General features: G+C 38.0%; 5 protein-coding genes across 27 annotated transcripts in view; 2 read left to right on the top strand and 3 right to left on the bottom strand.

The window, feature by feature from the left end:
• The window catches only part of LOC121864209 (cholesterol uptake protein 1-like), a 93427-nt gene extending 78829 nt beyond the window's left edge, over positions 1–14598 (top strand). For all 4 annotated transcript variants that reach the window (XM_042363245.1, XM_042363246.1, XM_042363244.1 and 1 more), the window contains 2 exons: positions 9281–9394; positions 14079–14598. In XM_042363245.1, coding sequence (XP_042219179.1) covers positions 9281–9394; positions 14079–14141 — 177 coding nt within the window. In that variant the 3' untranslated portion in view covers positions 14142–14598. The remainder of the gene's footprint in view (positions 1–9280; positions 9395–14078) is intronic.
• A 16478-nt stretch (positions 14599–31076) lies between these two features.
• LOC121864208 (transcription activator BRG1-like) lies at positions 31077–37577 on the bottom strand. Of its 2 annotated transcripts, XM_042363243.1 has the most exons (6): positions 37443–37576; positions 34256–34438; positions 33488–33614; positions 32230–32398; positions 31940–32079; positions 31077–31095 (listed from the first exon to the last, which is right to left on the bottom strand). In XM_042363243.1, the coding sequence occupies exons 3-6, from the start codon at positions 33584–33586 to the stop codon at positions 31093–31095; spliced, it is 411 nt and encodes a 136-aa protein (XP_042219177.1). In that variant the 5' UTR covers positions 33587–33614; positions 34256–34438; positions 37443–37576; the 3' UTR covers positions 31077–31092. The 2 variants fall into 2 exon arrangements, with proteins under 2 accessions (XP_042219177.1, XP_042219176.1); XM_042363242.1 differs by lacking the exon at positions 31077–31095 and having other exon boundaries at positions 31654–32079; positions 37443–37577.
• Positions 37578–39059: 1482 nt separating this feature from the next.
• Positions 39060–74223, bottom strand: LOC121864207 (pleckstrin homology domain-containing family F member 2-like). 12 transcript variants are annotated; one of them, XR_006088565.1, is made up of 15 exons: positions 74127–74223; positions 62072–62274; positions 61426–61489; positions 61037–61162; positions 60295–60401; positions 59407–59569; positions 58712–59002; positions 55346–55384; positions 55168–55206; positions 55001–55042; positions 54832–54870; positions 54669–54707; positions 53936–54030; positions 50045–50382; positions 43238–43356 (listed from the first exon to the last, which is right to left on the bottom strand). XR_006088565.1 is itself a non-coding variant. In XM_042363230.1 (14 exons), the coding sequence occupies exons 1-14, from the start codon at positions 74140–74142 to the stop codon at positions 43204–43206; spliced, it is 1416 nt and encodes a 471-aa protein (XP_042219164.1). In that variant the 5' UTR covers positions 74143–74222; the 3' UTR covers positions 39060–43203. The 12 variants fall into 12 exon arrangements, 10 of the variants coding, with proteins under 10 accessions (XP_042219164.1, XP_042219169.1, XP_042219167.1 ...); XM_042363230.1 differs by lacking the exon at positions 50045–50382 and having other exon boundaries at positions 39060–43356; positions 74127–74222; XM_042363235.1 differs by lacking the exons at positions 50045–50382; positions 74127–74223 and adding an exon at positions 74021–74042 and having other exon boundaries at positions 39060–43356.
• An 8946-nt stretch (positions 74224–83169) lies between these two features.
• Positions 83170–94054, top strand: LOC121864206 (geranylgeranyl pyrophosphate synthase-like). 2 transcript variants are annotated; one of them, XM_042363229.1, is made up of 9 exons: positions 83170–83487; positions 86927–86991; positions 88167–88268; positions 88720–88874; positions 90485–90629; positions 91703–91823; positions 92039–92178; positions 92775–92877; positions 93768–94054. In XM_042363229.1, exons 3-9 carry the CDS (start codon positions 88191–88193, stop codon positions 93971–93973), a joined length of 948 nt encoding a protein of 315 aa, XP_042219163.1. In that variant the 5' UTR covers positions 83170–83487; positions 86927–86991; positions 88167–88190; the 3' UTR covers positions 93974–94054. The 2 variants fall into 2 exon arrangements, with proteins under 2 accessions (XP_042219163.1, XP_042219162.1); XM_042363228.1 differs by lacking the exon at positions 83170–83487 and adding an exon at positions 85029–85186.
• A 17479-nt stretch (positions 94055–111533) lies between these two features.
• The window catches only part of LOC121864201 (proton channel OtopLc-like), an 83237-nt gene continuing 50591 nt past the window's right edge, over positions 111534–144179 (bottom strand). For 6 of the 7 annotated variants that reach the window (XM_042363222.1, XM_042363218.1, XM_042363219.1 and 3 more), the window contains 6 exons: positions 116028–116293; positions 115668–115879; positions 114582–115548; positions 114254–114429; positions 113059–114111; positions 111534–112419 (listed from right to left, as the gene is read on the bottom strand). In XM_042363222.1, coding sequence (XP_042219156.1) covers positions 112300–112419; positions 113059–114111; positions 114254–114429; positions 114582–115548; positions 115668–115879; positions 116028–116293 — 2794 coding nt within the window. In that variant the 3' untranslated portion in view covers positions 111534–112299. Of the gene's footprint in view, positions 112420–113058; positions 114112–114253; positions 114430–114581; positions 115549–115667; positions 115880–116027; positions 116294–121290; positions 121563–144179 lie in introns of those variants that run through there. The other variant, XM_042363221.1, reaches the window with a different exon arrangement.

Genomic DNA, 144179 nt, shown 5'->3' with positions numbered 1-144179 from the left:
CTGTGGCCATCAGCAGTCCATGATTTTGAGGAATTTCAGGAAGAAGCAGAGTTGGACCAGGAGATTGTGTCCATTGGTCAGTCATTGGGCCTTGAAGTGGAGGAGGATGATGTAGAAGAGCTTGTGATGTCTCATGAGCAGGAACTTACTCCTGAAGCTTTGCAGCAACTGGATGAGATGTTAGAGGCTGACAGTGGTGAGGAGGAAAAGGAAAGTGATGACCATATGTCAACTTCAGATTTGAAAGATGATGTTGACCACTGGGAGAAGTTACGGAAACTGGCTTCAAAGCACCCAGGTGTTGAAAAATTAGAACTGGCTTTGTGTAATGTTGAGGACACAGTGGTCTCCTTCTTCAAACATCAGTTAATGATGAGGAGGAGAGATGCCCCACAGAAAAAAATTGACAGTTTCTTCACGAAAAGGCAGCGGGAACAAGATACTAGCTCTCAGCCTTCCACTTCAAGAAGGAGAGAGGATGTTCCTGCTGGAAAATCTGTCAGTCCAGAGGTTCCTGACATTTTCATGGAAGGTGACTTGCCTTCCAAAAAGCAGTAAAATGCTTCTCCTCCACCTCCACTTCTCTTCTCCCTTCTCCTCCTCCACCTCCCACTTCAAATTCACATCAGCATCATCATCCAGGAGCCTTCTACATACACACCGCAAAGTAAGTGTACTTTACTACCTTTTTTGTTGACTTTAGGCAATTTTCGGTGAGCTGGAACCAATTACCCAAAAACTCATTGAAACAATGGTTTCGGTTAACAAATTTTTCGGTTAATGAGCAACCTTCTGGAACGAATTGTGCTCGTTAAGTGAGGGACCTCTGTATCTTATTTTGTTATATTATATTACTGTATTTTTTATGAAATATTCACCATAATAGGTTGTTCATATGATCATATGAGAATATCATAATTATTAAATAAAAAGTAACTGGTGAATGAGGCAACAGCCAGGAGCATACAATCAGTTACAAGGGGGGGAAAGGACAACTGACACTTGTGGAGGGGCATGGGAAAAGTGACTATATCACCATCCCTCCCCCCACTACACCCTGCCTTGACCACTCTTTACTCCACCTTCCACCTCTCTATACACTCCGTAATTGTTTAAGTAAACAAGAACAAGAATAAGGGATAAGGTATGAAAATCTTGTAAATAAAAATAAAAATGGAGAGAAAGAAATAGAGTAATTAAAGAATAAATATAAACTAGATAAGAAAAAACTTTATGTCTGTGGGAAAAATTTAAATTTCTTCTCATTCTCTCGGGTAATATCAGGTCACCCTTTATATATAAACTTATCTCACTTGCACTGAAGGTGGGATGAGAAATTTGTGGTCTCATATTACTGACCTGATGCATTATTAGGTCACCCATTGTCGGGGTGGGGAATTAGTGGGTCTCATCACCTGAAGATGTCTTGAATAAACACGACATAGGTGTAAAGTAACAAAGTACAGCATGCCCTTACAATTCGCGAATTTTTAATTCACGGATGATACCCTGGATATACCCAAAAATGTCTGCAGGTACTTTTAAAGGTGGTAACATTTTCATGGCTGGGACGGGGAGTCCGCGTGTTTTTTGGCGTCCTGCAAGGTTTCTCTTTTGTCCAAGGTGGCTGAGCCATGTGCGGTCACTTTGCCATAGTGACAGTCTTGGCTAAACACTTATCGGTTTGTGCGTGTGCTACTCTGCTCTCTTAACAGCTGTGCTCCGTGTGCTTGTGATGGCTCCCAAACCCCCTCAACCACCTTCATCCAGCCGCAGAAAGGTGCCCAAACAAGTGAAGAGCAAAAAGGTCATTTATTTCCCCCATACATACGGGTAAGGGAGGTGACTGACTGCTGGTTAGTGAGTCGTTTGCAGTTGTAACTCTCCTCACTCCTTGCCATATTTCATTGGATTTACTGTTATTATCAGTGTTTACTGATAGAATAGTGCTTAATAGTAGCGAGGTTAGCTCAACATTGTAACCACCAGGCTACTGGGCCAAGCTGTGAGGTGTTAGGTTTTTCAACTCGTATTTTCGGGTAGATATACGTAACTTTTTTCATTTTTTTTACTCAGTTACAAGCACACACCATCCTAAATACATATTGTGAAAAAAAGTACAGTATTACACCACAATTACCTGCAGCCTCTTTGTCTGCTGATCCAGCCTCTCCCTGAAGTTTCACATTATGTTAAGCAAAGCAGCATTTACAATTTTCAAACCACCCTTTGCTTATTTGAAAATCAGTCACAGTATCACTCCGTCCCCTCAGTTTTCACAAAGTGAACATACAAACTACGTGCTTTTTCACTTAATGCTGCGCTATCAACATCAGGTCCTTTCTCATTCACTTGTTCACAGATCCAAACATTTAATAGTTTTCCATTTTTTCTAAGTACCAATCCCTCCTTGGTGCTTGAGCTACCTTAGCACTAAGAGATGTAAATGCTTTCATACTTGCATATATTTTGTCCTCACAGCTATGAATTGTGGGTATGATGGATTCATTTACAAAGTTCTCATGGGCAAGCGTTGCTACACCCGCTCCATCACGTAGCCGATTTAACATCTTTATTTTCTTTACTAATGTCATCACTTTTCTGCTTATCATGAGTGTGCTACCACCACCTCTGCATTTGGGGGCCATACTGCAAAAACACAAAAAATTCCAAAACCCCTTTAGTACAGTGTTGGCGGTATGAGTGCGTAAGCGAGACAGAGAGATGAGCAGCAGCTGCTGCTGGTGGGTAGCTCCAACTGGCGCATGGTGGAGCAGAGGGCAGAGGCGGCGAGTTGTTATCCACTTATACAGTATTCAGATTTCACATGTTGGGCAAATTATTTGTTTATATATATTTAAATGCATATACAGGTACATCAAAAGCGTGTTGGGCGAGAGTTCATTTTATAGGCTTAAAAGACCAAAATCAATTGAGGCCCCTAGATGAAAACCAGTCTATCCGCCAGTTTAGCCAGCATTGAGTTACAGGCACTAATGCATTCCCCTGCCCTACCTCCACATCCCTCAACAGTTGGTAGGTGAAGGCAAGGAGTATTTTTCAGTGTAATCTCATGTTTTTATATTTCTTAGTTATTGAGATACAAGAAAACCAATCTTTAAAGTTGAATACAGCTCCTCCCCTACTTACGACAGGGTTAGGGACCCAAATCCAGGTCGTAAGTCAAAATGGTCATAAGTCGAAAATTCTTAAATAATACATAGAAAATCGAAAATGGCTGTCTCTTTTTCTTCTCAGCCCCACAAAACTCTCACTTTTAAGCTTGCCAGCTATTTTAAAGTGAATTACAAACAAAAATTTTGTTAGTACACAGCACAATCACTGATGTTGGGAGGACTTGAAAATACGTAATTTGACGTCACCATGCACAGCAAACACATGGGAGAGTAGTCCAGCCCCACTTATCAAGGCTGTGGATTATGTTGCCAGTCTGTTCTTAAAACTTGCAGCAGGATAGGAGCCATTTGATTGGACCCTCCCTGGTGATTCCCCCCCCCCCATGGGAGCTGTTATGCTGCCGTGGGAGTGCTTGCGAATTCCGATGCTCTGGTGAGCCATACCAGAGGGGGGCTTGACCCCCTTCCTACCATCCTCAGAGGGAGGGGAAGGTTTTCCCAAACTGGGAAACTGGGTCCAGAAAAAAATGGCCCCTATCCTGCTGCTGGTTTTGAGAGCAGACTGACAGCATCGTCCCCAGCCCAGACCACCGGAGCTGGAATACTCTCCCATGTGTTTGCTGTGTGTGACATCCCATAATGCAAGTAGCCTTTTCGAAAGCCTGAAGGAGCAGGCAGGAGATGAGTGCGACCAAACCTTCACAGTAAGTCATGGGTGGTTCCAAAGATTTAAGAACCGCTGCAGTTTACATTGTGTAAAGATGAGTGGAGAGGCAGCTAGTGCTGATGTTGGTGTTGCCAAAGCTTTTAAGGAGGAGCTAGATCGTTTCATCGTGGAGGGAAATTATTTGCCTGAGCAAATATTCAATGTGGATGAAACTGGATTATTATGGAAGCGCATGCCTTAACGGACATACATCCACAAAGAGGCGAAAACATTGCCGTGATTCAAGATATTCAAGGACCGAATCACACTTCTGTTGGGGGGAAATGTAGCTGGTTTCTCCGTGGTGTAGATTAACAGTCTTTTTCTCGTCTAATTATTTTCTTTTTGCTCTTAATTTTTGCCCCCTCCCCATTGTGGGCGATGACCATTACCAGGGTGAGTTATTCCTCTTAAAAAAAATAAATCACCCCCTGCCTTGAACCCCATTGTCTCCCAGAGCTTCCCACACCTCCCTCCCTCACTGCTACTATTCGGTGGAGCATAGCATAATTAACCTCCTGGTCTTTTTAGAATATTTATTTAATAATGTAAATGCAGTTTATGTGACATTGTTTTCATTTTTGGAAGTTTAAGTTGTTCAAGACTAAATGTCTGGCGAGTCCAGTACAATGTAGCAATTTTAACACGTGTTAAATAGCATCGGGAGTGAGGATTTCTAATGCGTAGATTGGCAAATTATCCAACAGGCTGGTCAGGCTGAAGCCTCCGGCCTGTGATTTTTATAGGCCCATGTCTAAAACGTATTCAACAATTATTTGAATTGAGAATTCCATTTTATAGATTCAGGTGCCGACTGAGTTACATCTTCATATCGTTTCATGAGCTGGCACACCTGTAAAGTTGCACCTGATCAACCACCGACAACTGCAATCACTATTGGCTGCAAATTCCATCTGGTGCTGCAGTGCACCAAGTAAATTGACTTTTTTGAATGACCGAGTCAGCCATTTGGTGTCGGCCATGCAGTTTGCATTGCCCTGCAGGCTGTAACTGAATTTGTAGTTTAAGTGAGTTTGTGTTCCAAGAGAGTGTCATTTGAAATTGAGCGTGGATGTTCTGGTGACACTGCCTAAGAATGTCGTATTGTAGTGGATACTCTCCCCTACAACTGCTGATTGGTCACTTGCCATCTGCTTACCAGCCAACCAGCAGTGAGTTCCACAAAGCAGCCCTCACATTCTAACTGAGGTGGCAGGGAATTTATTGTCAGCTGAGGGGTAGGTGATGACTTCTGAAACTTGCGTGGTGACTTCTGTGGGCAAGGAACAGACCAGGGCGACGTACTTTTGCTTGTCTTTCGTTGTTGAGCCGGTGCGAGCTGCCTCCACATGAATTATCCAGTCCTCGATGTTGTGGTTGAAGACTGGAAGAGAGATCCGTTTCTCATCCATCTTTGTGTGAGTCACTCCATGGGTCACCAACTGTAGCTTAGTGTTTGTGGCTAGTTGTCTAATTTCTCTCTGTGTTTGTCTATTTTCTCTTTGTTAGGCTCACATACATACGTACATGTAGGAGATCTCGTACTAAGGATGGAGGTGAGAAAGGAAACTCACAATGGCGCTTTCTTTATATATGTATATTATATGTACAGAACAGTCTGGTGCTGGGAAGTTGCTGCTTGGTAAAGGAGTTGCTGTGGAGGAGCTTCTTCAGAGGAGGTCTTCCCTGCTTAAGAGCTTGGTGTTGTCTGGCCCTCACGGCGAGGCAAGGGGGTACAGTCGGCCCTTAACATAAGTGAGTTTAACTTACACGGATTTGCAAATACGCGGATTGCCGCTGGAGAAATATACATTCAAAGGAATATACATTATTCAAATTGCGTGCAACACAACACAACACAACACACACACACACACACACACGCACGCACGCACGCACGCACGCACGCACACACTGCGTTCCCTCACTCCTTCGGTCAGTCAGTCTCGCTGTAACCACGCTTGTGTTGACATCAGCATTGTAGTTGCAAAAATATTACATTTCCATGAATGTATTATATCAAGCACAGTATGAATAGAATATCACTAATATAACAGTATTTTAACCGAAAACTATTTAAAAAACGAGTAACATATCTTGAACATCGGAAGGTTAGGTAAAGTCATTTGTTTTCGTGTAGTTTATCCTAATTTACATTGAAATACATTATGTTTCAGCAAGACTACTATTTATTTCTGAGAATATGGAAATGCAATATTTTTGCTGAAATGACGTACGTATTACAGTGGAAAGTGACGAAAGCAATGACTTTCGCCCTTTTTCGTTGTTCAAAAGATTTTACCGTAATCGCTTTTCGAATGGTTTTCTGTTAAAAAACTGTTGTATTACAATAATATTCTATTCTAATTCACTTGTGATGCAACAGTTTTTTAACTGAAAACGATTCGAAAAACACGTGTACCATCTAGCTGATACGGCAGAGCCCTGGTCGCAATCAGACCAGAAATTGTAGTGAAATCTTTTACGAAATGTGGGATTTCGAATGCTCTTGATGGAACAGAAGACGACTTGTGGAATTATGAGGCTAATGAGAGCATGATTGAGGATAAAGATATTGATGATCCTATGGCTGATGATGGTGTTGATCCATATGACGATACTGTTCAAGGAGAGGACTGGGAGTAGCTGTTTGGTGCTGATAACAAGGGAAATGAGTTTGATGGATTTTAATGAAAATATTCAGAAATATGGTATCATAGTATTTATTCAAGTGAATTAGGATAGAATATTATTGTACTACAACAGTTTTTAACTGAAAACCATTCGAAAAGCGATTATGGTAAAATCTTTTGAACAACGAAAGAAAGTGAGTCATTGTTTTCGTCATGATTTTATCCAACTTTCCACTGTAATACATACGTCATTTCAGCAAAAATATTACATTTCCATATTTATTTCTGAGAATATATTCATTCAGTCACAGTAAAGGTAAAATATACTTGTGATGTAATATTTTAATGAAAATACCCGGTATTTAGAAATACGGTATCGTAGTTTTCTTTTGTTTCAAATTTAATTAACAAAGATTGATGTTTCAAATGTAATGGACAAAAATTTATGTATCTATAAATAAACTTTAAAAAATTAATACTTTATGTTTTACATCGTCCTGTGCTACCATACCATGCATTTGGCTACTTTGGGCTTGCTATGATGACTCAAGAGATCTGCCCTGGCAATTGTACCGACACTCACAGCTGGTGGTGCGTCGTTTCCATTGTTTACTGGTAGTTACTGGTAAATATTTTTCAACCTAACAAAACTATTACCCGTTTAGAGGTTGATCCCTAATTTTTTGCCAAAAAATTTGGTCTTAAAAACTCGAACTACTCACAGGTATATACGGTAAATAAGGACATGGGGGGGGTGCCAGGGGTGTTTTTATGGGGGCAGCAAAATACACAGATTCTTAACATTCACGGGTATCGAGGTTACCGAACCCCCGCGTGTGTTAAAGGCCGACTGTATTTATATCATTCTGCCGGATCAAGAATCGAAATGGAAAGATGAGAAATGCTGCTGATTGGCAAAGATGAAGGCGGCAACTGACCAATCACCGCGCAGTTTGAACGCGAGGGCTGATTTGTGGAACTCGCCTCTGGTTGGCTGGTAAACAGACGGCAAGTGATCAATCAGCAGTTGTAGGGGAGAGTATCCACTACAGTATCATAATAAGTCAGGTTGGCAAAAGCTGAAAGAAAGAGAAGAATGCCAAGATCAGTTAAGGAAAGTTGTGTCTGTAACTCCAAGAATAGACTCATTCTTTTCACATGCATCTGGATCCAGTGAATAAATCTGCACGGGAACAGGAGGAAAATCCACAAATATTAAAAAAAAAAATCAGCAACAAGTGATGATGGAAGTGGTTTTCATGAAACCACTAAAGCACCTACAGAAGTGATATCTGTGACACCTGGCAGATGTAGTGATGAACTGGCAGATATTGGTGTATGGGGAATAGTGACTGAAACAACTCGCGAGTCCCTTGGTGACCATCAAAGATCAAGTGCCGTAAAATATGGATGCAGGTTTTGCATATTCGGGATAGATGGATGGGAAGCAAAAACGGTTCTTCTCTAAAAACTTGTTTAAACACTCGCATCATACACAGATCACACAATGAACTTGGATATGCTATTTGCCAACGACTGGATGAGCATACGGTTTTGTTTGCAATTTGTTCTCATCTGATGCGAACAGCTTCTCAACTATAGGCTTTTGTGACTGGAAGAATGCTAGTTAAGGTGTAGATCAGCATGAAAGCAGCAGCAGCCACTGAAAAGCTGCCATGGCTTTCAGCATGTGTACTCAGGCGAAAGGTCAAATTGACCGTCAACTTGTTGAACAACAGAAAACTGAACGTGCGTATTTGACATCCCTAGTGGAATGAATCACTGCAACAATCATGTTTTTAGCTGAGTGTGGCCTGGCTTTTCTTGGTCATAAAGAAGTGATTGGATCAGCGAGTAATGGAAACTACTTGGGAGCGTTGGAATTGTTTACAAAATTTTATCTATTCATGGCTACCCACATGGAGCGGCAAGGGAGTAACGGCAGATGTTTTGTCTCCTATTTATCTTCGACAATATGTGACAAACTGGTAGAACTGCTTGGAATGATGGCTCTCAGGCCCGTGGTTGGGTTAATCCACCCCGAGTGTAGATGCGTACCAGTATGATATACTGCACAAAATGAAACCCCCACTATTTTATTCAACAAAATATTTAGTTTTTTAGTTCAGCTTGGTGCAATTCTTGTGACTTGCATGTGGGTCACTGTGGCATGTTCTTCAGGCTGTTCTATGTATACTGTGAGTCCAAACCTTGTACAAAAAAATAAAAAAGTCACAATTACTTGTCCTTGTACAGTATAAGTGAAACAGTGCACAATAAAATTCATCTATACTGTATTGACGGCTGACTGTATTTAAATTTGGTGTAGAGTTCTGTCATGAAAAAAGAGATCTTGCTTGATTTAGGCCACAAATTATTAATTTCTGGGGATTTATACCCCATTTTTTACATATTGCAGTCAGTGGGCTATACATTATGTGTTTTACAGAAGCTTTACAGGTAGAGAACGAAGACTACAGTAAGACATTGGTAATTATCAGGTCAAAGCTCTGGGTTATACAAGTTGTCAGTAATAAAGGTGGATCACACTAAGAATGTTTCTCTTAACTGACAATATAAGTATCCATCTAATTTTACTTAATCTAAATCACAAAACTAATATCCAGAAATATTTTAGTTCAGAGACATAATTACTGCATTAATCACTATCCAAAATTTCCTTGCTGGTAAAGTGATATCATTGTCACCAATTTTCCCCTCTTGGAACACATCCTATTTTGTTTAATTGTTTTCAGATATTTATTATTTTATATAATGTTTGACGAGTTATTTTTCCTTGACAGGCTTCTCCATCCACGTCACGAGCTTTGAACACTCCATGTGACTTCTTCATGGTTTATGATAAACATGATGTATGGCATGTGACATCTGCATTGGCTCTCTTTTTCTTCTTTTTGGTAAGTACACTTGCTAGGAATTTTAAGGGAGTAATAATTTTTACAATGAATTGTATTTTAACACCCTGGCTTTTACTTTTTCCTCTTTGCCACTGATTGGCTCATTAGCCAATTGAGCGGTCAATCACCTCTCTGTTATGCACCATTGGCAAGTACTGGGCATGCACTGGCTCTTGAATATATCTGAACCTACTCCAGTGCTGGTCAAGTCTAGCCTTGAAACAGCTCACTCCCGGTGCCATTACAGCACTCTCTGGGAAGTTGTTCCAAGAGTTCACAACTCGCACTTCGAAAAAGTTTGTCCTCACAGTTTTCTGGACTTGCGGCTTCTTCAACCTTGAGCTGTGACCCCTTGTGGGGCAGGTGTCACCTACCATACTTCTGTGTCACGTACCATGCCTCTGTGTCACCTACCATACCTCTGTGTCACCTACCATGCCTCTGTGTCACCTACCATACCTCTGTGTCATGTACCATGCCTCTGTGTCACCTACCATACCTCTGTGTCACCTACCATGCCTCTGTGTCACCTACCATACCTCTGTCACCTACCATACTTCTGTGTCACCTACCATGCCTCTGTGTCACCTACCATGCCTCTGTGTCACGTACCATGCCTCTGTTTCACCTACCATACCTGTGTCACCTACCATGCCTCTGTGTCACCTACCATACCTGTGTCACCTACCATGCCTCTGTGTCACCTACCATGCCTCTGTATCATCTACTCTGATGCCTCATTCTTTGCCTGCAGTGCTGGTAAGTGTTACTTTTTTACATTTAGTAATTATATGGGTCGATAACTTTTTATTGTTGTAATTTTGTAGGAGGGGGAAAGTGCCTCGATAAGTCGAATTTGGGAGAACTCAGCAAGACTAGAGACCCCATATGTGCCAAGGTATCGAGGGTTTACTGCAATTATTTACCAAATACAACTGAAAAATCCGAAGAGTCACCGCGTGTCGTCTGTTTGTTTACAACCGATCCGCTCGGTACAAGCTTACTGTCACATCCACAAAAAACGTAAATTACACCAAGATGCTTTAACAAAATTACTTTCATTAGTACTAGATATCATAATACGTATAGTACAGTACTTTCTGTTTAATATGGCGGGGGGGGGGACTTCTTCAGCAAGGAAGTTAGGTAGATTTATTTGGTTGCTTAGATCAGGTTCTAGTAAATGTCACCTCTTTTGAAATACTTACTATAGTGATAAGAACATCTGGAAAAAAAATTAACAAAATCGAACAACTCCTTCTAGTGGTAGCGGTGTTCTCATACATTGCTCTTTTACATTAATAAGCACATTATTACAGTAACAAATCTTTATTAATTAATGAATAACAAATAAATAATGTACTCCACAATATTATATATAAATGACGATCATAAATGACGGTGAGAAGCATTTGGTGAGAGGGAGGGACACGACCCTTGCCTGAGGAGGGGAAAGGCAAACTGACTGTGTGGTCAGTTTTCCTCCTCCTTCCCACCTGCAAAAGTTAGTCACCACCTCCTGAGATGAATTTGATATAAAGATCTGGAGTAAATTCTCTATGAAACATTTCTATAAGAAGTCCTTAGACAAAATATTCCAACACGATATTATGATGGGGGACTCCATTCTTTTATAAAATAAAATTAAGAAATGTTAATACTGTTGTCATTAAAATCAGTTCTAATTAAATTAGACATGCCATTTTTTTACCAAAATAATCCTGAATGGTTTATCGAAAAGTTTGCTTCAATAAATATTTAAAAAAAAAAATCTATATGATATGGGCGTGAATGAGGCCGTTGAATTTTCCACTCTTCACATGAAAATTTACCCAAGTTTAGACATATCACGCATGGAGCTGTACACATACAATTTATTGTTAATGCAGTACTGTAAACATAATACAGTGAACCCTCGAAGATTCGGACCCGGTAAATCCGGATTTCGGAAGTCGCACAAAAAATTTGGGGGTTCTGTGCTTAGAAGCCTCCCTAAGAAGCATTCCCAAAACAGGGTGAAGGTAGTTTTAGGCTTAAAGTGTTTATCTTATAAAATGCTACAAACTAAACTTAGCAGATTATAACTTGCATTATTGGAATCCTTACAGGACAGTGAATAATTTGAGTATAAACATCACATGGTTTGCACAAGAGATAAAAAAATTTGTCCTTTAGTGTAGTACATTTGAGTACAAGTTTTTCAACTCTTATATTTTTGGGTAGATATAGTAACTTTCTTCATTTATTTTTACTCATTTACATGCACACACCATCCTAAATACATATTGTAAAAAAAGTAAAAGAAATAATTATCCTAAGGGCAAATCTGTATTCAAATGTACTAAGTAACGATCTTCAAGAGTGAAGTGCTTCCCCATCTGGAGTACTGTCACCCCGTCTGGTCCCCGAGATATACTAGGGACTGAAAGTTGGTTGAAAATGTTCAAAGGAGGGCCACCAGACTGGTGCCTGCCCTTCGTCACCTCAGCTAGTACCCTCAGAAATTGGAGCGCCTGAACTTGCCTAGCTTATGCTACAGATGGGCAAGGGGTGACCTAATTGAGGTGTATAAGCATCTCAAGGGGCACTACTCAGTTGAGTGTCCTTACTTAGAGCTGGCGGACGCTCGCCCCACAAGGGGTCACAGCTCAAGATTGAAGAAGCTGCAAGTCCAAAAAACTGTGAGGGCAAACTTTTTTGGAGTGAGAGTTGTGAACTCTTGGAACAATCTACCAGAAAGTGGGAGCTCTTTTAAGACCAGACTTGACCAACACTGGAGCCGATTCAGGTACATTCAGGAGCCATGCATGCCCGGTACTTGCCAACAATGCATAACAGAGACGTGACTGATCGCCCAAGCAGCTAACTAGCCGATTAGTGGTGAAGAGGATAAAAGTAAAAGTACATTCGCCGGAAGATTCGGACAATCGGCTTTTTCGGATAGTTGGTCCAGATCTCGAGGTGTTCACTGTAATGTACTATATACTACTACAATACTGTATTGTACATACAATACTCACCAGCAGATGCTATCATCTTGAACCCTGAGTAGGCAGACACTGTCCACTCAGTTGAATGTAATATGTAACTGTAATCACTTCTTAACACTTGCGATGGAGGGGGGGAGGGGAATTAGTGGGTCTGTTACTGACCTGACCTGATGCATTGTCAGGGTGTGGGTTTAGTGGGTCTCATAACCTGAAGATGTCTTGAATAAAGACGAAACCTAAGGTGCTCCAGTATTTCCCACTTACTGAATGTACAGTATTGTAAATGTAACTGTAATCTCTTTTACGTTCTTAACACTGCTTTAACACTGTATTCTTGACTGATTTTGTTTTGGTACAGTAATGTACAGCAATAGCACAACACATTTTATGCAAAAAACAGCAGAATATGAATTCAATGATCCAAGCAGCTAGGCCACCCATGCGCCTGACACATGGGGATGCTTTGGAGCATAATTGATGCATTGTCTTGAAACCTTGTTGTAATTTTCTCAGAAAATTAGCCTGATTTTCAATCTCGGAAACTCGTACACAGCCAATTTTTCCAATTCCGGGTATTGGAGAGTTCTAGCTTATGGGGATTCTGGTTAACAGAGTTATTACTAGCTTCATTACAAGTAAAAATAAATGTGGCGGTTGGGTTGGCGAGTCGGCCACGCAATTATAGCTCACCACCGCTACGCACACTACACATACATTTTTCTCATTTTATAGTTTTATATTATATTTTCTTTATTTCTAAGCCACATCGTTTACATAGAGCGGAGTAAGTGTTAAAGAAGTCTGTTTTTCTGAGATGCAAATTGCATTGAAGGATTTATTGGGGATCCAAAGAATGAGTTTTAGTTAACCGGAAACTCAATCCCCGTTGGTGGTGGATAACTGGGTGTCTACTGTATATGTAATTATCTTGTTTTCCTTATGAAAGTCCATTAATAGTTCTCTCTCATTTCTATTACCAAACCCATGTAGTCCTACTTCCGTTGCTTCTTTCCCTTTCCCACCTTTTGCATTAAAATAATCCATTGTAGTCAGTTCTTCATTAAACTTCACGGTGTCTTTTGTTTACAAAGAACTTAAATAATAAATAAAAAAAAGCACTGTAGACAGGCATAGAAAGAATGTCTTAAGTCTCCACTTATAATAATTTACACTCAAAATTATTTTTGCCATTGAAAGGGATGGTCCAAATATTTCATTCAACTTCCAGTAATTTGTCCTGTTCAAAGGAAGCATTTTCATGATGTGGTAAATAAAACACTTTGTTGCTACATCCAAGCTTTACTTGACTCATTTCACTACATAGCTGAAATAACACAAAAGCAAATGTTGTAACAATTCAAAGAGATATCAACAATGAACATAATGTAACATGGTGGTTTTATCCTAATACAGGAGTAATGAAATAACTAAAATGATAATTACAAACAAGAACAAAATAATATTACAATATTTTCCATAATGATATTTTAAAAATATCACATGACAAAGAGGAAGGAAATTTTCTTGATTACAAATTTTGCTAAAGAATTCATTCCAGGTGCCTTTTCAATGGAAAGAATGTCTTAAGAATACCAATGTAAATTGCAATAGGCTTTTCTTCTGGCATTTTTAATTCTGTAATTCCCAATTTTATGCTACTGTAATAATCTACAACCATTTTTCTCCATTTACAGGGTGTCCTCACATTGGACGATGATTTGTGCCACACACCATCAGACAAAATTTATGTCTTCTAGTTTTGTTCATGTTTGTATCATATGTACAGTATTCATATCTACTATTATTTTTGTGCTGCACATTTGAAATGTGTTGTATTTGACAATCAAAGATGAAAGCAGTTGTATTCTACAGTGATTTGTATGTAGAACTAAACTTGCATGCAAAGATGCATTCATATATTCTCACATTTTGTTAATGAAGTGTAGTGGATATGATGTGGATATGTAGTGAAGACTGTGTGGGTGTTTAGTGGAGATGATGTGGGTGTGTACTAAGGGGGATGTAGTGGACTTTTAGGGGAGATGATGTGGATATGTAAGTCACATCCATCATTGCTTTCATTGTAATTGTACACTCGGAAACCATATTCTCTAGCCCACCTGGGTCGGTGCTGGAGGTTAGTACAGTGTCCTTTCTGGACGGAGGCCCACAAACTATCACGAGGCAACACACGCACGAACAACACAGTCATAGTACGGCTGTATAGATGATATTATGTATAAATATTGTATATGGCATTTTATACTCTGCATTATCTTCATTATATATGAACACGAAGAAAAAATTACCATAGGTTGTAGTTACGAAAGTATGAAAGGAAATAAACACTTCCAAACCACCCAGTGAATCCACATGTCGTTTACAGTGCTTGTGACCAGACCACGATGATTCCACCTCACCTCATCTATATCTTTTATTTCCCATCATTCGCGAAACTATATGAAAAATCGTGTTTAATTTAACTACATATTTCAAAAACCTTCTCCCACCACATCTCAAAGCCCTCCACCTCGATCTTCTGCCTTGTCTTCAGAGACAATTGCTTTAATGTAGTTCATGAGGGAGGAAAGGCGTGAGGACGAATCTAGAAGACGTGTTGAGAACGAAAAAAGGAGACTGAAAGATAGTGCATGGTTTGAAACTTTGATATCTCGCCTCACTGCTAACCAAGCCCCTGGCTCTTCCACTGCTTCGGTACCATCTGATTCAGGTACCTCATCAATGCCTTCTTCACGCCCTCCAGCCCCACCCAAAGCGGCTGCTCAACCCCCACCCATCTTGAAGCCTGATGTGACTTTCCAGACTTTTCATGAATGGCGGCGACGGTGGATTGATTATGCTACAAGGGTGGATCTCCAGAGCTTGTCACAGCCTAAACAACTCATTCAGCTACGTATGTGCCTGTCTTTGGAAACGCAACGTGTCTTGGAACATACGTTGCAGGTGCCCCTGACTTCTTCGTTGTCTGTAGAGGAGGTACTGGATGTTCTACAACGGCACATCAAAGGTCAGCGGAATGAAGCTCTACACAGGAGGGAATTGTTTAGTTGTAGACAGATGGAGGGCGAGACTTTTGACGCTTTCTATGTACGACTCAGGAGAGCCTCGGAAGAGGTAGACATATGCCCCGGTAACCACCAGCAGTGCGAGGAGACCCAGTTGAAGCAGGTGATCCTGATGGGTGTGAAGGAATCGAGGAGCTTGTCTAACGCCTCACCTCCCTCGACTCTTCCTCTTCTCTTAAAGATGTGTTGACAAAATGTCGCTCTTATGAGGCTGCCAGGTGTGCCATCCGAACTCCCCCTTCAGTTGTACGGGCTATGTCCCAGTACAAGAAGGACAAGAAGTCCACTCCAACGTCTTCGCCCACCACACCCACGCCCGGCTCTTTTTGTAACAACTGTGGTAAGCAGCACGGAACACAGGCGTGTCCAGCTGCTGAGTCTACCTGCAACAGTTGTGACCATAAGGGCCACTGGTCACAGTACGGGTCCAGCCAAATGCGTCCAGTGCAATGTGTGTGGTCGTCTGGGCCACTACGACAAGTGTTGCCCTACCAACAAACCCAAGGTGGAAGCAGCAGCGCCCTTCCACCAGTGAAGGCCGCCCACAGTCATCAAATCATAGGCATGGCGACCCTGGACAACGCTCAAGCCGTATTAGGAAGGTGTACTCTCCCTTGCGTCGCAGGATCAAAGTTCCCCAGCACATCAGCGTCATCGTGACCTACGGCAGTGTGTTGTCCCGTCTCGAGATGCTGCGCCCGACACCGGCGCTGATGCTACAATCATCGGTCCCCAGCATTTGCAATGTTTGGGGCTCTCTCCAAGTGATCTAAGACCGCCCCCCAAGGATCTCTGCTTCACGGCAGATAGTTCACAGATGGCCCCAGCCCTAGGATCACTCCAAGCACATGTCACCTTTGGCAACAGGTCGTGTCAAGCCTGGATTGATGTGCATAATGGTGTCCCGACTCTCAAGTGTTGGCCATCATCTTCCAGGACTTCCCAAAACCTATTCTCGAGGTAAAACACGCCAACAGGGTGCACGAAGGGAGCAGCAACCACCCTGTCGTCGCCCTACCCCTACCTCTTGCCAGTGACACCTCTCCGGTAGTTGTCCCTGCTGCCTCACGTCCCCACATCTTGACTCGCCTTCACGACAGTCACCGTGGAGCTGAGGCCACCAAACGACATGCAAGACAGACTGTGTTCTGGCCTGGCATCGACTCCGACATCTCCAATGTTGTCCGTGCGTTTGAGCCCTGCCAAGTACTACAACCCAGCCAGCAGCAGGAACCCTTCATGAGTGACGACAACCCCACCCTTTGAGTCTGTGTCGGCCGACTTTTTCTCTGTCAGGAAAGTCCTCCCTCATTATCGTCAACCTCTGGTTGGCCGGTTGTCATCAAGTGCGGTAATGATACGACATCTGCCGCCACCATCAAGTTCCACCACAACTTCCGTGACTTGGGCGTTCCTGTGCACCTGTGAACCGACGGAGGGCCCTAGTTCACAAGCCAGGACTTTGCTGTGTTCCTTGACTGATGGGGAGTCCAGCATGTGTTGTCATCACCCCATAACCCGCAGTCAAACGGCCACGCTGAGATTGCTCTCAAATCCCTGAAGCGCTTATCCTCAAAGTGGCCCCTTCTGGGAATATTGGCTGCGAGGCCTTCGACAGGGGTCTCCTTGAACTCCGCAACACACCCAATTACACCGGACGCTCCCCTGCCCAGGTCTTGAATTGACGCCCCCTCTGTTCTTGTGTCCCTGCTCACCCTCAGTCCTTCTCCAAGGAGATGCAGGCAAAGACAGAGGATTGTGATCACTGAGCCGCCGAATGTGCTCATGATGTCGCCTCCCACTATAATGACCACGCCCGTTCTCTCCCTAAGTTGAGTGTCGGCACCCAAGTCCGTGTTCAAGACCTGACCTCCTTACGTTGGGACAAAGTGGGCGTAGTCATGGGTCTGGGTAGGTCACGGGACTACCAGGTGAGGTTACCCAGTGGCCATGTGTGGTGGAGGAACTGCAGTTTTTTTTCTGCCCTGTAACAATGCCTTCTGCTGACCCCGTCACCAGTGTTGAGCTCCATATCCTACCCAGTGATCAAGGCCCTCGACACTCAGAACGGATCCAAAAGAAAAGGTCCTCTCAAGACTTTGCTATGAGCTATAGGGTAGGTGCATGTATAGTGTGTATGTTGTATGTATATTATGTATTCCATTTATATATACTACTTATTGAGCTTAGCCAGCATCGTGTGGCAATGCCTGTACCAGGTACCACATGCTTAGATAATGTGCCTGGCAACATGTGGAAGCTGCAAATGTATAACTTGCCACATGTTGCCTGAGCGGTCAGTTGACCCATAGAGAGAGTAAGGGAAGTACCGGTTCTTGTGTACCTCTGTGCAGATCCTGCAAATAGAACCTACAAAAAACTCTACAGGTGTTTGTGTTCACTCCTGCGGTTAGAACTGAGTACTCAAAACATGTACAACCTACTTTCCTGGAAAGTAGATTACCTACTTTTCGGGTAGTAGATTATAGACTTCGGGGAAGTAGATTATCGACTTTTGGGGAAATATTAGGCCTACCTAATTTTATGAAGTAGATTATCATAGAAAACGGGAAATTTATATCACAGAAAATGGGAAATATCTACTTTCTGGGAAAGTTGGTAATCTGCTTTCCCAAAAAGTAGATTATCTACTTTCCGGCAAAGTAGATTGTCGACTTTTTGGGGAAGTAGATTATCGACTTTTGGTGAAATATTACGTAATTTTCCTAAGTACATTATCACAGAAAACGGGAAATTTGTATCACAGAAAATGGGAAAATATCTACTTTCTGGGAAAGTTGGTTATCTACTATACCAAAAAGTAGATTATCTACTTTTCAGGAAAGTAGATTGTCGACTTTTCGGGGAAGTAAATTATCGACTTTTGGGGAAATATTACCTAATTTTCCGAAGTAGATTATCATAGAAAACGGGAAATTTGTATCACAGAAAATGGGAAAATATCTACTTTCCGGGAAAGTTGGTTATCTACTTTCCCGAAAAGTAGATTATCTACTTTTCAGGAAAGTAGATTTTCGACTTTTCAGGAAAGTATATTATCGACTTTTGGGGAAATATTACCTAATTTTCCGAAGTAGATTATCATAGAAAACGGGAAATTTGTATCACAGAAAATGGGAAATATCTACTTTCCGGGAAAGTTGGTTATCTACTTTCCCGAAAAGTAGATTATTTATCTACTTTTCGGGAAAGTAGATTATTGACTTTTTGGGGAAGTAGATTATCGACTTTTGGGGAAATATTACCTAGTTTTCCGAAGTAGATTATCATAGAAAACGGGAAATTTGTATCACAGAAAATGGGAAAATATCTACTTTCCGGGAAAGTTGGTTATCTACTTTCCCGAAAAGTAGATTATCTACTTTTCAGGAAAGTAGATTTTCGACTTTTCAGGAAAGTATATTATCGACTTTTGGGGAAATATTACCTAATTTTCCGAAGTAGATTATCATAGAAAACGGGAAATTTGTATCACAGAAAATGGGAAATATCTACTTTCCGGGAAAGTTGGTTATCTACTTTCCCGAAAAGTAGATTATTTATCTACTGGGAAAGTAGATTATTGACTTTTTGGAAGTAGATTATCGACTTTTTGGGAAATATTACCTAATTTTCCGAAGTAGATTATCATAGAAAACGGAAATTTGTATCATAGAAAATGGGAAATATCTACTTTCCGGGAAAGTTGGTTATCTACTTTCCCGAAAAGTAGATTTTTCTACTTTTCGGGAAAGTAGATTATTGACTTTTTGGGGAAGTAGATTTTCGAATTTTGGGGGAAATATTACCTAATTTTCCGAAGTAGATTATCATAGAAAACGGGAAATTTGTATCATAGAAAATGGGAAATATCTACTTTCCGGGAAAGTTGGTTATCTACTTTCCCGAAAAGTAGATTATTTATCTACTTTTCGGGAAAGTAGATTATTGACTTTTTGGGGAAGTAGATTATCGACTTTTGGGGAAATATTACCTAATTTTCCGAAGTAGATTATCATAGAAAACGGGAAATTTGTATCACAGAAAATGGGAAATATCTACTTTCCGGGAAAGTTGGTTATCTACTTTCCGGAAAAGTAGATTATCTACTTTTCAGGAAAGTAGATTTTCGACTTTTCAGGAAAGTATATTATCGACTTTTGGGGAAATATTACCTAATTTTCCGAAGTAGATTATCATAGAAAACGGGAAATTTGTATCACAGAAAATGGGAAAATATCTACTTTCCGGGAAAGTTGGTTATCTACTTTCCCGAAAAGTAGATTTTCTACTTTTCAGGAAAGTAGATTATCTTCTTTTCAGGAAAGTACATTATCGACTTTTGGGGAAATATTACCTAATTTTCCGAAGTAGATTATCATAGAAAACGGGAAATTTGTATCACAGAAAATGGGAAATATCTACTTTCCGGGAAAGTTGGTTATCTACTTTCCCGAAAAGTAGATTATTTATCTACTTTTCGGGAAAGTAGATTATTGACTTTTTGGGGAAGTAGATTATCGACTTTTGGGGAAATATTACCTAGTTTTCCGAAGTAGATTTTCATAGAAAACGGGAAATTTGTATCACAGAAAATGGGAAATATCTACTTTCCGGGAAAGTTGGTTATCTACTTTCCCGAAAAGTAGATTATTTATCTACTTTTCGGGAAAGTAGATTATTGACTTTTTGGGGAAGTAGATTATCGACTTTTGGGGAAATATTACCTAGTTTTCCGAAGTAGATTATCATAGAAAACGGGAAATTTGTATCACAGAAAATGGGAAAATATCTACTTTCCGGGAAAGTTGGTTATCTACTTTCCCGAAAAGTAGATTATCTACTTTTCAGGAAAGTAGGTTTTCGACTTTTCAGGAAAGTAGATTATCGACTTTTGGGGAAATATTACCTAATTTTCCGAAGTAGATTATCATAGAAAACGGGAAATTTATATCACAGAAAATGGGAAAATATCTACTTTCTGGGAAAGTTGGTTATCTACTTATCACAGAAAACGGGAAAATTGTATCACAGAAAATGGGAAAATATCTACTTTCCGGGAAAGTTGGTTATCTACTTTCCCGAAAAGTAGATTATCTACTTTTCAGGAAAGTAGATTATCTTCTTTTCAGGAAAGTATATTATCGACTTTTGGGGAAATATTACCTAATTTTCCGAAGTAGATTATCATAGAAAACGGGAAAATTGTATCACAGAAAATGGGAAATATCTACTTTCCGGGAAAGTTGGTTATCTACTTTCCCGAAAAGTAGATTATTTATCTACTTTTCGGGAAAGTAGATTATTGACTTTTTGGGGAAGTAGATTATCGACTTTTTGGGAAATATTACCTAATTTTCCGAAGTAGATTATCATAGAAAACGGGAAATTTGTATCACAGAAAATGGGAAATATCTACTTTCCGGGAAAGTTGGTTATCTACTTTCCCGAAAAGTAGATCATTTATCTACTTTTCGGGAAAGTAGATTATTGACTTTTTGGGGAAGTAGATTATCGACTTTTGGGGAAATATTACCTAGTTTTCCGAAGTAGATTATCATAGAAAACAGGAAATTTGTATCACAGAAAATGGGAAAATATCTACTTTCCGGGAAAGTTGGTTATCTACTTTCCCGAAAAGTAGATTATTTATCTACTTTTCGGGAAAGTAGATTATTGACTTTTTGGGGAAGTAGATTATCGACTTTTTGGGAAATATTACCTAATTTTCCGAAGTAGATTATCATAGAAAACGGGAAATTTGTATCACAGAAAATGGGAAATATCTACTTTCCGGGAAAGTTGGTTATCTACTTTCCCGAAAAGTAGATCATTTATCTACTTTTCGGGAAAGTAGATTATTGACTTTTTGGGGAAGTAGATTATCGACTTTTGGGGAAATATTACCTAGTTTTCCGAAGTAGATTATCATAGAAAACAGGAAATTTGTATCACAGAAAATGGGAAAATATCTACTTTCCGGGAAAGTTGGTTATCTACTTTCCCGAAAAGTAGATTATCTACTTTTCAGGAAAGTAGATTTTCGACTTTTCAGGAAAGTATATTATCGACTTTTGCGGAAATATTACCTAATTTTCCGAAGTAGATTATCATAGAAAACGGAAAATTTGTATCACAGAAAATGGGAAATATCTACTTTCCCGAAAAGTAGATTATTTATCTACTTTTCGGGAAAGTAGATTATTGACTTTTTGGGGAAGTAGATTATCGACTTTTGGGGAAATATTACCTAATTTTCCGAAGTAGATTATCATAGAAAACGGGAAATTTGCATCACAGAAAATGGGAAAATATCTACTTTCCGGGAAAGTTGGTTATCTACTTTCCCGAAAAGTAGATTATTTATCTACTTTTCGGGAAAGTAGATTATTGACTTTTTGGGGAAGTAGATTATAGACTTTTGGGGAAATATTACCTAGTTTTCCGAAGTAGATTATCATAGAAAACGGGAAATTTGTATCACAGAAAATGGGAAATATCTACTTTCCGGGAAAGTTGGTTATCTATTTTCCCGAAAAGTAGATTATCTACTTTTCAGGAAAGTAGATTGTCGACTTTTTGGGGAAAGTAGATTATCTACTTTTCAGTAAAGTAGATTCTCGACTTTTGGTGAAATATCTAATTTTCCGAAGTAGATTACGTAATCTACTTCCCCGAAAACTCGATAATCTACTTTCTTGCAAAGTAGATAAACTACTTTTCGGGAAAGTAGATAACCAACTTTCCCGGAAAGTAGATATTTTCCCATTTTCTGTGATACAAATTTCCCGTTTTCTGTGATAAGTAGATAACCAACTTTCCCAGAAAGTAGATATTTTCCCATTTTCTGTGATATAAATTTCCCGTTTTCTATGATAATCTACTTCGGAAAATTAGGTAATATTTCCCCAAAAGTCGATAACCTACTTCCCCAAAAAGTCAATAATCTACTTTCCCGAAAAGTAGATAAATAATCTACTTTTCGAGAAAGTAGATAACCAACTTTCCCGGAAAGTAGATATTTCCCATTTTCTGTGATACAAATTTCCCGTTTTCTATGATAATCTACTTCGGAAAATTAGGTAATATTTCCCCAAAAGTCTATAATATACTTTCCTGAAAAGAAGATAATCTACTTTCCTGAAAAGTAGATAATCTACTTTTCGGGAAAGTAGATAACCAACTTTCCCGGAAAGTAGATATTTTCCCATTTTCTGTGATACAAATTTCCCGTTTTCTATGATAATCTACTTCGGAAAACTAGGTAATATTTCCCCAAAAGTCGATAATCTACTTCCCCAAAAAGTCAATAATCTACTTTCCCGAAAAGTAGATAAATAATCTACTTTTCGGGAAAGTAGATAACCAACTTTCCCGGAAAGTAGATATTTCCCATTTTCTGTGATACAAATTTCCCGTTTTCTATAATAATCTACTTCGGAAAACTAGGTAATATTTCCCCAAAATTCGATAATCTACTTCCCCAAAAAGTCAATAATCTACTTTCCCGAAAAGTAGATAAATAATCTACTTTTCGGGAAAGTAGATAACCAACTTTCCCGGAAAGTAGATATTTCCCATTTTCTATGATACAAATTTCCCGTTTTCTATGATAATCTACTTCGGAAAATTAGGTAATATTTCCCAAAAAGTCGATAATCTACTTCCCCAAAAAGTCAATAATCTACTTTCCCGAAAAGTAGATAAATAATCTACTTTTCGTGAAAGTAGATAACCAACTTTCCCGGAAAGTAGATATTTTCCATTTTCTATGATACAAATTTCCCGTTTTCTATGATAATTTACTTCGGAAAATTAGGTAATATTTCCCAAAAAGTCGATAATCTACTTCCCCAAAAAGTCAATAATCTACTTTCCCGAAAAGTAGATAAATAATCTACTTTTCGGGAAAGTAGATAACCAACTTTCCCAGAAAGTAGATATTTTCCCATTTTCTGTGATATAAATTTCCCGTTTTCTATGATAATCTACTTCGGAAAATTAGGTAATATTTCCCCAAAAGTCTATAATATACTTTCCTGAAAAGAAGATAATCTACTTTCCTGAAAAGTAGATAATCTACTTTTCGGGAAAGTAGATAACCAACCTTCCCGGAAAGTAGATATTTCCCATTTTCTGTGATACAAATTTCCCGTTTTCTATGATAATCTACTTCGGAAAATTAGGTAATATTTCCCCAAAAGTCTATAATATACTTTCCTGAAAAGAAGATAATCTACTTTCCTGAAAAGTAGATAATCTACTTTTCGGGAAAGTAGATAACCAACTTTCCCGGAAAGTAGATATTTTCCCATTTTCTGTGATACAAATTTCCCGTTTTCTGTGATAAGTAGATAACCAACTTTCCCAGAAAGTAGATATTTTCCCATTTTCTGTGATATAAATTTCCCGTTTTCTATGATAATCTACTTCGGAAAATTAGGTAATATTTCCCCAAAAGTCGATAATCTACTTCCTCAAAAGTCAATAATTCATTTTCCCATAATCTACCAAGTAGATAACCAACTTTCCCGGAAAGTAGATATTTCCCATTTTCTGTGATACAAATTTCCCGTTTTCTATGATAATCTACTTCGGAAAATTAGGTAATATTTCCCCAAAAGTCGATAATATACTTTCCTGAAAAGTCGAAAATCTACTTTCCTGAAAAGTAGATTTCCCGTTTTCTATGATAAGTAGATAACCAACTTTCCCGGAAAGTAGATATTTTCCCATTTTCTGTGATACAAATTTCCTGTTTTCTATGATAATCTACTTCGGAAAACTAGGTAATATTTCCCCAAAAGTCGATAATCTACTTCCCCAAAAAGTCAATAATCTACTTTCCCGAAAAGTAGATAAATGATCTACTTTTCGGGAAAGTAGATAATCAACTTTCCCGGAAAGTAGATATTTCCCATTTTCTGTGATACAAATTTCCCGTTTTCTATGATAATCTACTTCGGAAAATTAGGTAATATTTCCCAAAAAGTCGATAATCTACTTCCCCAAAAAGTCAATAATCTACTTTCCCGAAAAGTAGATAATCTACTTTTAGGGAAAGTAGATAACCAACTTTCCCGGAAAGTAGATATTTCCCATTTTCTGTGATACAAATTTCCCGTTTTCTATGATAATCTACTTCGGAAAATTAGGTAATATTTCCCAAAAATTCGATAATCTACTTCCCCAAAAAGTCAATAATCTACTTTCCCGAAAAGTAGATAAATAATCTACTTTTCGGGAAAGTAGATAACCAACTTTCCCGGAAAGTAGATATTTCCCATTTTCTGTGATACGAATTTCCCGTTTTCTATGATAATCTACTTCAGAAAATTAGGTAATATTTCCCCAAAAGTCGATAATCTACTTCCCTGAAAAGTCGACAATCTACTTTCCTGAAAAGTAGATAATCTACTTTTTGGGAAAGTAGATAACCAACTTTCCCGGAAAGTAGATATTTTCCCATTTTCTGTGATACAAATTTCCCGTTTTCTGTGATAAGTAGATAACCAACTTTCCCAGAAAGTAGATACTTCCCATTTTCTGTGATACGAATTTCCCGTTTTCTAGGGAATATTTCCCCAAAAGTCGATAATCTACTTCCCCAAAAAGTTGACAATCTACTTTCCTGAAAAGTACATAATCTACTTTTTGGCAAAGTAGATAACCAACTTTCCCAGAAAGTAGATATTTCCCATTTTCTGTAATACAAGCTTCCCGTTTTCTATGATAATCTATTTTGCAAAATTAGGTAATATTTCCCCAAAAGCGATAATCTACTGTGGGGTATGAGATATTTGTGTTCACACTCAGGAAGGAATGGAGAAAGGAAACTCATGATGTGCTCTCTGTATACATGTTGTATTGGATGTACAATGCAGCTTGGTGCTGGGAAGGCAGCATAGTTACAAGCGTGATGTAGAGAGAGCTGATTGGTGAGGATGCTCAGAGGAGGACCCGCTTGTGGGTCGCCATGCTCGCCGGCGGGAGCAAGGACCGCCAGGCAGGCAGAGGAGGAGGAGGAGGTGTTGCTGGCTGGTTTGTGTAGGTAGAAAGAGAGAGATCACCAAGAGGTCAGGTCTTAAATAGCGGGGGTTGGCGTGGCTTAGCAGTTGACCCCCGCTCCGTGATGTATGGCGGCGCTGGTTGACCTAGGCCACGAGGCATACACTGGGGAATTGGTGGGGTCGGCTACGCAGCGACAAACAGCGTTTGTAGGGGAGAAATCCACTACACTACTTCCCCGAAAAGTCGATAATCTACTTTCCCGAAAAGCAAATAATCTACTTTTTGGGAAAGTAGATAACCAACTTTCCCAGAAAGTAGGTATTTCCCATTTTCTATGATACAAACTTTCCGTTTTCTGTGATAAGTAGACAACCAACTTTCACAGAAAGTAGATATTTCTCATTTTCTGTAATACAAATTTCCCATTTTCTATGATAATCTACTTCAGAAAATTAGGTAATATTTCCCCAAAAGTCGATAATCAACTTCCCCGAAAAGTTGACAATCTACTTTCCTGAAAAGTAGATAATCTACTTTTCGGGAAAGTAGATAACCAACTTTCCCGGAAAGTAGATATTTTCCCATTTTCTATGATACAAATTTCCCGGTTTCTGTAATAAGTAGATCACCAACTTTCCCAGATAGATATTTTCCCATTTTCTGTTACAAATTTCCCGTTTTCTATGATAATCTACTTTCCCGGAAAACTGATATTTCCCATTATATATATATATATATATATATATATATATATATATATATATATATATATATATATATATATATATATATATATATATATATATATATATATATATATATATATATTCACATCTTCAGGGTGAGTACAGACTAAAGAGAAATTACAAACCAAGGTGTATATATACAGAGGAGGGTGAAGCGAGGTCCACAATGGTCAGGTATTAGGTAATGAGCCTACTAATCTTTAAATAGCACACAATGGTTGGTGGTCAGGTCAGAGAGTAGGTGACCCAACCTTCTCACCTGGTTACAAATCTTCTTAATTACAAAATTTTCCAGTTTGTATGCCATTACTCAAATTCATGTTGACTGCTTCGGTATGTTTATATATATATATATATATATATATATATATATATATATATATATATATATATATATATATATATATATATATATATATTTAAATATATAAATATATAAATATATATATATATATATATATATATATATATATATATATATATGTATATATATATATATATATATATATATTATATAAATATATATAAATATATAAATATATAAATATATATATATAATATATATATATATATATATATATATATATATATATATATATATATATATATATATATATATATATATATATATATATATTATATATATATATATATCACTTGATTTCTTATGGTTCTCACATGAACACTTTCCTGTACATTGTAACCTCATGTCTTATAAATACATATTTTAATCTAACTTACATACTAGAATACGGTTCAGGTTTGACCATTCTGGGAAATCAATTGGGCTATATCATTCAACTCACACCTGTAGGCCGGGCACAAAGGATGCCACCTAAAACAAAAGCTGAATGTTCATAGCGTGGGTTTATCCACTTCACTTAAAACTGTAATTAGGATCCTCCTCTCCACGTTGCACTATTTGAACACAGACATAAGATTCTCTGATCACTCTACATGTCGTGGGTATCGTCACCCGGATATGAGGTGTATTAAGTTCACACCGATGCATACAAGATATTTCCTTTCAAGTATAGTTTCTGGGTCACTTCCAACACCTCACATCGTTCTGATATTTATCCTTTTCCAGATCATGGTTCTCATGTATTTTCATATAATATCTGCAGAAGTTTTGTTAGCTAAACGTTAACAGACGTAAATAGTATGACCTTCAAACCACGATCTACACTTCGGTCTAAAGTGCACTAGTCGGATCAACTGGACTTTCCCAATCCTCTTATAGATACCTTAGAGTTCTCCTTAATGCTGTGAATACATACAAGTAATATTATATAACCGTACCTGGGTACAATTTAACAAATGATTCAGTAACATTGAGTGGCGGTTATCCTTTAACAATGTTTCCCGTTTTCTGAAAATTCTACAAGCGCGGTGGATTTGAATGTTATGTAGCGTAATATGAATTAGGGGTTTTTTTTAGGAATGACTATGATGTCGCAGTACAGATGCCTAAGAGAAACCCTTGCTCGCTGAAATATGTGCGACTCCACCATTGAGATCAGTGTCAACAATTCAGCTCCCAACTACACGCCCTCCACCAACAACCATGTCACCATCAACCATACCAAGACCATGGTTATGTACATCAACTCTTCTCTGACGTTGTCCCACCCCTTCTATTACTTTAGGCCCCAACACACTCCAGGTTGTGAGACTCACTAAGCTCCTTAGCGCCACTATAGATAACAAACTAAATTGGAAAACACATGTCAGTGAAGCTGTCAAATCCTCAATTTCCGTTTCCACCTCCTCCACCGTCCCAAGTTCCTCAGAGCTCCTGTGCCGAGCTCCTCAGTGTTTACTCAACATTCATTATACAGTTTGCAGGATTCCCTCCGTGTGTGTGTACCGATGTAGATGGACTGATGTCAGAGTTGGGAGAAAAACATGACCCAAAGGAATGGCGGCTTTTAGTAAGATTCCTCCAAGTTTAGTTTGAAAGCAGTATTGTTGTCATAATGGGAACCAGAAGCCCTCAGTTCCAGTTAAGCATTCTGTAGGTGTGAAGAAAACGTATGATAGTACGGAGAAAATACTGACCGCTATTAAATACAAAAGTATAGATGGCAGATCTACAGTATTCTGAGGCAGAATCCTACTGCATTCTCAGGTGGAATCCTACAGTCTGGGAAGAATCATACCCGATCCTGGTACAGAATTCTACCATATTCTGAGGCGGACTCCTACTGTATTCTGAGGTGGAATCCTACTGTATTCTGTTGCGGAATCCTATCGTTTCTTAAGTGGAATTCTACCGTATTCTGGGCGAATCCTACCTTCTGGGCAGAATCCTGCCGTATTCTGGAGAATCCTAAGTCCTCTGGGGCACAATCCTACCCTATTTTGGGACGGAATGCTACGCATTCTGAGCGGAATCCTACCGTCTCCTGGAGGCGGAATCCTACCGTCTTTTGAGGCAGAATCTACCCTAGTCTGGGCGGAATCCTACCACATTCTGGGGAATCCTACATTCTGAGGCGGAATCCTACTGTTTTCTGAGGCGAGAATCCTACAATCTACCGTATTCTGGCAGAATCTCCGTCTTCTGGGGCAATTCTACCCTATTCTGGGGCGGAATCCTACCGTCTTCTGGGGTGGAATCTACCGTATTCTGAGGCGGAATCCTACCATCTCCTGGGCGGGATGCTACCGACTTCTGGGGCAGAATCCTACAGTATTGAGATCCTACCGTATTCTGAGGCGGAATCCTACCATCTCCTGGGGCAGAATCCTACCTATTCTAAGAGAATCCTACCGTATTCTGAGGCAGAATCCTACTGTATTCTGAGGCGGAAACCTACCGTCTCCTGGGGCTTTACCATTCATGAGTTGGATGAGCTACTCAGCCCCATCACTGAGTCATGTACTAAGGATTCCATATTAAATGGCAAACACTGGATCTTCACCAATGCTCAGTCTGCTTCAAAGAATCAGTGGCTCTCAAGATACCTGCTGTGGAAGTGAGCATTTTCTGCTTTGTCTTATTATTTGCTTTTATTGTGCCATTTATCCCACAACCAGAACTGTAGGTAAGTGATTGTGTATCAGACAGTACAATTTATCCCACAACCAGAACTGTAGTTAAGTGACTGTGTATCAGAAAGTACAATTTATCCCACAACCAGAACTGTAGGTAAGTGACTGTGTATCAGACAGTACAGTTTATCCCACAACCAGAACTGTAGGTAGTGACTGTGTATCAGACAGTACAGTTTATCCCACAACCAGAACTGTAGTTAAGTGACTGTGTATCAGACAGTACAGTTTATCCCAACCAGAACTGTAGTTAAGTGACTGTGTATCAGACAGTACAGTTTATCCCACAACCAGAACTGTAGGTAAGTGACTGTGTATCAGACAGTACAGTTTATCCCACAACCAGAACTGTAGTTAAGTGACTGTGTATCAGACAGTACAGTTTATCCCACAACCAGTAACTGTAGGTAAGTGACTGTGTATCAGACAGTACAGTTTATCCCAAGATGGGGCGACCACAAACAAATTCTTTCATTCCTACACCATAATATAATACCATCACCACCATTCCAGTATAATTTTTTTTTGCCTTTGAGCCCCAAAAAGAAAACCTTTGATCTTTTTTATTTAAGTAAAAGACTATATTGTGTATAACTACTTCTACCACAATATTCTGACATTTAAATACATACAGTTAATTTAAATACGTAGAGTTAATTTAAATATGTAGAATTAATTTAAATATGTAGGGTTAAATTAATTATGTAGGGTATAATTTAAATACATACAGTTAATTTAAATACGTAGAGTTAATTTAAATATGTAGAGTTAATTTCACAGCAAAATGTTTTACGATTAATTTAATGAGACTCACCGACAAACTCTACAGCAGCCATTACTTTACCAACGTATATCATAACATCGGAATGTCTATGAGGAATGAGAGATCAGATGCCTCTCTCTCTCTCTCTCTCTCGGATTAAGGTAAGGGGTAGATCGTAAAGAAACATCTCTCTTTTGATCAATTCTTCACCTGTTTCTATTAGCTATTATTGTTTATTGATCAATTCTCCACTCTGCCTTTATTAGCTATTTTTTTTATTTAATAGAATCAGTATAATTAAACTTATCTATATCCTAAAGAGAAAAAAAGAAGTAAAAAAATAAAAATATAATAATAATTTGCACCACTTTAAAAGATTATTTGCACCACTTGTAAGAGGCGTCACTTAAGTCCTCTTTACATCAAGCTATATAGTGTACACATAACCTGGGGACTATTAACACTACACCAAATATATTAAATAATTCTAAACATTACTTCACGAGAAAAAGTCATGAACAACAACTAGTACCAGACAATCTCACAACACTATTTCATCAACATTCTACTAAGTCTGTTTTAGTATACAAGATAATCATCCCACCCCCAACTGGTGCTACCCTACCCTACATTATGTACGCGTCATAACAAAACATACGTAATTAAGTGTTAAGTTCCGCGAGACATTTTAGTAAACAATGTTCCTTGCTCCAGGACTCACAGCTGTCACCCCTCATTCGTGCCTTGTATACTTTCTCTGCTAAAATTATATCAAGGACTTGGTATACCTACAATGATCCTTCATTGCAAGTTTCCTTGATAATAATTTCTGACAGAGGATCCTTCATTGCATAGTTTCCTTGATAATAATTTCTGACAGAGGACAATTTTATAGTTTCCTTGACAATAACTTCTGAGAGGACAGAACTCTAGAGATGAGATCATTTTAAATTATTACATTACTTCAAGATCTTAAATAATCAAGCCGACAGTAAACTCTGCCTCGATCTCTCACATCTTCAACCCGATGCCAGACAAACACACATCACTGAAAAGGTATAAAAAAAAAACAAAATCACTAAACAGAGAGATTAAATAAGACAGCTCACCGGGTGTACAAACTATAATGGTGTGTGACAGAAGAGATATTTTACCACTAGTTAAAGAATATTATCTAATGGTATAACTTGATGAACATAATAAGGTCTCATGTATGGTGGGAACACAAAGGAAAAATTATAATTAATGACTGTGGAAAATATTCATTGATAGAAATATAATTAAATTTTGGGGGGGTTTTTGGTTTTTAATTTTAAGGAAGTTTCATTAAAAGTAAAACCTATTAAAAATAATATAATAAAAAATAACTTGACTCACACAAAAGAAAACTTATAGAGGAGTTTTTTTGAGTGGAAAAGTTGTATTGTATTGTACCATATACTGTACCATATATATACTGTACTATATACTGTACCACATACTGTACCACATACTGTACCACATACTGCACCACATATTGTAGATCATGATGAGATGTTAAGAAAAATATAAAGTTAAACATATATCTGTTTGTTTTATTATAAAGCCCAAAAGTCATAAGCTGAGACTGGGTTATAAAGTCTCTCTCTCTCTCCTCCCTCTCTCAATCAGTAAGACCATCATACATAGAGCTGCTGATACAACCAAACATTTATCTTAATATATAAATACAAACACAATTAACTACTACAATAACTAACACAAACGGCATAAAAATAATAATAATAAAAATAAAAACTGGCGATGAAAAAAAAATTCCACTCAATTTTTAACCCCATTTTGGTTTACGTTTTTTGCTTACATTTTTAGGGGCTAATTTAAAAGCTTCACTCTGTTTCTTTTTTATTACTCACGTCATCATCATCGTCATCAACATCCTCAGAATCATCGGCATATTTTACTCTTTTCCTCCTGCCTCGGCTTTTATCCTTCTTATTTTTCTTCCCCTCCTTTCCTCTACTGTCTTCCTCTTCTTCTTCATCATCTTCCTCTTCTGTAATAATAAAATATACTTGAGTAATAACAACACCACTGACTGACTGAGCTACCATAACAATAACTCTACCATTTTTCTTCAGGATATAAACTGTTGACAGGAACTACTGATTGACTGACCAACTCCCTGACTGACTGACTGACGTACCTTCTTCAGGGAAAGTATCAACCTCTGCCTCCATGCGCTCCCTGGCGTTGAAGAAGACGCTCTGCATAATTATCGAGTCCTCAAAGATCACAGAAGCCTCCTCGTTGTACTCCTGGGCGTTGCGACACAGGAGAACAAAGTCGCTCTGCAGGTCGTTAGCGTCCTCGTACTGAAAACGGGCAGGTGGTCGTTAGGTTTAGCTCTCAGGCTTGGATTAATGATGGGGGTATTAAGTAACTCTGTCTGTGATTCTAAAATATTGTGATGATTAGTGTATGGTGTGGTCATGTGTGTGTCGTAACTACCTACATACTGTATTAGTTAAGGCTGTGTGTACGTGATAACCACATAACTAGCTAAATACTCCCACTTAACCTAACCCCAGTGAACTTCACTCAATGTAACCTCACCTAACCAACCTCTTTATCTTCTAACCCAGGGGTCACCAAACTACGGCCCGCGGGCCGGATCCCAAGTCCTTCCCCGGCTCGTGGTAGCTCCGCCTACGCTCTGACGTTACCAGAGCTTTCGTTCTGGCTTGCAAGTATTGAACAGAATGATTATGCGGCCCGCGCTCGTCATTCTTTCAGTTATCCGGCCCACTGTGAAAAAAGTTTGGTGACCCCTGTTCTAACCTAACCAACCTCTGAATCTTCTAATTTAACCTAACCTAATATAATGCAGTTTAAATGTAATCAAACCTAACATCACCAAAGCTAAATCAATCTAACCAAATCTAACTAAACCTAACCTAAAGTAGCCTAACCTAATGCAGCCTCACCTGACCTGATCTAATTTACCTTGACATGGCATAATCTACCCTGACCTGACCTGACATAATCTACCCTGACCTGGCTTAATCTACCCTACCCTAACCTAACCTGACCTGACATAATCTGCCCCAACCTGACCTAACCTACCCCAACCTAACTTAATCTAACCTGACCAGACACTTATTCCAGTATCTGATAAATTCTTGGATACTGTGTTTATATCACTTCAAAAAATCCTAAATAAAACACAGGTAATATAAACTGTACTCAAACAACTACTCTCACATCCAAACACCTCAATAACCAAAACACCATCAAATTAAGAAGCAATGGTGGATTACATTTGTTTTTAATCTGTTTATACATCAACACAGGTAATATAAACTGTTCTGAAGCATTTACTCTTACTTCCAAACACCGTGAAACGAGAGGCAATAATGGAGTGCGTTTGTTGTTTTAATCTGCTGTTTATACATCAAACTTACCCTTCCTTCCTCAATCTTGGATAGGATCTTGCAAATATCCATAGGCCTCTTGATTATCCCGTAGTAATCCGGCAGTTCTCGACGGGACGGTAACTTCATGAACGGTTCGCTCAGTACCCGCCCGTCGCTGTGTGGAAGAGTTACATTATATTAACGGTGCTAAGAAAATACACCCCCCCCCCCTCAAAAAAAAAAGATCAAATATTTATAGTTCCCCTTAAAAAATATAAATAAATAAGACAATGGGAACAAGATTCTTACGATACCAAGTAAAGTATTATGTGTTATTATTGTTTAGAGAATTGTTATAATAGGTGAGAGAGAGTATGGGGTTAGGTTAGTTAGGGCAGGTTAGATTAGTTAGGGCAGGGTAGGTTAGGTTAGGTTAGTTTTTTGGGGAGGAGGAAAATGAAACCTCCCCCAAAAATGATAGAGATTTTTATTATATAGTAAAAATTTTATCTCCACGATGTGTGTAAATATTGTGTGAAAAATGTGCGTAAATAATGTGTAAATAATGTCTAAATAGCGTGTGTAAATAATGTCTAAATAGCGTGTGTAAATAATGTCTAAATAATATGTAAATAATGTGCATAAATAATGTATAATATCAATAATTTATGTAAATAACGTGTGTAAATAATGTGAGATAACACAATATATAGTCAAGGTTAGCTTACTGTAGGCATAAAAGACGACTTGACTGACTGACTGACTGACTGACTGACTGACTAACTGACTGCCTGACTAACTGATTGACTCACTGACCTGTCGCTTCAGCTGACGAATTATGCGTTTATTTTTGGGCGCGGGTTTTTCCCTGGCCGGACGACCCTGTTTCTTAGGTTTGGGGTCGTCATCGTTATCCAGGTCGTCCTGTTGTTTACGCTTGCCTTTTGAGGTCCTCTTGTTCTTACTGCTAGTTACCTCTTCCTCCTTTTCTTCCATGGCCTGAAGTAAGTTTATTAAGGTCACCAGTGTGTGGTAGTTACAAAGACCACTTGTAAAACACATCATAAAGACCACAGGTAAAACACATCATAAAGACCACAGGTACAACACACCATAAGGACCACAGGTAAAACACATCATAAAGACCACAGGTACAACACACCATAACGACCACAGGTAAAACACATCATAAAGACCACAGGTACAACACACCATAAAGACCACAGGTAAAACACATCATAAAGACCACAAGTACAACACACCATAAAGACCACAGGTAAAACACATCATAAAGACCACAGGTAAAACACATCATAAAGACCACAGGTACAACACACCATAACGACCACAGGTAAAACACATCATAAAGACCACAAGTACAACACACCATAAAGACCACAGGTAAAACACATCATAAAGACCACAGGTAAAACACATCATAAAGACCACAGGTAAAACACATCATAAAGACCACAGGTAAAACACATCATAAAGACAACAGGTAAAACACATCATAAAGACCACAGGTAAAACACATCATAAAGACCACAGGTAAAACACATCATAAAGACCACAGGTAAAACACATCATAAAGACCACAGGTAAAACACATCATAAAGACCACAGGTAAAACACATCATAAAGACCACAGGTAAAACACATCATAAAGACCACAGATAAAACACATCATAAAGACCACAGGTAAAACACATCATAAAGACCACAGGTAAAACACACCTTAAAGACCACAGGTAAATCACATCATAAAGACCACAGGTAAAACACATCATAAAGACCACAGATAAAACACACCTTAAAGACCACAGGTAAATCACATCATAAAGACCACAGGTAAAACACATCATAAAGACCACAGGTAAAACACATCATAAAGACCACAGGTAAAACACATAAAGACCACAGGTAAAACACACCTTAAAGACCACAGGTAAACCACAACATAGTAAAACTACATCAAAGTACACAACAGTTAACAGTACACGACAGTTAACAGTACACGACAGTTAACAGTACACGACAGTTAACAGTACACAACAGTTAACAGTACACAACAGTTAACAGTACACAACAGTTAACAGTACACAACAGTTAACAGTACACAACAGTTAACAGTACACAACAGTTAACAGTACACAACAGTTAACAGTTCACGACAGAATGTGGCACCAGGATCTGATCACACATTATATAAGTAGAGGTAATCCATATTTCAGGATCACTTTTCACCCCACATAGTAAGAGATGCGATATAAAGGTTGTATGAGGTCCAGGATTAATGAACTAATTCGAGCCAACCCTTTCTGATAAAAAGAAATTTCCACTAAATCAATTTTCGTAATTTTCGCTTGATTTTGAGAATCAGTTCACTAAACTGAGCGAAAAATAAATAAATAAAATGCCCTTCTGGTAAATCAAATTTTTTTTATACAGGCCCTATTGTATTTTATGTACTATACCTTACAACAATGGCCTTCAGTACTGTAGTGTGGGCCATATTACTACAGTGAACCATATTATGTAGCCACACACACTGGCTACACATGGGTTCAATAATACCCAGTACTGTTCAATAATACCTGGTACTGTTCAATAATACCCAGTACTGTTCAATAATACCTGGTACTGTTCAATAATACCTGGTACTGTTCAATAATACCTGGTACTGTTCAATAATACCTGGTACTGTTCAATAATACCTGGTACTGGTCAATAATACCCGGTACTGTTCAATAATACCCGGTACTGTTCAATAATACCCGGTACTGTTCAATAATACCTGGTACTGTTCAATAATACCCGGTACTGTTTAATAATACCTGGTACTGTTCAATAATACCTGGTACTGTTCAATAATACCCGGTACTGTTCAATAATACCTGGTACTGTTCAATAATACCTGGTACTGTTCAATAATACCTGGTACTGTTCAATAATACACTAAATAACACTGAACTATTGAACTTGCTGAAAATCAAAGTTCTATATTAGCTACCCTGTGTGTACATAAACTTACCTGTGCGTATATAAACATCCCTAAGCGTACATAAACTTACCTGTGCATACATAAACTTACCTGTGCATACATAAACTTACCTGTGCATACAAAAACTTACCTGTGCATACAAAAACTTACCTGTGCATACATAAACTTACCTGTGCGTACATGTCTCTACACACACTAATTTAACTACTATAGACGAAAATAATACACACAGTTACTCATTTTTTTTGTTATTTACTGAAGATTTAATTGACACAAGTATAAATCAAAGACATACATTCACAAACAAACAGACAGACAAAGATAGATTGATTTACACACACCATCTCTTACCTCTTTACCATCCTCTTCAACAGCCTGCATGTTATAAAAAATATTTATAATTGTACCCACTAACAGTCAGGAGTAGTGGTAAATGTAGCAGTAGTAGTTAATGTAGCAGTAGTGGTAAATGTGGCATTAGTTAATGTAGCATTAGTTAATGTAGCAGTAGTAATTAATGTAGCAGCAGCATTAATATAAGTTGATCTCTATCATAAATGGTAAAATACAAACTTGGTTACAATGTCTGCTGCCATTTCTTACAGATCCATTTTATATTTTCTAACAACATTAAAAGTTGTTTACTCTCAAGTTAACGGCAGTACCACTTGGCTCCCAATTATTATTCCCACTAATCGCGATGCTGTTGTTGTTGTTGTTGTTGTTGTTGTTGCGAGGCAGATAATTATAAGTCTTTAATAATATTTCACACCAGAATACATCACCATCATTCTCCTTTCATACGTTTTTTTATACTGGAGTAAAAATCTTTCGATAAAAATATTATTAATACACTCACACGTCTTTAAAGTTGTCCTATCGGCGTCAAAATGGAGGAAAAATATACAAAAAATAAATAAACATAATAAACATATATAAAAAACGACGCCAATTGTCCCCAAGACATTGTTACGAGAACGTGGTAACTACCATACGTACCTCAATAGCACGGAGCCATTCTTTCTCCGTCAAGCTGTCGGTGTAGTCAACTTCCTTCTTGGACATGGCGCAATGGTCTCCCAGTTCCTCCGGTTCCTCCTCCTCTATCTCCTCCTGTGGTGTTCAACGGTGAGGATCAGTTAATGTGTTCAGGTTTACATACAGTAAGTACCTTAACTACTGTACTATATTAACTCATGTAGTACAGTGAGAGATACTGTACTATACTGTATTAACTCATATAACAGTACAGTAATAATAAGAGATACTGTACTACAGTGGTCCCTCGGTTAACAAACTCAATTCGTTCCAGATGGTCGTTCGTTAACCGAATCCATTGTTTCAATTGGATTTTGGGTAATTGGTTCCAGCTCACTGAAAATTATATACAAAGTAAAAAAAAAAACGAGTAAAGTACACTTACTTTGAGGTGTGTATGTAGAAGGCTCCTGGTTGATGATGATGGGAATTAGAAGTGGGGGTGGAGGAGGAGAAGGGAGAAGAGAAGGAAGTGGGGGTGGAGAAATCACCTTTCAGGGGACCCATTCTTGATGCCGTCATTTCACCAATAAAATTTTAAGTTCACTAGGTGTAATTCAAGATTATTTTCTTTAAATCAACACTGCACTGCACTATATATATTGTCAATATGTTAAATAAATTTCAGAATGACCAATAATTGTACTGTAAAAATGTAAAAATAGTTTATGTTCAAGGGAGCCACAAGCAACATGTTTCCTCCACTGGCCAGATACACAAGGGCTGTACTCTATTACCTAACACATGATAAAAATAAATTAATAAAATACTGTGTAATTTTGTTACATTACCTAATAGGAGGGCAGTCTGGGTTCATCATCTCAAGGAGGAAAGCAAGGGTGAGCTGAGTAAAAGCCACAGTAGAAGCAGCCAGACCAAGAGTTTTCCTAATCTTGGTAGGGCCACCACCATGCTCATGACACATAATATACTTCCAGCTTTGTCTCACAGTTACAGCCTTTTGGTGTAGTACTGGTATTGATTGATATTGAAACAGTTATTTAGCCAGAAAAATACAGATACAGCGTCGATAATAATAACAATATTGACATGGCAGAGTCAGTTGAGAGCCTAACCTCTCTTGAAGGCTCCTGAGCTCCTTTGAAGGCAAATATTCAGTGTTATGCTTGGATGCCATAAAGAAAGGTACAACAAAAGGATGGCACGAATACAAACGGACAGAGAGAGATACATTCACACACACATGAAGAATGGGGAAGGACGCGGGCTTGTGGGAGATGCGAGAGGAAGGGGGGGGGGAGGAATATGATCAGTTAGCAAGAACATGTCTCTGTGCATCTCTCCCCAAGATGGCTCTGCCATACAATGTTTTCCTTTGAGAAAGGTATTGCAGGCTTTTATAGTTCGTTGGAAATTTATCTAAAATGAACTTTTGTTTCACATTATTTCCCATGATTTTACACAAAAGATTAATAGCATTGTTTTTAGACAGTTGGAGCTCTAAAATTAAAACACAATTAGTGAATATAAATTTATACAATGTAGAAAAAGTGGTGGAATATTCATGACATACATGTTATTGGGAAAAATATATATATGGTTCCAATGAAATGAAAGTAAAGAGATAAGCATTTATTATCAAATGAATTATGAAATTTAACCCCAGACCAACCTGGAAGACATAATTTTAACAATCTTATGATGTAATATACAAATGTATCAGCTCTATGGACATACTTTACCAGAATTATTTACTTAAGTAAAACAACCATGTTATGATATCTAAGTAATAAGTTTCATAAAATGCAAGAAATAAAAGCAAATGAACTATTAAACAGATAAATTTTTAGTCAGGATTTTAATTTTCTCTATCAGGTTGGGTGTAACAGATCATACAGATCATACAGAGTACAGCACAAGCATACAGAATGATGAGGTGTGTAACCCGAGCTTCACTAGTTTATTTATGAAAGTTCTTAGGTGTAAAACAAGAAAAATGCAAACATCTTAAAAAAAAAAAAAAAATAATCAAGACAAAAGATACACAAACTTTACATTATTTCTTGTACAGGTATCAGGAGACTCCTTCCACCAAACATGAAATCACACTGTACAGTACAGGTGATCTCCAAAAATCTATTTGATAAAAATACAAACAGCAACTCTCACTTGTAATTTGGCATTGGATTTTAACAGAGTAGTTTGTAAGGCACTATCACATCACTTTGTAACAGATTTTATTAAAACAAGTGTTTAAAATTTAACAGAATATCTCAGGATTCAACAAGAAGCCTCCAACTGTTAGCTGTGTAATCACATACATTGATGGTTAAAATTGCATTATCATAACATGGTTAATGATATACATGTATTACACCAAAGAGTTTGAACATAAAATCCTGACTTACATTATGCAATACCTGTACATTTACTCTAGTGAATGTTTATTTTGCATTTTTTATCACTTCACACACAAGGCACAAACTCTGGAGGGCACATATTGTGTTTCTGGAAATCAATACAGAAATGTCCCATCTGTTGCATCACAGAAGTACAGTATTTAAAATGTAATTATTATCTATGAAAGAAGAGAAACCTACATTTAATTATAAAAGGAAAAAGTGCTCATACCAATGACCTAAGTCTGAAAATATGCATGATTGTAGATATAGTTATTTGTGTACTACATCAGCATTCTGGCTTTTAACAAGTTCCTGCATTTATCATTCATCAGTTGCACTATTCAACAGCATTATTTATCCTCATCACTCACTTGGTGTGACAAAATTTAATTGTATACTGTACATATCCATAACAAGTTTGTTGGTAAACTATATGGAGTGTTGGCTAAACTGCCATTAATAAAAGGTGGAAACAATGAACAGTTGCCTCCACAAGGATATACCACAGCCTGGGAGTGTGTGTGAGGGCTTGGGTACGAGATGTGGCATCACAGCACCATAGTCAGGGATGAACGAATGGGTATGAAACAGTGAAATTACCTTGTTTACGTGGTCACACATCAATGGTGAAGAACACTTCTCACATGGATGCTTTATATATTATTATTGTTTTTATATTCTTGCAGATATTTATGAAACCTAAGCTGGCAAACAGGGTAATCCAGGGTTTCATGGCCAGGACTAGAAACCTGTGGTGCCACATCTCATATCCGTGGCCTCACACACTCCCAGGTTGTGGTACGTTCACGTGGAGGCAACAGTATACGATGAAATAAGATTATGTATGACTACATGGAATGCATCCAAATCTATTGTATCACACTACAATAAGCTTTTCCTTGCATTTACATCAATGTAGATCCAGTGGAATATACTGTATTTGTATTCATCATTGAAGTAATTTATTAACGTATATATAAGAGATAAAATGGACAAGGCTTCAGCATAAACCAACTGACTCTATATTTGTTTGTCAGCTTCAGAAACATTTATATGTACCATGAGAACTTTAAAGAGGAGAAGACTTAATATTAATCATGGCATAAGTGATCTCAATCATGAAGAATCTGTCTTTTATGTAACTAATTCCTTTAATGAATAACTGACTAATACTACTATGTCAACATGAATTTATATATATATATAGTTATGAATATACAAGACAGATAACAATAGGTTACAAGATATACACACTAAAATCTCATTAATAAACTTTGTAAACACATGAAAACTTTGGACAGATCTAAAGAATTTTCCAAGCACAACTGAATTCATATAATTTGAAAACGAACGAGTCTTCATTTTCGAAGCTACCAAGGAGACTGCTGTGTTGACGGTCGGTCAGTACTAAATGTATATCACCATAAAATACCAAATTTATACTCCAGAAAAACTAACTTTTTTTTTTAAAGATTCACAAATCTCAATACTGCCTTCTATTAACTCCTAGGTTTTGGGTTATGTCATATGAAGTGCATCTGTAGAGCTTCGGGTAATGTTATATGACGCTTTGATCATCCACGGGCCTATTTGAATAAAAAGGGCGGGCCTGGCTAGATATGTTGCCAAGTAGGTATTTATCTTTCACTCACTCACTCACTCACACATGAAAGCCTCCCAGTCTCTTCTAAACTTTTGTGATGTAGGAATCTTGCCCTTGGACTTTACTCACTTCACCCTGTGTTTCTATACATAACCCCTGAGCACATGTTTTGTATCGTGATCAATTACTGGAGCGGCAATAATAATTTTAATACAGTAATGTAAATAGTAATAACATAGTAAAACAAGTGTCTTGTAGCACACACTACCTACAGATTAGTGTTGTTTACCTCGTACTACCGCATCGCATAGCATCGCATCGCATCGCAGTGCGCGCACGCATGTACCCACACACGCACACACACACACACACACAATTCAAGAACATTCTAGACTCTTCCTAGTCCCTGTGTTGACAACCTGTGGTAAGGACATGTATTTATTTCTTGTTTATATCATACATCGCCAGTTTGTAAGACCAAAATTGATTTTTAATTGTTTTTTAAATGTTCCCGCATTTGTATCAGCATTGGGGGGAGGAGATGCCGACCATAGCCCAAAGCCCAGGGGTTAATAAGGCAAATGGCAAACAAGCTAAATTTTGTTGTACCATTGTAAAACCTTCAAATCTGAAAAGCCTAATACATACTTCAAGGCTCTGCAGATCTTCCAGTCACTGACTTCATATTTTGAAAGGATATAGATACCTTTCAAATGGGGGGAAAATCTTAAAATAGGTATGAGTGAAATTCTACCATGACTTTGCAGTAGGTATATCTAAAGACTTTTTGATTACTATGAAAGAAAAAAAGTTATATGGTGTTTAGGGTTAAAATTACTACAAAAATAACTGGCATAAACATCTGCCTTCTCTCTGTCATCTTGAGGCATCTGACACACCCTTATAGTTGACTGCTGGGAAATATTCAGCACTCGAGTGTTTGAGGAAATAACTTACACACGGAAGAAGTCTGCACTCAAACTAAACTACAATGATAAAACAATATTACCATTAAACCTTCAAAATCAAATATTGAGTGACGGCACAATGTGTTTTTTGGACGTTTTCCTGTGTCAAGTTAATTCCGCATATACTACACTATAAATGACATAAAAAATCCAAATAGCATACGGCATTAAGGCAAAAATATGTGTTATGCAAAGTTTTTAAAATCTGATTTCTTTCTGAGTTGGCAAGTGGAAAACATTGATTATAAAAAGGTCAAGTTAGTGGTCATCAAATTACTGTACTATATTTGCAATTCAAATTCATATCTATTCTGAAATACTGTACCTTGTTACACTAAGCCATATTTACCTGAACTTCATCACATTGCCAGAGAAGAGTGAGCTTCTACTGTTGTTTGTATTCATAACACTAATTCTCTTTACTAAAATAAATCTTTTCAAATTTTAAAAATTATTACTTATGCATAACTTTGTCAAATACCTAATACAGTAAACTTAATATCACACTTATAATCCCTCACATCAATTTTCTAATTTTGTTCCATTTACATATACAGTACAGTATTTATATTTGTTCCAGCTTTTCAGATCTAACCAATTTTCACTTAAAAAATCCTGAATGTTGTAGTTTTGATTATTTGACTGGAATTTAAATATAATATATAATTGAAAAGAAAATTCCTGATAAAATTCACTTTTAAAAACTCCTGTTGTCCTGCTGCTCTTTCAGATTTTTACACTGAAAACTTTTTATCAATCAATCTTAAAGAATTCTGTAAGGCCTCTCGTTACTTATCATCATCAGTCTTGGGGGCGTCTGTTGTTTCTTTCATTGAGGTGTCAGGGGTTGATGTTGTGTCAACTGCCGAGGAAACGGAGGCATCTAACATGGACGGAGCCTCTCCGTTGCTTGCGTCACCCCCCTCGTAGAATGTCATCGTCTGAAACACACGTTGGCATCTGGGTAAATGACAAGATCGAGAGATAAAGAAAAAAATTTGTCATCTAAGTTTTGTTTATGAAAGAATAATATGATCAATAAATACCATTAATCTTACAAAAATAAATAAGCTCCACTTTATGTAATAAATTGTAGCTACCTAATTAAATGAGGTCAACATATTTTGTCTGAAAGTAAAAATGAATCTTTTAAAATATCATTAGTGTCACCAATTGACTAATATTATCAAAATGCCAATATGTGATGCACATTTCTGTGCTGTACCAGATTTATATGCACTTAGAAATGATTGTTGCAATGCCCATGATGATTCAACTGCAAATGGGGGAAAAATCTGGTAGAAGGGAGAATTTCGGTGGATCATTTCACCAAGTATTCATTCAAGTAATGGTATGAAAAATATACAGCTCCTGGAATTGATCCTCGGGGCTCGGATCCTCACCACGCTACCATATTCATGTAATAACTTACTTCTCTAGTTATTTTTTTTTTCAAAATACAGTGAGTGGTATCCCTGTTAGCCGGAATAATAATTGGTGCAGAGCTCCTCCGAGTATGAGAGATTTCTGGGTATTGGGAATCATTTTCCGAGCCTAAACCACGCATCTCGCACATACAGACGCTATCGAACATCCCTGGAATGTTTCTGGGGGCTGGGGAAAGTTTTCCAAAAGTCTAAACTATGCATCTCCTCTCGCAAGGACAAACATGCTCCCATAATACAGTAGATAGGCCGCGAGCACCAGCGAAATTATTTACAACTAGCGAAAAACTGTATAATCTTTTATTTACAACATGGTCTAACTGTGTTAGAGGGATGAATTTAGTACCTTAATGATCCCGAGTAGATTATCTACAATAAATAATCCTTAAAACAAAATATTTGAACGTCAAGCAAAGATGAGAACTAATTTTTTTATGAAAAAGTAAGAAATGTTTATACCAGTCTATAAAATCAGTTCTAATTAAGTAAGAAACACAATTTTTGTACTAATATAATCCTGAATAGTTTATCTAAACATTTGTTCAAATAGATACATATATAAAAAAAAATTCTAAACGATATGGGAGTACGGCATGAATGGAGCTGTGTGTCACAGCCAATTTTCCATCCTGTACTGGGAAAAGTTGTCCCTAGAGTCTAAACTACGCATCTCACACGGACAGACACAAGAGCTGTATTTATTTACCCAAACACTACTGTACGCGTACAATATATTGTAAATAAACAAAATAATGTACTTCAGTACTATTGTACTGTACACTGTACTCACTAGCAGATACTCTTATCTTGAGCCTACAATAGGCATACACTGTCCACACTACTAAATGTACAGTATACATAAATGTAATCACTTTTTACATCTTAACACTTGCAATGGAGGTGGGTTAGAGGAATAGTGGGTCTCATGTGACTGACCTAACCTGATGCAATGTCAGGTCACCACTGTATATAAGCTTTTCTCTCATTTGCAGTGGAGATTGGTTGAGGGATTAACGATCTCAAGACCTGAAGATGTCTTGAAAAAGGACAAAAGCTAAGGTGCTCCAGTGTTTCCCCTTTTCTATACACATGGTACTTTCACATTCACTGAATGTACAGTACAGTAAAGCCTCTGATAAGAACAGTTCGACCATCAACTTTTCATATTTAAGACCCTAGTTAATTTAGGACCCAATTCAATTTACATCCATATTTCATTCGTATTTACGACCAAAAATAATAAAAATAGTAAAATTACATTTTCATATAAATAATAACTAAATCCCGATATGTATAATAAAAAAAATATAAAAAATTACTGGTAAAAAAAAAGTTCCTTGTGCAAAGATGTTGCCTGGCTAATGAGTGGTAATGAGCATAGCCAGTAAACAACAGTCAGAGCTTGGTGGTCCCTTTGTTTTCACGCATCTGAACAGGAACAGGAGAAAACTTTCAGGTTTCTTACAGCATTTTTGCATCCCTATTCAACATGAGCAAGAGAGCAAGTGATGGTAGTGTTGTTTCAAAAGCTAATAGAAAGTGTATATAAGCTTAGCCGAGAAACTAGATGTGTTATAAAACGATATGAAAAAGGCGAGAGGTCTGTGGATATTATATGGAGCAAGCAATGAACATATCTTCTGAAGTGGATCCATTAACAGAACAAAGCATTAAAATTTAAAAAAACGCAAATGACCTCTACATAATGATGTATAATGAGAAAAGAAAGCAGCTGTGCAAGGTTCTTTTGACAGCTTTATTATTCGAAGGCCTAAACCATTAACTTCAGCTACACCATCAAATTCAGCATCATAAGCAGCTTCAATAACAACTTCAGGTTCAGTAAAAGTTTCAGCAACAGCTTTAGCCAGAGTTGAACCTACAGCTTCAGCCAGAGTTGAACCTACAGCTTCAGCCAGAGTTGAACCTACAGCTTTAGCCAGAGTTGAACCCGACGACTTCGTCACGTGAGTAAAAACTCGCACAATATTCATTAGCTGTCCTTATGTTTTAGACCTTACCACCATTGGCGAGTAGAATTTTTGTTTTACATACGTAAATATTATTTAAAACATATATGAATAGTAAATAAGCGTTGCTTTCATATTCATATGTAGAGAAATGACGATATGTTTTCACATGTACGCACTTACTGTACATACGTTGGCGTTCCCAATCGTCTCGCTTTATTTATGTACCATTAGTGGTTAGCTACTTCTAGTGTTCATTTATTAACATTAAATAACATTACTTAAAACATACATACAGATATTCAATTTTTTTAAATTAAGTTTACTACAGCTACAACCAGCATTTTATTTTCTTCAGTTTCTCATGTAGAACCATCGTCACTCACGAAAACAATGCTGTCTTGTCTCCTCGTGTGTGTTTTAATATTCTACGTATTATTAATGAATTGCATTGTTCATTTCACTTACTGTATATAAACATTAATTAAATCAAATACATAGTCAGTAATAAACAATAATGAATCTTTTGTACATATTCTTAAGATAAATGACTGTTTCCTTGAGTGCGCACATATACATTGGTGTTCCACTATCAGTCTCGCTTTTTTCTTTAATATCAGTGGTTACTTGTACTGTACATTAAATAACATTAATTAAAACATACATATTTTTTACATTAATTTTACTACAACAACAACCAGGGTCTTATTTTCTTCAGTTTCAGGTGGGTAACTGACATTATGGGTGTAAACATGACAACAATGCCGTCTCTTATCCTCTAGTGTGTTTTAATATTCCACATATTATTAATGAATTGTATTGTTCATTTCACATAAACAGTGGTCCCTCGGTTAACTAACGGTTCGATTAACGAAATTTCGGTTAACGAATTAGCTCCCATAAGGATTTTCAGTTCGATTAACGAAATCCTTACATTTTGTTGTGCGCATCAGCTGATCAGCTAGTCCACCAATACAGTAATTGGTTCTATGTTTACACTCGTTTCCAGTGAAGTAAATATTAAGAAAGTTGGCCTCTTGAATATTTCTGCATTTTTTATATTAAAAATATTGGTCATTCTGAAATTTAGTTAACATATTGATAATATAGACAGTATAAGGAACAGTTTTTGTGTGCCCATCAGCTGATTGAATCACCCAACAACCCTTCTCAGTTTAACTTTGTTTACAGAGGAGTGAACATCAATTTTGTTGGTCTCGAATATTTTTGCATTTTTACATTAAAATTATTGGTCATTCTGAAATTTTGTTAAAATATTGATAATATACTGTGCAGAAATTATTATGAAACATGAAGAAGGCATTAGAACCAATGCACTCTGTAAGGAGTGCCTCTACAATCAGCTGTTTGATATGTAAACAAAGCTGCAGGTAATACGGGTGACCGGATAAAACCCCAACAGACAAAACCCAAGTCTCATATATAAAATATAAAATAAAACACTTTTATATGTTTAGGTTAGGTTAAGTTAGTGTTGACAAATGACAGTCAAGGAACCGGTAATACGACATACACACCTCAAAGTAAGTTAAAATACAGTATTCTATTGTTTTTTAATTTATTATTGTACAGTACTGTATTTAGTTTATATTTAATGTTTTGTCAATTCTATTACTGGTATACAGTACTTTTTCTGTGAGTTGGAACCAATTACTCAATATCCCATTGAAATAATAGATTCAGTTAACGAACGACTCTGTGGAACGAATTGTGTTCATTAACCGAGGGACCACTGTATAAAGATTAATTAAATTAATTCAACCAAATACATATTCAGTAATAAACAATAATGAATCTTTTGTACAAATTCTTAGAAAGATAAATGACGTGGTATCCTTAAATGCACACGTATATGTTGGCGTTCCCAATCCATCTCACTTTTTTTTCTTTACCATTAGTGGTTAGTTACTTCTACTGTTCCATTTATTAACATTAAATAACATTACTTAAAATACAGTACATATATATATATTCATTTTTTTGCATTAATTTTACTACAGCTACAACCAGGTTGGGGGGCCGGTGGTAGAAGCGGTACCGTTCTTGCCTTGCAAACGAGATGTCATGGGCTCGATTCCCAGGCCGGTGGAAGTTGTTTGGACTTACTTCCTTGCCCCCATTAGTCCCTGTTCACCGAGCAGTAAAGTAGGTACCTGGTGTAAGTCGAAAGTTGCGAATTCGTATTCAGGGAGTTGTTGGAGCTTCCAATAACTTGATGACATAAACCACTGTCTCTTCAGGTTTCTACACCCTTGACTCTTCATGCTTCTATGCCCTTAACTCATGAGACATAAGGCTAGCATGAACTTAGCATGCTTCCCTGTTGGGCACTGTAAACGCTTCTGTGCTTCACCTTACACAATGATGTAGGGGGGTGGCCCCCCCCCCCAAAAAAAAAACCTATAACCAGGGTCTTATTTTCTTCATTTTGTCGTGTAGAACTATCGTCCCGGACTCCCAGCTGTAAACACAATCGAAAACAATGGCGTCCCATCTCCTCTTGTGTGACCATATTATTATTAATTTATATTGTATAAGGTGCATTCAGAAACTTTATTTGAAGAATATGGTTTGCAATTTTCATTAATTGTATCGTTTTGGGGGGAAAAGATGGTAAAAAGCCACACAAAAGATATGAAAAGGTCACACTTGGGAACGCATCTCATTATTATTGCTTTATTTTAATGGTAATTAATGATTCGTGATGCGACGATTCACCTTACACTGCAATATTACCGTCGTTATGTGAGGGTTTACTGTACAGTGTACCCTGTACATAACTGTAATCACTTTCTATATCTTAACATTATATTCTTGGCTGATTGTGTTCTGGTACAGTAATATACAGTACTGCACATCACAAACTGTGCACAAAAAACAGCAGTTAGCTTCGGAACAACCTTGTACAATGACAGCAGAATATGAACTAAGCGCGCAAGTTACACAATCGGTTAGCCCACCTACGCGCCTGGCACTTGCATTGAAGCACAATGCAATCTCTTGGAACTCCCGGAAAATTTATTCCCAGGCCCAGAATGGAGAGGATTGGAGAAATATCTCAGAATTTTTCTGGAAAATGCACCCGATTTTCATCCTCCGAAACTCGTTCCCGTTCCCAGAATGGAGAAAATTTTCCCACAATTTTTCCAGTTATTAGAGAGTTGCGGGGACCAGGGATTCCGGCTAATGGGGAGATTACTCTACAGTACAGTATACTGAAAACCCAGATAAGTTACACAATCATTTTTAAATGATTCTATCTGGCACTTACCAAAAAAATACATCCTCAAAATGTAAACAGCATGCACTATACTGTACTGTAAATAAATTAAGTTAAATTGTTGAAAAAAAAAAAAGCTGGAAACTAAATCAGATCTATTACAGAAACTACAATATTCATGAAAATTTAATAGTGTCTAGTAAGCATACAAACTCTTACATCTAGGGCAGTTAATATTGTACAGCTAAAAAAATCCTATAAATGTTTCAATGTTTGTACTGTACACTTATTCTGTATAGTAACTGCTTCCTCTGGGTCACCAAGATTAAAATTATCTGCTCTTGGTAGTTACAGTTGTGTGAATACTATCTGGAATACGACTCTTTTTGCACCGAATGTTGGGAATATTACATGTGCTGTACTACTCCTTGGTTCGTACAAATTGCATTATAAGAAAAGTACAAAAGCTCGACACAAAACATGGTACTGTACTAGACAACTGTTTCATAAAAGATTGTAAGGCATTAAGTGCAAAGTACAAAACCAGGTTGTAAACTGTACTGTACTTCTAAAGCTCGGACAAAATCTACAATATCTTGCCATGCACACAGTGATGCATATTAATACATGGAAAAACAAAATACAAAAATAAAAATGAAAGGGGAATAAAGGTGAAAGTACACACCCAGTTATATCCATGCATGTTCATAAACACATCCACACATGCAAGCATATATACATGCATGCATGCATGCACACACACACACAAACACCAAGGCACATGTAGTCATCCATTCATGCCCATACAGCCCCATATAAACACATTCGTACATAAACACCCTCCCCCCCAATTCCATACAAACACACATACATATACCTTCCCAAGTGACTCACACATTTACATACAGTACATATACACAGTGGTATGAGATAAGCATAAAGAAAAGGAGGAGAAGTTGCAAGTTGAACTCACACGTCAAAACAGTCAGAAGACACTATTTTGAGCTGAGGTCGAAGATTGCAGCAAAAGGGGGTGTGAGAAGGAAGACAGACCACATTACTGATGAATAATAAATCAGGATTGTTGGCATTACAATAACTATCTTTACCTGGAGAGCTGCATTTCTTCCTTCAATGAGGGAACCACCACCACCATGACAACAATAATATTCCCTAATATAACTGACTCACCCCATGGAACTACTAGACTTTTTTATGCTATATTTTATGTCAGATAGAGCTTTTCTCCTGCTTCAGATCTTATCAAGAGTTACAGATTGGTAAAGAGAAAGACAACCAGGGCAATTTTTCCTGTAAGAAAATAACAGAGCATGAGAAACAGATTGTGAAATTAAACATTTTAGGTCCTGGAAAAAAAAGTAAAACATCTGCTTTTGTTAAAGATATACTGTAGTATAACAAAGTTCTAATGCAAATTGAGAAAAATAAATGTTGCATATTTTCTTCCATATACTCTACTGAATGCCTATTCTTGCCTTCAAAGGAGACTGCTATATGTACAGTACAATATTCTCCTTACAGCAATGCCCCAAGCATCTGATACCGAATTTTTCATGTTGGTTTGTGGCTAAGTATCATGTTAGTAAAGCAGTTGCCATTTGCTTAGAACAGAAAATATTTAATACACCATACATGGGGAAAACCATCATGGAGACAAAAATGTAAACTAATACTGTGCTTACTGAAAATTCCTTTGAATATATGAAGACAAAAGGAATGACTAGAGGAATGACTAGAGAAAATTTTCTGAAAAATATCATCTGACAGGATTTATGAAACAAACCAAAAATAGGAGCTGATGCAACTGTACAAGGGAACAATATAGTCTTAACATCAAGGAGAGAGGACAAGTCTTCTTGGTTTTAACCCTTTGGCTGCAAAAAGTCAGAGGAGTGATCCACCATAAAGGGCATGATATGCCAGCAAGTGCCAAATGTCTTTATTATATACTAAAAACACAAGCTCCCAAAGTATCTTTACGATTTTGTGCTAGACAATATGACAAAGGATGAAGGATTTTGACAAGCCTACTGAGACAACAGGAGTTGGAGTGTTTATTTTGAAATTCATCAGACCCATACATAAAGATACTATTTTTGAAGTGAGTGTATCATAGGCCTCCAGTCCCCCTGGACACCTAGCTGCACCTCAGACACACAGTCATCATGGAGGGAAGTGTGTTTGTCTCCATCTCCTAGCAACCTGGAACCATCCACTTTGTGTGGTAGAAAGAGCTCTTTACTGCAGATACATCTTTATTTTTATAAGAAGAAAATATGTTTAATTATCTTCATTTACTCTGAACATTGCAGATATAGTTCGAGCCATTACAAAGATGACATTCAGCTCTACACCACAGCTCAACCAAAGATAGATAATGGATTTATTTCATTTTCCATTACTTTGCAGGCATATCTTTATTTTTATAAGATGAAAATGCATGGCAAATTTACCACAAACAGCCGTCAAAGGGATAATTAGCATAAGGATGAAACCTAACAAATATAGACAAAAATCATCCCATAATTTCATTGTCTAGGGAAATTAATCATTAATCTTGCTCCTCAAGGGAGAGATGGCACTGCTGATGAAGAGACAGTAAGATTCTCCACAAGTACTTTAATAATCCAAACCCAAATGAATTACTGTACACTATGGTACAAAATGTCCTTAATTAATCCACAAAACACTCATCCCTTAAATAATGTACTTGAGTAAAGTGATTTATACAGTGAAACTAGGTACTGTACAGTATAACTTGTCGGTATTCAAGGTGCACAAACACACATTGTATATTGCAGAACTCATACTGTATTTTTTAATGTTTTATGGTGAACTATCAATAAAAATCTTGTTTACAATCCCAGTAACTACAATATTTAACATTTACATGCATCAATTAAGCTACTCTTTCTTTAACACAAATACTGTATTATACTAAAGTGATAATCACAACAACAACTTTTTTCCATAGTAAGATTAAATAATGTTATGAGACTAATCCTTAAACGAAAAATAATAAAGAACAGGGCTATGAAGAGTGAATAATGAATCTGGCTCACAGTATAAACGAAACACATTGAAACTTGAATAATGAATGCGATGGATGTGCAGCATTTTTATTTTTTTGCCATATTCTTATTTACTGAATGCATATTATTAAATAATAATATAAGCTTATTAAAATGGAAAGAATAAGGTCTTCTTTTCGACCGAAACAAGCTTTTAATACCAACTAATTTTCAAAGATGTTTTCTTATGCACCACTTCCCAGCATTCAATATCTTGCTTGCTCAGTTCACGCTTGCTGCACTGTACTGGTTCATCTTACCCAACAAGCAGTATGATAATTCCACACAATTAAGATGAATATTAATTTTTAAATTTTGCCAGGCATATGACAGATGTAGCTTAGGTTTGGTTATATAATCTTCATTTGGGCATAAGATGAGTTTATATTAAGTAAAATAACTTTCTTCTTGGTATATCTTCCTTTACAAATTACTAAATTGTTTATGATTTAATTCATATATCAATTTTATGTTTAGTTAATAAATCAAGAGAAATTATATATTATTTTGGGGTTTTATAGAAGTTTAGGTTAAAATTTGGGACTAGAGCCTCACCTAACATCTTCAACATAAGGCAAACTTGCTTTATAATCCACAATATGTACAATCTGCCAAGTCTATCGGAACACACGACTTCCTCAGGTTCCTAGACATCACTTCACCTACTATCTCTTAGTTTCTACGCACACGATAGTCTCCCTTTACACATCACATAGTTAGGAGGCTCTTGGTCTATCATACTCCCTCTAGCATCAACACTCCCTTGCTTGGTCCACCTACATATCTAATCTCCTTCGACTAGTCAACTTCATAAATTAATCTCTTCATACTCATTGCCTTGAGTTTCATCCTTATTTTGCTAATGATAGTAAATCCTCTATAAAAAATAAATTAATTTCTTGGCTATAGTGCTCATTAAACACTGATATTAACAACTGTTTTAGCAATACTATATACATATTACAAGGAAGGAATCTTTTGATCATTTCCCCCTTCCTCTAAACTTACTTTACCTTTCTAGAAGACATGAAAATCTTAAATATTAACCCCTTCACTACAGGGGACGCCACTTATAATATTTTATTTTGGCTAATACCCTACTATTTTATTGAGCTCAGAGGGGGACCTTGTACACAAATAAGTACTTAAGCTTTCCCTAATACTAATTCCTGTATAAGGTTAATCACTCCTCCATGAAATTTCTTATTCTGATGACACCTTTTTTAAAAATAGGCAAAATTTACTTCATCTTTCTCAAAAACCCAAAGATCTTGCCTCTTAATAACTGTAAGGGTCACCCCCCTGTGATACACATTGTACAATACAGCAAATGAAATATTCACTCTTGCAGGTCTTGATTCTTTTTTTAACCAAGTCACCAGAGCTATAATTCCTCATTGATTCACTAGCCATTCCTTCCTTCCAAAATAACCTTTACTAAAATAATTAAATGTTTCTTCCATTCATACATTTCTCTCCCTTTTATTGTGTACTACAGGTATTATACTCTGTACACCTGCACTATACAGTACATAATAAAAAATTAATTACAAAAACAATGTCAGAAACATCTATATTATTTGCACATCTCGTCTCAAAGTTTATTACGACCATTAAACTCTCAATTTTAGGATCATCTACATGAAACTAATATCCCAGAAACATAATTCCCTTCAATAAATCTAAGCACATAATGAACATATATATATATATAAGCTCTTTATATACAAGTGCACTATCCACCGTGTTACTTTGAGGATGGGGAGACTCACCTCTGTGGCAGACTGTGGGGACTGGAGCAAGGGGTCGTCTGTGTCTTCGTCCGAGTCGTCGTCTCCGGATGAATCATTGTTACGCTCCTTCATATCTGTGTGATAATTGTTGTTGTAGTTACAGGTATTTAATATAATAATAACAACTATGAATGAAATCTCCAGAAAAGAAACCAAGTCCACACTAATGCAATATCCTTTTCTCTTTGACCTTTTTGTGACCTTGACCCATGACATGGACCTGAATTTAGTAATTTGCGTTTTGTCTTGTGATGACACCTGTGTTTATGAAGTCTTGTTAAACATATCTGTTTTGATAAAGAGTCGCGCTCCAGACAAAGAACTAGGAAGCAGTGTCTGACACATAAATCATAACATTCGACAACGTACACATTGTCTTCCATGACTGAAGTTAATTGAACTGAAGGACTACCAGTAGTTACATTAATGAAGTTTTGCCTTTTGATCTTATTTATTGATGCATGACACTCAAATAATATACACATCTGTACATGATGCTGAGACTTCCCTGTTAAGTTTGATATTAATTCTGTTAAACTTTTGGACATTTCAAGTTAAATTATTCAGGATGGACAAACAAATATGGCACAAAAATTACAGTATTAGTTTGAATTCCTATGACCTCATAACAAAAGGCAGATTACATCATAAGGCATACATCAAATGAAAACTCTATAACAGTCATTTTCAACATCACTGTCACAGAACTAACCTTCCTCATTATTGCCACCAGACACAGGATCCTTCATATCTGTAAAACCAAAAAAGCAGAAGAGTATAGCATGCATTATCCACTGAATATATTACTTCTGAAGGTACCAATAACAATGCAAGCTAAACCAAGACATTTCAAAATGCACCTCTAAATCACTAACCTTTCTCCTCCTTGCTGTCAGAAACTGGGACCTGCAAGTCTGTAAAATCAAGAAGTGAAAGCGTCTAGCATGCATTACCCTTCTGATAAGACAACTGTACTTATATAGACATTAGAAATATATAAAAGGCCAAATAAAACATTTCAAGAAGCACCCTTAAATCACTAACCTTTCTCCTCATTACTGCTGTCAGACACTGGGGCCTGCAAGTCTGTAAAACCATAAAGTGAAAGCATATAGCATGCATTACCCTTCTAAGAAGCTTGCTTCTATAGACATTAGAAATAAACAGAAAGCAAAATAAGACATTCCATGAAGCACCTGCAAACAACTAACCTTCCTCATTACTGTTGTCAGATACTGGGTCCTTCACATCTGTAAAATCAGAAATACACAGCAGTGAGGCATGCACAAACCACCCTTCTCATGTCATTACTGCTGAGGATACCAGGAAATAAAAGCCAAGCCAGATACTAAAAAAAAAAAAAAACACACCACCTTTAGAGAAACTAACCTTCGTCTTCATTGCCGTCAGACACTGGGTCCTTCAAGTCTGTAAAACCAAGAGTAAGAGAGTACAGCATGCACTACCCTCCTGCCATCATTACCAGACAAGACTTAAAAAATACCACAGTAAAATGCCCATGTTTTTAAGCAAAGTAGAACGTCGATATAATGCGAGATACGTTCCAAGAGAGGCCTCTTTAAACCGAATTCTCACTAAATTGAAGTGTTGTTTCAATGGAATAATTTAGTTTGGTACTTGAGAGAAACACAAAATACTAAAGACTGAGAGTCTGCCCAGATGCACCTCAGCCCATCTCTGAGAATAACAAAACATTGTTTTTTGTAGTATTATGTTAAAACAAACACTCATAAAGCAACACAGCTAAAATTAAGGAATGCAAAGTGGTCTGTTTACTGGCTGGTAAGATGGGGGGAGGGAGGGAGGTGAGGTGATATGTTTGACAGTTGATGCCAAGGCATAGTGCTTATTTATTTATCTGTCCTTAAGAGTGACTAAGGTTTTCTCTTGTAAAATGTCACTGAACTGACATGGGAGAATATAATTAACATTGTTGGAATTCTTATAAGATAGTGATTAATTTGAATATAAACATGCTGTAGCTTGCATTAGACAGACAAATTTTAGTTCTAATTTAAGAATTTTAATACAAAAAAGCAAAAAAATTTATCTCGTGCAAAATATACGATGTTTATACAGTATTCAAATTATTCGCTGTCTTGCAAGGGTTCCAGCAATACAAACTATATTCACCAAACTTTAGTCTGTGACATTATACAAGATAAAAACTTTAAGCCTAAAACACCAAAACCTGGCTCGAAAGATTTGGGGGGGGAGGAAGTGACAGTGACATGGTTGACAGTTTCGCCGAAGGTCTAGCGAAGTATTTATTTGTTTATTTATGTCCTTTAGCTTGAGTTTATGTTTTTTGCTTATAAAATGTCACAGAAGTGACCGGGGAGAATATAATTTGCATTGCTGGAATTCTTATAAGATAGTGATCAATTTGAATATAAACATGCTATAGTTTGCACTAGACAAAAATTTTAGTAATCATTTAGTACATTATTTTGAGTACATGTACAGAACAGCTTTGCCCTTAGGACAGTGTAGCATGCCAAGAGAAATATTAGGCGCAAAATTTTAAATACGATGCGCCAGATTGACTCGCGCAAAATAGTAAAGATTCGCTTTTAATTAAAACATTGTCCTTAATTGTGGGTGTCGCTTTAAATCAATAATCTTAAATTGAATCGCTTTAAATCGACGTTCTAGTGTACTTTTATAGTCTTGCTTATCCACTCTCCCATCAAATAATTCCCAAACTGCACTTAAACCTGCAATGGTGCATTTAACTATGTTAACCTTATACCCATGCAATGTTTCAATATAATGGGTCACTCCTAGTATGAAATTGCAAAGTTGTTTCAATTTTTTTTCCAGTTACTATGCTAGGTGGCCAGAAGCATTAGCAAGGATACGTACATACATTTCCCTGGCATAAACGAAGTGGTTTTGCAAAGGGTCGATCAGCAAAGTTGGTTATATTAAAGTTTTAATTTCAGAAACTCAAGTGGCAGACAATATAACAGTATAAAAGTAACTCAGAAACACAAACGTGGGGATATTCTCCTCCTCCTCCTCCTCCACAATGAAACATCACATACTACTTACTCCATGTCACTTAACTGAACTATTCAAGTTAGTGGGAATTACTTCCAAGTGCAATGCTATGAGATTATCCCAATAAAAATCATTGACTTATTTTTAAAAAATTATTACACACCGATCACAAACCACTCATCTATGACCTTTTGTTTTTAATTAATATGTTTATTTTTAAAAAAAAGTATTGTATGACAAAATAGAAAATTGTGTTTTGTATATCAATTCATCCTTCCATATTTTTGTCTAATTTAGAAAAAGCAAAATACTGTAGGACTTTCACGCCCACATATTGACTTAACATTTACATCAATCTCCAAATTTAACCTTTGCCTTTACCAAGACCAAGAATATACAAATGCTTATGTTTACTACCAGATGTGTGATTAAAACTCAGGCAAGTGGGGTCATAATTACAATATCATATTTGTTGGCTGGGGAAAAAACAAACAGGAATGTATCTGCACCACAAATCATTGTACAGTATTACCACTATACTGGAGTGACCCTTAGTTCTAAAAAGACTTTGAAAATTTGAAAATGTATAAATACACAAGAAAACACAAAAAATTACAACTCAAAATAATACAAGCAAAGCAGTACAGAAACATAGCAAGATTTTCAGTGAATATTACACAAAATACATCCTCAAGAAACAGCTTACTAAAGTCAACAACAATGCCATGAAAGCATACAATGTTGCTCCCATTTGTCAATATTCTACAACAGCTTCTTGTTTGCATAGAAGAGGATGATGTGGGAGTCCTGACCTAACACAGGTACAGGAGGAAACAAGATTGGGAAACTGCCATTTACCTGACAAAAATACAGTATTAACATTGTGTAATATTCAGTGACAGGGACAGCAGTGTGGTCCATGACAACATCTCTCTAACAATAGGATATAGACAGATACAGCAATGTGAAAAAGAGACAATCATTTTGCTGCCAGTCAAGTGAAAGTGAGGAAGCTGCTCTATGAAATTCAATCCTAATAAGCAAGACAGTTCCATTTAACACCAGTACAAGGTATGCCAAAATAAGCTAAAAGAATCATGATATGAAACCTCCCTAAACAAGTGTAAAACTGTCTAAATCATATATACCATCACCACATACAGTACAAAACTAAACGAGACACGTTGGCATCTTTGTATATGTTCGTGGGTGCTGATTAATTATCTTACTCCTTTCCAACCAGGGACAATTTGACTATCAAGCTCCAAACATGTTACAATATTCTACCTAAAACAAAACATTATATCCCTTACAACAGGACACAAAATTAAACAATGAATCCCACAGGTCGTGACACAAACCTAAAACATCCCCAGATACTCAAGATGTACGACACCATGATCCTTCATACATAACAGACTTTGTTACATATAAAAGACAAGTTAAAGAATATAACTTAAAAGACAAAAGACAAAACACTAACACAGACAGACGACACCAAGCAAGATATTGAAACACTGCTATGAACCAAAAATTAAGTTCCTTCCTCAACATACAGAGTAACTCGTACACGAGCCATCACAAGAGTAGACACACAGCAGCCACATCATCCCTCACAGCAGCACAATTCAAAATATTATGCAATGTTAACTGTTCCAATCAGAAGACAAGAAAGTTGCCAAGAAGAAAGTACTCGCTCACTGATACTACCGCGAGCACTGTTCACCATACCAATGTCATCCCACCAAAGAGTTGGAGGAGGAGCGTCGTCATCCTGATCCCCAGAAGGCTCACCAAATAAGTCACAGCTTATATCAATAAGATCACCCTCTTTGCTCTTTTCCCCTGAGTCTTCCTCCTCGTCCAAGGTGCGAGCACGACTTGGGCGTCGAGGTGGTGGCAAGGGGCCCAGATTTTCAAAAGGATCTTCCATCAAGGCAATGGTCACTTCCTCATCACAAGAATCTTTGTCCCTTTCTTCATCTTCTGGTTCAGAGATGATGTCATCCATCCTACCTGCCACTGTAGACCACACAAGCCACCACATTGTAATATACCTAAGCAAAGACATTTAAAGACTAAGATGAGGAATACTAATACTAAAGCCATAGAGGTTAGAAAGTTGCAGTACCTCAGAAGCACTACCAAATACTTAGTTACATATTAGCTTCCCTGTATTCTAGTCACAATCCAGTTTTCCCAATAAAGCAAAGTTAACACTACTTATTAAATTAACTACAATGCTATTGGGGGCATATCAAGCATACAGACCTCATAAGCCCCCCAAAAAATTCATAGGTGTTAAGAAAAACTCAAAATAACCAAGCCGTGATTCTGGAGACCCATTCCATGCAACAATACCCCAGCAAAATAAATGTAAGGTTAATACACACAACTGGTGAGGCAAGCTATCTTACTGGGCTTACTTGAATTAATAGGTGTCGCACTGCCAGTCTGTGATTGCGTTGAGGACATCTCATCGTGGCAGGTAAGGCACACACGGAGGGGTTTGTTTGACTGATGAGTCAGTATCACCTTCTTACTGGAACATGGTCCACACACGACCTTCCCACACTTTCGGCAATGATGCTGCAACAGTCTGCTAAGTCAATATCAATCCTTGCGAATACTGGTTTCTAAATAATCAATCTCTCTCTCTCTCTCTCTTTCCTATTTAAAGCAAGGTGTGACAGCAAAATAATTTAAACCATTTACCAAGGAATTCTGCCTAGATGTCACATGAATGAAGAAGGTTTCACACATTTACTGTCAGGTGTGATAATGTAACAGAATTGCCTCCATAAAGAGAAATAGGAAGAACACAAAAAGACAGAAAAATATAGAAGACATAACAATGAAAAATAGGAGATGGTAGTGTTTGGAATACAGTACAGTGATTCTCTCTCCTGCCTTACTTCCCTTTTTGATCACGCATACATACAGGGAATTTAAATCATGACTCACACGATACAAAATACAGTACTGTATAGTACTACTGCATAAAACTTATAGGCTGAAAGAACACAAAATAAGCAATGCTATTCAGTTAAATGGTTTTAATTAAGTTTGTAACTGGAACATTTTTTTAACTGTTGTTTCTGTGGTGCTTACTACAGTATTTTACTGTATTTATTAAATTATTATTTGTTTCATATCTCTTTAGCAAATATCTATTAAACAAGGCTCTGTTACAAGAGATCTGACTATTAGTATTTAGCTGTAGAGTGGAGTGTGTGTACTACTTGCAAGAAGGTAAAATCACTGATATTAAGACAGTAACCTACCCATCAACAGCAAAAACAACAGACACTTACCCTCCTGTTTATTAAAGTGAACTGGGTCTTCTTGCAATGCATGCACACCTGAGTTTCACTGTCTGGTACCCATACAGCTGCGTGTTTCTCTGCTGCCTTCTTCCCACCTGTTTAAAATGTTATTATGAACTGCAGCCAAAATTACATAATGCTTTACTACATTATAAACTTATTTTTACCAAGTGATTCAAAGTCTCACGATTTAACTTATTTTAATCAACTCAACTAAATAAATTCGACTTAATTTTTCAATAACATCCAAAAGTTACGACTATTCTACATAAAAAAGTAATCATATCCACGTGGGCCATCAAAATTATTCCCTAAAATATGAAATTCCTACAATAGCAGAAAAATTACATCTCTTCAAATAACGAAATCCACAACTTTTCAACGGTCAACAACAAGTAGATATTAATGCAACCACCTCAGCATAAACCCAAACAGGGCTCTACTACATCAATTATTAGACATATAAACAAAAACCTAAGGATGGAGGATGTACGAGGCATTTAGAATAGCAAGAGCGAATCACCGGATTTCTCAATTTCCCATTTTCTATGTCAGTCCGTAGCCCAAGCATTCCTGTTCGATAATGATGTCAGAAAATGTGGACATAAGCCCCAGCATTATACAATTCCCATAAGAAAACATGCAGTAAAGCCTGAAAATTGAGAGGAGTTGAGATAGTAATACATATGCCCTTGCTAGTCTAAACCACTCATATCCAACAGCTACTTACTCTTGCGCAGAAGATCAGTGACACACTTGTTAATATGGGCCATCCACTCTGCCTTCTCCGTAGCCGTGGCAGCATAAACCGCAAATGATTTCGTTGGCGTTTTTATCAACCAGCCATTCCGGAATTCTGCTTGGGCGTGAAAAGACATACAGTACTATCACAGGTGCCCTAAGCGCTTGAGTTATGCAGTACAGTATAATACAGTATCTCTAAAACTCGTTACTGTATTTGTATGATTTAATTTACATACAGTATATTTTAATTTTCATATACAGTACCCTGCATTTCAATTTACATGTATGACAATTTACATGCAATTGAATTTACATATAATTTAATAGGTTAGGGTAGGATGGATTAGGTTTTAACAGGAAGGAGAAGATACTCACGACCATCATCTTCTAGTGAGGACAGCTGGACCTCCTCTAGGGGAATTATGTGTTGTTTGTTGTACTGCCAATATATAACCAAGAACATTAATTATTGTACAGATACCAAGTTCACACATAAACTACACTTGACAATCATATTAAGAATTCCAATACATTTACAACAGATTAATTCTAAACACAACTTTCTTAAAATATTATATAGTTTCATCTATGTCATACACTTAGTTGCATTTGATTCATTTAATAGTTTGCATTGTAATAGCATGGATAAAGTGAAGTTTTTCTAAAATATCTGGGGGTGTATTAGTAAGTAAGTAAGTAAGTAAGTAAGTAAGTAAGTAAGTAAGTAAGTAAGTAAGTAAGTAAGTGAGAGAGAGAGAGAGAGTATAAACACATTGAAAGACTCGGGAGTGAATGCTTGGCATTAAGAGTTTTGTACATTTCATAGGTAGCTAGTTGGAAGGAATGAGGAAGACAAGCTGGAGATCTAAGAAAAGTGTGCTGGATATAACCAGGAAATATCACTGTACATGAATGACCAGAGTGCATTAGGCTGAGTAAATTTGGGGAAAGAACATGATGCTGTTAATGCTGGGTTGTATGAAAGAAGGAGTACAAACATATGAAGAACAACACGACTCACCTTCTTTTTATTGAGTACAATATTGCCGTATACCAAAATATCATTAAATAGGAAAAACTGTCGAGGTTTAGGTTTCTTTCGGCACATCTTGGTAAGCACTCCCTCCCCCACTAAGACACGTCCTGGTTCATTGAGTGGCTGTCCTGACGTCCCAAAGCAGGACTCCACCATAGCAATGCGCCGGGCATTTGCTTCACTGTTCACTGAAATGTTGGAGATATAACGCAAGTTTTCTTCACACCAGACATTTTAACTTACCTATACAGTACGTACATAACCATAAATAAAAAGATTAAGGCTTCCTACGGTGTACCTTTGAAGTACAGATTTCTTTATGTTATTCTTAAACTTAAAATGATCTGCTAATAAAAATAAACTTGCCATACAGCATTTGTATATCAGGCTCAAGTATATTCTCTTAGACTACAGAAAGTTATTACTGCATGTGAAAAACAAATTTGTCATGTGTGGACTGTGGAGAGCATTACAACCTTCTTCTCTGGAACCTTTGGTCAAGGGTATAACACTGATTAACCAAACAACATACAGTACACAAGTTCAATATGTCACACCAAGTTGACAGTTGACAATAATTAACCCAAGTGATTATCCCTATGGCATGACCACAGTACAGCCCATGTATTTTATTGCATTTTTCATTCCTCCTCTATAACATAATGCACTAAATGTTTTCAGAGGTACAGTATCATGTTTTATGTTTTGTTGAATTATATCAATCAACAGTGTGTTAAAATATGACCTGGAAATAATTCAGGGAAGATATAAAGTACAAAATAATTCTGTAAAATTACATAAACAACTACTGTATACCTGCACTGTTAATACCTTGTACCTGGAGATTCATATACTGTAAAGGCAAAAAATATTTCACAACATACAATTCCAATTATCTACACAGAACAAATTCTTATACCCTGTACAGTACTGTATAAAGTACTGTACTGGTTATATCAACAAGACCTTCCTGTTGTTGCGTAAGACACTTTTTAACAGGAAATCATATTAAAAAAATAGTACTTTTAATGTGTGAGGAGCATAAATGAGTTTCCATCAGACTTGTGAAGATAACCTTGTACAGTGGTCCCTTGGTTAACAAGTACAATCCGTTCCAGCAGGTTGCTCGTTAACCGAAACCATTGTTTCAATGGGTTTTTGGGTAATTGGTTCCAGCTCACCGAAAATTGCCTAAATTCAACAAAAAAAGGTAGAAAAGTACACTAACTTTGAGGTGTGTATGTAGAAGGCTCCTGGATGATGATGATGATGATGATGGAAATTAGAATGGGGGTGGAGGAGAAGGGAGAAGAGAAGGCATTGGGGTGGAAGAGAAGTCACCCCATGGTGCCATTTCACCCATAAAATTTTAGTTCTCTTGGTGTAATTCAAGATTATTTGCTTTAAATCAACACTGCACTGCATTATATATTGTCAATATGTAAAATAAATTTCAAAATGCCCAATAATTTGCTTGCAAACACAGAAAAAAGCGTTTAGTTGAAGAGTCGCAAGCAAGATGTTGCCTCCACTGAAAAGACAGAGATTGGCGCCTGTTTGGTGTGTTGCCAGGCTGGATGAAATGCATGAAACTAGTGACCCTACCTTCAATTATGTTCAATAATTGTTAAAATGACTAAAAAATTTAATATTTAACTTTTAAAATTATTGAATAGTATAAACTTCTTGATATTTACTAAAAGAGTAAGGAATTTAAGCCCTAAAACCGATTACTGTATTGGTGGACTAATACTACAGCTGGTGGACCGCCAAATGCAAGCGAAAACATGTTGAGGTCGGCTCGTAAAAAACTCGTTCATCAAGGGATTGCTCATTAACCGAAGTTAAGAATCTTATGGAAGGTAACTCGTTAACCGAATTCTCGCTAACCGAGGCGCTCGTTAACCGAGGGATCACTGTATTGTGAAGTTTATATTGATGAAGGTAAGGTCACCTAAAAAAGTCCAGTCATCTCTCCCCCTGAACCACGAACCCTGAGATTCAGACTCTTGAATCCGAAGCATTTATGGACAGAAAAATGTTCAGTGTCTAAGGCTTTGGGTTAGCAAGTCTGGTTGTTGGGGTTCATGAAACAGCAGAAGTGACTGGACTGTAGTGGGTGACTGTACGAGCATTTCCAAGTCTTTTTACACTATACAGCGCAGTACACCAAAAACCTGCAACTCACCACTTGATATATCCAACATGTACAACAACTGTACACCACAGCCCTCCACATTATTCACCAGATTTTCTTTTGACGTTTCTATTGTTGATACATGAATGCCATTTTCTACAACCAATTGTTTCCTCACATTTGCTTCTCCAGGATTCATTACCGCTGAACTTCACGTTACAACCTTATCTTATACCAGAGTAAAACTGAGATCACTATATAGTACATGGTGGTGGTGAATAAATATACAGTATACTGTATAATAAATGACCAGTGCTGCAGGAACTACTAGTTATTTTACAGGACAGGAAAGCAATACAGTACAGGAATACATCGTCTCTTTTTTCATACAAATGAACATTTATATAAATTAGAATAAATAAATTAAAACGGCACAGCAAAAATATATTCTCGGTAACCATTTCCTTATTACCATCACTTAACATGATCACCCTGGATTAAGACAGCAGTGACACGCCAAGCATTTCCAATGTAAACTGACCAGAATTTACTTAAGCAACTTATTACACATTTATTTTCATATCATTGAGAGCTACTTGCCAGCCTATCATAATCTCAGATGATCTGTTGTTTCTCCAGACTTCTGTTGACTTGACAGCCTTAACAAAATGCCTAGACTCTCAGTTGTTTCACTTCCCATTCCAGACTCTACTTTTCTTTTCTTTGTATTCATCCCCTATGTTGACTTTGCTATCTTACCCTCTGTCCAATATGCCACCAGATGCTTATTTCTAAGCGGTCACCCATCCAAGACCTAACCAGACCCAACATTTCTTAACTTCACCGATTGGACGAGAAGTGGCGACTCCTTTACTTATTCATAGTCATATTACCCCACAATCTCTGATGCCTTCACTCTGTCCTTTAGGAATGTCACATCACCCTAGTCATTATCACCACTCTCGACTTCCTCTACACTTATACTTGATCTCATAGTTTCTCAGTTTCACTGCACCATTTTAATCGACTGTACTCCTCCTTTCGATTCATACATTCAGTTTAAGCATATGGAGCTTTATAATGACCATAAAATACCGTACAATACTCTTATTATTAGCAATTCAATGAAGCTGAAAAGAAAAAGAAATTCACTTACCAAGAGAAAAAAAATTACCTCAATACAAGAATGCAACTACAGGTATCTCGAAAGAATGTACAAGTATTAACCCCTTCACTTTGGGACACCACTTTTAATATTTTATTGGGCTAACACTAGATCATTTTAATTCAGTACAAGGGGACCCCATACACAAGGGGTTAATGAAGTCAAAAGGTGAGCTGGACTACACAACAAGTGGAAGGTATCTAACCCTGCATATACAGCTATCCATACACAAATTCATAACATTACCTTGTGAGGACACTGAACTCTACAGGGACAAGTACAGTGGGTGTTTCTAGTAGCTGAATTCTAAAGTGAGGCATAAATCCAAGCCCTGAACAAGATATTTCAGAATTCATTTGAGGAAACTCTTAAGCACCGAGTGCATCAAAACCCCCATAACTCACCGCTATTTATGTCAAGTCTATTAACTAGCTGCTCCACCATTCTTCACCACAAGTTATCTCTCTCAGCTGCTACAGCTTCACAGGAAGAAACTTGATAATACAGTATCTTATAAACTATATTTTTCCCATCTTATTAACTTATTTGTTCTAAATTTTTGCTTCCAGCACCCATCTCTTTTTCAAAACAGTGCATATACTTCTCTGTCCTTGGTTTATAAATACTGTCACTGCAATCTCACAATACCACACCACAATGCTTTGATTACTACTGTTTCCACCTGCTGATGCATCCTACATTCCCTATGATTCTTACAGTACTGTATACAAATGTCAACACTTTCTCCCCTTAATAGACAGTACTGTACTGTACTTTGCGATTGTGTGGTAACTTTACAGACTCATTAATCTCAATATTGGTGCAATTTAAAAATTTTTACCTTACAATGATAACGTGAGCAAACATTATTATTGAAATTTACAATTGTTAATTCTTGATAGCAAATTTATTCAGCATCTTGGATTCTTGGTGAAACATGTTTTATCCTTTGTAGTCAATTTGCTTTCTCTTAGTTATTCCACAATCATCACACTATCAAAGCATAATGGTAAACTGAGTGAAATTACTGTAATGGTTTCAGACAATCTCATATCCAGAAATGGTAACTTTAACCTATGATGTCTGGGGTTTGTGTCAATATTTTATAAAACTGGTAACTTTAAGAAAAACCACAAGAAGTTTATATACAGTTAAACTTCCAATTAAACAACAGGCTTCTCTCTTCATATAATCCGTTAGATGAAGGTTTCACATTTAATGGACCCTCGATATAATGGACTTTCCTCTCTATTTAGTCCATTAAATAGAGGTTACAATGTACAGTATGTACAGAGTAATTCTTTTAATTGAGAATCCTAAATAATTACTGTGCAATAAACAAACCTAAAGATCAGTAGGAATTAAGTCCTACTGGTTAATGTTAGGTTCCTGTTTATTGCATATCCTAAAATACAGTACTAATTACTTAAGAGTTCTTAAATAATAAAAATAAAAATAATAATAATAATAATAATAATAATAATAAAAGGCTCATTATCTTTCTCCCACCATTTCACCTTATTTTATTATTATCCAGCTGGGTGTTAAGTGAAGTCTTTTAGAATTTCAAACCTTGTAAAGTATCTCATACACACACACACACTCTTTCTGCTCACAGTACTTAACTAAAACCAATCTCAGTCTCTAACCTAACCTTAACTATGATTCTCTACCCATCATCTCTCACAGTGACTAAAACCTTCAAGTCAATTCATGAACACTTTGTTATCCATGTAATAACAGAACAGTGGAAAGAAGAACATACAGTACAGGCATTTACAACACATACACCTGTTGAATATGCACATGACTAGTTCAGGCACAGTGTATTTTTTAATGAATAACAAATGAATTATTGAAAATACAGTACTGTAACTGGTAATATTGGCCAACATCTGAATAATATTTTTTTTCCTGTCAGCATCAGAGCAACAAAACTGAATTAAATCACAATTTTAAGTTTCTAATAATTATAGTTCTGCAGGTCTAGACATCCTTTTCAAGCCTTAAATAGCTGTTTCCTCATACTGTATACTGTACAACTGATCCTCACACAGAGAGAAGCACAACCAGACTGTGTTGATCCCATCTATCATAAGAATCCTAGCCAGCACCTACCCCACCCACCCCTCAATAATCTATAAATGTAAGGCTTCACACACAACCTCTGGCCTGACTCGGGTTACTGTAGTTCTTACATTACATCCAACTCGGGATTACCAATCATTTGTATGGATCAGGGTCAATAAAACTAAAATGCTTTCCTAAAGAACTAACTTGAGATGGTCCTAATACACCTGTGTTTAACTACTACATCTTTTAAACTACTGTACTACTCGACATAATAAGAACAATGAATTAGAAGTAACTTACTGGTTCAATACTGGGGGTTCACAAATAAGCAGCACAGTACACACTAGGGGTCTAACACCTCACTTGTACACTTGATTCACACACACACACCCAAAGGGCACTGTCAGCCCACACTTAGTGAAACAATACAGCACCACCCCCTGTGTGTTCCCAACCAATGCCAACTTACTGCATTGCTAACATTTTTTTCTTTAACCACAAATTGTATAATATACACTATTTATTAACCACATTTAATAACTGATGAAAAGGGAGAACACACAGTTACTTAACTTACTATTATAACATTAACTTGCAATAGAATAATCCAGGATAAAATTGACTCCCCTAAACTGGGTCTGAGTGGCACAGGGTGACACTAGAGTTGCCAAACATTAATAAAACCAAACCCAGTTACCAAAGAAAGAACAACATGAGTCATCTGCTTTATCACATCACCCACTGAAAAAAAACATCACCTACCATGCTGTTATTAGGATGATTATATAACAAGAAATATATGAAATAATGAATACCAGATATATGTATGGAGGGTATGGCAGCAGGTTACCTCCCACTCCTATGATAAGGTAATCAATGAGTCATGAAACAAATAATGTACGTGATAAATAAAAAAATATATAAAATAAATGAATAGTATTTTAGATTAATTCTGTGCTGATGAATTAATGAAGATACTGTACCCTATAAATATTCCACACACCTTCCATATAATATACAGTAGCTACAGTATACATAAAGAGTACAGATACCAGTTTATTATTATTAAACACAATATCACTAAAACTTCTCCTGTAAATCCTATCATAAAATCAATCTTAAAAGGAAAATATTCAACACCAGTCAGTTTTATGGCTTTAAGTATTGCACCACCACACTGTCACTCACTGATATTATTTACATCAACAGTGTATATAATACCCACACACACTGCCGCTACAAGCCATATTAGTAAACTCCTTAACTGGGGTGTGTTAATGTTAATTGTTCCCCAGTTAGAGTAAGCAGTTTCTCTGAATAAATCCATGGGTTAATTGTTCCCCAGTTAGAGTAAGCAGTTTCTCTGAATAAATCCATGGGTTAATTGTTCCCCAGTTAGAGTAAGCAGTTTCTCTGAATAAATCCATGGGTTAATTGTTCCCCAGTTAGAGTATGCAGTTTCTCTGAATAAATCCATGGGTTAATTGTTCCCCAGTTAGAGTAAGCAGTTTCTCTGAATAAATCTATGGGTTACAGATTACTTTTCATTCAGATAACAGACCTGAAAAAATGACACTTAATATACTGTACTGTATTACCAATTGATTTATGACTTAATATATACCTATACAGTACAGTATACCAATAAAATGAGGTCCAGATAAATATACTTTATACAGTACGTATAAATGTTTACTCTTGCAATGGTGCAGTCTATTGCAACATCTGATCTCCTTATACAGTATCAGGTGTCTGAGTATTAACAACTGTCTTAGGAGTTGCCTATTTGATCCTTAACGTCAATGGCTATTGGCTGTGATCTTTAAGGCAGATATCTACTGTATTGATGATGATGTTTGGGTTGATTATTCGGTGATCAATTAAGGTGGTGAGGATTCATAATCATCCCTTGGTCCTGTGATTACCGGGTAATGACTGATAATTTTTAAAATTATTCATTATCAATTATTTGGGTTGGTGATTAATTTTAAGTGTCTCTCTTGGGTTCCATGATCACATAATGTTCAAGTAAGATATTATCTGGAGGCTTAGAAATGGGCTGATATTGAATGTTTTACTTAAAATGCCATGAGGAGTAGGACGGGTTGACTGAATGTAATGGTTGCCCCTCGTGTAACAAGGATGGCCAGCCCTAGGGTCACCTAGGCGTGAATTTATTTAAGGTGTAGAAGCTGTCACCAACACAACATCCACACCCTAAGTTAACGAGCTGCATGACCCAGTGTCAAGGAATAGTCTGAGAATACCGGACAACTCGCCAACTGCACTGGCTAACCATTACCCCGGAACATGATCCGCAAATCGATTAACCTCTAGGTTCCCAATTACTGCTGGGTAGACCCGAGGCAAATGGCATTAAGAAACTTACCCATAGTTTCACCCTGCCCGGGATCGACCTTAGGTCCGCTCGCTTGCGAGACAAACATGCTGATCATTACACTCACACTGCCCCTGCTCCTCCCACCCACACTCAGCATTTGTAATTGTTTCTGATTTTGGAAAAGGCTGTTGAGTACATTTCTTAAAATGAGTACAGGTAGGGTTTTTTTTTTTCAATCTCTTAAAAAGTAATTTACACGACCATGAAAACTATGAAAAAAAATAAATAAATAAATACTATAAAAAAGTATCATAGGTAGTGTGGAACCATTAAGATTAAAAATAACATTCTACAATGATTATATCCACTTGCTTTTGATTCAGCTCACATGCAGACACATTTATTTTTATCCCACACACAATGTCTGCTTAAAAGTTCTCATTTGTGTACAGTATCATTATGAGTCACAAGAAGAAGTCACGAGTCTGGTGCAATGACCCAGATCCACCATAGTGTGTGAGTTCTGTATCCAAGTACTGTACTATTTGGTCTGGTCTTCCAAGTAAGCTCAAAATTAGAATGTCTTAAGCAAGTGCCTGTAATGAAACTAATATTTCCTATTCGTCAAGTTCACATAAAAAAAAATCTGGGGATCTCAAGAACAAAATACAGCTCCTCCCCGACTTACAACGGGGTTAGGGACCCAAATCCAGGTCCTAAGTCGAAAATGCTTAATACATAGAAAATCTAAAATGGGTGTCTTTTTCTTCTCAGCACCACAAAACTCTCACTTTTAAGCTTGCCAGCCATTTTAAAGTGAATTACAAACAAACATTTTGTCTGTGTACTGACGTTGGGTCTCGAAAATACGTAATTTGACAAAGTTTTGGTACGACTGAGGCAGGTCATAAGTGCAGGTGGTCGTAAGTCGAGTAGGTCGTAAGTCGGGGAGGAGCTGTAATGATATCAAGGCTGGGGTACGGCTTCCATTTTGTACTCACGCCTTGAGAAGATGCATTAGCCTATATTCAAGATTAAAATTGCACTGTATGCTATAATTACATATGGCACCACTTCAACTAAGACTTAAAATTTTGTATAATGGGTAATTCCTAATCAAATAAGACTGGTACGGTAAATCAATGTTAAAGCAAAGTGTTAAAACCATGATTAATTATTCTAACAGTAACAATGGGCAAGTTTTTCAAATCTGCATGATTCACTCAAGCCAGGTTAAGAAGATTGTGACACTGTATCACAAGAAGATTCATAAGGTAAATAAGATTGGGTTGGATTTGAAAAGACTAAACTGAGTAACAAAAATTACAAAATCACACCTGACAATTCATAACAACTGTAGCTGCCAAATTTTGCTGCTCATTTCTGAATTTACTGAATTCCAAATACTGTAGTGCACAGAAATACTATCCAGTATACTGTAAACTATTAAACCTAAAAATAAAAAATAAATAAATGGAAGATGGATAGAGTTTGGTCGGGTTATTTTACCCATTTCATGAAATACATCATAAGGTGCAGTAACTATTAAGACCAGGAGTGCCACTACAAGAGCAGTTTTGTGGAGTTTGTTCATAAAACTTTAATTATACAAATACACTATACATGTACTGTACTGTATTTATGAGTAATGGTTCTGATGTCAGAACAGCCAAAAGACGACCGAATTTACTAAGAACCAGAGAGTAAGCTAGAAATTGATAAAATCTACCAATCAACTACTTTACTGTATTTTATATTTTAACAGAAATGATCTGGTTCTCTTCCCTGCTACAGTAATACCAAATTGAATACAGTCATACGGTAGTTTTTATCAAAGTGTCCTGGAGTCAATGGCATACGGTATACAATAGACCAGTACCTACTTGCCATTACCTAATTCGGAATCAACGCTCCTCAGTTCTGAGACTGGCCCTGCTAACTACATGTAGAATTAGGAGGTTACTGTATGTATACATTTTGTACTGTGACATTATTTCCATTCAATAAAATGAGTTAACAATCCCTAAGAAAATTATAAGTTATATTTGCAAAAGCCTTACTTGATCACAATCTGTAGCTCTATTATTACTGCGTAGTACAAGAATCTAAAGTGAGCATACTTATTGCCACTACATTTACACTAAGATATCACTGCCAACTAACAATGAAAAATAAGAAAGGAAATGCGGTTTACAATTGCAGAAAACAGGTAAAGGCATTCATCTACAAACCTAAGCTAACCACCTAACCTGACTTAGGCAAGGCAGGTTTGATTAGATTTGTACATCTGTAATTTTACTTATTCTGTGGAATTGTAACATCGGAACACTTTTTTCTTTAGTTTTCATCTTTAGCGAGAGGAATGAGTTATACAGGTACCAAATTGTAAGCATTGTAGAATATAATAAAAAATGGACATTAATGGTAAATGATTATGGACAATAGCTTTAAGTGACAAATAATGAGTAAGCACCCATGAAACATTCCATACAATCACTTCCTTAATATTCGAAACATGTTTATAAATGCATCTCACAAGAAAATGGTATCGGCACTAAATAAGATTTTCTAAAATGATAACTACCGATAAGTACAATGAAAGATAAAAGTCATGTCGTGAAATTTGATGAAACATATGCTGAAGGGCTAAACTTTTGGTGTGCTCTGCCTTGTGGTAGGGGGCTTTCATCATGTTTCACGAGTTATATTTACTCTTCGGGCAAAACGGCGACACGACTTTGGTCTTTGATTGTACATCTTTTTCTTGAGTGATTTGAAAATGTCAATAACACAAATTGGGACTGTACTGTATACTTGTATCCAATTAAGTAAAATTCTTCATGCAAAAAAATAATACAGGCACTGTACTGCTGTTTTTGTACACCTAAACTCGAAGGTATTTCATATCTATAGTACTATATTGAAGAAAGTTTGCTCTTTACCTCAAAAATTGGACAAAAACAACCCAAAATGCAATTCACACAGTTTGTTTTTTCCATGTTTTCAATCCTCAGAAATTCTAACTTCAACTGCCGCCATGCTTGATGTACAGTAGTTGCTCATGCTATTTACGAGTAATGTACTCACAAATGTCTGTCAACATGTATACAAAAATTTACTACAGTAATTGCATGGACAGGTTCAATAAAAAGAAATACGGGAAAAACAGAAGTTTCCTTATTCAGCATAGCGAACTACTCTACAAAGCAAGTACTGTTTTACACGCTGGTTTAGGATCTGGATTCAGAATATTTAAAACAAATACGTTGTGCCCGTAAGTTTTCATAATTGTAAAATTCGAATTATTGGTGTTAAAACTTAAAAAAGCCAACATAATAGCATTAAAACAATTAAGTTTTGTTTTCTAAACCAATTTTTTGTAAGCAATGGTTTTTGCCAACTCGGCATTTATTAAAGACTAACCAACCCTACTTTACATAACCTCATCAATTTCGAATTTATTTTAATAAGCATAGTTAGGTAGTTCAGATTTTTCCATTCATTTTAAAAGTGAACTTCAAATTAATCAGAAAAGCAAATAACCAATACAGTATAAACAAACTACAGTACAATTCCTGGAGCGATTGTCAGCTATTTACAAGACAAGGAATAATTTTTGTCGGCAGTAAGGAGGATTGCCTGAAGAATCTACACCTAAAGACTCTTAGGGGGATGAGGTCAGGTTACCACAAAATCCCCCAAACTGCTCTTAATATTTATCGAACATAATAAAGCAGACTCCATGATAACCCTTGTTTAGAAGAAAGTGGATGACTCTGGAACTGTTGGACACTAAACACAATGAATCTACAGATGACACACTTTATTTGTCAACAAGTTCACCAGAAAACTTTAACAGTGTGTGACAACTTCTCAACTAATATTAAAAATCTGTCTATGCAATTACCTCCTATATAATAATTCATCGTCATTTAAGGTTAACTTGATTATGTAAATAAAGAGAAAAACACATTACATGGAGTTTCGTAAGAGAAAAAAAACTACACACTAACAGGTGATACACACAGGTAATAATTATCAAATGACAGAGTTATCATTCCCTTTCTCAACCAATTATTTCTTATGACAGTATAAGGACCTGGCAGAGAGTAGGTTATGTTACAGACCACTTCTACAACACAGCCCTACATCCTGTCTCAGCCCAAAATACACCAAAACTCCTTTCATTTCAAGCGTTAGAAAGGACATTTTTCACACCTTATCACTCCATTACTAATATATCTAGTTAACAATATGTTTATAACTTCATGAAGATAAATCCCCACAGGTTGTTACTAAGTATATGAAACATAGTGAAACTCACCCAGTCGATCCACCATCTTTGTTTGTTATCTTCTATTCCGCTTGAAACTTTACTTGACTTCTTAAAAACCATGGTCAATAAACAAACAAAATTATTCAATCAAAATATATAAACTTAAATGATTTTTTCAGATAATGTAATTTTATTCAAGATGTGAAGATTAGAATATTGTATTATTTATAAGTCGGAATAAAAATCATTAGCATTACTCATCCGAGGATAGTGTGGTGGCCATGGACACTTCCCAGCTTAAGACTATGAGTAATCACTATGACACTGACGCAATTGGTGGGGAGAAACCCATTATACGCTTCGTCTTTATATTCTTGAGCACTTGATTAAAGCCCATTATTAGATTTTTAAAGAGTTTTAGTCACGGGTATTTAGTGTGGCAATGTCCGAACGCTAGGTGCAGTTGACCTGCTTGTGCCATGACCCTTAACTACCGAACCACATTAAACTAAGTTACGTTCCACAAAGAATGAACGGGCTATCTGTCTTAAATGAAACTTTAATCGCATTTATATACCATATTTGCTTTCCTAGTTTAATAAAGAAAGCTGACATATGGCATTTGCATGGATTTCAATAAAGGACTGTGTGTGGTATAAGGTGTGGCAGTAGCTAATGAGGTATTACACTTTGTTTATGGGGATGTCTATCAGTTATCCAAGGGCGGATCCAGAAATATCAAAAGGAGGGGTCCAAGAAGTTTTGGGTGGGGAAACATGGTGAGCAAAGCGCTCACTCAGCTGGGGTTTCTGGGGGAGCTGTAGCAGCCCCCACCCTGCCCCCCCCCCCTCTCTCAAGATTTTTTTTTTGTAAACTGACCAATATAATGGGCATTTTGAGGCAATTTTGAAGCCATGTGCACTTAGTATTAGGAAATAGTCTGAGGTCAATAGTAATTACATTTCACTATACAAAAACACCTGAGTACAATATCACATTAAAAAAAGTATTCGAATTTTCTGATGGAAAGAGGGGGTCCGGACCCCCCTGGATCCGCCTTATCAGATTATGCAACCAATTTTACGATAACAACGTCCACAGCTTCATCCAACCTTAGCGAAATAATCGTCTTATCTTACAAAACTAAATAAAACACTCGATGAACCTTGTAGCTAAGACAATATGTGTTTATAAATATTTAAAATTAACCATAAGCCATAACTGACTATTTCTTGGTAGTTTCAGGTTTATTAAGGTAATTTTAAAGACTGGTAGTTTATTCAATATTAGGCTATAATATAACTCAAAATGAATTCAATTAAGAGAACTCCGATATTAATGTCAAGGTCAAAGAATTCAGATTTTTCTTGTGATCAATATCTCGAGGCCATTTGAATAGGTTTATTCGCACAGTGCAGAAGAGAATCAGACATGGTGTTGGGTGTTGCACGTAACTACGCTAAATTTCAATCAAATAAAGTGAATAATGATGATGAACTCTTCTGGCAGCCTTGCTAAGTCAAGAGAGAATGACGCAAATCTTCCTTGAGAAAAACTTTCTAAATTATACAAGTTTAACATGAAAAAATTAACCACTTTTCTTTTTACATCCTGTACTGAGGTTATAATTCATTATTTTCAATTTATGATGGCATTATTGATTACTGTACTATCACACTCCGTTGTCTACTATTCACACGATAATTCTTTTTTAGTTACATTTTAAAAACTCGGTTGTTTTTTCCTGGAAATTAGAACGAACAAATTAATAAATTGTCGCTCAGAGATGTACTAGGCGTACATTCCGCATGGTTGTTGCATCTATTCCGTTTGTGGGTAAAACTTTGGTTGTAATCAACAATATTCTTAGCGAGGGGTCTTCATCGATGAACTGTGACGACCTTTTTCCGATGGTTGTGTTCAGTGTCTCAAGTACAGTATAGTTAACTGATTCAGAATCTTCAAGTTCGTACAAATAATAGATAGATGGTAGACTGACAATATGTAGTAGGCAGCTACCAAACAGGGAGGTACTACCGCCTGGAAAGATATTGGAAGCATAATGTGTTGTCTAATGGTAGACCCTGCTGCTATATGGCATCACAAAAATTTTGACCAAGTCCCAGATTGCTGAGATGTCTTTCTGCCTCATTTACACACAATTACAGGGTCTCAATTGTTTCTCTTACTTGACAACACAACATTCATATAGCGTTTCTCACAATTGTTTTTCTTTATAGTTCTTTATTATTATTATTACAATGTTATTATTATTGTTATCATTATTATTTTACTTTACTTTTTATTATAAATTTTATTTACTATAAATAATAATTATTAAATTTTCGCCCCCCAGAGCCCGATGTGGGTCAATGACCTGTGCCCGGGTGGGTTAATCCCCGTAAAAAAAATGTACAGTACCAGTTAGGTAGTTAATCCCATAAACGTGAAGCACTTCAAACAAAACATTACATTTAACTTGACAAACAACAAACACTTACTCAAGCCTTCAATGGGAACGAATTGTGTGAATGAGAGAAATTACGTATTTCAGCACAGCAGGACAAACAACCACTTATGAGTCTGACACAGAAGTAAGACACACCAGTGAATATTTGACCTCTGACACGTGAACTCCAAGACCCCTACATACACCATTACCAGATATCCCTCCTCCTAGTGACAGGCCTGGCACTTGACATTATTAGGGACCTGCCACAAACAGATAAATTGTACCGGGAATTTTCCCCCCCACACACTCATCATTCTGTCACTTTATGTAATTTGCTGACAAAACCCATGACCCTTCAGGCTTTTACGCCCTTAACTCATGAGACATAAAGGCAAGCATGAACTCCGCATGCTTCCCAGTTGGGCGCTGTAAACGCTTCTGCGCTTCACCTTGCACAGGATGTAAGGGGGGTGCCCAATAAACTAGCCCCCTCGTGGGCAATCTGTCAATCTACACCATTCTAGGGGGACCGGTGGTAGAAGCGGTATCGCTCTTGCCTTGCAAGCAAGATGTCACGGATTCGATTCCCGGGCCGGTGGAAGTTGTTTGGACATACTTCCTAGCCCCCATTAGTCCCTGTTCACCTAGCAGTAAAGTAGGTACCTGGTGTAAGTCGAAAGTTGCGAATTCGTATTCAGGGAGTTGTTGGAGCTTCCAATAACTTGATGACATAAACCATTGACTCTTCAGGCTTCTAAGCCCTTAACTCATTATACATAAAGGCAAGCATGAACTTAGCATGCTTCCCTGTTGGGCGCTGTAAACGCTTCTGCGCTTCACCTTACACAAGGATGTAGGGGAGTGCCCAATTTAAAAAACACCCTTCTCTCAATGTGCACGACCTCTAAACTAACTCTTTCCCCTGGAGTCCATGCCTGTTGTAATAGTAGCCAGGCGGGTGAGGTGTGGCAGGGTGGCTCATTTATGACTAGTTGGTAGAATCCAAGTTTTGATTAAATGTGGCTATTAGGAAACCCCTTTGCTACCCTCCAAACCGCCTCTCCTCCCTTAATTTAGACTAATATCTTGATGCGTAGCATAAATAGAGAGTCATCGTACATTATTTATGATGAGCCTTCTATGTACAGTAAATGTTTCCACACATTAGCGAGAAAAAAAAAATCTTAGCCTGAATAATCAGGAACATGTGACAGTAACTGGCAACTCCTTAAAACGGGCTTCTCATAATAATTACGTCACTTATCTAGATATAAACAACACTGGGGTATTGTCTACATATAACAATGATAATAACCAGAATAAGGTTCCAATCAATGGGGTTTTACCACTTGTTTTCAACATGTTCGGACAACCTACGTGAATATTGGAAGGGGTGGAGTGATAGTCGCATTATTTCTCAAACTACACTGATGTAAGTTAAATGAAAAACACGTATGGAGACTTGAAGAGTATAAGAAACGACCTCAACCGCGCGCGGCATTCAGTGGCATGGAAGTTGAGCAGCCTGTATTGGACAGGAGGAAAATGCAAGGCTACTTCAGCGGCGGCATTTTGAGGCCATTTTGAAGCCATACACACTTGATATTAGGAGATATTCTGAAGTCAACAGTAAATGCTTTTTACTATACAAAAATGCCTGGGTACAATACTGCATTAAAGTTATTGACAAAGCTTGGAGTACAGTTTGCCTATTCTGAGTAATTCAGTCAGGTCTTGACACTGAGGGTAGTATCACTTCTCACTGCCACGCAGGACAGAGGTTCATACACAAAGAAATACATCATATTCATTAACAGAGTATATAGATAGATAGATAGATAGATAGATAGATTTTCTTTCTTACATGCCTCATTGGCCAGTCTATCAGCTCGGTCATGATACCTAATTCCAACATGGGACGGAATCCACACAAATTCGATACGAGAGTTGTTCTCATTGGCAGTTATCACATTTATTTTAATATCACATACAACTTTAGACATAGAACCTGACGGGCTGTTCGTTGATTTCAAAGCACTTTGAGAGTCACAAAATATCACCCCACTTCCATTTTCTTTAAGGTAGTCTGTGGCTAAGTAGATTCCAGTTAGTTCAGTTTGTGTTGTGCCGGCCCAGTTGTTCAGCCTTTGCTTGTTTGACACTATCATCTCTTTTTCTTTATACAGTATACACAATTGCACAGCCTGTTCTACCTGTGTTTGTCTGCACAGAACTATCAGTAAAAGCATAACATTCACTTGATTTTATACTCTCTATGTGTCTGTCATTTGTTTAACATTTGTTTACTACCAACAGGAGTGTAGTTAATAGGAACTGATATATCCAGCCAAGTAGGAATGGCATTAATAGGTTCGTCTGGGGTGATTGGGACACTCAGTTTCAGGAGATCTGCAACACTTTTATGAAGCCACGCCCCAAAGAGATTCTTTTGTGGAAGGTTGGCGAGATGGTCGGGATTACTTAGATAGAACATCAACTCAGTTTGAGCTGTAGTTTGAGGACCATTGTTCTTAAAATCTTTGACACAAAACATGGTATTAAGTAGAGCTATCCTCTCAGATAGGGAGGGCAGCCCGAGCTCTTTCCTCATGTTTACAATTCTGGTTGATTTTGGGCATCCTAGAATGATGCGCATGGCTTCATTTTGCACTACCTCAAGGCTGTTGAGTTGTTTAGGCGGAATAGTCACAAGATGGAGAGCATGATAGTCAACTAAAGAACGAATGAAATTAAGATAGAAAGTACGAGCATAGGTGATGTTAATTCCATAGCCCTTGCCAACAAGGGTTTTGAGGGGTTTAATGGGCTGCATTAGTTTGGCACGAAAGTTGCTGACAAAGTTTGCATCATTCACACAAATTCCAAGATATTTATAGGAGCTACATAGTTCCAAGGGCATGCTGTTAATGTTAAAGTCAAGAGGCAGAGGGTGAGCAGGACGAGGATTGAGGACCATCGTCTTGTCAACAGATATTATGAGACCACATTCCACAGTCCTCCGAGCAAATACATCCAGCAAGGCTTGGAGCCTGAGCTTGGTCTGTGTCATAATGCAGATATCATCACCATAGCATATTACAGCCTCGTTTGGCTGAACTGGAATGTCAGCAATAAGCTTGTGCATCATTATATTAAAGAGCATAGGAATTAACATTCCTCCCTGAGGCATGCCAAGCTCAAATGATCTCATTCTGGCATTTTTGACTCCCCTAAACAGAACACTGGCATACCTGTTGGACAGAAAACCCTTTATCCATGTTAGGAGGTTACCTTGGATGCCAAAATTAGCTAGTTGCTCAAGTATAATGTCTCTATTAGCTACATCAAAGGCTGATTTAAGGTCTATGAAGTCTGTTTGTGTCTTATCTTTTGAGTGAACAAGATATTCTGCAAAGCATGTTTGTGTGCTATGCCCGGGCATGAACCCATACAGATTAGGGGCCAGTTTGTCTTTTACTTGAAACATGAGACAGTTGAGAACAACCTTTCAAGGACTTTACACATACAGGGTGTGAGTGAAATTGGCCTGAAGTTTGGAGAGTTAGCTTTAGGGATTGGTACTGTGTTTCCATGAGTCCATGTCTTAGGCAGATTACCCTGTGTGAGGCTCATTTGATACAGGTCAAGCAGTGGATGGTTGGGGACCTCATTTAACAATCTCAGGGTGTTATAGGTTATGCCATCCTCACCAGGGGAGGATGATTCACCTGTTGTTAGTTCGTGGTGCGTTATAGGAAACTGGTAAGGTCTGGTGAGGAACAGGCTATTTCAATATTGAAACTTAAAGTAAAAGAATTGGAATTTTCTGGTGAAAAGGGGGGGTCAAGACCCCTAGGACCCCCCTGGATCCGCCGTTGACTCATTTACCTGAAGCAACCTCGTCATCGATTACGATGGACTGCCATAAGCAAGTGCGTAAATAGCTCTGACTGGAAGTAATTTGCTATTCTTCGTTTTATTATTTTTATAATAATATCAGTGTTTTCATTATTATTATTATTACTCATTGGACGTCTCCCATTATGTCAGTGTCTTTCCTTGTGCAATGTAGTCTTTGAGCTTTGAGCTACCTTTTAAAGCAATACTATACAGGTAGTGTGTGTGTGTGTGTGTGTGTGTGTGTGTGTGTGTGTGTGTGTGTGTGTGTGTGTGTGTGTGTGTGTCTGTAATAATAATAATAATAATAATAATAATAATAATTAACGGTTTATTGAAAGAGCTTGGCAGCCAGAAGGCTGAAAATATACAGTTACATATTTGGGGAATGGGTTACGAATTACAAATAATATACAAGTAACATAAGTGACACAAATGAGACATATAATAACTAGATGGGGAAAAGCTCAAACTACAGTTCATTTCAACATAGTGACAGTGTAAGGAGCAGTGTTTACTGGGAGTGAATACACTGATTTATTACAAGTTATTGATAATTTTTACAATGGTTGGGACTGGGCTGTTCTTATAGCGATCAGTTCGTGCACGTATGGGCTGGATGCGGTTGTGGTGTCGAACAGCAATTCTCGGACAAGGGATCTCAGGTGGTAGTAGGAGCCGGTGTCGGGGATGGTGTAGAAGCTTCTTACCAAATTTGCAGATGAGGTCGTGGTGATGGTCAGTGAGAGTCGAAAGGGTCAGTGTGTTGAGCGCTTCTTGATATGTGGAGTAGGAAGGGGAGAGAATAATCTTGCATGCCCTCTTTTGCACTTTTTCTAGGTGTTTACGTTGTGTGGCATTTAGGGAGGAAGACCAGGTGGGGAGGCATAGGTGAGCTTGGGAAGTATGAATGTTGTGTAAACACTGAGGAGCTCGTGTGCAGGAACTCCGAGGGACTTGAGTCGGCGGAGGAGGTGGAGACGGAAACTGGAGGATTTGATAACTTCACTGACGTGTGGTTTCCAATTTAGTTTGTTGTCTATGGTGACGCCGAGGAGCTTCGTGGAATCTACAACCTGGAGTGTGTTCGGACCTAGAGTAATGGAAGGAGGTGGGACATTGTCGGAGGAGAGGTTGATGTGCATAACCATGGTCTTGGTATGGTTGATGGTGACATGGTTGTTGGTGGCCCAGTTTTGGAGACTGTTCAATAAATCCTGAAGGGCGGTATAGTTGGGAGCAGAATTGTTGACGCTGATCCCAATGGTGGAGTCGTCGACATATTTCCAGCGAGCAGGTGTGTGTGTGTGTGTGTGTGTGTGTGTGTGTTAACTTTGTTGATCTTGTGATTGTTATTGTTGATGGAGGAAGTGGGTGCGGGGGGGATGAGGTACAGCTGGTCTGTGGCCTCGTGATGGTGACGCACCCATATGCTGAGTGTACATAAAGTATGCGTGCACCTACCCAGAAATATATACATACAGTAGATCCACATATATTTATTAACTGCTTTACACACGCATGAATACATTGCCTGGCTCACTAAACTGTACACTTACACTTCACGGTTTCATGTACACGTACCTGTACATGTATACTCACACAGACGACATATAAACAAACAGACACACATACACGTGGACGGACGGACGGACAGACAGACACACATGATGCCACTGGGCAGCGGGAGAGCAGTGTACCCTTCAGACGCACCCAGAGAACTGTCAATTAAGATGGTTATGCTCAAGGAGGCCAGCTTGGCACCCCCAGTCTGAGGCAGCTTTAACATGTTCACAGCGACTCACAAGGGTTTATGAGCTACGCAAGATATTTCAGTATGATAAAAGTAATGTACCGACATACATTAATAAGTCAATTCATTTACTACCTGCAGTGTTTATTTTCACACCAGAGGCTATGTAGCAAGTTCATATAATTGTTATTACATTAAACTGTGTTCTGGATAAAACAGCTTAAAAAGTGTTTCATAATCTCTACGTATACCATTACTGAGGTTAGATCTTTAAGATTAGGTTACTTTAGTTTGGATAGATTGGGTAAGATTGGTTAAGTTCGGTTTCTTTGGGTACGGTTAAGTCTGCGCACTACCGAAGTTTAATTCGTTAAATTGTCTGTATTTTTGAACACGTACATTAGTGTAAATATTACAGTATGGTCATTCTTTAAGTAATGTACGATGGTTTTTGTACGTTTTAAGAGATGTTATCGTTAATGTATTCATTTTTATACATGCCAACAGTGACCAAGGGAGGATGAGCTGAGCATCCTGTTTATCACACACCCACCTGGTACTCCACACTTATCTTTATTTCCCAAGGGTAGATCCAGGATTTCTGGCTAGGGAGGGTCTCTCTCTCTCTCTCTCTCTCTCTCTCTCTCTCTCTCTCTCTCTCTCTCTCTTACACACTTATAAATGACAAGAGCAAAACACGTCCATATTAACATTTCAAACGGGGAATTTAACTTTTAAAAATATATAGTTTATGATATATGTGAGGAATGAAGATGCTATAAGCCCCAATCTGCTCAAACAAAACTGAACGTGTGTAAGGGAGGTTTGTTGAGCGTGCGATTGCAAACCGTTAGCTCTGTGCAGCTTGTCAGTAGAGATGCCTGACACCAAAACTGACGTCGTGATTTCCTTATATTAATGACTAACATAAAAATACTCGTTAGTGACTTAAATTAATTACATGGATACGTCATACCGGATTGGATATTCTTTATAATTTGACGATCAGAAGAAAATCCATGTGTGGCAACGATTATCTAAAGTACGGGGCCTAGCCAAGAACAGTGACTAATAGCCAACTCACGCAACACTAGTCTCTCATTTAAGGTCTACCTCTTGGTGACGCTGCCCACAGTGCCTAATAGTAACTAATTTACTTTTACCATAGAGAAAAAAGTGCAAGCCATGTTAATCAGAGAAACGGGCGGTTGGAAAGTAATTTACGTCAGTATAGTAAAGATTATGATGGCTATTGATGTTAGCTACTGGATGTGCGTCTATTCATTCTTCTCGAGCCTTTCGACACTGTAAGTACCACTATTACCAATGTGTTAAAAATAGTGCCATAATAACGCAACGACCTCACAGTTATTGTTGTCTCATGAGGTTACAAATATATTAGAATCCCTTAACGCCAAAAGCAAAGTCGACTTTGGTCATAAGTATCATCATCACAAAAAAAAAAATGTTGATCCATGGCATCAAAAGTACCATTGTTACCCCATGACGTCAGAAGCACCATAGTTACATCACGACACAATAGTTATACACAATATGAGTAAGCCTACCAATGTTGCTTCATAACATTGTAAATAGTATTGTTACCTCATGATATAATTACCTCATCACCTTACTACATTATAAGAACCGTTGTTGCATTCTAAACACCACCCTGTCTAAACTGACTGGATTTACAGTATTTAAAATCCCCTACGTAGGCGTACCATTCAGGTGGTCCGCCTTTTAAATAGGCGTTTTAAAGGTGTACTGCTGTCTCTCTCCTGAAGCACTGCAGTTCTTCTTAGTCTGTAACATACACTAAAGACGGCCAAATTACTTAATGCAACGTCTGAAGGAGGGATTCAAACAGGCGCCGGCAACATATACTGTACAACTCAACAAGACTAGACCGTCTAAAGTTGCCCAATTTATCTACATACACTACGGGTTGTGATCTGATTGAAATGTATAGAAACTTCTTGGTTAAAATATACCTACCTCATCAAACTTATACTCGTCCAGCATGACAGTACTGTACCTTGGTGAGCTGGTGGCCACGCGACTGGAGACATCGTTACAGCTACAAAGAAGTTATCTGGAAAGAAAGTTCAGACATAAAAATCTTTGGAGTAAGAGATGTGACCGGCTAGAAAAATGACAAGTGACGAAGAGGATAAATAAGATACTGTATCTATATAGGGGGAGGGGGGCATGCATGCTGCTGTTACACTTACCTATCATTCTCTTGTAATCATTTGTAAACACCATTGTCACCTACATCACTTCCTACCATTGTTAACCATGACAGAAGTACAATACATTAACACAATTGCGTTCACAGTCCGTATTTCTGTCAGGTTAATGTTGGTTACACTTATTGTCGATCTATGAAAGTGGAATGAAAAGTAATACTTCTTTCCACTCACAAGGTGTGGTACTAATTAACGCTGACACCTGCCTAATGACTTTTAATGTGGATATCGTGCGTGGTTTTAAATTTCGCTTCAAAATCTCCTATTACGTGTATGTAATGAATTAATATTATATACCGTGTTCTTAAAGGGAAGTCCTACTGTATTTCTCTCTTTCTCTGTTTACCTTTATCAGTTTATCATAGAAAACGCATCAGATCAGCTGATTTTGCAGACGCCGAAAGTTGTTTGGTTTTATTTTAAATTAACCTGATTTCTCGATAAATATAAACTACATTGAAGGATATCACGCTACTATTTCAAAGAATGAACTGTTAGTGCATTTTAAGGCACTGATATATATGACAAACACGTAGAAATTATAAAAGAATCCATAGTATATAGAATACTGTATTTCGTTCGTTATGAAAATGAACGATAGGTAGTGGGACAGGAGGGCAAGGCAGGCGGTGTCACAAACAGATTTCAGAGGTTCCTTCTTGGCAGCTCGTCGGATGTATGATATATCCTGCTTCTTAATCGTGACACTACAAGAATTTCATTTTCGGTGACAGCCAACGTTCTGTATCTTTGGGTAAGTCACATTTTTGACCCTAGACGAAAAAGTATGGTTAAAATCGTGGAAATTGGGGGTATATACAGTACAGTATATGAGACTAGGTGTGTTGCAGTAGTGCTACAATCATTGATCAATGTTTTGAATGCTGCCTGCCAGGCCTTCCCTCATGGCTCACCCTAATACTGTACATGATGCAGGACTTATCTTATTGAAGGCATCGGTGGGGGGGGGGGTGCTTTGTCCTCCAGAATTTTTCCTCTCTTCATCAGGACATTTTTTTTTACATTTCGTTTTAATCTTGTTAAAATATCTGTCACAACTAAAGGAAAATTATGACCACATAAATATAAGCTTTTAACAATGTATAGTGTGTAGGTAAGCTTTCCTGTAATATCACATTAATACAGTATACAGTACATGAAACACTCATTACTGACTATCGTAAAATATTATCAGTTTTTCAGTTCTGTACATGTACAGTAAGTGTATATTTTTTTTTTAATAATTTTGTAATGAGATTAACAATATATTAATTAAGGTAACAGTTTAATTATGTGCTTTAACCTGCTGCCCCCAAAGCTAAGAAAAAGACAATTTAAATAATATATTAGTGACCGTAGCAGTGAGGCCTTCTTCGTAAACAGTGTAGCTATTTTATGAATTTCTATAGATAATTAAATAAAGGCCCAGATAAAACACGAGTATCATTAATGCTTGCTTTGCTATCACCTTAACTTATACCTGTAGATGAAATGTAAAAATTATATTTTATTAGAAAACAATCATGAACTTCCAATTGTTAACAAAATTAGTACTGTACAAGGGGTCTTATAAAATTTGACAGAATTGTGTCTCCAAATACTTTAGAATGCTTCCTCAGCTATTTTACAGTACTCGATGTTTCTCATGGCAATGGCATGATCTCTCTTACACATTCCTCTGCTTTGGAAAATTAATATGAACTACCTGGTACAGTATGTCTAATTTTAGCAGGCCTTGATCATTAAGGGTTGTCTGTGGTAATGTGTGTGTGTGTATCTCGCCACTGTCGGGTTCAAGCCTCGTTCCAGACACACATGGAAAGGGTGTTATCCACTGTGACCATCACTACCAAACATCACAGGTTTACATGACCCCAGTTTCCTCCTGTACTAACACTGGATAGACCAATCACCCGAAAGGCTAGTAAGCTGATAAATGGTGAAATGATAAATAAAAAGTCATTGATGGTATATTTTCCATTATCAGAGGGTCTTACTGACACTTGGCATATTTACTGTTAAGGTAAAGGCAATTTTTATTCTGTACTGAGTGTACATATCAAAAAGCCATGTTATTATTTACCCCTTGAAAATTATTACCTCCACAGAAATTGCACAGAACTCAATTTTTCAGAAATTATTCAAAGTAAGGTTGGTCCTTTAGTCAAATTTTCAAGTCACGTATCTTATAAATGAAGAAAACTGATATCCATATTAACCTGCCTAACCTTACCAAACGTTAAAATGAAAAAAACAAACAAAAAAACTTCAATTATAAATTTAGATTAAATTTGGTGCATTCACATTTTTAAGAGAATTGCATAATATGTGTACAACAAATTTAAAAATATAAAATATCTCGTGTTACCTAAAAAGAAATAGTTCGCCTCGGAGTAGAAACTAGCTGTTGAATTTACTGATTAAAGATGACATTTATAATTTACTGTAGTATACGTCTCTTTTTTTCGACACGTGACTCCTCCTTAATTTCCAGGTACGGCAGTATACAGTATCTGCCATAACAAGAACTCATAAATACATCAGTAACTTTGGGTACTGGTAAGTGAAGTATTGTACATATACTATACTTTTTTTACTTTTATCCTGTTCACCACTGATCGGCATATGTAACCTTACAGGAATCCATATTTAATGATTACTGGTACCTGTACCCTATTCCTGTACTGCATTGTTTCATTCCATCAGTCTTTCTTAGATAATAACCTCATCAGTATAAATTGAACTCAGGAGTGTCTACATAGTTATGGTGCAGGTTTAAATACATTCTGGAGTGAGTGAATGGTCAGTACTTGGCAATAGCGATGTGACTGATTGCCCAAGCATCGAACAAGCCGATCAGTGGTGAAAACAAAAACAAACAAATAAATAAATAAATAAATAAATAAATAAATAAATAAATAATAATAATAATAATAATAATAATAATAATAATAATAATAATAATGCTATTAGTGTACTGTACTGTACAGTACAATAGTATTCATAATTATGTTCATCATGGTCATCAGTTAGGAACAATAGTAATTTACAACTGGTGCAAAGCTAACAAGGTTATTCCCCAAACAAGAATTTACAAGATTTGGTTCATCTTAAGTATATGAAGAAGGTAAAAGTAGGTTTACAGTATTGAGGACAGTAAGTGTAATACAGTACCCTGTACCGGCAGTCCCTTATTTACAAACTTATTGTGTTCTTGTCTCTTGAGAATGTTTGTAACCTGAATCAATAATTCCCATTGAAACTACTCTTCAATATAAATAATAAATTTGTCCTTAGATGCAAGTGAAAACTAAATTTTTAAATAACACAGTAATAAAGAAGTTATAAAAATTGAAGAATTTGTTTTTTTTATACAATACTGTAATTTTCAATATAAATCTTAATACAATACCATATCTGAAGAATGAAATATAAATTAAGTAAGTACTGTATCACAGTGCAGTATGCCCACATATTGTTAATTTTATCACATCCATGTGTTTGAATTATTGCATTTCACGGCTATGTGACAGTTTGTTAAAAAAGTTGTGTTTGTGTGTAAGCGGAATGAACGTCCTAAAGACTGAAACTGAAAAGTAGTAAGTTAGAAAACGTTTATAAATAGGTCCTGAACATCAAATATTTGTTTTTAATATAGAAGTACATTACTGTTAATGCCAATATTGTTTATGTACTGCTGTAACATCTGATATTTAATAAAGACATCATTTCAGGTGTTCCTTGACAAGTTTACCAAAATGGAGAACAAAGGTAGCAATGCTGGCTTCAACATGGAAACCATAAATAGTGCAAGTGGTGATAAAAAACAAGACCAGGTGAGTTGTGCTGTAATAGAGGAATTGGGTGTTCAGGTAATTTGTGTCATTGTTGCCACTTTTGATGGTAAGAGTTCAATTACCTTACTAAGATGATTTTTTTGACAAGTATTAAGAATATCTTATTATGGCTAGAAAAAATTATACAAATAAAACACAATTATTCTGTGCAACTTAGGAGAATGTAATGATGATTATACAGTACAGTACAGTATATGGAAAACCAATTTGCGTAAAAAAATCACGTACATGTATGCATGACAAGTAAAAATACAAATACTCTTGTACAGTATTTGGAATTTACGTTGTTAAATATTTAAAGTGTAAAAGTTTAAAAAAAGTTACTTCAGCAATTTAATTTAGTTTGTAAATGCACATGACAATAATATTTACAGTATACTGATTCAAAGAAAACTTAAATTTACTCTCGTATTATAATTTCTTGTTACAGGTACTACTGCAGCCCTTCACATATGTCCTCCAAGTACCCGGTAAAATGATCCGGGGGAAACTTGCTCAAGCTTTTAACTATTGGATGAAGATTCCCGATGACAAACTCATGGCAATATCAGAAGTCATTCATATGCTTCACAATGCAAGTCTTTTGTAAGTTCTTTAGGGATACAAAGTTTTAATTTACACTTGAAGATGATGTGTTCAAGTAAATTTAAGGTTGGGAGCATAGTAACACTAGCTGCCCACACTGCTAGTAAGTTGATAAGTGGTGAAATGCTAGAATATAAATTGTTCCTTTAGGCCATATGAAAATTATTTAAGTTCGTTTTTTCAATGTGAATTAATAGATCAATTAACTTCAATTACCGAAACTTGAAAACCAAACAATAAAAGATCACTGTACTGTACTTTCAATAGTTTAAGTGTAAAACCCATTTTTAATTGTATCTTAAGTGCACAAAAAAGCCCTTAATTCAGCTATAGATGTGATATACCGTACAGTTATCATGAAGAGTAACAAGATACCCGTAATCTCTCCTCAACTTACGACGGGATTCTGTCCCGACGACTAGGTTGTAAGTCAAAAAGGCGAAAATAATTCATAGAAATTCTAAAGTGGGTGTCTCTTTTTCTTCTCAGCACCACGAGAACTCTCACTTTTACGCTTGCCAGCCATTTTAAATGGAATTACAAACGAAAATTTTGTCGGTACACGGTGCGATCACTGTACCGATCACTAACGTAGGGACTCGAAAATACGTAATGTGAAAAATATTTTATACGACCATGGCCGTCGTATGTCCGGGTTGTTGTAAGTCGAGGAGAGACTGTATATACTGTATATACAGTGGTCCCTCGGTTAACGAACACAATTCATTCCACAGAGTTGTTCGTTAACCAAAAATTTGTTAACCGAATCCATTATTTCAATGGGATATTGGGTAATTGGTTCCAGCTCACATTAAAGTACAAAGTAAAAAAAAAATGCAGTAAAGTACACTTACTTTGAGGTGTGTATGTAGAAGGTTCCTGGTTGATGATGATGATGGGAATTAGGAGTGGGGGTGGAGGAGAAGGGAGAAGAGAAGGAAGTGGGGATGGAGGAGAAATGACCTTTCAGGGGACCCATTCTTGATGCAGTCATTTCACCAATAAAATTTTAAGTTCACTAGGTGTAATTCAAGATTATTTTATTTAAATCAACACTGTACTGCGCTATATACAGGTATTATCAATATGTTAACTAAATTTCAGAATGATCAACAAAATCGATGTTCACTCCACTGTCAACAAAGCCAAACTGACGCCTGGTGGGTGAGTCAAGTGGCTGATGGGCGTACAAAAAACTAGTTCCCTGTACTGCATATATTATCAATATGCTAACTAAATTTTAAAATGAATAATAATTGTAATATAAAAAATGCAAAAATATAAAAGAGCACAACTTTCTTGATATTTACTCCACTGGAAACGAATGTAAACATAGAACAGATTACTGAATTGGCAGACTAGCCCATCAGCTGATCAACTAATGCTCATAACAAAACGTGTTTTTCGTAAGGATTTCATTAATCGAAGTTTTGTTCGTTAACCGAATTGAAGATACCTATGGGAGGTAATTCGTTAACCGAAATTTCGTTAATCGAACCGTTCATTAACCGAGGGACCACTGTATTGGGATCCGTCAGTAAGTACCATACATATTGGTTACTTTTAACCCGGGGGCTGCCTGTTCGTTACACCTCGCTTAATTCTTGCAGAATAGACGACATTGAGGACAACAGCGTACTGAGAAGAGGAATCCCGGTGGCTCACAGTATATATGGTGTTGCCTCGACCATCAACTCTGCTAACTATGTTTACTTTATGGGACTGGAGAAGGTTCTTGCTCTAAATCACCCTCAGGTATGGTACAGCGAGACCTCTATTTAACGGACTGTACTCGTATATGGGAGAGAATAGTCCATTATATCGAGGTTTTACAGCATGTAGAGACTTAATATTGTTGTGTAATCAAAGAAACAATGTACACTGAACCTCACTCAATTAATATTCATAATTTAATATTCTTTTAATTTTAAATTTTTTGTCAATACATACAGTTACTGTCTCCTTAAACAAATTCCCGTTATTCTAAGGCATGCCTCCTAAAAAAAATAACATGAAATACATAAGTGAAACCTCCATATACTAATGGACTTCTCCCTCATGTGATCACTTAGATGGAGGTTTCACATCTAACAAACTTTCCTCTCCATATTGTTCGTTAAATAGAAGTTTCACTGCATATATATATATATATATATATATATATATATATATATATATATATATATATATATATATATATATATATATATATATATATATATATATATATATATATATATATATATATATATATATATATATATATATATATATATATATATATATATATATATATATATATATATATATATATATATATATATATATATATATATATATATATGTATGTATGTATGTATGTATGTATATATATATTGGAAATACAATATAAGCGAGATGTGTGTATGCATAATCCTCATCTCACACCTGTTCACCGACTGAACACCCACCACCCAACATTAACTGGCCAACACTTGCATCTTCATCCATTTTTACCAACTTTATGATATTAAAAACAATATGTAATAAAAATAAAATAATCCCATACTCTCCCGTCTTCCTTATCAGGGCATTGTCTTGTGTACTTTATTTAGCTAGAAAGCTGAAATTTGGACGATGCAAGGAACAAATATTTTGGCCTGTGTCCCCCACCCCCCCTTACTTGTAATACGTACTCTGGTGGTGTACAGTACATTGAACAAACTCCTACTGGTAATTATTTTTGTATATTTTTCTGTTTTCAAATTACCCATCATTAGGTATATCTTATTAAAAATTCAAGCATACACCATTCTTAATGATTTTCTATGACATTTTATCTTCCACAGGCAACTAAGGTGTTCTGTGAGCAGTTGCTTGAACTCCATCGAGGTCAAGGGATGGAGATATACTGGCGAGACTCCTTTACTTGTCCCTCTGAGGATGAGTATCTCCAGATGACCATTAGGAGTAAGATATTTTCTGTGTTGGTATTTACAGGTTTACAGGGTCATTTCTTTTTATTTGAGAACCCAGAATGTTTACAGTATACATACCTGTAGTTGTATCACTCGTTTTCTATTCCACGGACCTTGGGGTGGTCGATACTTATTTTACTGACTGTACAATTATGGCCTTGATATAATTAAAACAGAATTTTCATATTTATTTTCTTGCATTTCTAGAGACTGGTGGACTGTTTGGTTTGGCCATTCGTTTGATGCAACTCTTCAGTCAAGTTCAAGATGACTTTTCTACAATCACAGGAATCTTAGGGCTCTACTTCCAGATACGTGACGATTACGGAAATCTATGCATGAAAGAGGTAAGGCCCAAGAGAGGAAACATTATAGGTAAGACACTGACAGGAAATCTGTACTTATTGATAGGATTTTAGATTTAGGTAAAAAAATTTTTTTATTGTTATTGAAATATGGACAAGTTTGATATCATTCAACAAGTACAGGAGTTGTAGGACATGATGTAAGTACCCCATATAAAATTGGCTATATAACCGAGGGCAGATTTACCACGTGAGATACAGTTAGGTGTTTGGGAAAAAAAAGATAGGCAACCCTCAGGAAAATGTATGGACAAGTTACTTTATTAAAACTATCCATTTTTATTTTGCACAACAAGTACTGAATAAGCAGTTTGTGTTCCTACAAATTATTGTCTGTAACAAACTTCATGAACACTTATGTAATGATGTCATCGCTCAAAACACTTATCTTCACAAAATTGTGTTGAGAAAATATAATGCCACTGATGAAGGATTTTGACAACCCTACTGAGACAACAGGAGTTAGTGTTCATTCTGAAATTCATCAATCCCATCCAAATACAGATAGTTTGGAGTGACTGTACCTAATTACTGAATAACTAACTAGTATGTGTCTATATTTATATTCTCTTCAACAGTACAGTGACAGTAAGAGTTATTGTGAAGATCTGACTGAAGGCAAGTTTAGTTTTCCAGTCATACACGCCATCAATACACAGCCAGATGACCAACAAGTTATCAGTATCCTTTACTAAAATAGTATATAAAAAAGGTGCTTGTATAATAAGATGGTATATCGTACAGGAAGTGAAAACAATGCATAGCAATATAAATATTGTCTAATGGTAGACCCTGCTGCCATATGGCATCACAAAAATTGTGACCAAGTCCCAGTTTGCTGATCTGACTTTCTGCCTCATGTACAGTACACACAATTGCAGGGTCTCAATTGTTTCTCTTACTATTGACAACACAACAAACATATATTGTTTCTCTCTATTGATCTTTTTTTTATTTTTTTATTTATGGTCCTTTATTATTATTAATAATATTGTTATTATAATTATTATTATTATTATTACAGCTCCTCCCCGACTTACGACCACCCGCACTTACGACCTGCCTCAGTCGTACCAAAATTTTGTCAAATTACGTATTTTCGAGTCCCAACGTCAGTACACAGAAAATTTTTGTTTGTAATTCACTTTAAAATGGCTGGCAAGCTTAAAAGTGAGAGTTTTGTGGTGCTGAGAAGAAAAAGAGACACCTATTTTAGATTTTCTATGTATTATTTTAACATTTTTGACTAAGACCATTTCGACTTACGACCTGGATTTGGGTCCCTAACCCCGTCGTAAGTCGGGGCGGAGCTGTATTATATTTTTGCCCCCAGGCTCTGATGTGGGTCATTGACCTGTGCCCCTAATCCCATAAAAAAAAGTACTGTACAATACAGTGAAACCTCTATTTAATGGAGAGGCAAGTCTCGTTATATCGAGGGTCCATTAGATGTGAAACCCCAACTAATGGATTATGTGGAGAGAGAAGTCTGTTACTTGGAGGTGTCACTGTATCATTTTTTACTCATATTCACCTTTGTGATTAAAAGTTCCCTTAACTACACCATTCAGATATTATCCGACAGCGACCAAAGGACCTTGAGGTAAAACGGTATTGTGTCTCCCTCCTTGAAAAATTTGGATCTTTACAACACACGCAAGAAACACTGAAAAAATTAGAAAGTGAAGCTCATGATGAAATAATGAGACTAGGCGGCAACCCTCACCTAGAGCAGGTCATGAACGAACTACGAAACTGGGAAAAGTTCAAAGAATAAGTTAGTGCTTTTAATTAACTCAATCTTTAGTTTTCTTTTGTATTTGTATGAAATTCATTAAAATTCTTGATATTAATATAATATGACGTTTTTTAATTATTACAATATATTTTTTTATTTTCTTCAATGGGTACAGTAAAACTTCTATGACATGCAACAGTATGAGTGCCATGTGTTGTAACTATGAGAGGCTATGCAGCTATTGAGGATATATTTCAGAGGCATCTATTTTCAACCTTAATATTGATTTAGACCTTAAAGATTATCAGTAATTACAGTAAAGTATTTCTAGTGCTCGCTTGAACTTGTATTAATAAGTACAGTGAAACCTATATTTAACCAACTACAGTATGTAGAGGGGAAATGTCCGTTATATCAAGGATCCGTTAGATGCGAGACCCCTCATCTAACGGATCCTATGGAGTTCTTTATATCATTTGTTTATGAATGAACTTAAAAAGCAGATAAAGGTAAATATTGTAATGTAGAATGGAACAGAAGTTGTAGCTCTGTAAGGGGGTGTAGACAGATGAGGCAGTTATCATGCAGGGCCTTCTTTATTTTTTTATTCGAGAACCTCAAATTATTATACCCATACTATATTTCAGGATGTGCAATAAACAGGAACCTAAAAACAGTCTGATCTTATCATTGTGAGGAACATAAATGTTCTTCATAATGATCAAGACTTTATTCCTACCGATTTTAATCTTCCTGTACAGTATATTGCACGCCCTAAAATATAATAATCATTAAAGGTTTTTGAATAACAAAATGACCCAGTAGTAGTCAGTGCTATTTACAGCATGACAGGTGCCCACCTCCTTTATGTATGCAAAATAAAGTGAAACTAGTCAAATTCTTTATCAGCTTCTTGCCTTATTACCTGGAAGATTTAAATTTTATTTTGACATGCTGAACATGTACAGTACATGCTACTGTAACAATTACAGTATATGAATTACACAGTACAGGGGGTATGGTGGCTATGGGATACAGCACATACATGTTTACTCCTAAAGGTTGCTAGTTTGTTGGTGGAGCACCCTCAGTCCACCTAGCTGTGAGTAGGTACCTAACTTTACAATAGTGAAGGTGCTAGCCACACTGCCTCCTTGTCTATTTTATCTGCATTGCCCACAATTAGGAGTCAGGCCTATGAGACCCACTTTTACAGTGTTGTCACAGACAGAACATATGCAGTACAATCGTACAGATTAATCACAGTACAGTCACATGTTGGTCCAGCATATCAAGGCACAGTTAACGGTTACAATATAATTCCAGTAATTACAAATGCTACCACCTTAGTTACATCCTTATTTGCCTAATACCTGTATTGCAATACAGTACTGTACCATCAATAGAGTCGAGGTATAAATGGTGTACTTTTAGGTGCAGCTGTCACAAAAACAGAGCACACGTGTTGCTTCAGCGTAAAATGTAAGAAACTAAATGTAGTCAAAGCAAGATGGTTATTCAAGTGGATTTTCAACCAAGCTGCAGCACCTTTCATAGCCTCAACACCAGTCTTATTGTTTATTTCTCAGTTGTAATATCCCCTCCCTCCCACCAAAAAAGACCTTCTTGGTACAGTATTGCACCTTTGAGAGACTGTAGCCTAGAGAGGTTTTACTGTACTGTATACTGTATAACTTAAAAGATTTAATATATTATTGTACACTATGTTTTAAATTTAGTTGTACTCTTTACTCTCAGACATGTGATAAAATAGATTGTTGTGTCATTTTGATTGATTTTGTTTTTTATACAATACCTGTTTTTGCTTTTACAGGGGGGTATATCAAATTTAACAAAGACCCTTAAAATATTAATTGGTATTTGTCAAAAGTTTGTATATTTAAGGTGCTCGTGTGCTCTTTCTCTCACTATATATATATATATATATATATATATATATATATATATATATATATATATATATATATATATATATATATATATATATATATATATATATATATATATATATATATATATATATATATATATATATATATACACAGTAATACCCCGATTTACGCGGTCAATTGAGCCCGCATAGGTCCGCATAAAACGAGAAACGCGTAAATGGAATATGGGATTAATTGAAATAGAGACTGGGCCAACTCCCAAACCCCACTTTTTCCAACACAATACCTATGTTCTAGTAAAAAATATAATCTTAATTTTATGATGGTATGCACACACAATTAATATTTAAGAGAAATACAGTCGCCAGGTTAATGTCCATTCAAATAATGGACTCGACTCGACTCTTCCCACGCTCGCTGGCTCCTCCCTCTCTGAGAAATGTTTGGGTGAAAACACTAAGTTTTAAGGTATAGTAATAAATAATACCTCAAACTAAAGTTAGGATAATATAATTGACATTGCTGGATTCCTTGCAAGACCAGGAATATTTTGAATATACACTTCATATATTTTGCACAAAAGATAACATATTTGCTCTGAGTAAACAAAATTCTTACATTAGATCTAAAATTTGTATGTCTAATGCAAAATCTATGATGTTTATATTCAAAATGATCATCATATTGTAAGAATTCCAGAAATGTAAATTATATTCTGGCCGGGTAATTTGTATGAATTTTATGAGCAAAATACAAAAATTATACTTCACCCGCGTATATGAGTAGATGCACCGCGTAAAGTGGGAATTCCGGTTCTGGCAGGGTACCGCGTAAATGTATAAACGCGTAAACGAGAACTGGGGTATATATATATATATATATATATATATATATATATATATATATATATATATATATATATATATATATATATATATATATATATATATATATCTCACTATGCAAATTGTTTCCATGAAAACCATTTGTTAAGTGAAAATTTGAAAATGGAATGACTTAACATATAGATAACATGTGCTTTGGTTCCCCAGTGACAAGAAAACCTTGATATTATACCTAAAAAAGAAAACAGTTCACAAACAAACTGACCTACTTATGGGAAACTAGTACCATAATTTAGAGCCTGACACATGAAAAAATTAATAACATTAATTTGGTTCATTACCTTAAGGACTATGCTCATATAATCGAGAATAACTTTTTGACACAGTAATGAGAGAGGTGGAACAATAGAATATTTGCACAGTATAAGAGAATATTGGTAGAGTGAACATTCATATAGTGAGAGATACCCATTTGTATTCAGTATACACTACATAATTTTCAATTTGATTACGGTATGTTAATGCAAAATAATATATTTTTTTTTTCACAGCAAAAAATTTGCAACAATAAATATTCCAGTACAGGTAGTTCTGCTATAACGCGATAATTGTGTTCTTGTAAAATATCGTGTTATAGAAAATCGCGTAATAGAAATAACAGGGCTTATGGAGAAAATAGGGTTAGGTGCAGATTACTCGAAATCGAAAAAATTTAGTAGTTAGCCTAACACAAAGGATAGCACAGTCTAAATAAATGTTACATTCATATCTAATAATGAAATCATACAGTAAATTTAACACTTTACCTTGAAAAAATATGAATGTAACTTGATGGGGGAGAAGGGTGATTTTGAGGTTGATAACATCAAGCTTCTCTTCAAGTGTTATATCCTTTCTTTTACGATAATCACCGGGAATTCTATCATCAGAATGCTTTTTGGAGATATTCTTCTTTACCATATTCACAGTTAATACCACAAAATTGGAGAAATAGTAAGCAAAAATCGCGTTATAGCAAACAAGCGATCGCGTTATACAAATATTGTTCCGAATTCATAAATCGCGTTAGAGCAAATTCGCGTTATCAAAACACGCGTTATAGCAGAACTCACTGTACATGAATATGATAATTTACTTTGTATTTTATTATTATTATAAAAATCTTGCTTGAATTTAAGATCTCTTATTGAGAGTTACAGCACTGTCTGGCTCATATCTATTTGGGAGTCCATCTAACACTGCTGTAGTGGATGTTGGCTCCTGCTGGAGTAAACTTTGATATCTGAACTGTGCATATCATGTGTTACTCGGAAAGTTTGTACCAATGCAGTTTATGCCTAAATAAGAATGATACAGGTTATTTTTTTAAGAAATTTTGAGTGTCTTCATATTGTACAGTTTGCAACTAAAAACTAAAAGAGCAACTGTTTCAAGGAAATCAAATTTACAAGATTATGCAGTTAGCTACTGATAATACAGTAATATGTATTGATAAATTAAAAAATATAATATATTGCTTATTAATAAATGCAGTCTTTTAATTCACAAAAAAATAATTGGTTTTGCTCAAGTAAGAAAAGACATTACAGTTTTTACTTGACCAGACCTTTTCATCATCACTTTACAATCATCAGTGTTTGTTAGGTTGTCGTGTGAAATGTGTGTTAGTCTAAAATTAAGAAACATTTTACCCAATTTTTTTTTACAAATGTTGATCTCTTATGCATTCTCCATAATTTTATTTGCCATACTACTATGTAAGTAATGTTTTAGTAGAACTGTGTTTCATTAATAAACAATGAAAAGTACAGTTTAAACTAAGAATGAAAGACAATACAGTAATGTACTCCACAATACGAGGTATGATCCAAAAGTTCCTGAACTGGCTTCATAAAATCTTTATTTTTCGAGATATTACAGTGAAACTTTAGTCACCCTTAAAATATTCTTCAAAGGCCTCAATGCAGTGCTGAGTCCCCTCCTCCCACTTCTGGATGCAGATCTGGAAATTCTTGTTGGTGAGGCTCGAGAACACCTTCTGTGATGTGTCCATGATCTTCTTCCCCTTGAGGTTCAACTTGAACTTTGGAAACAGCATGGCATTCCAGTGGTCCCCCATCCCTCCATACTCTCCAGATCTGGTCCACTGTGACTTCTGGCTGTTACCAAAGTTCAAGTTGAACCTCAAGGGGAAGAAGATCATGGACAGAATGGAGATCCAAGACACATCGCAGGTGTCCTCGAGCTTCCATCAACAAGGACTTCCAGAACTGCATCCAGAAGTGGGAGGAGGGGACTCAACACTGCATTGAGGCCTCTGAAGAATATTTTAAGGGTGACTAAAGTTTCACTGTAATATCTTGAAAAATAAAGATTTTATGAAGCCAGTCAGGGAACTTTTGGATCACACCTCGTATATCACATTCTGGGCAATGTAACAAGTTTAGTCTGTCACTATTAACAAATAATCAAATAAACTTATGAATTCAAGTTTGTAATGAACATTTGCCAATTCACAATTTTTTTACATTTAGTAAGAATCACAATTTTTATTCTAAAATAATATTTTAGACAGTAAGATTTTTTTAATAAATACAACTGCCACATCTCATTACAGTATTTCTTCATAAAACAGACCATGAGGATTTTAATACTGTATGGTATAATGCAAATATAAAACACATTCCATGTTTTCAATCAGGGACAGTGGTATAACAGTACGATGCTCAAGTTAGTGCTAATGTTTGATTCTGTACATCTATGATAGTGTACCTGCAAAGTCTGATACCTTTTTTTTTTATGCACAAATCTTGGTTGCTTGAAATGTTAAATAAAAGACAATATGTATAAAGGTAGCAAGAAGCAGTTGTAAGATTTCTGTATGATTACCTACAGGATAAAATTCCTTTATTTAAAAATTAATTACTGTGCTGTATTTATTAGCCAGTGTTGGCAGATGTGTTCTTTTGGTGATTATTGTACATCTTACACTGGCTATTGTGTATCTCATGTTTGTTATAGTGCAAAGATCAGTGTTTTGAAAACTAATTTAAATACTTTACTTCTAAACAAATTGGGGCAAATTGCTACTGAGTTTTAAGTGCTCTCGAGCAATTAATTTATACCATTGACAATATTACTGGAAATTCACAAGTGAGGTTCTTGCTTACAATTATTGCCAACTATTTTTATACAGATATGAATTGTAGAGCTTATTACAGTATGGCAGTGTCAGTCTGTTACCTTAAGTAATTCTCTAGTTTTGGGTTATTAACTTCAGTTCCTTCATAAAGACATTGATTCTGAGAGCAATGATGCCTGTTCATGTCCCTGGACTTGAAATATAATGTAGGTTCAATCATTCATGGGACTGACTATTGTGGATACTTGCATCTAGTTGACAATGTCTCAGTATTTCTGACTTTGACAAGAGTATACTGCCCAATTTTTGTAAATGACACGAACTAGTGAAGTGCATAATTATAATAGGATACCTGGGTACTGAATGATTATGGGGTTCAGTACACTCTAGGACTAAAGTCGTGGACAGCTGCACGGAACCTACATTAGTGACCTCTGGTCAATGAGGAAAACCGTAAGTTAAAACTAAGATACAAGTATAAATAAAATAAGAAATTCAATAAGTTTAAAAATTACAATCAAAATAAAATAATATACTACTGTGTATTCTCTAAAAATCACATGGTTAAAATTTTCCTCATTTGCCATTTGTCACTAGTGTAGGTTCGGTGTGGCTGTCCACGACTTGGTCCAAGAGTGTATGTATCATCATGTCTTACACAATCCTAAGTCTCTCTCTCTCTCTAAGATAAGTTGCATCTAAATTTTTCTACACATACAGTAAACAGTATTGTAGATGTACACTGGAAAATAAGGCAGATGATTAGTTCTTTGAAAAAATTTTATTCAGGCAAATTAAGGTTAATTCCTAATTAAACATCGACTGCCTCGGTCAATTTGTGCTTCCAAACTCTCTGAGTGTTATTAGTGCCTCACTTGTATCCCCCGCCACTGGGCTGATTTTAGGAGATTTAATTGATGCATAGGAGAGGAATGATAAACCTTTAGCAGACCCAGCAATAGGGCTGTGGGGTGAAGATTTGCCTCAAGACGCGATTGCATTGTCATTCAAGTATTTTGATACTGTAGCTCGCTTGTATGGTATTGGGTTTTTTGTTATTACCCAAGCATAAGCATGAGTCTATGACGCAGAACAAAACAGCCTTAAATTCCTCTCTATTGAGGTTGTCAGTACTGTATTTTAGCAAAGATATACTGGTGTGCATGTAATAGTTCATCAAACTCATAAAAAAAATGGGCAATTAATATTGTAACATGCATGAGGCTCTTTTTTAGATTTAGGGGCAAATATACCGGTAAACCCCAAGACATTTATTAGACAATGTCCTGAAATGCATTTTCATTAGTGAAGTAGAATTTAATTCATGTACTGTACTTATTTATTGGTTCATCAGCATCTTTCCTTGTACTGTAGTCGGTCATTGTTTTTTAATGATGCATGTTAGTCGGATTCTCTTCACTGTTCTCCGATATTGACTAAATTTTGCAAGGATACATGTGATAGAATATGAATAGCTACAACAGAAATTCATAAATCATACACAGTACAATACAATACAGTACAGTACTCTGGAATACAGTGCAGTGCAGTACAGGTACTACTTTGCTCCTGCAGGAATATTAAATAAATTGTTTGTGGAATATGAAAAATATTTCAAAAGTGGTCATTACTTAAAAATACTAATTTTGTAAAGATATGTCTAATTATTTATAAAATTTCTACAGTTTTATTCTTAATAGGAGTATTGTTACTAAAATGCTCAGCTCAGTCTGTGTAATGTAGTTAACAGTACTGTACAGTATATTGAAATGGAGATGGGCAGTCTACATGTAGCTACAAGATTGTATTTACTATTTTAAATGAATATGGAACTTCACCAGACTCTCTGTGGGACTATTTTACTGTGTTAGTAGAGATGTTACCAACGATTCTGAATGAGCAAAAAAAAATTCACTTTTAATTTGCATACAGTATCATGCTCCATGTTAATTACCTGGTATAGGCTTCCCTGGGGGAATGATAGTTTTTATCTTGAAAGTACCAACATATCACATGAACCTTACATATTTTAAGGTAATAATGATGGCCAGTGCTTCAATATGTGATGATAGAAGAACTAAATTCTCTTAGTTCCTCTAATTCTTTACTTATCAGAGCAAGTCTTTGTGCATTATGTTTGTTGAAAGACAACTTGAGATTTATAATTTACAAGTGTTAGATCATTACATATTGAAATAGTAACATACAATTGCTGAACAGATCCATTACCTCAAGTAACTGAAACATCTCTTCATAGTTTATGTAGAAATTAAGTTGTTCTACTACCAATTTTAACTAAGTTGATAGAAATTACAAAGTACTACATATAATGACATAAATACTCCCAGAACTTTCCACAGTTAAAAATAAGATGTTAATACTGTACTGTAGTTGGTTTCAGTGTAAAGGAGGTATTTAATACTAACATAAAATGATAGTGTTTGTATTTACACACAACCATGGTACTGTTACTAAGTCAAAGTTTTCACAATTAAAAAACTTTAATATGAAAAAAACAAATACTGTATAAAGTTCTTTTGATCAAAGTACTTTATGTTGATCTAAAATTTTGAGTTAATTTCTAAACACGACTGAAGCAACTGCAAACGAATTTACATCAAGCTGTTTGAGAAACCTTCCTATAATTGTCTCAAATTACTTTCTTATGCCGTCAAAATTTATCAAAGCAGTATACATTTGGAACACATTACTCACACAAAATAAAATGACCTTCACTATTCTAGGGAATCCATTTCCTGATGCATACTGTAATAAGTATGTCTGGGGGTAGTATCTCTTCTATGGATGCTGTCTATACTTCAACATAATACAGTACTGTACTACACTAGTATAGGGAAGTTGGTCATTACAGCACAACACCTTTCTTAAAATTACTCGAGGAACACACACATATTGCTACATTGTGTGATAAAAATTTTTAGTATCTGATGTTGTTTAGAAACCGTAATAAGATAGGTGACTTAACAGCAAGATTGACTTTTTCTTTTCATATTATTGTACTAAAAATGTACAACTCTTCTAGCTTCTCATTTTTTTTCAAAACCAAGACTGTGTGTAGAGGCTTCTGTGTGATGTAATGTTTAATTTTGTAATACAGTATTTTAATTTCTTAAAATTTACTTGCATACAGGGATATTTAAGTTATTTAAATTAATTGTGCAATGTGTGAATATTTATTTAATATTTATTATTTGTGATTGGGGAAGATGTGTATATATTATCATATTTTCATTTTCAGAAGTGACATGCAATTTATTTGTACTGTACAGTAGTATATATATTGTGTTATGGTTTTGATAAGACTGTACTGTACTGTATTTACATTTTCATATGGTTCAAGATTAAATTAGTTAAGTGAATAAAGATTTTTTCTAATATTTTAAGGCAATGTCAACATTTATCTCCCATTCTTCAATACTGTACAGTACTTCCAGGCCAAGTTGTTCAGAAGTTCCATATGTTCAAATAATGAAAATACACATAATAAATCTTCAAATTCAGTCACATAAGATCAAATTTCAGCTTAAGTGTAATAAAGATTAGAATATGCGGTTATGGTTTCATTAACTTTTATACAAGGTGTTTTCATTAACAGTGTCACTACGGGGATGCCACATACAAGGTGTTTTCATTAACAGTGTCACTACGGGGATGCCACTTTTAATGTTTTAATTGGCTAATACCAGATTTTATTCAGTTCAGAGGGTACCCCATATACAAGGGGTTAATTTGAAATATGTGATATACTGTACTGGATCTGCCCCATTACCAATGTAGTGCATATCAACTGTAATTGATAACTAAGCATTTGGTAAATATAGAAAAGAAAACTCACATACTGTAAATAGCTGAACCTGTCCTATGATTTATATCAATTGATATTCATTTTGCATTATGGAGATAAAGGATAGCTCTAATCACAATTGCATTTCCATAATGCCATGCAGCACTTGGTAAAGGTTTTTCTAAAGCTATACAGCACACAGTAAAGGTAATTTAATGTACAATACTATGTAACATGTAAAAAATCAAAGGGTGTTAAGCAAGAAGTTCCCCATATTACACAAAATAATTCCATGAATAATGGGTAAAATAATCTTCAAATAACAATACTCATTAAGTAGCTCTATAAACAATAAGATTTATGATGTACATATCATGTTACACGAATAACTATGAGCATGAATACCTGTGGTGAAAAATGATTTAAGAGAGATAGCCATTACAGACGATAATCGTCTAAAGAAAGGTAGACAGCTTGAAAGTACAGTATTCAAAGCCCCTGGAGTGGACGGAGCACAGACCGAGGTGATAAAGGAGGAAAACGAGATTTGAACCTCACTAAAGACTCTTATTCAAGAAATCCTTGGCTCAAGAAAAACCCCTGAGGGACTGTAAATTAGCGTAGGAAAAGTGCAGTGGAAAACTACAAGCCGATCAGTCTAACATCATATACCTGTACAGTATACAAGCTCTCTGAGAGAATTCTGAGGGAAGTTATCATCCGACACCTGACCGAACACAGTCTTATCTCAACTCATCACAACAAGGTTTCACGGAATGAAAATTCCGTCTAACAAACTTACTCGTGTGCCTTGAAATGGTTAACAGAATATGGAATCAAGGCTCACCAGTAGATGTGTTGCAGATGGATTTCTCCAAGGCATTTGACAAAGTTCCACTTGCACCATAGCCTCAAGATCCAGGCACAAGGCATCACAGGCAAGATTTTGATGTCATTCACCATGTCTATTACTATAACAGTCTATGTAATATCCACGCCATGTTTCACAAATATTACGGCAATTTTGATTTGGGTGTCTTTAGCACTTGTGAGTGGCTGTTTCCTCCCTGTACATGACAACTTATATATTAATTATTTTCTAATTTATGAGGAAAATATAAATACCCATACCTGTAGCTTTACTTTCATTAAAAAAAATTACAATTGAACAGTACATCACCTTGGTTCGAACTGATACCCTCCCACACAATGAAGCCCAGACAACGACACCCTCCCACACAATAAAAGCCCAGGCAACGACACCCTCCCATACACTGAAGCCCAGACAACAATACCCAAACATTGAAGCTCAGAAAACAACACCCCACCGTTGAAGCCAACAACACCCTCCCACAAAATGAAGCGAAGACAAACACCAACCCACACAATGAAGTCCAGGCAACGACACCCTCCCATACACTGAAGCCCGGACAATAACACCCACACATTGTAGCTCAGAAAACAACACCCTACAGAATGAAGCCGACAACAACACCCTCCCACAGAATGAAGCCCAAACACCAGCCCACATAATAAAGGTGAAGCCCAGGCAACGACACCCTCTCTCCACACAATGAAACCCAGGAACGAGCAACTGGTTTTTACCCGAGGCGTATTTTCAGCTTCACAAGTGGTTTCGAGACTTAGGTTCCATTGTAGTGGATACCTCCCCTACAAACGCTGTTTGTCCCCTCTAGCGGCCGGCCCATCCACGCCCTCGCCATTATGGCTCACATGTGGCATGCACCGCCCGTTCTGCCACACATGTGCCATGCAACCCTGCAGACAACAAGTCTCCTACACCGCCTGGAGAGAAGGGGGGAGTACTGTAGTGGATACCTCCCCTACAAATGCGGTTTGTCGCTGAGTAACCGACCCCGCGAATTCCCCAGTGTATGCCTCGTGGTCTAGGTCAACCAGCGCCGCCTTACATGACGGAGGTCAACTATTAAGCCACGCCTACCTCCGCTATATAAGACCTGACCTCGTGGTGACCACTCTTCTTCTAGCTACAGCCGCAGCAAGCAACACCACCACCTCCGCCGCCGCTGCCTGGCGGTCCTCGCTCCCGCCGGCGAGCATGGCGACCCACAAGCTGTCCTACTCTGAGCACCCTCACCAACCAGCTCTCTACTCAACACTTGTAACCATGCTGCCTTCCCAGCACCAAGCTGCATTGTGCATCCAATACAATATGTATACAGAGAGCACATTGTGAGTTTCCTTTCTCCATCCCATCCTGTGTGAAACCAAACATAACGTACCCCACACCATAATCTATTCACTATATTACACCTTTTTCTGAAGTATATAGAAATATAATTACCAAATGTATAAAGCTTAACTTGAACCTTGCTCTCAGTGTAGAATAAAAAATTCCTTTTTCATTAGCATGTAGCGATGTGAAATTTCTACCTCACATGACACGATAGTTAAGTCAAGACTAATATGGGCAGTGAATTTTCTACTCTCGCTAAAGTGTAATGATAAACACATTGTTACCACCAACTCGACTGCACTTTTAAAAATGAAGCAAACATTTTAAAATATCATTACCTTAATGCCTATTATGCGGATAACAGTTTCCTATTAACTCGAGGCAAAATTTGGAAACAAAAAGCAAGTAAAACTCACGAATCCTAGAGGCCATTTTTCTGTAGAACCCAACAGTCCCAACACCACCGTAAGTCCGCCCACACTGAATACAAGGCAACTAAAGATCGAATATTTACAAAGAACTGTGGAATCGAAGACAACGAGGTAGGCGAGACCCAAGTACAATAGTGGGCAGAAAAGCTTTGAAGACGACCACTAGATGTCATTAGTAACCAGCTCAGAGCTGTCATCAATCACTGTCTAGATATATGAACATTTTATTTCAGTTAAAATTGAATTTTACGACTTCATTGAACAAGTATTAGTATATGTCTACGTATTATAGGTGATATGTTTTTGCCGAAATTTAAATATTATAGCTTGTCAAGACGGATATCGAAATTTCAGTGGATTAATATTATTTTTGCGAAAAAGAAAACAAAAACATGGATACTTTAATAAATAAATAAATCCTGCCCGAAAGATGAGAAATGGAATTTGAACTCATAGTGAATCGGCCAGGAAGGCAAGTTGTATTTATTCCTTGTGTTCGAACTTCCAAAAACTCGTGTTGAGTTTAGTAATAGTGTACGTGCGCAGTTATGTTTTCTTGTTCTTTTTAAAGTTTATTTGCTATTCATGCCATGAACTAATATTTTCAATCATTATTAACGAGTCGTTTTCATTAAATTATTGAACGGAATTTACAGCAATTCGTGAACTGTATTCTAATTATTTTAATAAACTGTACCTTTAAAATAAATTTATTTAATCAATAATGTTTTACCTTGACTCCAGTGCAACAACGGAATCTGCATCGCTGATCTGGCATTAAGAGCCACAGAGAAGGAAGGTGATCCCGCACCAAGAGCAAGATCATATTATACCTAAACAGTATCAATTTTGCAATCGATGCAGATGTTCTCGGGCACCCACCTCCACCCACACTTATGGTGTTCTGTCAGTCGAGGGAGCATTAGTGTCTGACGAAACGTACCACCGCTGCTTACTAGGTCTCGTGACTATATGTCCCTGTTTGTGGCTAGGCTTATTAGTGCAACTGGCACCACTTTTCGGCAACGTGAGCGATATTACTGTCCACCCTGTTACTGACTAGTCCTGCTCTATGAATGTAGCTAGGTTGGGGGTAGGTAAGTAAGAGTGGGTTCAGCAACAAATGCACTTGTGCTACATATACATTTTGATTTTATTAGCTTTCGTTCGTCGTGGCTGAACGTATCAATAAATTTGGCACTTTTATATTGTGTGGTTATTCAGTACTTCAAGATCGACCCCTACTTGATACGAGTGTTTGTCACGTAGGGTATGCAGCATGCCACATGACACCCAATGCTTATTTATGTCCATTTGTTTCATTAACTCATTCAACTCGAATTAAACAAATTCAAACATATTAATGAACGTATTATGTGATGAACGTTCTATGTAAACTAACGAACTGCACTAGAAAGACAGTACTCACAATATAAGAATTTTATAGACAGATTAAAGGAGTTTATTGGAAGCACGTGTCCGATAATATAAAGTTACAAAGGATTGACCATTTGCAAATTCCTCTGGTATGTAAGTGGAGATTCGAAATTGTATTAGACTATATTACCGGCATGCGTTATCTTTTAGTTTACTTTACTTGGTAACAACCTTTCAGACTACGGCTGATTTTGATACCTAATAATCGTTCTTCAAACAACTCATGAATTCAGAATTTGGACCCGGAATTTTACCTAAGAAAACTAACCAAACCCGTAGTAGTAGTAGGAGAGAGAGAAACCACATGCATAAAATGTTACGTATGCAATACTAAATTCGTCGCACATAACCTTTAAAATTGCTTGTCTTTTCTTGTTAGGATACTTACAAGTATATTGATTATTAAAAATGCCCACAATTTCATTTATTACAATTGCGTTAGTTATAAGATTTTGCTAGTTTTTCAATTTGTCTTTTAAACGGCGATTCTTATTATACCACAAGTAAAAAATCAATGGAGTGAAGTGAAAGGAATGTGGAGGCTCAGGTAATAGTAATGCGCCAGCATGGAAATACTGTAGATATATTGGACCACTTCCTTGTATCTACATCGTCCTCACCACCACCACCCCAGACATCAATTAACCATATTAAAAGATATCGAAGCTTTGTGCGTTCCATTGTTTTCATCACTGGAGATAATAAAATCGCACAAGTCACACTGAAAATTGCTTCAGGATTGGTGAAACTCTATCATAGCTTCCTAGATAAGTTCACATGAAATTGGTTTGGTGACAAAATTAACCTGCAGAATATGTAAATCCGGTCCAAGGGTTTTTGTAGGTTTGGTTGGTTCGTGTCGTCTGCCTACAACAAATTTAGCAATGCTATCCGCTGCAACCAAAACACAGTTGGTCCAGCTGTGTGCCGCTCCTCGTATAATTTATTTATATACGTGGCTGTCTGTACGTTTCTGCAGGAACAACAAAAAACACTTACAGAGATATTCTGTGCTGTAGTGGTTGTACACATTCTAAAAAATAACTAATTTGTTTACAAAACCAAATCTGTTGCACAGTATCATGTTTGTTAATTGTATACTAACTCGACACTACTCTTCGTGATGTTTATTGTACGTTTAACTGCATTTTACACTTTTTTTTTTTTTGGCGCTTGACAGCTTGTGGTCCGGAGCGCCTCATTTCATAACGGACCATTGTGACTCTGGCAGCAACAGAAAATCATAAACTAAAGTCGTTTGTGGTGAGGCAGCACCCACCGCGCGGCTTGGGTAGGCTGTCCGTTGCCCATATTTACACCAGTTGCGATATCACTTATGCTGGTTATACATTTCTTCTGATTATACTAACATATAACTTGGTATATATCAGTAATTTATACCAACGAGAGGGTAAGTAAATAGTGGAAAAGCCAAAGAGGATTTCAATCTCCGTTTTGTTATCCCAGCATATGGAATATGTGTCAGACGTCACACTATGATAATACTGTTTATTCTTATTTTCAAGAAAAAATAAGCTTCTTATAACACTGAATAGTGTAGTGTACATAAATGCAAATTAATCCTCATTTTTACCACACATAATCTAATCGTTTATAATGATTAAATATGTTAGCTGCTTACAGGAGATAGTATGCAAAAAACTTCAAACTACATGAAGTTACGTGAAAGCGTGACCATTTTCGTAGAAATTACTAATTTATAACTATTCGGTCCTCGCCCAGCTCATTCACAAATTCTTCATATAATATATACACAGCACTACTTAATTTCTATCTGAAAAAAAAATCCTAAAGTTTAAAATACCTACCGAGGTATCAGGCTACTCAGGCACCCTCACGGCGACACACTAGATTGGCTACAATATATACAGTATATATATTTTTTTATTATTATTATTTATTGGGCATCCTGTGTAAGGTGAAGCGCAGAAGCGTTTACAGTGCCCAACAGGGAAGCATGCTAAGTTCATGTTTGCCTTTATGCCTCATGAGTTAAGGGCGAAGAAGCCTGAAGGGTCAATGGTTTTGTCATCAAGTTATTGGAAGCCCCAACAACTTTCCCTGAATATGAATTCGCAACTTTCTATTTAAAACAGATACCTACATTACTGCTAGGTGAACAGGATCCAATGAGGGATAGGAAGTATATCCAAACAACTTTTCCACCGGCCCGGGAAATGAACCCGTGACCTCGCTTGCGAGGCAAGAGCGTTACCGTTCTACCATCGGCGCCCGGATACAATTTTTGAGTTTTGGGTACCTTAAGGTCAGGGGCTATTACTCCTGGGCATTTTTTCCTCCAACCTCCTGTCCTGACTATCATGACCTCGCGTATGCATCATGGCGGAACTATGAACGACAAGCCACAAAACATCACACATCTTCGATGGATGCGATGCACATTCCTAGCTGACTGCACATAGTTCTTTGTGTTTGCTAATTATACGATATTAAAGACAAAATATATAAAATATTTTACTTAAATTCAGAGTTAGTAAAGAGTTTCATTTGACCTCGGTCATACGTCCAGCTTATTGGAAGGAAATAATGGAGGGGAGTTGTCGAAAACAAAGTGGTGCGGTAAAAATGCATGGAAGCTGCATCCGAGTTGACATTCTGGTCACCCAGTAAACACAACACTGAGGGAGTTTGTAAACTATTTCGTTCCTCTAATGTGAATTAAATGCCTATTGATGCCTATTAGAGGAAGTTAGATGCAGTAAATGTGTTTGTCTGGTACTATGACTGACGTACATACACATATACGTTCACCAATATCTTTGAAACTGTAAACGTTCGAGGTTGTCAGTGATGGGCGGAGAAGTGTGTCAGCTAATGTTTTACAGTGTACGTGGTAACGTGTTGGTGACACCTCATTCCACTACAACACACCAAGGGTCAACCACCTCCTGTGTCACGGTCAACCACACCGTACACCACACAATGTTTTCATGAATAAAGGTTTTACAATGCATCATAGCAAGTTAAAAATTATCTACTAGACATATTTTTATATCTAACAGATCTTTTCTACAAAATAGCATTCTTTATTATTTTTCTTGTGTGTTGATTTACAAGAGAACATTGTAAAAAATCAGGCACAATTTCTATTAATTTAGTCGGTCCTTGCCGTATTTTTTTTCTCTAAATCCATCCGGCGATCTGGAACCAGATAAAATACTAGTTTATACTGGAGACAACAGGGATAAGTTGGTGTGCGGCTGTTTATAGGTTTCATTTCCGATTTTTACTATTTGTTAAAGTGAGAAGGACGGTGGGAGGGAAGAGGGGGTAAAGAAGGTACGGTAGGGGAGAGTAATGAGCTGAGGGAAGAGTGAGGAAGAGGAATAAGAGGGAAGAGCAAGACCCGGAAGGATAATGGGTTACGTGAGAAAGAGCAGCGTGAAGGTATTTCTTTACATCTGAAATGGCGTCTCTATATTATATGACTCGTGTTTTTATCGATTGAAAAAAATCTTTATAATTTCAAATACATATAATTAAATATAAATGTTTTTTTTTTCAGATGACACAGATGGGTACTTTAAAATATTTTTTTATATTCTCATTGAACAATTATATCGTTATTATTAAGCTAAATATTTTCTTAATTTTCTTCATTGTGTTTAGTAAAGAATATCATTAAGCTTCGAAAACAAATAAAAAAAATTTTTGTCACTTTAACGTTTACACTTTTTTCTTCTAATAATTTTGAGAAGTTTAGTGAATTCAAGTTTCTCTGGTGTGGAAAAAATATATATTAGGCAGGTGTCTCAAAACTAAGTTATTATAAATCAAAATTATTTTATTTGGCATAGGTACAACTTATATTCATTACTGAATCACTTGTACTTGAGCTTATAACTTATACATACTAAGTACAACATGTACAGCTAAATACAGAGGTAATGCCCGACGTTCAGGCCTCTTTCGTCTTTGTCAGCTAATTAAAGAACTCTTAGACTAAATACTCTACACGTCTCCGGTTTTATACATATCACAATAGAGTGTGTCGACCCGACCTGCCTCCTCACAGGACGGCGCCGACTTGACCAGTGTATCACATGGGGTCAATATCTACAGTGTATGGCATCATAAATACAGGGAAATGAGCAATGAGGACGAGTCGGCACCGCCTGGGCCAGTATGTACAGCGGATGACTGGCGGTGCTGCGCCCCCTGGCCTCACCGACACACACATGGACAGACACTTGAGTCAACAACGTTAAGTACAGTATTTTATTCCTTTGTAAAGTTGCAATAATTATCGGTTTATTGGTAAACAGGATATGTCATCACAATCACATCTTCCTATTCGTTGTATTCATAATAATAGTAGAAGTGACGTCTCCATTTTTTTTAATGTTATTTGGTAATAGTGTTATGGTGCCGGTGTGGGGGAGGACGGGTGAATATGTACAGATGCGCACATGAACTCCACGACGCTGGAGGCGCCGTATAGGGAGGGTCCCTTCCCGCAAGGTGTCGTCCATCAAGCGGGGAAGATGCTAGGATACTGGACCCCAGAAGGTCTAGGGACGCGACGGGACCATCTAATGGGACTCTTCGGCCTCATAAGACGCCTTCCACATGTCCGCAAGACACACGGACGAGTGGAAGCGGTAGAAGAGCGCCAGCGGCAACGTCAAGTGTGAAAGTAAAGTCCACAGCTCCTTTAAGGACAAGAAAATATATTGTTAGTCATACAAGTTTTACCACTGAAACGTGAAACAGCTTCGATATTACTAAAGTAAATTTTTTTGTTTGTATATCTTCCGGAATAAGAGAAGCGGACTATTGAAATGCGCATTTTTTTAATCCCCATATTATAACATTCTTGGCTAGCATTACCAACCTTAGTAAGAGTAAGAATTAACGAATACATTAATTTGTTTACATTTACTAATATTCTTCTTCTTTTGGATCAAATTAATAGTTTCATTTCAAGTCTAATTACACTACCCTGATACTACTGCAAGTCTAATTACACTACCCTGATACTACTGCAAGTCTAATTACACTACCCTGATACTACTGCAAGTCTAATTACACTTCTCTGATACTACTGCAAGTCTAATTACACTACCCTGATACTACTGCAAGTCTAATTACACTACCCTGATACTACTGCAAGTCTAATTACAATACCCTGATACTACTGCAAGTCTAATTACACTACCCTGATACTACTGCAAGTCTAATTACAGCACCCCTTAAATTAGATACAGTACTAATAAAGCAAATATAACAAACTCTTAATTGTCAACTTTGTATGACCAAATATCTAGTACAGATGGACAACCACAACTTACCTTGCCGTAGAAATCGTACAGGGCGGAATTGCCTTCTTCACTCTTAATTTCAAAGGTCTGTAGTAGCCACATGGCCACGTTAGTAACCACCAGGTAGGTGATAACCTCGCGTCCCGGCTTCTTGTGCTGGAGACTCTGTGCGTTGGAGCACCGCCTTAGACCGTCACAGATGAGCGCAGTCTGCAAGATCACCTGACACACTTGTAGTATGGAGACAGCAGTGGAGAGGACAAGTCCACCGTTGATGGCCGGGACCATACTCAAGAAGGCGTAGAGGAAGATGCAGGGCAGGCACACGTACAACAAGATGTCGTCAACGTTGCTAATTTTGTGTTTTATTATGTCCAATATCCGGATCGAGTTGTAGGCGACGATGGCCGTAAATAACATACACGTTAGTAGAAGGACTTCACTGATGCCGTTGACATAAATCCCAAGCTGCTTGCTGTCCTCAGATGCCGAGAAGATGAAGAATAATATGATAGATATTACCGTGGCGACGGTCATGAGTAGGCCAGCGAACAGTCCACGGTTAGAAGCGTGACAGTCCACGTAAATGATAAGGTTGGACGTCAAAGTTTTGGTATTGTCTTCCTCATAGGTGACTTCCACTGAAGGAATGTGTGTGTGGCGATCGAACTTGCCGATGTTTTCCCAGAGAAGGATCCACAACCCCACCATCAAGATGCTGAACTCGATGCTGAACGGGAAGAGGTACGGGGTTGTGGCGTTGATCATGGAGGACAAATGAGTATCCTTCTCACAGCCATAGTTGATGGACCAAGAAGAAGCTGCAGCCGCTGTGAACTTCCTCCCGACGTATTGCTGAGTGTCATCGTCCTCCATTTCGTCTGAGTCGTCTTCATCACCACCACCACTTATCAACTGTGCTGCGGTGGTTGTGTCTGAGCTATAATTTTTTTCTGAGCTCTTTTTCAAGAAGATGGCTTGGAGAGTCTCTTGTAGGATGGTATAGATCCAGAAGCACAGAGAAGAGGCGATGCAGTGCATGATGCCGAATCTTGACAGAACCAGACGACGGTTGATGATCAGCTGTAAAAAATATATAATAATTAGCACCAACTTCTCTTGTAACTATATATAATGCCACCAACTTCTTTTTTGTAAATCGTAATATAATCTTAAGTTACCACTTTAAGGAAGTACCTATTAACGAATAAATTGTATTACTTACATTGGAGTACTTGAAGATGAAGAAGAGCTGATAGAAGGCGTACACAGGTTGTAAGACAGACATGATGACGTCAGTGGTGCAGGTGCAGTTATCAAAGACGGGGTCCTCTTCTGTCAGGTACAAGATCTTCTGGCCAAGATTCAGACCAGTGTGGATCAGGTAACCCAAACAGAAAACTGTTGAAGGGAAAAACAGTTAATGAGAAACTTTTCTTTTTTCAATTTAGTTATGTTCATCCGTTCTGTGATACACATGGAATAAAGTTAATTACAAATTGATATTTTATATTTAGCAAGAAAATAATAGTTTCATATGGAGGATGTGTTACCTGTAGCCCCGATCTTGAGGTAGAGAGAGCCGCCGTGACCACCTGAGGTGAAGCCGTAGTGCTGTGGGATGGTCCTGGGGGCCTCGGGCACGTTTATACGTAGCTGGTACTGCCCGTCACCTGTCGGCTCTAAGTGCACCTGGTCGTCTTTATTTACTTGTTTCGTCTTGGCCTCGTCAAGTGTTCGAGATATGAGATTGACGTAACGTCGGACATCCACATGTACATAGAAAAGCCAAAGTAACTGTGCTACTATTAAGAATACGTTGAATCCCTCTGCCATTGCTGAGTCATGGCCGCTGAAGGTATCAGCTAAGTATATAACGATTCCCAACATGACCAAGAACACCGCATACATTATGCTCAGATTTTTACTAAGGGTGAGCTGGAATCTTGATTTCTTCTCTCCCTCCTCGGTGGGCTGAGGCTCCTGAGGGTCGTGGGCGTCAGGGTGAGTGCACACACCGTCTGTGTGACAATTGACTAATGCTTGTTGACTCTCCACAATCTTCAGTCCACCGCCGGCGATAGACCCCTGGGACCCTGAGTGGTGACCACCGGAGAAGCCTGCGGGTGAACCGTAGCCAACTTCGCTGTATATGGACTGTGTGTCGTGCAGGTTGGGGTACATGTTGGGGACTGGCTGGTTAGCGTTGAGGGACACCATGGAGACGGAGCGTCCCCTTGAGTTGCCGGGTAGTCCAGCCACCTGAGGAGCAGCACCCTGTAGGTTGAGTTGGAGAACCATGCTGTGTCTGCGCCCTTGGCCGTAGTTGACCGGCGAACCAACGGCAGAGGGGGGAGGTGAGGCCATGTTGGTTTCCGTGGAGGCACGAATGAGAGGAGGAGGAGAACCCACGGGGAGAACCACCGGGGTGGGTTCTGTGTGAACGTATCCTTGATTGTTCATCCCACTACCAGCAGCAGACTTACGACAACCGTGTGGTGCTTGTAATCCGTCCAAACTCTGGAAAAACAGAGAAAATGCTATCAAATACATTGAACACATTAATCCCATAGAATATTGACAAGATGGCCAAATTCCCTTCAGTACAATGTTACTCAGAGTGAAGGTACGGTACTCACCTCACAGTCGGAGTCGGACTGGTAGAAGGATATTTCCTGGTGGTCGTTAGTCTGTGGTTGGCCTGCGAGGTCGTCGATGGAATCTGGAGGTAACGTATGATTTTCGTTAGGCGAGAAGGCGTCGTGACGGATCACACCAGATACTGGAGCAGCCCAGGAGGAATATTCGGACGGTACCCCCGAGTCAGAACCGCTACAGAAACTGGCAGACACTGTGAAAGACGGTGACAAAGTTAGCGAGGAATTGTTAGAAATAAATGTCCAGTACTTGTGTTGTGAATTTTATATCACATAACTAAGAAAAATTCATATTGGTGAATATTGTAACTTGGTATATGCAAAATAACACAATTAACTTACATTGTGTTTGTCCTGGGAAGTTCAGAGTATACTCGGGGTTGGCGGATGTGTGCACGTGGTCGGGATTCGCACCGCCGTTGCCCTGGATGTTATGGGCGTGGGCGTTGTGGGCGTGTGGAGAAGGGCCTGAAAAGTGTGGCTGCAACTCCGGCGGTGCGCTCACCTTCCTACGGCGATGAGGGTGTCCAGTTGGTAGCCCGTGTGCCACTCGACGGCGGCTTTGTGCTGGCGACACAAGAGAGCTACTTCCACTGGCCTCGCTCTCACTGTGGGGACAAAACACAACAGGATAAGCATCTTCTGCAGTACAACTCGGCAATAATAACTATTATGAAACAATTACGGAACCAAAACTTCGGTTATACCCAAATTATATTCTCTGCAACAAACTTTATCAAAGTTATTCTTACTTAAATACTTATCTATTAAGTTTTACAAAATATAATTGATCTTAAGACATTTCCAAACACACACACACACACACACATATATATATATATATATATATATATATATATATATATATATATATATATATATATATATATATATATATATATATATATATAAAATGAGGCTAATATATTCATTTTAATACACAATGAGTAACCACAAACAAAAAATATATTCAGAGGGAAATCAAGGAGCAACTGTGAACTGATGAAAACCTCCCTACCATTCCTGGAGTAGTAGTGCTGAAGCGACAAGTCCCACCTAATCTAACCTTCAAATGTTGATCGGACAATAACCTACCTACTAACCGTCATCGTAATATAAAGTATAAATAAAAGAGTTTATCAGCACCTCCAAGTAATCCACCGATGGCAATACGAGGCTACATCCAGACGCGTTGACATCTCCGAGAGCGAACACATGACGTTAGACTCAAAACTTCATTGATAACCTTGGCATACACGATAAGACTTCAACCTTTTACAATCTAACTGTAACCTAAAGCAGCCAGTGAGTTGACAAAATATACTATTCACTACCTTCAAGATGTTTGCAGACGGAAGGAGACAAAACTCAAATAACAGTGCCGCCACAAAAAAACCCGGAGGTCACTAATATCGCAAGAACTGATTTATTCCTTAACAGCCGCAGTGCACATGTCAAATAAGTTTCACGAGGTAAGATTTACTACCTATAGAGACTTATGATAGTTAGGCACGTTGGAGCTTTGTATACAGATAATAAAAGTTAAACAGTTATAGTCTGTGAGTTGATGTTTCGTAAATTATTCTTATTTGAAGTATTTAGCTACAACAGTTTGAACATTACGCTTTCGTTTACACAAGAGAGATTCACCTTCATCAATTCATTAGCAGACAATGACAATATGCTCATACATAAACTCTACAAGTGTAAACTTACTATGAGCGTGAGATGCTGTGTTCTGTGAACTTAATAATATCAGTATTCTCATAAGGCGACTCATTAACCAGGCGACTGTACTAAGAGTGAACCCCCCAAAAAATTGTAGCCTAGTGCGTTATGCTGGACGCGTAATGTGTTCATTACTGATATGAGAACTAAAACTAGTATTATATTTCCTTCCATGGCTTCTGTAATAAATTATTTTACATATCAATAATATTTCTGCAATGTCTATAAATTGTATAAAACACAAGTTCAATAAAATATGAATCCCTCAATATTTCTTCATACGGATATTCTGATATAGCCTTTTTCATCAAAAATAATAGTCCCTCAAAATATAAGTCAAAGTAAACTTGCCAGCCAGCTTCAGAACTGACAACAAAAATATTGACGGAGAAAATAAATCTTACATGGTAACTGTGTCAAATTTCACTTGTCATCTTGATTAATTAAAAATATAACAACGAAGTGGTTTCATATCCTCATATCCACGTTGGAGACACGTGGTTTATCATTGCTAGAGACACGTGGTTATCATCGCTAGACACACGTGGTTACCATTGCTAGAGACACGTAGTTAAATTGCTGGAGATACGTGGTTATCATTGCTAGAGACACGTGGTTGCTATTGTTCATTGTTGGAGACAAGTGGGTTAGTATTGTTGAAGACACGTGGTTAATCCGTACCATATTAGTTTCCCTTAACAGTTCACTATCAACGTTTTATGCTTCAGTAATCACAAGTCTCTTCATGATCTATAATAATATAATCCTTCGGTGTTCTAAATGTCATGACCATCAGCTGGCTATTGAGGACCAAAAACTGGTCCTCGTCTCTCGTGTTTGGTCGGGGTGAGCATAAGTATTCTATGGTCTCGGTTCATCTGACATTTGTCGCTATGTCAATTATTAGGTTTCACTCAGAAGAACTATGTATAGTTATTATTGTATGTCTTACTTCTATGAAAACAAAGAAATGCTAATATAGACAATGATAATTTTCTTTACGGAACAAGTGGTAATTTAACACTCAACATATTTCAGTTGGTACAATGTAACAGGATACGAGATACATGGGTGAGATTTATTTCTGGTGAACAAAAACACACAGTTTCTATTCTAGTGGATCCTTGATCGAATCTCCACACGTGTAAAAGAATAGGCTGAGAGTTTTATTTCCTCAAAATTTGTAAGCGACAGCGGAAGCCGAGTATGCTTATGGCTAGGCTACTTTTCTACTAGAAAAACACTCGTACAGTACTGACCTTCACCAAACTGATGCTCAGTCGTATCTTGCAGCACTTTTACTTCCTAGTTTTCACTTAACATTTATGGCCAATGTATCATCAGCCGTTTTAGGCCATAAAAGTTGATTGGGCTGGATTTTTTAAGATAAATTATAATATCCCGCTATTTTTTTTCTTTCTGAAACCAGGAACTTAATCCATTAAGTTCTATGGGTAGGGGGGAGTCATAGTATCCGTTCCATTCAATAAAGCGAAGACTAATCACATACAAGAACAGGTGCATGACCATTGCAAGTATATCATAGAGGCATGGAGTCTACCCAAACAACGGTAATTATTATTGATAACACCGTCAGTTCTAACTCGTGACTATAGAAAGGTTATCATGACCGCTAATGTGAGGCGGGAGCGACAAGGATAGCGAGGTCGGACTACCAATACTTTTTTGTTGATCTCTGGACGCAGTGAACATACCGAGTAAAAGGTCAGAGGTTATATCTCCCGGCAGACGCATTGTTTTGAGTCCCAACCACACCCTAACGTCGACGTGATCCAAACTGAGTAATAACTGAAAATTAAAAGTAATATTAAACTATGAAATTTATATTTTCCATTACATAGACAAACACTTGTTTTAAATTTACGATGAGAAAAGTAATAAGATTTATTACCTGAGGAAAATATGGAAGTTATATATATATTTCTCTGATGGAGTTGATACAATAATCAAGCTGATCACCTATGAACACTAAAGCTGCCAAAGAATTGTATATTTCCCGTCGAGTTATCTTCACTTGTCATAACTTAAACCTGTTTTAGATACGATACAAAGAAAACCTCTGTAATTCCTAGATACTTATCACAGTTTACTGTTATGTAAAGCGAATCTCGGGCAATAAGCAAAAACGGTGACACACAAGGTTGAAGGCTGCGTCAGGTGGCTTCCCGACACGTGATGCCCGCTGGAATGTGTAATAGTATTGTCCCAGTCGTGTTAGGTAATAAATCTGTTGTGATATAATTGTCTATTGTATTGTAAAATATGGTATGTGAGTGAGTAAATGTGTGTTGGGGAGTGAGTGAATGGGTGAGATTGAGTGAGTGAGTGTGCGTGTGAGTGAGTGAATGAGTGTGTATAGAAGTATATTTGTCTGTGTAACAATTTTACCTTTGCTCAGTTGCGGAATTTTGTTTTTATTCTAAAATGGCTGGTAATAGTAGGGTGACATCACCTACCTCTGCCTCCACATCTTAAGTCCTGTTCAACACAACCGTCAGATGCGGCGGTGGACCCCCACCCAAATTTGACCTTTACAAGTAGTTTACTGAGGTGTGGTTCGTTTCAGAATAGATCGTACGGAACTCAAGGGCAATTTAACGTTCAAATCGAGGAAACTGAACGAAATCTTATAAAACGGATAAACTGATGGAATAGATTTGGCTTCTGTTACATACCTGTTTTGTTTACGTATTCGATTCTTTATTATTTTTGTACTTTATTAATGCAAAGAGAAACCACGTTAACAGGTATTGATTAAACACGTTAAAACACTACAGACTAATGGATTGAGATGATTACTGTAAGTATATCACGGGGACACACTCAGGGTTTGTCAGCTGTTATTGTGACCAGGCTACCACACCCAACGTGGACAAAAACTGGAGTTACAACCACTCAGCTGACCATCTCGTTTCGCCGCCACACTTTTCGTAAATTCAAAATAATAGACGATGGTTTTGTCACAAGTTAAATATTTGTAAATGTTTAAACTTTCTTAATTATTCTTAATCAAGTTTGCTGTAATTAAACTTGTGGTTTGTAAATTAATTCAGAAAAATAATAATTGATGGATCGCCTGGCGTCAACACCTCGCTTCCAGAACCAGATTAAACCCGGGAAGTTCCCCGAGTGAGTTTTTTCGGTGTAGGCCACGCAGGAAAAAACAAGTAATTGCATTCAGCTTGTCTAAACAAGATAAATCTAGCTCTTGAGTATCCAAACAACAGCCCCGGTTTACAAAAGACAAAGAACAATATTTTCAGAATTATGAAAGAGTAGGTTATCATAGTTACAATTTGTTAATGAATACCTTGAGATAGTGTTAGTGTGTGTGGCTCCACTAAGAAAGACAGTTAAGATATCCTCACTATTTCCGATACTAAAAAAACAGACCAAGAAGAGCAAGTGCGGGTCAATATTTACAGCGGCCTCGACTAACCTCTTGGTAGGTGAACAGGAAACTCCCCCACACTGGTGGAGGCCGGGCTGGTACGGCCGGTCTTAAAGGTCATAGCTATTCGTTTGGTCTCCTACCTAGACTAGTCGAACTGCTTCTGTTTATACGCACACTATCTCGGAAAACTTGTTTACATCACGAAGACAGAAGTTACGTGGCGCAATTATGTTGACAAGTTACAAATAAGTTAAAGTATTTCATCAACGCACGATATATATTTGAATAATAATCCTCTGGCATTAGAGTTTACACTGATGAGATAAGCGGATATCAATAAAATTCTAAATGAATCAGATTGTCAAAGAGAGAGTAAGTCGACGTGTCAAGCGGATTTCACAAGAGAAAGCAAGTCGGGAGAGTATTGAAGAGAAACTGTTGAAGAAGGTACTTACAACTCACCTAATACTGCTGAGGACTAGATGTAGAGGAATCCGTATTGTCGCCATTTTATTTTATCCGCAAGAAAAACTGGTAAGGTTACGAGTGAGTACCAAGTCTCATAACTATATATGAAGCTGTCACGAAACTGTCAGTAGCACACCTAACATGTTCCAAACACAAACACTACCATCCACTTTATCTCACAAAGTCTCCTTAAAAAGTTTCCTTCAAACACTTTTCACGTGTAATTAAGAACTCTCTTAGTGAGGCTAAGACACAAACACTGGTGCTAATTACCGCAGAGGGGAAGAACACTTCTTCGATCACAAGGTATAATCCACCAACGTCCGAGTATCAGGTACGGTAAGTCTTCTGTAGCGATAATCCCTTGCTGGCGTTGGTCGTTAAGTCTTGGTGCTGGAACTCCCCGTAGCTGCGTGTGCGCCCTCCGTGGCTTCCAGACCAAGTGAGGGTCCTGGGATCCAGCGTACAACGGCAGAGTCCTTCGTCCTTGGCGGAGGATGTGTGACTTGTGGAGGGGCCTGGCCGTGCGCTGGGGAGTAGTTACGGCCCCAAGACCCCGCCCCCAGAGACTAGGGGACTCCCCGAGCTACCAGCGCGGTACTTGGAATCCTGAAGCCATTTTTTTTCCTTTGCGCAACGTAAACATTTGGGATAGTTGAATATTAAGGATATACTTAATATTTTATCGAACCTTCCTCGCTTTGAGCTCCTCTAAATAACTGCTAATACAACGACAGAGAAAATAACAATAGGCAATAATCTTCACCTCGAGGACAGCTTAAGGTCACATCCCTGGACATCAACAACACCGACGGGAGCAAGAAGAGGTCCCGCCCGCGGTCTGTAAAGGTCTTTCTAAAAGGTTTTTCAAAAGACCAATACAACTGTCCCCTAATTTCAGACGACCACTCTTGTGTGAGTTTAATGCCGAAGTTGAATAATATGTCAGATGGTATACTGTATAGGCAATATTTTGTCCAATATCTTGACTTAAACTTAACAATTAGCTATTTAAGTTCAGATTTACAACTAGCTGCAATATATAACACCAAATTAACAACTAGCTATATAACACCAGATTAACAACTAGCTATATAACACCAGATTAACAACTAGCTATATAAGTTCAAAACATCTTACGAACTTACATTAGCGTCACGAGTTGCAGATACAAACAGACGAACCAACCGCTGCGTGACGACCAAGACACTGATAGAATTCCTCTTTGCATTCTGTCGTCAAATTCACAAAGTTGAGACTAAAAGAACTTGTAGCTTCAATGACAATAAAGCTCTTCGTGAGGGTCAAATGTTTATTGTCTCGGAATAACAATAACTGTCACGTGATGTCATAAAGAAATATACGGTATAAATTATATATTGTCCTTCAAGGGTAAATAATAATATGCTGTTAAGAGTAAATATAAAGATAAATATAATGTTTAATAGTCAACATCTTCGACTCAATTTATAACCTAATCATGTGTACCTATTGTTGCGTCCATACAATGAGTTCACGAACTAAATGTAAAAAGAATCGACTAGCCTTTTTAAACGACGAAATATAAACCCAAAACACACCTTAATTAATAAATGTCTAACACACCTGTACTGTAGTTACACCTTGCAGCATACAACAAGCACAGATCATAAAGCTGCAGGAATGATGTTTGTAACCACCAATGTTGAAGAAAATAATCCCACACCACCAGCCGTCGTCGTCTTGTTTCACGCTGTCCTCACGTGGGCGAGTTGCTGAGTTGCTCCCTACTGGCTAAGCTAAACTCCCACTAATCATAAAAAAATTCCAATCCCTAACTACTTCAACATATTTATCAATGATTAGAAAATATAAATCCATATAAAACCATGACTACACACGGGAGAGCTTTGAACACGTATGTCGTCAACCAGGATCTCCATACGAACTGTAACCTCGAATGTTGTTTAATGGATCTTCTAGCTAGCTGTTGTTGCCACACTCCTTGTCTGCCTTGTGTCTTCCACGTCCTAAGTTACGCAAAGTTTGGTGACGTATGGGATAACTGTTGGGTGGAAGCGACGAGAGAGAGAGAAGGCTGGATAATGTGGGAATATATAGAGAAGAGGAGAAATTTGGGAGTGTTCGAATGGTGTTGACATAATTAGCAAGGATGAGAGAGAGAGAGAGAGAGAGAGAGAGAGAGAGACTAGACCCATTAAGCATCATTATCATGTGTTGCTGGCGGGGGCAGAGGAAATGATATAAGTGTCGGCATTACCACGGGGAATGTAAAGCAATATACTACACCGGACGTAATATATTATTATAGTTATTACAGGTCATTACATTACTATTTCAGCCAATAACAATAGAAAATTTCCCTTTCTTGAAGAATATTCATGTTACCCGCTCGTGTGTATGTGTAATATACCTGTATATATACACACACCAGATAGAATAAAACCAATTCTTTTATTTCTAAGTGTTCTGAATTTAACATTTGCCCAAAACAACAATAACTGACTGAAAACAAAGAACGGACATGTCTTTTTCTGTAGTTCACCGACCCACCGCTGACTCTGCCATCAGGTTCTTCTTCTTCATCAATGCAGGAGTTGTGAAACTGACTTTTTTAAAGAAATCCCAAACAGTTACCACACTGGAGCCACCTGGATCAGGGGAACTCCCGAGACACAAGCTCCGCCCACCGTGTTCCGTCAACGCTGCGAGTCGAAGGACCGCCATGGCCCTACAACCACCGTGGGCTGCAAGATCATCAGGGGCCCCACACAACTACCATTAGCCATAAATTAAACAGGGCCCTTAGGATCACCGGTACCCCTTACAACCACCAGGGGCCATAAATCAACCAGGGCCCACAAGACCCACAGGGCCCACAGAACCACCATGGCCTACAAGCCCGCCAGGGGCCGAAGGATCACGGGGCCCACAAGAATCGTTGTACCTTGTAACACCTCCATGACTTCAAGATCAGCCACAGCTGCATGAGAACTATTACAGGCAGGATCTTCATCTCCTACAGGACAACTACAGGATACAGGATCACGGACTACCACAGCCTGCACGTTCATGATAGACTTGGTACGGTTGCCTCCCTCACCATCCTCTCTGGTCTTGCGCGACTCTTTGTTCAGATGCTTTTTACCTATTATATGACTCACCCGACACACACACACACACACACACACACACACACACACACACACACACACACACACACCCCCTGATTTTGGTGGTAATCGACCCTGGTCATAGAGTGATAGTGGAGAACTGTCCGAGGCGGAAAATTTGATGACTTGAAAGAGCGAGTAACAAAGACATTATCTTTAAGAGTTCATATCACTTATTCCTCCGCTCGGTGGGATGTTTATCTGAAGGTGAAACACGAAGGCTTCCAAGAGTCAAGAGGTGAACTTGGTTATGGCGTGGCCTTACGGATGACAGTGCTAGACCCGACAACAAAGGACTGGAAATTGGAGAGCGCAATGATGGCTGGCGGGCTGAAATGACAGTCCCACGGTGTTTGTTGTGTCCACGATGGAGAAAGTGGAAGTAAGGTGAAAGGAATGATGGAATGACCTGTGATGTTAACTCCCTTAAACACCATAACAATTGTGATTCGGTATTAAAAACGAAGAACATCCGGGAAGTCGACGGAACCAATGAAATGAAACCCGGATGTTTGAGCAGCCAATCACCGCGCTGGGCTCGTGTGTTGCGTCGCTGACTTGGTTGAGTAACCATCTCACAGCTACGAGAGGTGCAGGTCATAGTAGAAATGGCGATGACCTGCCTGAAGGTGAAGACAGCAGGTGAATGTAAACCACAGATGGAGAAGTGAAAGGAGAGCGAATGGTAATGAGGAAAGGAGAGAAGAGAAGGAAGAAGACTGGTAGCAACGAATGACCAGTTGGATAAAGGAAACTGACAATAAACTACAACATGGCTGATGATAAAGGCATCTAGAAAGTAAACAAACACCTTTTAAATTTATGAATACAAAAATGAAGAGATTAACAATAATAAGAAACACTATTGATAAAAAAAGGGAACACAAAGAATCAACAACAGGAAATATGAGAATCGTCGGCAAAAGAGAATAAAACGTAAGAACAATAACCAAGAAACACTAACTTGAGCAACACTTGAAACACAAACGCCACTAATAATAACTTACAAAGACTCAGTAACTAACGAACACTAATAAACACATGGCGTCAAGACCTCTACTGTGCCCTCAGTCTCGTAGACGAACAGGAACAATGAGAAGACAAGGTAAAGTTAAGCTAATGAGAAGAATTACTGGTCTTAATATGGCATAAAAAACAATAATAACAATAAAATAATATGGATAATGAGAAAAGTTTACCTGGAGTCTGGGAGGATCAGGTGAGAGTCTCAACCAACGGTATAGGGGCAACATGACGCGCCACAAGACTCACGATTTATTCGGTTCTGGTATCAGCACTATAACCCATACTAATAATGACTGTTTATACCTACCTTTACTCATTAACATCTAAAACAATTTCCGCAATGATAAAACAAATTAACTAACGACAAATAATAATAAAACACCAAATGAGTTGATAATTACAAAGCTGTGAAACAAAAGTCAACACGAGAGATGAAAGCAAGAGGGTCATGCAGCCAGCCAGTGTGAGCCAGTGACACCCCTCTCCTGGTACGGGTCGTGGGAGAGACTCGACGATTCAGCAAGATAAGAAAGATTATTGGGGGAAAGAGGCAACAGAGCACTAGGAAAAGCTCTTGTGTAAATAAAAACATTCTTATTTTTGTCTAGCAGTTCCAGGGAATTATTAATATAGTGAGATTAAATGACACAGTTGGCGAGAAAGCAGCAGTAATAACAACAACAATGTAAACAAAAGTCAAGGCGTGAGACAGCAGGCAGGTTAGGCGCCCCCAGCACTAATAGTCTGGTGGTAGAGGGGTGAGGTGACGATGGTGTTTTGGAGAGAAGGTTAAGGAGGAAAGGGGAAAGATTTACACGTTTACCTATGTTACCCTTCTTCATTTCCTCCCCATGACACACTCCTCTCCCCTTAACGTGTCAAACTCTCCCGCACGTCATGTCCCACCTTCGAAATACATGTCCAGTAATATCCTTCCAAAATTAACCACACTTCCATCCACTCCTTTTACATGTTATACAAACCCTTCCTGACACCCCGCCCCCTACTACACCCCGTCCCCCCACACCCCGACCTATCCTCTCACCACAGGGCCTTCCCACTTGAGTCATGCCTTCCCCACGTCACGTACTCTCAACCTCCACCTTTTCCCTCCTCACGTCAGAGCTCCACTGGGCCATTAAAGAGGATACTGAGGCACGACAACAGAGTAATAACAGAGGAAGAATGATCATGAGGGTTGGGTGGGGGAAGGACCGTCGCGCCTGACACTGATTCCGCAAGTTTGGGTCAATATTGACAGAGCGGACGACTCCAGGCCACGGCCACACCTGGGGAGAGAGGGTGGGGTGTGTCATATCTGGGGACGGGGAGGAGGAGCGACGTATTAGATGAGTTTAAGGGGTGGGTGTGTGGCGTGTGGGGTGTATGGGGGTGTGGGGGTGTGTGTGTGTGGGGTGTGTAGCGTGGCGTGTGTGTGTGTAAAGGGGGTGAGGAGCGTGAACAGGGGACGTGTATATAAAGAGGTGTGTAGGACGTCCGTCGAGATGTCAGGATCTTGTAACTTATGCAATTAGAATGGAAAGAGAAGGGGGGACCAGGAGTAGGACACGAACGAGATTGGAGGAAGCCACAAGTCCTCGAGAACTGTTTACGCGTCGATAAAGATCTTGGAGAAGCTGAAGAAGGCCCTGAAGGGAGTCTCAAAACCCAAAGAATCAGGTCAGGTCAGGTTAGGTCAGGTTGGGCTGGGTTAAGTGTGATATTATTCGACGAAGGCGAGAGACTGGTGACGTAGGACACACACACACACACACACACACACACACACACACACACACACACACACACATGTCCAAAGCCACGTTAAGAACACAGTGTAAAGCAGGAACAGAGTAAGCTACAAAACACTGGATCAGGAAGAGAGAGACACACTGAGCTGCCACACTGCCAAGACACACATTGTGAGATTACAAAACATCGGAATAATTTGTCATAATAAGTTAGTCTAGTTTTTAGGTCATAAGAGGAAATAGGAAGTATACAGTACAAAACGAGTAAGTAAACATCAGAACTGAGAGAGAGAGAGAGAGAGAGAGAGAGAGAGAGAGAGAGAGAGAGAGAGAGAGAGAGCATGTGTTACTCTCGGGGTTGGGTGTAAATGGGACTGCCCAGTATGGGCCATTTGGCCCGTTGCAGTTTCCTCCATTTTTGTCTTCTTATGTTCTCAGTGGCCACAGGCAAAAAAGTGACTGCTAGCGGATACACTAACTGCTACAGCTACTTTCGAGGAAATCCGTATTACCGTGGGCACTACCTTACCCCCTTGCACCACACCTCTAGGAAAACTTCAAGATCGTCGTATGATAAGACCCGTTCAGCAAAAGGTCGGAGTCTACCTTTTTTGTCTCAGTCAACTAAAGGCCGATATTTTGCAACGCTTGTATCTATGTTTACAGTAGCAGTAGTTTGGCAATAGTTCACACAAAAAAAGAATCCTGAAATGTGGCAGTGAATTGCTTATGGATTTATCAACATCCATTCTTGGCTGTCTCGGGAGTGGGGGAGAGGGGTTACAGGTACCAGTCATCACAAGGAACACCAATTAATAAATGTATGTTTCTTTTGCTTCATGTTGTGTGACGCTGACCAAGTCTTTCACCTTGGTTGAAAAAACCCGATTCATCACGTATTTAATGATGAGTCTTCTTATCATTTAATGTATAAATTATCAATTCAGTTATAAAGCATCTTTAGATATTCACCACTTGCACCTGTATAATAATCCCCCAGAGGTCCTGCAGCAGTAAACAAGAAAAATGTCAAGTGGTTGAAAAACTTTCAGATATGATGAGTTTTTAACTAGAACACAGAAACAAACGAGACATCTAAACCATCAACCTGACAAAAACCGGTGGTTGGGCAAGGTGGTAGAGCCAGTGGTCACCCAAGGCGGCAACAACAACAACAACTCTGCCTTGAGGCTGGTCAACACACACACACACACACACGCCCACACCGCCACCACACTGCACTCTGCTCTTTACGGCGGCCCTGGCACCGCTCTAGTTCCTCCCTCGTAAATATCACGTGAGATCTCCATCATTGTGAACCATAACTGATGCTTATGTTCGTATATAGAATAACATCTATCTTATATACATCTTTTATTCCACAGTCTAGACTCTATACAGTACAATTTGGGCATTTTCTATAAAGGCACCGTAAGTGTTTCTCGACATTCGTCACACACACACACACACACACACACACACACCCACTAGCACCTAAAGACGGGACAACTTCGACATTTTCTCGATATATATTTTTTCCTTTACTGCACCCGTTATTTGCTCCTTGGGGAACCACCAGAGTTTCTTTGCATTAGTAACATTACAAGAGACAAGGGCAGCTGAGGTCTTCTTACTGGTGGCAGCGGTGAGTTTTATCCTTAACCAAAGATGTTTTATTCTGTCGAGTCTCCTGGCCGGTGTCTCAGGGACTTAGGAGGTAAAGATCACAGCTTTATTGAGTTTTTTTGGTGAAGAGTCTCAACTGTTCAAGAGGTCTCCTGAAATGCTGAAGGGAGGGCATCTGGGTCACTAGTGGGATAGATGGTGGGTAGCTGAAGAGGGGGATGAGTGAGGCGGGGGTGGATGGGGAAGGAGTGAGGAAGTGGACGGGGGAAGAGGGGACGAGGTGGGTGGAGGAAGAGGGGACGAGGTGGGTGGAGGAAGAGGGGACGAGGTGGAGGGGGAAGGAGTGACGAGGTGGGCGGGGGAAGGAGTGACGAAGTGGGTGGGGGAGGGTGGGACGAGGTGGGCGGGGGAGGAGAGGACGAGGTGAGTGGGGGTGGAGGGGTGGAGTTGGGCGGGGTGAATACGTGCCGACTTGTACCAGGGGAGAGGGCGAACACCTTGCCTGCCCCGCCCCCCCCCACACACACACACCTACGGACGTAATGCAAGCAACAACAACAACAAAAATAATAGTTTCTATTTACATAGACAACATTCAAAACATCATTGATATAAAACACCAAAACAAAGACTCAATAATAAATTAAAACCAGAGAAAAGAATAAAGATAAATGTACATAAACGTGACTCACCTCAAGAAATAAAACTTTCCTGTGGTGCTGACATCAAACGAGGGATCACCTCCCCTACACCATCACCTACCCTACACCATCACCTACCCTACACCATCACCTACCCTACACCATCACCTACCCTACACCATCACCTACCCTACACCATCACCTACCCTACACCATCACCTACCCTACACCATCACCTACCCTACACCATCACCTACCCTACACCATCACCTACCCTACACCATCACCTACCCTACACCATCACCTACCCTACACCATCACCTACCCTACACCATCACCTCCCCTACACCATCACCTACCCTTGAGAGAGAATGAAACGTGTGTGATATAGAGAGCATTAATGATAACTTTCTCCAGTGTAAACAAAGACGCGGGACCTGTGTTCATGTACAGTGTCAACAACACCTTTCACTCCTAACACCGAGTTATGCTACGTCACGTATCACCAAGTGCCATTATCACCCATGGTCCATGTATCCTCCCCACTGATACATGAGGATACAGGGTACACAACGGTCCATGTATCTTCCCCACTGATACATGAGGATACAGGGTACACAACGGTCCATGTATCCTCCCCACTGATACATGAGGATACAGGGTACACAACGGTCCATGTATCCTCCCCACTGATGCATGATACAGGGTACACAACGGTCCATGTATCCTCCCCACTGATACATGAGGATACAGGGTACACAACGGTCCATGTATCCTCCCCACTGATACATGAGGATACAGGGTACACAACGGTCCATGTATCCTCCCCACTGATACATGAGGATACAGGGTACACAACGATCCATATCTTCCCCACTGATACATGAGGATACAGGGACACAACGGTCCATGTATCCTCCCCACTGATGCATGATACAGGGTACACAACGGTCCATGTATCCTCCCCACTGATACATGAGGATACAGGGTACACAACGGTCCATGTATCCTCCCCACTGATACATGAGGATACAGGGTACACAACGGTCCATGTATCCTCCCCACTGATACATGAGGATACAGTGGCAACAACGGTCCATGTATCCTCCCCACTGATGCATGAGGATACAGGGTACACAACGGTCCATACATCCTCCCCACTGATACATGAGGATACAGGATACACAACGGTCCATGTATCCTCCCCACTGATACAGGATACACTAACTAACTCAATACGAGATCAAGAACAATAATGATAGGGAGAAGCAGTGAACTGAAGGGTTAAAGGTCTTAACCCTGAACTAACGTGTAGTGTGTGTGTGTGTGTGTGTGTAGTGTGTGTGTGTTTGTGTGTGTGTGTGTGTGTGTGTGTGTGTACAGTGATTATGTTGTGGAGTAATTTATTATATTCTCCTCTTTTTCTTCTAATATCATCATCATCATCATCATTATTATATATTATACCGGTAATTATTATAATTACTATTTTTATTATTAGTGTTATTATTATATAATTATTTTTAACATTATCATTGTCATTATTATTATTATTATTATTACAGTATTATTGCTATTATCATTCTTATTATTACTACTAATATTATTATTATAATAATTATTACAGTATTATTGCTATTATCATTCTTACTATTACTATTGATATTATTATTACAGTATTATTGCAATTATTATTATTGCAATTATTGCAATTATTATTATTATTATTATACATTATTACTATTCCTCTTGATATTATTATTATTATTATTACAGTATTATTGCTATTATCATTCTTACTATTACTATTGATATTATTATTATTATTATTATTATTATTACAGTATTATTGCTATTATCATTATTACTATTGATATTATTATTATTATCATTGTTAATATTTAGAATCAAATACATTATCACCAAAAGAATCTATCATTTCTCTCAGTCACTTTGTCTCTAACTGTTCAAGTTTGTGACGTTGATACAAGTGAGAAACATATTTTTTGTTTACTTACGAAGCCTAATAATTGTCTCAAGGTTTAGAGAATCAAACCCTGAAGTATTATTATTGGATAAACTTAACATATTATTATTATTATACCCTGAATACGAAACCAACCCTTGGAGTACAAACGGGATTAAATGACTGTAACTGTACTCTTATACTGTATGTATTTGAAACTGTATATTCCCACGGCTTATGTATACTGTATACTGTCTATATTCATACTGAACTGTATACCTGCATCCCCGTAGTGAAAGGGTTAAGTGATGGGGAAAACCAAGTCGCGTTAAGTAGCAGGTACTGTAGAAGGTAGCAGGGCGGAACAGGAACTGCAGAGTTGAGCGTACAGTACAATTTGGCTGACGTCATCGAGCTTACCTGTGTGACGTCACCAACTCATCTCGTCACGGTTGAAGGCCTGCCATTCCTACACTCACCCCTCGCGAGGTTATTGTGAGCCGTTGGGCGTGGGTGGTAGATGGTGGGTGGTAGATGGTGGGTGGTAGGTGTAAGGTGGGCACGATGGTATGAGGTGGGTTGGTGGGTGGACTGATGGGCGGTGGGTGGTATGAGGTGGGCGGTGGGTGGACTGGTGGGTGGCATGCGGTACTGGGGTGCGGGCATGAACCTCGACCAATAGCAACCTTCTAACCTAACCTCTTTCAACCAATAGAAACTTCCGAATTATCTTAAGCATCGGTTAATACACCACACCACCAAGCAGTAACTGACGAAGGGAGGTAGGTGGGGGGTAAGTCGCAGGTGTGGGGGAAAGTCAGCAGGTGGGGTAAAAGTCAGCAGGTGCGGGGGTTAATGTCAGCAGGTGTGGGGGTTAAAGTCAGCAGGTGTGGGGTAAAGTCAGCAGGTGTGGGGGGTTAAAGTCAGCAGGTGTGGGGGCAAAGTCAGCAGGTGTGGGGGTTAGTCAGCAGGTGTGGGGTTAAAGTCAGCAGGTGTGGGGGTAAAGTCAGCAGGTGTGGGGGTTAAGTCGCAGTGTAGGGTTAAAGTCAGCAGGTATGAACTAATATGGCCATGCGTGGGTTAATGTGGACAGGTATACACAGATGCTGATGGGCGTTGACAGGTGTGGATTAATATAGACAGATCCGGGTTAATAAGGGCAGGTGTCCACAAGTATTGGGAGTGTGGGCAGGTGTGGGTGACCTGCTGAAGGAGTAAGAAGGGTAAAGGTTGTGTTGGAAGATGGCGTGGACGGGCAGTCGTGTGTGTGTGTGTGTGTGTGTGTGTGTGTGTGTGGAGGCGTGAGGGGTGATCAGTGCCAGTTGAGGTACAGACGTGGGAGGCTGTGATGGTAGCAAGAAGACAGTGTTGGCGAGGTGAGGACGCACAGAGAGAGAGAGAGAGAGAGAGAGAGAGAGAGAGAGAGAGAGAGAGAGAGAGACGTTGATCAGGTCCCCGGTCGTCACGTCAGCATCAAGACGGCCATGATAACAACAGCGCCAAGATGTGACAACACCACGAGGGCAAAACTGGTGGAAATATAATGTAAGACAAACGTGAAATTTCCCGGCAGTGTGTGGGAGAGAGAGAGAGAGAGAGAGAGAGAGAGAGAGAGAGAGAGGATAGGTAACCTGACGAAGAGGTGGTGGGGAGGGCAAGGACGTCTTCTGATGGGGCAAGGGAGGTTTAGGAGAGAGAGAGGGAGGGAGGGCGTGGGGATGTGAAGGGATGAAAGGAAGAGGTGACGAGTAGCAAAGGAAGGAGAGTAGAAGGCTAGGGAGGAGGGGTAAAAGGCGAGGGAGTGAGAAGGGGGGGAGGGAGTGAGAAGGGGGAGAGAGTGAGGGAGGCAGGGGAGGGGAGTGAGTATACTCAAATAAGGAAGAAGCAATGTTGTGCCTGAGAGAGAAGACGATTCTAACGAGAAATCTGAGGCAATAATGACGCAGACGGCGGCAGGGACAGGCAGACCCACAGTGGTGTTGGTGGCGACTGTACCCGAAGTTGTGAGAGTTTAGACAGCTCAGTGAGCTTTTAGACAGCCTAGAGAAAGTTAGACAGCCTAGTGAGTGTTTAGACAACCTAGTGAGAGTTATTAGACAGCCTACTGAGACTTAAGATAGCCGAGAGAGAGTTTAGACAGCCTAGTGAGCTTTTAGACAGCCTAGTAAGAGTTTTTATAAACTTGTGAGATTTTAGACAGTGAGTTAAGACAAACTTGATCAATATAACCCGTATTAATGCACTGAATACTGACACTAAATGTAATATATCCTTGACTACAAAACACCGAAGGAAATTTTTTATGTATTTTCCTCAAATATTCGGAAAAAATCACAAAGATACAGTTATGTTAATTATAATTCCTTTAGGGAATTTATTTGCCCCGAGTTGTTATAATTTATAGTGAAACAAATAAAAAAAAGCGTCGTTATCATTGTTCACTTGACTTGACGCTGGAAGTTTCAATGTTAAAAAAGTTGATGGCTTAGATCTCTTCCTGTATTAATTTAGTTCCTACTATTAAGCAAGGTTACCACAGTTGTTGCCACGACCCGCAATATGAAGCAATTTGAACCTCTTCTCATAGCGGATTCATTCACGGTGTTTGTACACGAACCTGGAGATTCAGATTCGTGAACCCGAAGCAGTAGACAGTGATGAATTATTCTGTCCATAAATGCTTTGTATTCCCGTAGTCTGAGTCTAGGTGTTCGTGAAGCAGCAGAAGAAGCGAAAAGACTTTGGTTTGTTCCCGGTGAAGCTTCGAATTCTGAAACATTATGCTTGACTCTGATATACCAAAATGTGACTTAGTGAAATACATCTCCGTGAAGGAAGTTATGGAATGTGGTTATAATTTCCTTCAGAAAAACCGAACATTTTTCAACACGATGCATAGACGAGTCGCCTGGTGTGGTCAGTGTTGGCTCAGCTTCATCTGTTGGGTTTATTCTTGTGCCAAAATCATTATATAATGTACAACTAAAATAGCGTAATGGTCTTATAGTCTGGCTACTTTATCATATATACCTTTTCTCGGTAGGAAATAACAGAGCGGAACATAACTCAGTATAAAACCTTGACTCATCTGACTTCTCGTGTTTCGCTTCCGTAATTTCGTAAATGTTGTAACAAAATAATCGGCCACAACTCCACGGGGTCCATTTCAGTCGTTCTTGGTAACTTAGCGCTCATAATCCGTATTTGATCCCTGTTTACCTCTTAGGGCTCGAGGATTTTCTGAACCTACAATTACGATCAGGTATTGTCTGTTGGCAGGTTTGACCCAGGAACTCTGCTTCACCTCCAAGGTAGACGCATAGTTTTTTTTTTTTTTGTGGCCAACGGATCCTTAAGCTCAAGAAAAATATTTAATTCCTGAGATACACTGTTAACGCCGTCAGTCTTAGTTTATATATAAAAACAAAATATACTGTTAAATGTGAATTGCAGTGTTAAAGATATTTCTGGTTTATGATAGTGTAATAATTTAGTCTTCATATTACCATTTATATACAGTACTTTATCTTGCGTTATATTAAAGCTAAAAATAAAAGCACTAAGTCATTACTGCACTGTATAAGATGACCATTCAACTAGAAGTAAACAAGTTGACTCAATTGTTTGGTAAGTTGTGAGAAAACATTTGACTACATAACAAAACTAAAAAATCTGGTAATAGTTTTCTTTAGAATAATTTACGTAATAATACTTGTAGTTTTATAAAATTGTCATATAATTGCCTGTAACATTGACTTTTTATAAGCAATATAATTCTGTGCTTTAACAATTAAGAAGTTTATGTATCATTACCAAGTCAGTTCATGTAACAAAAACCTAACCTGTGACGTAGACAAAGAGAAGACAAAAACATATTTCATCAAGAACTAAAAACATACAGTATATTATGTAACAACTATAAAACACCAATTCATATACCTTTATGTAAAGAACTTTGTCGGGAAACTTTCTGTAACAAGGTGATGACGTCAGCATTTCACCAGCCGTCAGAGATTTTATTCGGCTCAAGCTAGAGATAACGACTCGACGAGTGTTAAAGTGGTCCACACACACAACACATCAACACATCTTAAAAAATTCCTTCAGGGCTGAACCGAAAATTAGGTATTGTTAAATGACAGGAGGAAAAAAGGTCGCGGCCTCGGATGCGTAAACCGGATCTCCCGAAATAGTCCAAGCAAGTCCGGTAAATGACATCACGTATTAGTGAATGTACTAATGTCACTCAAAAAATATCTATACAAAGCTGTCTTGAAAAATATAACATAACGGACGAAAGATTTCAAACCCTACCGAGACAACAGGAGCCTGAGTGTTCATTCTGAAATTCATAGATCATCCCAAGTAGAGAGAGTTTTTTGAGTGGCTGTACTGTACAATTAAACTCTCGTTATTAACTATTTACCATAACTAAAACAGTTTCTCAGGTTCTGGAGTAAAATACACACAGTTTTACCATAAATATACACCAGACTGCAACATGACATCCTAACAGACAAATATTCCAGTATTTACATAATTTCAGGATTTTTGCATATAACTCTTACCTTCGAAGCACAAAATTCCGTAAGCAAAGCCCCTCCGATAAAAGGTACATATTCACATTTTACATTGAACTAATTCCTCATAACTCTACCATTTCTTTTCCTTCATTTCGTAGTAAGAAACGGATTCTTATATATATATCTAGTACTAGATTGTGAGGAATAATTCAACATCATATAAATTCCAGCGAGTCAAATTTCACGCTCGCACGCAACAATCACCAAGGAGACGTACAGCACCAGGAAATACAACTCACTACTAGCGTCGGACCAGGAAAGCAACATTGGTGAACTAGAAACAAGATATTTTGAAAAATTTTCTTCCCTAACGTGACCTGTTTCACATAAACTTATTCATCCATCCAAAATTAATTATATACATGTAAACTTAATTCGGCGGTAAAGTGATTAAAATTATCTGTAAACTCAGTCGCCAGCTTCGAGAGTTTACAACTGTTTCGACAAGTCAACACACACACAAATACGGTTACTTCCCCAAAAATATAATCTACGTACCCAAGTAAATTAATCAATACTGTAATCTATTATGGACTGTTTCAACTGTCTGGTATAATCAGTAACTTGTAAACAAATGACTTATGTTCCAGCGAGTGTATATGAGGATGACGTCTATGTGGGAATCGTAAAGGATAAGTGACTTCGTGTCATCAGTGATTAAGGCCACAACATGAATTTGAATTTTATATCTTCAATTTTGTCTTTTACATCAGGAGGAGGGGAGAGAGAGAGGAGGATGAGAAGAGGGAGAAGGACAGGGAGAGAGAGAGAGAGAGAGAGAGGGGGGGTAGAAGGAGAAGGGGAGGGAGAAGACGGGAAGAAGAGGAGGAGGAGAGGGGAGAGTGTGAAAGAGGGGAAAAGGGGATGGGGAGAGGAGAGAGGGGGATGGGAGAAGAGAGAGGGGAGGGAGGAGTGTGAGAGAGGGAAGGTGTGGAGGAGAGAAGGAGAGAGAGGGGGAGGGAGGGATGAGAGAGGGGAAGGCCATCTCATTAGCCTCTTTAAGTCGATTTTTCCTAAGCTACTCCGACAACAGCCTCCTTCAGGAACTATATTGTCGCACAGTTATTATAGAAGTTCTTGTCTTACGTGGGAGTTTTGTGACATTTTAATCGATCAGTTTCTATTTACCAGACACAGGAGTTGTTCTCTACGAAGGCTAACAACTGTGCCTACACACTGAACAATCTATTAAATGATGTTTATTATTCACAATTCCTAGACCCAGGAACGGCTCAAAATAAGGATAACTTCACCCAATCTATTTTAATCTAAACGAACTTAATTAAACCTAAACTAATTGAACCTTACCTAACTTAACCTAAACTAACTTGACCAAAACTAATTTAACGTAAACTAACTCAACGTAACCTAACCTAAATTAAATTAACTTAATCTAAACTAAATTATTGTAAACTAACTCAATGTCACCTAACCTAAATTAAACTAACTTAACCCAACCAATCCTAACCTTATTCCTGTTAAACTTACTTCATATAATCATCACAAGACCTTCAGGATATACATAAACAAACATGTACACACGTATTGGTCCCTGATAAAGAATGTTAATTTCAACAATTATGACACAACACGAGACGTTAAAAGTCATCTGCCGTGCACGACTAAATGACAAAAAAAAATAATAAAAATAAAAATATACAATAGCAATTTAAAAGGCCGTCTTTCAGGATTATTGAAAACGTCTTTTGGGTGTTAAAACAAAGAATTAGTGAACGGTGCCTAACAGTAAAGGCCACGGCCACTGGAGCTCTTACACATCTAAAGACAATGAGAGTGAACACAAGAATCGATGCTTCATATCCTAGGAGTCAATTGGACAAACAATGGCCAGACTTAAAAACTTATCCTGACGAAATGAAACCAAAGCGAGGCAGCAGTCTTGGACCCTTACTTCGTGTTGAGTAATGACGAGTAACTAAAACTGACTAAAAACTCCATCAATGAGGAGTACTTGAGGGCCGGGGGTGCAGTAAACCCTTGGCGAGAGCAGGCCGGGGGTGTAGCGTGCGTGAGGGATGCACAGTACCTTTCTATATCTTCAAGATTTAAGTTATGGGTCAAGGAACACATACCCAAAAATATACTGATTGAAGACAATGAAATCTATATTTAGCGGACTATATGGAGAGGAAAATCCGTTATATGGAGAGGTCCGTTAGATATGAAACCCCTATCTAACGACCTATAGAGATGAAAGTCCGTTATATCGAGGGTTCATTAGATATGAAACCCAATTTAACGGATTGTATTGAAATATAAGTCCGTTATATGGAGGTTTTATTGTATATGCATACCCCGGAATACAATTTAGTTTACATGCATTAGAACATTCAGGTGTACATGCAGATGAACATACAGGTAATCAGTCTTACAGGTGTATAGTGTAGTTGAACCGACGGACATTTACCAGGTTGAATGTTGAGTGAAGGTCACAGCCAGACACTTGTACGGACAAAGGTCAGAGGCTGTAAGCGACCTCCAGCCAGCCAGGCAACCTTGTCGCTACCCGAATAAACGACAAACAACGCGCGCCGAGGAGTTCACCACCTGCTTGCCTGACTCTTGCTCCCAGGTATACATGTATAATGTCACGTGGTCGTCAGTGTTGTCTCATGCCACAAACTCACCTCACACCCCGCCCAGGTGAACGATCTAACCGGTGCTGAACTATTCTTCTCACTGTGTCTCGCTCAACCTAAACCAGTTATATTGAATATTAACCAAGTGTTTACTGTATATATAGATACTCCAAGCCGCTGTTGCCGAGATGACACTGAAAGGTAAAATAGAACCCGATATTGATGTATTTTTAGAGACATATCGCCGCCAAATCTCACGGAAAGATGGCGCTGGTGTCGGCTTGAGATAAACAAAAGAGAATCGGCTTGAGATAAACCAAAGAAAATCGGCTTGAGGTAAACAAGAGAGAATCGGCTTGAGGTAAACAAAAGAGGATCGGATGACACACTTGAACACGACAAAAACATCTGTTGGTATGGTACAGATATAACTCTGGTCACCGGACAGTTTTACAAAGTCAAGAGTACGATATGAATAGGGAGAGAGAAGGGGGAGGGAGGAGGGGAGGGATAGGTAGGAGGGAGGAGGACGGGGGATGGGGAGAGGAGGTAGAATGGAGAGAGTGAGGGAGGGGGGTGAGGAGGGAGGGAGGGAGAGGGCCTTCACTGGCTCGTGAAGAATGTGACACTGACACTGATGTCTTGGGTTATGGCTGTCCAGTATGACGAGGTAACAGAAGTACTTGTCACAAGTTCTGAGATTTCCTTTCACATAAATAAAAGGAATATTTCACACATATTAGCAACACTTAAAATACCCCAGATGTCTAGCAAAACAAATAAAATAATAATAATAATAATAATAATAATAATAACTCAATATACCCCAGCGCTAATTACTCGCCTCAAAAATAGAACAGAAAATAATAAAGTGTAGAGGAGAAACAAGAACACACACACGAGACTTGGGGTCATCAGTCAACTTGAGTATCCAGGTCGGATTTAACTAGTCACCCTCCCCACTCCCCGAACAGGTGAAGCGAGGGAGAGGTAAATTTGTGCTGTTAATGAGGCAAAGCGGCCCTCTGAAGGTGTACAGTCTTACACTCACCCATACACACAGGCGTTTCTACCCTCACGCACACACATACATACACTCTCGCGCAGACATACGTACCTCCCCCCAGACAAGGAAGTAATCATACTTACTAATCAATTTAAAATGCTTCATCAATTGCTTCCCTGTGACAAACACAAGCTACGGTAAAACATATTCTCACCAGCCAGGAAGTCTCACTGTTCCTGTATTTACTGTTGTTCCTTCATTACAGCCGCAAAAACTTGTAAAACTGTTATTAATGGTATTATTATTATTTTTTTTTAATGTTTAATGAGTTTCAGCTGTCAACCTTAAGCTGTGTTTCGCCAAGACAAAGACACGCGGCCTTTCCTGACCTGTTTGATGGATGGCTGTGGTGTACGAGGTTTTTTCTGTAGTTTGATGCAGCCAGTGTATTAATGGTCAACCCTTGTTTAGGCGTATTATGCTGTTAAAATTTCTTCTACAACACAATTTTTAAGAAGAAACAAAAACTCCGTATATTATTATCAGCACTTAAAGTCTTGCCTCCTGACTGCAGACTCAAACAACTCTTTAAATATATTAGACCAAAAAAAAATAGAAGACTTATAACTCATCCCAGAGAACCAAAACCTTCAATTTCTCTCTGGCGACCTTGTGGTGATGAGTTACAACCCCACGTTACAACACCCTAATAACACTTCCTCCACGTGACCTGAACAATTATCACTTGAATGAGAACGACAAAAAAACATAGATAAAGGGACGAGTTTAGTAACCTGACCAGCAACTTTGAGACGCGGAAGGGAGAGAGGGAGTCAGGACCTCTCATGTTGACCATAGTGAGCCTCAACCTGCACGGTACGATAACTAACACAACACGGGGAAAATAATGTTACCTTATCTCGTATAGTAACTAGTTCTTAGTCTCTGTCTCGGTATAAGGTCTTGAATGACGCAGTAAGGCAATAGAGGGCTAAAGAGTCCTACCCATTACTGCACAAGAAAGGTGGTGTAAAACTGGACAGTATAGTGAAGGACATTATGTGTGTGTGTGAAGGACGCCACGGGTGAATGAGCAACGGGGAATGTCCCTTTATGGTGGACTATAATCCTCTATGTGGACATAATCCCACTTCGCATATATCCTTGTCAATCCCTTTTAAAATATCCAATTTCCAAACGTGAGAGCGGGAGCACGGGTGAAACTCGTTCTATCCCTTACATGAGAATTATTCCTGTAAGTCTTAAGGTTCTGGATCATCCCGAGGTTTAGTCAAGACGAAAATAGAAAACAAACGGTGTTCCTTTTACTTCCTTCAGGTGAGGGAGCTAACTGTAAATTTTGTACTACGTCGTAATGGTTTTAGCCCGACCGTGGTGAAGTATCTAGCGGACGAATAAAACAAATACACATTTATATCATATTAAATCTAAATACATCCTGTTGATATACTAAAATGTCTCTGATAGACTCTGTTGCTGTCATTACCACAAGAAACAGCAGCATAGCTATAAACAGGGACACAAATAAGTCAAAATTACACGAGAAACACCGACATATATGGCCTGGAGATGCTAAGTGAGACAATTCCACCCATGGGAATTCAAGTCTTTGTGAGGTAAAGACCTAAACTGACCCAAACTGTAGAATGAGCAGCGATGATAACCCCAAGCTGGAACTACCACACAAGGACAACTGGGGTATCTAACATTGTGAAAACTGAAAAGATGCTCACATAAAAATTAAGCCTTACTTTTTTACTGCCTCCTAACCTTTAATACCAAACCCGTCGCCTACATGTGGAGTTCTTGTTAGTATCTGGCGTAAGACCTTCCTATTTTCAAGGTTATTATATGGTTCACTTCAGCACCTTGTCTACTAACAGCTCAGTTCTTTAATCTTTTTCTCTCTGTTATCACGTAGCATCTTGGTCTCTCCTCTGTATACTATTTACTCTAGTCGATGATCTCTGAGAAATGTTCCTGTGTATAACAATGTTTATATAGACCAAGAACCACCACACACACACACACACACACAGTACAAATAAACAAAATACCATCATAAAATGAACCAAACACAAAATAGTAAACAAATCTCACAAACTCAAATCTGAAAACCCCATTAGTGAAGTTAAGTTGAGATTTTATCGTAAAGTCACCGAAGAGAATTAACGTGCTGTAGGGACCGTGTGGTGTGTGTGTGAGGGCGGGGGGGCACCTTGGTTGAGAGGAACGGTGAACCAAGTACAGCAACAGCCTGAGGGAAGAGGGAGGAAGGGGGGACTTCAAGGGGAATATCCCGGGTAGGGTTCGCACAGGTGGCAACCACAAAAACACGGTGCCAGCAGGTAATGTTGTGGGACACTCACTTAACCCTTAATCCCTGTAGCCTCTCACCTCTACCTCCCTCTCTCACTCTACCTCCCTCTCTCACTCTACCTCCTCCTCTCACTCTCCTCTCTCACCTCCTACCTCCCTCCTCTCTCTCACCTCCTTACCTCCTCTCCCCACTCTACCTCCCTCACTCCCACCTCCCTCACTCTACCTCCCTCTCTCACTCTACCTCCTCTCTCTCCCCTCTACCTCCCTCTCATTCTCACCTCCCTCTCTCTCACTCCCACCTCCTCTCTCTCATTCTACCTCCCTCTCTCACCCCTACCTCCCTCTCTCCCTCTACCTCCTCTCTCACTCTACCTCCTCCTCTCACTCTACCTCCCTCTCTCCTCCTCTTCTCCTTTCCTCCCTCCCCACTCTACCTCCCTCTCACTCTACCTCCCTCTCTCACTCTACCTCCCTCTCTCACTCTACCTCCTCTCTCCCTGTCCCTGTCTGCACCCTCTCTGTCTGTCTCTCCCTCCACCACAAATTTTCCTAACTTAACCTACATTACCCCACCTTCTTCTATGTCCCTCCCCACCACCCCTCACGTGTCCTACCCTGCTCCCCCGGGGCCAACGCCTCACCCACCGTATGGTAGACTTTCCTAAACGATAATACGACCAAATACGAGGAACCAGCCCCGGGTGGTGGACGGGTTTTTGTTAACAAATTACCATTGAGTCATGTCGGGCATCAGTTTTCCTGTTTTTAACGATAAGTATAATGATTAGACATTCCACTCCAAGGAAAAGTTGTGTAGTTAGACTGATCATATAACTAGTACACTCTCGATAAGTTGGACTAATGGGGGGGAAAGAGACCCGGATATTGCGGATTTCCGAATGAGTGAATCCCGGGGCGTGAATACATATAGAAATAATAAATGAGATTCAGACTCATGAATCCGAAGCATTTATAGACAGAATAATGTATTAATCTACTGCTTCAGGTTCACGAGTCTGAATCTCGGGGTTCGTGGTTCAAGGAGGAGAGACGAACGGATTTTAGTAGTTGACTGGTATCTAACGAGGCATCACAATGTCTTCCACCGGACTAGTAGATTAGACGGCCTCTGTATCTCACTTAACTACGTCTTTATGTAGTAATTGTGGGTCAGGGCGCACGGTCGGCTGAAGCCCTGAATTTTTCCTTTTTACAGCATTTGATTTGTGGCCTTACTGCCCCTTCTCCAACTAAGGGGAGGAGTGAAAGTGGTGGGAAGATGAAATGTAACTGGAGGGGTGAGGGGAAGCGGAGAAGGAAGGGAAGGGAAAAAGGGGTTCACCTGATAAAAGTTCTCATTGGGAAATAAATCAGATAAAAAAGATGTACCGTTGTACATTAAACCTTCCGTTATTGTGAATATCCGCTATTGAGAGGGTTTATAACTTTACTGTATCCATTACCTTATTGACAAATCCGCTATTGAAAGGGTTACTGTAAAAATGAAACCGAGAAAAACATCGATTAAAACAAAAGACAATCACTGATATCATAAATAAACATTAACTAAGGAATGGTCATGGTATGTTCATCAGTACTAGGAACTCGGTGGAGGAAATACACTCAAGGTTACGTCTTGCTTAACCCTTGAGCATAAAAAAAAAATCTTGAAGTAGGAAACAACAAAGTAACGTTAACTCACGAGAATAAAAACGAACCCAACAACACCTTAACGTTATGATTGAGTAAAAACCTGATTGTGTATTAAAGAACGAGGAGTGGAATAACTTTGAGCGACTGGAAGGATTTGGGTAACGTGACTGACTCCTTTAACTCTACAATAAACAGTCCGGGCGACTTAGTTATCCCTCATAATTGTTACACTTATTGGCAATTTATTCTACTTATTGTCAAATTATTCTACGTATTGGTAATTTATTCTACTTATTGGCAATTTATTTCACTTATTAGCAATTTGTGTCTCTCACGCAATATCATCACAACTTCCAAGTGAGAACAACACACAAACCAATATAAATTTTTATGTTACATCTAAAGCGAGTTCACATGTAGTTGGGGAGCTGAAGGTTTATCATCCGTTTCTATTCCTAGATGTATCGCGTGTTTGAGTCATCCTCCTGTCCCGGATACTAGACACACGACACCAT

Source organism: Homarus americanus, unplaced genomic scaffold (genome assembly GCF_018991925.1).
Source record: "Homarus americanus isolate GMGI-L3 unplaced genomic scaffold, GMGI_Hamer_2.0 scaffold26351, whole genome shotgun sequence".
Lineage (NCBI taxonomy): Eukaryota > Metazoa > Arthropoda > Malacostraca > Decapoda > Nephropidae > Homarus > Homarus americanus.
Note: the sequence above shows the minus strand (reverse complement) of the source record. Positions and strands in the feature narration are given on the sequence as shown.

Excerpts from the sequence above, each read along its gene's own strand:
- LOC121864207 (XM_042363230.1), bottom strand. Across the intron at positions 59,570-60,294 it reads TCACTTTAATAAACAGGAGG|CATCATTGCCGAAAGTGTGG; the intron begins GTAAGTGTCTGT and ends AGACTGTTGCAG. Across the intron at positions 43,357-53,935 it reads CCCCACAGTCTGCCACAGAG|ACGATGACATTCTACGAGGG; the intron begins GTGAGTCTCCCC and ends CGTGTGTTTCAG.
- LOC121864206 (XM_042363229.1), top strand. The coding sequence starts at position 88,191 with ATGGAGAACAAAGGTAGCAATGCTGGCTTCAACATGGAAACCATAAAT. Across the intron at positions 90,630-91,702 it reads TTGCTCTAAATCACCCTCAG|GCAACTAAGGTGTTCTGTGA; the intron begins GTATGGTACAGC and ends TATCTTCCACAG. Across the intron at positions 92,179-92,774 it reads GAAATCTATGCATGAAAGAG|TACAGTGACAGTAAGAGTTA; the intron begins GTAAGGCCCAAG and ends TCTCTTCAACAG.
- LOC121864208 (XM_042363242.1), bottom strand. The coding sequence starts at position 33,586 with ATGAAGTTACCGTCCCGTCGAGAACTGCCGGATTACTACGGGATAATC. Across the intron at positions 32,399-33,487 it reads CCAAGATTGAGGAAGGAAGG|TACGAGGACGCTAACGACCT; the intron begins GTAAGTTTGATG and ends GCCCGTTTTCAG. Across the intron at positions 32,080-32,229 it reads TGATACTTTCCCTGAAGAAG|AAGAGGAAGATGATGAAGAA; the intron begins GTACGTCAGTCA and ends TTATTATTACAG.